The sequence below is a fragment of the Notamacropus eugenii genome, chromosome 5, assembly GCF_028372415.1.
Source record: "Notamacropus eugenii isolate mMacEug1 chromosome 5, mMacEug1.pri_v2, whole genome shotgun sequence".
Taxonomy (NCBI): domain Eukaryota; kingdom Metazoa; phylum Chordata; class Mammalia; order Diprotodontia; family Macropodidae; genus Notamacropus; species Notamacropus eugenii.
In genome coordinates, this window is record NC_092876.1 from 247312164 (window position 1) to 247435166 (window position 123003).

General features: G+C 37.5%; 1 protein-coding gene and 1 long non-coding RNA gene across 2 annotated transcripts; both read right to left on the reverse strand.

Moving 5' to 3' along the window:
- Positions 1-2286: 2286 nt before the first annotated feature.
- Positions 2287-66801, reverse strand: LOC140505958 (uncharacterized). The gene is made up of 4 exons (XR_011967718.1): positions 66631-66801; positions 56225-56316; positions 4431-4995; positions 2287-3834 (listed from the first exon to the last, which is right to left on the reverse strand). It is a non-coding gene; the product is annotated as an uncharacterized lncRNA (long non-coding RNA).
- A 4380-nt stretch (positions 66802-71181) lies between these two features.
- On the reverse strand, positions 71182-120274 carry FRZB (frizzled related protein). The gene is made up of 6 exons (XM_072612579.1): positions 118912-120274; positions 108634-108681; positions 83333-83398; positions 76535-76739; positions 76131-76194; positions 71182-72828 (listed from the first exon to the last, which is right to left on the reverse strand). The coding sequence occupies exons 1-6, from the start codon at positions 119381-119383 to the stop codon at positions 72718-72720; spliced, it is 966 nt and encodes a 321-aa protein (XP_072468680.1). The 5' UTR covers positions 119384-120274; the 3' UTR covers positions 71182-72717.
- Positions 120275-123003: the final 2729 nt, after the last annotated feature.

Genomic DNA, 123003 nt, shown 5'->3' on the forward strand with positions numbered 1-123003 from the left:
AGACCCAAGAACTCTGATCAATGTAATAACCTCTCCTGGCAGAAAGGTGATAGGCCAGAAGTACAATATGAGACATACATTTTCAGACACAGAAAACATATTGATTTGTTTAACTTAACTACACTTTTTTTATAAGGAAAGGTTCCTGTGGGAGGAGTTTGGAAGGAGGGCTGGTAGATCATAAGAGTGATTCAAAGAAAGTAGAAAAGAATATACATAGACATAGATGAGAACAGAGGGGAGTTCAGAAGGGGACATTAAAAAGGACAGTAATTTTATTATTAGGTTAAATTTAATATAGCTTTTTTTTAACTATACAACTGATATTCACACTTTCATAGAATTCTTTTTTCTGTTCTCTGTTGAAATGTTCGTGTTGATTGATTTTTATGTTCATAATAACAAAATTTAATAAAAGAAGTATATCTAAGTTTCCAAATTGATACAATGCCTCTGAAAATGGGTTTGGCCAAACCCTTAGATACCTTGAGAATACTTCATTTTTGACATTTAAAGTTATTTAATCAGGGCAGAGTCAAGATGATGGAGTAAAAACACAGATTTGCTAGAGCTCTCTCCCCAAACCCAGTTAAATACCTGTAAAAAATTACTCTGGACAAATTCTGGTGCTACAGAACCCACAGAATGATGGAATGAAGCAAATCTCTAGCCCCAGACAACCTGGCAATCTGACAGCAAGTGTCTATCATGCTGGGGTGGGAGCAGAGTGTAACCCAATGTGGGCCACACTGGGCACAGATGGGACCAGAGCAAACCTTGGGGGAACTGAATCTCTGGCACCTGGAGTGGTTTCCAGACTTCACAATCCCAAAATGTTGAGAACAAATTGGAAATTCAGTGGAAAAAACTTGTGGGATATGTGTGAGAGACTAGGATGGGCCAGTCCCAGCCACAGGGCTGGTAGAGGAGGCAAAGGAGCCTGCAACAGCAGGGCAGCAGCAGCAGCAGCTGCTATTTCTGGAGCTCTAGGCCCACAGACTGTGGGGGGATTGAGCAGTTGACAGCACACACCCCCAATCCCACTGGGAGCAGAAAACTACCAAAGAGCTCAAAAGTCAAGTAAATGACTGGGGAAATGAACAAAAACCAGAAAAAAAAAATCAGACAATAGAATCTTACTCTGGTGACAAGGAAGTTCAAAATATACAAACAGAAGACCACAACAATGACAATAAAATCAAAGCTCCTGCATCCAAAGCCTCCAAGAAAAATATGAATCAGTCTAAGGCCATAGAAAAGCTCAAAAAGGATTTTGGAAATCAAATAAGAGAAGTAGAGGAAAAATTGGGAAAAGAAATGAGACTGATGCAAGAAAATCATGAAAAAACAAGTCAACTGTTTGGTAAAGGGGACCCAAAAATGCTGCAGAAAATAACATTAAAAAAATAGACTAACCCAAATGGCAAAAGTGATCCAAAAAGCCAATGAGGAGAAGAATGCCCTAAAAAGCAGAACTGGCCAGATGGAAAAGAAGGTCCAAAAGCTCACTGAAGATAATAATTCCTTAAAGATTAGAATGGAGCAGATGGAAGTCAATGACTATATGAAAAACCAAAAAATTATAAAACAAGGCCAAGGGAATGAAAAAATAGCAGACAATGTGAAATATCTCAATGCAAAACAACTGACCTGGAAAATAGATCCAGGAGAGACAATTTAAAAATTATTGAACTATCTGAAAGCCATGATCAAAAAAAGAGCCTAGACATCATCTTTCATGAAATTATCGAGGAAATCTGCCCTGAACTAAAACCAGAGGGCAAAAGAGATATTGAAAGAATCCACCAATTGCCTCCTGAAAGAGATCCCACAAGGAAAACTCCTAGGAATATTGTAGCCAAATTCCAGAGTTCTGAGATCAAGGAGAAAATATTGCAAGCAGCCAGAAAGAAATAATTCAAGTATTGTGGAAACAAAATCAGGATAACATAAGATCTTGCAGTTTTTACATTAAGGAATTGCAAGGTTTGGAATATGATACTACAGATGCCAAAGAAGTTAGAATTAAAACCAAGAATCACCTACCCAACAAAACTGAGTATAATACTTCAGGGGAAAAATGGTCATTCAATGAAATAGAGGATTTTCAAGTATTCTTGATGAAAAGACCAAAGCTAAATAGAAAATTTCACTTTCAAATTCAAGAATCAAAATAAGTATGAAAAAGTAAACAAGAAAGAGAAATCACAAGGGACTTACTAAAGTCAAACTGTTTACATTCCAAATGGAAATATAATATTTGTAACTCTTGAAACTTTTCTCAGTATTAGGGTAGTCAGAGGGATTATATTTATAGACAGCGGGCACAGGGTGAGACGAATATGAAGGGATGATGTCTAAAAAAATTAATTAATGGATTAGAAAGGAATGTATTGGGAGAAGAAGAAATAGAATGGGGTAAATTATCTCTCACATAAAAGAGGCAAGAAAAAGCTTTTTCAGTGGAGGGGAAGAGGGGGGAGGTGAAAGAAAAAGAGTGAACCTTACTCTCATTGGATTTGGCTTAAAGAGGAAATAACATGCACACTCAATTTGGTATGAAAATCTATCTTACACTACAATAAAGTACAGAGGAAAGGGTTAAGCAGGGAGTTGGGGAGTGATAGAAGGGAAGGCAAATAGGAGGAGAGGATAATTAGAAGCAAATACTTTTGAGAAGGGACAGGTCAAAAGAGAATAGAATAAATGGAGAGCAGGATAGGATTGAGGGAAATATAGTTAGTCTTTCACAATATGACTGTTATGGAAGTGTTGTGCATGACTACACATTTGTAACCTATATTGAATTATTTGCCTTCTTGGGGGGTGGGTGAGGAGGGAGGAAGAGACAGAAGTTTGAACTCAAAGTCTGAAAAATGAATGCTGAAAATTGTTTTCACATGCAGTGTGAAATAAGACACACAGGCAATGGGATATAGAGATCTATCTTGCCCTATAGGAAAATACAGAGAAGAGGATAAGAGAAGGAAGAGGTATGATAGAAGGGAGGGAAGATTAGGGGAAGGGATAATCAGTATGCACACCATCTTGGGGTGGGCACAAAGGAGAGATGGGGAGAAAATTTGAAACTCTTGAAAATTTGAAAGTCTTGTGGAAGTGAATGTTGAAAACTAAAAATAAATAAATTAACTAATTTTTGAAAAATAAAATCATTTAATCCAACCTTCTCATTTTATAGATGAGCCAACTGAGACCCAGGAAGTTTAGTGGCTTACACAAGGCCACATAGCTTGCTAATGGCACAACCAGCCCTAGAAACCCATATTTCCTTACTCTACTATGACATCCTGCCTCCCTTAAAAAAATGTTAACTAATTTGCTGAGTAAATAAGAAATGGCAAATTCAATCCAACACTATCACAAGAAACATAAGGTTCCATTTATAAGTAAGTGTCTCAGGCAGCAACTCTTACTTGTTAAGACCTGATTATTCCATTTTTTTCTGATTATTCAGATGTCTTCCTTTCCACCCTCACTGGATTTCTTCAGTGAGATTATTTTTGTCACTCACTAAGAGGTCTCCAAAAAGGAAGTGTGCCAGGGATAGAAGCTGAAATTCAAAATGGTTTGTATTGCTACTTATTAGCAGTGCCAGTGAAGTGTTTCTTGGAAAAATAAATTTTAAATGTTCATGTGATTTTTTTATTGTTTGTGGAATTCTATCATGACAGAGTTTTTATACATTTTACCATTCCTTACTGTAACCTGTAGTCCAGAACCCCAATCTCTTGGTTTACATACAGTGGACTGATTTTGAGAGTCAAACCAAATTTCATTCTCTCTTTGGCTCTTCTTGTCCCCATCCAAAATTACCTACAGATATAGATACACAGAAGAGTTATAATGTAGTTTGTGTATAGTTAACCTCAGAGGTAGGCAAATAAATCCCTAGATCTTATACAAAAACCCCAAAACTGCAGAAAACACATAAAGGATCCACAGTACTTCACAAAAACTTTGGTCCAATTTTAAGCCCTCTCTGCTAAGACTATACAACATGTGGCTTGGATTCCACTCCAAAGAGAAATAAATTTTGGGATTGCTACAGAGGAGAACCTATCCCATTTGACTAATAGCAGCAGAAGATAAAAGCCAGGCCTCTTGTTTTCCCACATTATGGCTTAAGTTCCCCTGCTGCTCATCCAATATTGGTGGCCACATGCATGATAAAGTTCTCATCTCCTAGATACTAGAAATGCCCAGGAAATAACTCTTTCTCTCTTTTCAATAAACCTTACTATCACTCTATAACTCTTAAGTCTCTCATAAAGTCATACATGTTATATATGTATCAAGAGGCATTTCCTGATAGAAATTTAGAACTTCAAATCATAAATGACCAAATGAAAATATTTTCTCAATCACTAAATAATGAGATAAATATAAATCACACAGCTCTAAGGTTTTACCTCGCACCGCGCAAATTAGCAAAGATGACAAAAGATGGGAACGATGTACTGTTGGTAGAGCTGTGAAGTGGTCCAATCGGTTTAGACTTCGATTAGGAGGCAGCTGGTAGCGCAAGTGAATACTGTGCACTAATCTGGACCCCAGAAGGTGTCAGTTCACACGTAGCTTCGGATACTTCCTTGCTTTGCGACCCTCGGTAAGTGACTTAATCTCTCAGCTTTCCTCAATCAACTCTGTACACTAAACCTGTAGGGACAGGCGATCTTTGACATATAACAGATGAGGCAAAATACAGTGTTCTCAATGTATTTTTTCAATCATTCTTCTTAGGGCATTCTGAGCATCCTGGGTCATGGTGTCTGCTTCATCCAAGATGATACATTTAAAACCTTTCACAGTTGTTATCTTCGTGCCAACAAAACTCAGGATTTGACTGTGTATAATATCTATTCCTCAGTCCTCTGAAGCATTCAGTTCCAGGACAGTAAGTTTAACTTTTTGTCTTTGTAGAATTATTTAGCACAAGGCAGGATGGTAGATGTCTTTCCTAGAGGATGTCTTGCCCTAGAATAACCAGAGAAAAGTACATGTGATAGTCAATCTTCCCTGAAAAACTTTTGAATCATGCTTAGAATATCCTAAATGAGAGATCAGATCATTTAGTATCTGTGGCTGATATTTCGCAATCCAGGACAGGTTCCTATCCTTGGTTGCCAATGTTGATGCCTACTGATGTTGCTGCCTGACAGCAAAAGCCTCCATGGCGGTGCTAAGAGATAGATGAATCTTAATGACTCTGGGGTTTTTGGAAGGGAACTAGAGGTCACTGACTCAATTCGTGATGTGGTGCTATGACTGTGATTCAAACTATTGTTTTCAAACCCTTGTTGACTCACAAGAGTGCAGCCATGGAAAAGTATAAAAACTGAAACTATGTATTTTCTAACATTCCTGAGCTATATCAATATCAATCTGGCCAGAGATTTTTAGGGACTAAGAACATCAGGTTTGCAGCCCTTTGGTGGATGTTATATAACTTTGCATTGTTTCCTTATTATCAAATACTAACTACTTATTTGCTGATTCTCTGTTAAGAGTAAAAGCAGCTGTTTGTAGCAACCAAGCATTTTTGTCTGCTTCCAACTCTGTCATGCCAAGATCACATGAGCAGGGCTTAATGATAGCTAGTCTAGATAAGAGGTGGGGTTCAATCCTGGATAAGGACTTAAGACTGGTACTTGATTAAGTAAATCCACAAATGCATTCACCCTTCCTTGCTGTTGACAATATATCAGTACAGTCCCGCACAGAAAGGTGGAACTGGGGCAAAGAAGGTTGCTAACTCTTTGAGAACCAGGAAGAGGTTAGCACTTTGTACTACTTTCCAGTTGGGAGTATTTGCAACCATTAGGATCAGCATGGCACTGCCCAGAAACCAAATACTCAAACTGAACAGGACTGGTTGAGCAAGTAGCTTTAAGCATCACTGCTGAGCGATTTAATTTACATGATCTAAGAAGGCTATGTCATTGAGAAAACAAAGACTAGGAATTTGACGACAATGTGAATTTGTTAACAATAGGATAAAATTTCCAAAGGGCATAGCTGAACGAGTGACCATTTAAGGAACTGGCAGAAAAGGACAGAGAGTGAGAATGATGAGGATTGAACAGGGATGAGAGTGTGGAGATAGATAACAGGGAAGTTTTTTTCTGGCAAATGGTGGATCTAAATGATAGGAATTAGAACAGGAAGAGGAAGCAGATAGCTCTCCTAGCCATGAAGGAGAGATAGTATCAAAAATGGGCATCTATAAATATAACCAGGGCCATGTTTCTAATTAGAATGATGGCATGATAATGATTCTGACAATGGTATCTCCCATGGGGAGATTACTTGGTTTATGGTTTGAGTAAGATGAGGTAGGTTGATAGGAGGGTCCAATGATGAAGAAAGCCTTGGCCAACGTTCTCTTCTTGGAAGAGCCCTCCAGTTAATATTAGGGTTGGACTTCAGAAAGCTTCATTGGTACTTTGAGCCCTGAGACCATACGTGACTTTGAGGCCATGGACTCTCCCGTGCAGCTCTCTGTATTTCAGAAGCAATGAGGAGAGAATACTGGAAAATTTAAATGTCTGGTTAGCACTTCTTCTGAGATGCTCAAAGATATACTCAGGAAAAAGTCAGCAGACCTGGAGTCTGGATGCTTCAGTTTATGGTGGAGAAGGCCAATATCACTTAGAGGGCTATTCTAATAATCTTGGTAGTAGGAGAGGATGGCCAGGGAACAATAGATTTCAGAATTTAAGGACTTGAAGTAACAGAACTGCCCATTAATAAGACCTCACCTTTTATATAGTACTTCAAGTTTCTTCACAACAATCCTGTCAGGTAGCCAGTGAAAGCCCCATCATTCCCATTTCACAGCTGAGGAACTGAAACTTAGAGAAGCTGCAATTTGCCCAGAGTCATGCATCTAATAATTTGGAACCATGACTTGAACCCAATTCTCATCTCCAAGTTCACTACATAACCAACCCATAGCCAAATCTTGTCATTTCTACCTTCAAAACAGCTCTCATGTACATTATGTTCTCTCTACTCATAGTTTACAGCCCTAGTTTAAGACCTCAACACATCTCACCTGGCTGCTATGATCACCTTATAAATGGTCTTCCTGCCTTAATTTTCTCCTCCAATCCATCTCAGCTGCCAAGATACTGTTTCTAAACTACAGATCTGACTGTATTGCTCTCCTGCTCGGTGAACTCCAGTGGCTCCCTGTTGCTTTCAGGTAAAACTCTTTTGCTTGGTATTTAAAGCTTTTCATAACCATGCCCCTTTCTACCTACCCACTTTTTTATATCTTACTTGTCTCCATAAACTAAGATCCAGCTACACTGACCTACTTCTGTTATTTTCCATACACAACTTCTCCCCATTCCATGCCTTTTCACTGTATGCCCCCCATTCCTGGCATGGTCTCCTACACCCCCATTTCTTAATATCTTTAGCTGTCTTCAAGAATCACCTCTAATCTCACATTTACAGAAGGGTTTTGCAGATTCCCCTTTCAAATTACCTTCATCTATTCTGTATACATCTTCTATGTACCTGGTTATTCACATCTTCCCCCTTCTTAGAATGTATACTCCTTGATGCAGGGAGAAGGTCTTTGCCTTTCTTTGTGACAGTTTAACAGCTAGAAATAAAATAATTCACTGTTTTTCCATTACTTCAAAGATATGACAAATGTTTTCCTCAAAATACTCTTAAGAAAAGAAATGCAATATGTATTAGGCATAGAATTTTCAGACTGTAAAGGAGTTCAGATTACCTATTCCAATTCCCTTACTTTATAGGAGAGGAAAAGCAGACCCAGAGAAGAAAAGTGACTTGGCCAAGTTCATGAAATCTGTTAAGTGGCAGACCAGGTCTCTTCAAATCTTGGTCAATGATCTGTCCACTATACCATATTACAGGTGGTACAGTGCATAGAGTACCAAGCCTGGAATCAGGAAGACCTGAGTTCAAATATGACCTCAGATACTTGCTAGCCGTGTGACCCTGGTCAAGGCTCTTAGCCACTATGTGCCTCAGTTTTCTCATTGTAAAATGGGAATAATAATAGCACCTACTTTCCAGGATTATTTTGAGGACCAAACAAGCTAATAATTATAATTATTAAGTGCTTAGCACAGTGCCTGGCACATTGTAAATGCACATATAAATGGCACATATAAATGTTAACTATCATCATCATCATCATCATCACCATCACCATCACCATCACCATCACCATCACCATCACCATCACCATCATCACCATCACCATCATCACCACCACCACCTTGATCCCAGCTGGTCAAAAAAATCTCTCAGATTTGGCACCAATGACTGTTTCTACTATATTATTCAAAGTCAACCCACTGAACACAAACTCAACAAAAATAATTTCTAAATGTGAAAACATGTTTGTTATGTAATACTTTAGATTTTTAGATATATTTACAGATTTAATCTGGAAATATTCTTCAGTTTTATTAGAAAGAAACATAACCCAGACAGTAGAAAGTCTTATTTCCCTTAGAAAGATAGATTGAAACCAGTTTTGCTGAAAGAGAAGCAAGAATAATGATATTTTTCCTAGATTAAGCAGAATCCCTGCAAGGGTTCTGAGACACTTGGAGTACAAATCTCTGCTTCCTGCTTATTGCTCTCCCTTCTGTCAAACAACAGACTTTAGGTAGTTACTCTGGGCTACTCTCTCTTACACCCACTTTCCACTCTCAGGTCTATTTAAAGTGTTAAAATGGTGGTGGAGCATGGGTGAGAAAAGCAATGGATTATGATATGTGGGTATTAGCCCCAGCTTTACCACTCTGTCTACAGACAAAGGCATCATTTTATTCAGTTTTTATTAATAGCAGCAAGTGTTAGATACTTTGTGGACTAGAGCAGGGAGGAAAGGCAGAGACAGGGTGTGGGTGTAAGTATTATGCCACCTCATTATGCCATTTTTTCCACTTTAATTTCAGAAACACCAAAATAGACAATGGAAAAAACACGTTTTCCAACTTTACAACTGGAAACAAGACATTGGTTTTTGTGGTTCATTAGAGAAGTGAGAAGCATTAGATAACATACCCAACTATAACACATAACCTTGGTTATGGTCAGTTGATTTCCCTTGATGGAGATTTCCTCAGGCTAACGCAATCTGTAATATGTGGTGCACCTACAGGAAGTGCCATCTTAGTGTTCTAAGGGAATTAGAGGTCAAAAATGTATTGACGTTTCAGTGTTTGAATCAGGGTCACAAAAAATACCTTAATGTGTGTCTGACAATTAAATTAGCCGAGTCCAACATGGCATCCAGTTGTTTGTTGCCAAATGACAATTCTGAGAACATAGCTAAATGGCATGCAGTATTTCTAGAGATGATGAGTGCCAATTTGTCTCTATGCCCAGCAATAGTAAAATATTTTTAATATCTATTATATGCTCACAGTAGGCTAAGTGAACTTAAAATAAAGACTCCATGCCTGCCCTTAAGGTGAAAACACATCTGTTTCCACACTTACAACATTAGGAACATAGAATGTCAGAACTGGAAAGGTCCACAGATTTAAGCTCAAGCCTTTCATTTTAAGTGGAGAAACTGAGGCACACAAAGGTGAAATGACATATCCAAGATTATATGGGCAGAGCTAGAACACAACACCAGGTTTTCCTAATTCCCAACCCACTGTTCTTTTTGCTAGACCATACTGACAAAATATTCATTCGTAAAAGTCACTCAGAATTTTTATGAAATCTATACTTTAAAATATTTGGGGGGATAGGGAAAAGTGATTGAAAATATTACTGAAGATGAATCAATATGAAATTCAAAGTTACTCTACATCTTAACCTTAAATTTCATTAAACTTAGTAACTGGTCAGAGAAATGGTTTGTTTTTTAAATGTGTACACTTCACCTTCATTTACTAGACATTTATTGAATATCCCCAAGGCCCAAATCACTGTGTTATATATTGCACCACAACTCAAATTCTTCTTTCCCTTTACCCTCCAAAAAGGAAGATTTCTCTGGGAATCAAAAATGTATTAAAGCCATATGTAATTGTAAGAAGTTATAAACTTTTTCCAGTGACAGTTTAAAAACAGAAAAGACTTCTAAATATGCCATTTTGGATTTACATGATGCCAATATACTTCAACTCATCATGATGATCTAGGTTTTTGCACTGTTTCCCATTTGGTTCAGTTTTCTGGATCCCACAGTCAATAGAGAGGAAAGGACCTTTTTTTTAATGGCAGAAAGGGGTAAAAAATACCTATCAATATCATTTTCTCAGAATTATGTCCATGATCTCACCACACTTTGTTGAATGTGAATATATATTCTTTATAAGGGAAGAACTAATGAAATCTGACGATTAAACATCTTTTCTAATGTCTTTGTTTTCCGTCTATCACTAGTGGTAGAGTAGAAAGAGTATTGCATCTGGAGTCAGAGGACCCCGGGTCAAATCCCTCTTTTCATGAATAATGTCTGGCAAGTAGGCTCTCCAGGCCTTAGTTTCCTCATCTGTCAAATGAGAGATGTTAGGTTCCTTCCAGCTCTGAGTCTATGACCCTCCTCAGGAAAACATTTTTGCAAGCTCAACAAAAGGCTTCCTAATTTTGTACAAGGCTTACTCAGATCTTCCTTTGCCCCAGATTTCAAGCAATAAAATGTGATCCAAATTTAATTTCAGCCTTATGCATATAGAAACTAGTCAGCAAGTAGTCCACATGTTCAGCCAGGCTGGGAGATCTCTAAAGAGCTATTGTAGTCAGTAAATTGTATTTCGTGTCATACTCAATCAGTTTCTACCAAATTAACAGTGATTACAAGTTTCTCAACTTACCACAGGGAGGGCAAATAATTGATGGCAGCTGGTAGTATTTAATATCACATAGACCTCAGCAGATGAAGGAATTCTAGCCTAACCTTGAACAAAATTTGAAAGGCCAAGAACATTTAGAGGCAATGTCTCCTGCTATCTGATTCTTTCCCCCTTGCTAACCTTCATTTGAGTGTCTGAATATTTTTTAAATTACTCACAGAAGTTCTATCCCCTCCTCAGGGACCAAGAGGAAACGCAAGGTACCCACCAACCTCTCTTCCAGGAATTGGAAACAGTTCCCTCAACAAGAAGGACTCTGCAGTCATTCTGCAGACTTTTAAAAACAACAGTCAATTTCCTCACATTTTGCAAATGTTTCAAAACTCTAAGCAAGAACAGTGATATTGTGAGAGATTGTAGGAAGGGCTGCAAGAGACCTTGAACATCACCTATTCTAGTTGTATAGGCAAGGAAAAAGAAGTGAAGGGATTGTTTTAAAAATATCTGCAATGTCTGCCTGTAGTTTGTTTTTCACAAAACTTAAAGGAGAAGCAAAAATGCCAAAGCACTTCTTATGCAACTTGGCTTTACAATAGTTCAATATGCTAAAATATCTGACTTACTTTGTTGAATTAAAATCCAAGACCATGTGTGTGTGTGTGTGTGTGTGTGTGTGTGCGCGCGCGCGCCCCTAAGTGCACAAGGGGGATGTGTATGTTCTTCAATATTATGCATGCATATTGGGGAAGAAGGAAATGTAAATATTTAATTACTGTAGCAATCATTTTGAAAGAGATACACAATTATTCCAACCCTAAGTAACCTCTGCAGTTTGAAGGAACCCTTTATGTGACTTTAGCCTGAAAGTTCTTGATGATCTATTTGCCTGGGTACTTTAAGAAAGGCAGAAACTGAAGTTAGAAGGCATTTCTGAGGATATATCTTTGACTTACTAAAAATAGAAGCACCAAAAAAAATAGCCTAACCTTGCTGTTTGTTTTTTGAATTGAACAAAGACTGCTGCTGGGTCAGTGCAGGCATTTAAGGTCCCCATTCAAAATAACAAAATAACTGTTTAAAAAGAAAAAGAAAAAAGGTAGGATATTAAGATTATGAGAGAAAAAAACTGATTCATTAAAGTAAAAATATTTTTCCTACAATAGTATCATATGAAAACCAATTGGCAAATTATTAATAACAGTAATAATAGCTGATACTTATAAATACTTTTAATTTTGCAAAGCACTTTGTATTCATGATCTTACCTAATGAATTTTGCATTACAGAGCTTGAAATATTTAAATCAATTTCATTCAAACCAAAATGGACTTGGAGTCCTTTACTATTAATTGGAGACCAACTTTCTGAAGTGTCTTTTTGTCTCGGGGCAATTTAACATGCTGAACTACTCCAGTGTTTAAGCAACCTTTGTGCATGCTTATTTCCATTACTCTAAGATTCTAACAATTTTACTCTTGAAAAAGTCATGGCAGGCTTCAAATATGCTTCCAATATTCTTGTTATTTCCTAGGTCATAACAGACTCTGTTCTAACACGCATATTAAAGGAGTGCATCACGTTTGTTTGAATGTGTATATATGTGGATGTGGGGACTATAATTTTATTTTTTTCTTGGGGTGCAGTACCTTGGAGTAATTTGGTTCTCTACTAGGATGAAACTAGCCCCACTTAATTGAAATAACCTCAATCACTTGGCCCCAGAAGAACTCCTGGGGTTCCAGGAAGTGAGTTCTTAAATCCCTTCCAACTCTCAGCCCTATAAGCCTACTCTGATGCCTCTTCCTGCTGTGGTGGTATGCCTTGTTTCTCTCTCTTTCTCTTTCTCTTTGTTTTTTCCCACTGCAGTGTCCAAGTTTATTTATCTCTTCACTGATACAATAATCTAACACCGGCCACCCTTATCAACCCTTTTCACTATATAGAAATCAATGTTCCCTTCAAGTAGTTATTTGGCCTCTGTCAGAATGTTTCTCTTTTTTTTAAATTTTATTGTCATTTTCAATTCCAAATTCTCTCTCACCTTCTACCCCATTCCCCCACTCACTGACAAAGCAAGAGATATGATATCCATTGTACATATGAAGTCACGCGAAACATATTTCTGCATTAGCCCTCTACTGGAAGAAAAATGCAAGAAAAATAAAGAAAAAAAAATGCTTCAATCTGTCCTCTGAGTTTATCAGTATGAGCCTTATTTCTCAAAGGCTGTGCCAGAGGAACACACCTCTGGAAATTTCACCAAAGCTTTTGTAGGTAAGTAAACTGAGGCCCAGGGCAATCAAAAGACTTGATTAAGGACACAGAGAGCCTAGACTTAGACTTAGATGTATTCATTCCAAAAACAGGGCTCCTTCTGCTACATTCTAGATCATTTCTGTTTTCAGCTAGGTGGCACAGTGGATAAACACGCAGGGCCTGGAGTCAGAAAGACATGATTTCAAATTCAGCCTCAGATACTTACTTGTTGTATGACGCTGTGAAAGTCATTTAACCTCAGTTAACTCAACTGTAAAATGGAGATCCTAAAAGCACCAATCTCCCAGGGTTGCTTCGAGGATCAAACTATATAATACTTATAAAGCTAATCAGTGCTTGGAGGAGGCACTTAATAAATACATGTTTCCTTCCCTTATTAAGAACCCACCCTTTACACATACACACTAATATATGAAGTTGCCTATGTACACTGCCTCACAGGAGTATTATGAGGATCAAATAACAATATATATGAGAAGTTGGCAAGACTATGGCCTATGGAACAAATCCAGACCACCATCTGTTTTTGTATGGCCTGAAAACTAAGAATGATCTTTATATTTTTAAATGCTTTTTAAAAAAGAATACATTTCATGATGTGTGAAAATTATATGAAATTCCAACTTCTCTGTCTATAAATGAGGTTTAATTGGAATAGACATGTTCATTCCTCTACATATTGTCTATGGATGCTTTCATAATATAATGGCAGAGTTGAGTAGTTGTGACAGACGATATGTGGCACTTATTACTTCATACACTGCTGGATATACTACAAATTTCCAGAAGATATATTTTTCAGAGCTCAGACTACAGTTCCAGCAGTACTTTTCTGATCCAAATGTAAGCAAAAAAATTTCGGTATTTTAAAATCCATTTAACTGTGCAATTGAGGAACTTCCCCCAGCCTTTGATTGGAGGTGATTATCTGCAATGTAATAACATGCTAAAAGGCAGTATTATCAAGAGAGGACTCTAACAAATTGTACAAATGTCTGGTATAAATAATTTTTAGATTACCTTGGGGTCCTTTTTATACCAAAGTCCTTTGGGTACAAATATATGGCAAATCAAAGACTCTAGGGCTTGCTGCTGAACATAGGTAGGTAGATGATAGATAAGTAGATGGATGGATGGTTGGGCAGATAGATAGATAGATAGATAGATAGATAGATAGATAGATAGATAGATAGATAGATAGATAGATATGCACAAGAATTTGGAACAAAGAAATAAATTGGTCAATAATATCTCAGAGAAGATCCACCTGTAGTTTTATTTTTGCTCTTCTCTGCTTTCACTTACAGAGATCAAAAGATGCTGAGAAATAAAAGGAAAAACTACAGGGTCTTATACACAGTTCTTGTGAAGTTTCTTTGGCAGAACAACTACCACCAAATGTATTTGACAAAATCCTATCTCTATAAGAAGATGTAGAGGAGCTAGAAGTAATCTCTAACCCTAAATCAGATAGTTGTCTGAGACAATGGACTTAAATTAAGGTCCGGTTTTTTTTTTAAAACAGTGGCAAAACTTAACTGTTTTGTGTTCTGTTCTTTTAAAAGGAAAAACCACCCAGAGCTAAGACCCTGAGAAGTCACAGTTCTTTCTTACAATAGAAAGACAACTGAGCATTTTTTCTTAGTCTGATAATGGATCCTACTATCACAAAAGAGCTGAAACTTCTACCGCTGGGCAATCAGCTAAAAGAAATATGGCTGAGCCCTCTCTTCCTTTTATAGGGAAACCTGATAACTTAGCTGAAGTTGGAAACAGTAACTCTCCATAACCATGTGTCCAACAGAGCAACAACTAGTGGTGACCACCAGAACAGTGGGGGCAATGTCTGGCAAAGGCTACATGAAATCAGAGGGGAGGAAGCCCATAGAAGCAATCCCAAGACATGATAAGAAGACACCAGTGACTCTACAGCATCAGACATATTAGAGTCTGACCACATATGATCTTTACATATGTGCCCTTACCCAAATCTTATCTAGAAATATTTCTGGTTCCCATTGATAGTGTTTCTGTTTATGGGACAATGTATCTCAGGGAGATGAGAAAGATTCATTATTGCTATTTTTATTGCTATTCAATTTCCCTTTACTTTGAACCAATTATGTACTCGGATTTTCATCATGAAATGTAACCATGACAATGGAGCCTTGGGGGGCTATGGTTATTATTGTTCGTCCTTTGTGGGGATTTTTTTTTTTAAAGAGGACCAATTACATCATGGGATGATGTCTTGATTTACATGTGAATTGGATTTAAGTGAGGCAGAATTGCATAAAGCCATCAGCCTCACTGTCTCTTCCAAAGTTATCGGAGTACAATTGAATGACAAAATCAAGACACCAGGCAATGGTCTGGGATAACCTTGGCATCTTTGATGTGTGACCAAGCTCTAAGCTCTCCACAGTGTCTGCTTCAGCCTCCTTTATGGCCGTTGGAACCAATTTTCTTATCTATGCATTTCACCTAAGGAAGTTTTCAAATGCTTAGGGTAGACATCTCCGTAACTCACTGATAGGTTTGAGATCAGTTGATTTCCCTCAACTTGATTTAGCCCATCTACTGAGACAGTTTAACCAGGCTGTGGCCACTAGCAGGCATACTACAGCTTCTTGGAGCAATAGATGAAATCTGAGTGATAAGTGGACACCAAAGCTGGATGAGAAACCCTGAAAAGGGCTGAGCTATGATTACTGAGTGGCTATATACCTAGAGGGCATCATGGACCTGTGTTTATTTTTATGGGAACCTGGAATAGGAGAAGCAAGTACCCCAGGGCTACATTAACCCTACCTGGCTGAGCTCCAAGAGGAACTGAACCTTCTTTTAGTGACTCTCACTACAGAGCAGTGAGAGACCAAAATATTTTGTTCACAGAGACATGTATTTGCTAGCAAGGATTATTATGATAGCATATAAAAACTGGGATATGTTTAGTAGCTTCATATTCAAGTGTGGAGGGGCAGCTAGGTGGTGCAGTGGATAGAGCACCAGTGCAGGAGTTAGGAGGACCTGAGTTCAAACCTTACCTCAGGCACTTGACACTCATTAGCTGTGTGACCTTGGGCAAGTCACTTAACCCCAACTGCCTCATCCTGGGTCATCACCAGTCATCCTGATGAATATCTGGTCACCGGATTCAGATGGCTCTGGAGGAGAACTGAGGTTGGTGACCTGCACAGCCCTCCCTCCCTCAAAACAAAATCAAGTGCAAGTCATGTCATTATTTCTGTGACGGCATGGTCTTCTTGGGCAATGAAGCACAAACACACACAATTCAAGAGTGTGGAGTCAATATTTTGTAACAAAAATTGTTAATTTATAACAAAAAGTAAAAATGGGTACCACATGCCCCAGAATTAAATTATCAACTAAGATAATTCAAAATGCTGCAAGAAAACACATGTGCAAAAATGATGGCCAATAATAAAAGGCAAATTGACTTTCTGTTTTAACTTTAGTCACTTGATGCAGTCTTGCCTGGTCTCTTATCATTCCAGCATCTTTATGAAGTCTAGATTTTTGTAATCTCCAAGTTTTACTGGTGTCCAATGGGGCTCTTGTTGTGTCTCTCAGGAATACATCCCCACAGGCTGTACTACAACCTCCTTTGTGCAGCCATGTGGGAATTCTCCAACCTTTTCACAATCACAGCTAAAGAGGCAACAAAGAGGTATGTATTCATTCAGTATACATTCTTAGCATTACTTCTTAGCCTGAGATTGGTAAAGTTATCAGGCTAGTTCATATCCAATGCATTGTGCTTCTGCCTTAGTAAAATAAGCATTCAGCCAGGGCTCTCATGCTTTAAGGCTAGACACCAGTTTATAGGGCAAAAGGCAACAGAACCATTTAACTTTGAGTTAAGTGCTTTCCCCTTAATTGGGCCACACATTGTTACAAGGACAATTGCAGCCAGTTTTGTCCTGAGAAGATTTGCAGGGTTTTTGTGTGTCTTTTGTCAGTTTCGACATACAGCTTAGCCTTGATTTAGTAGACGGCAGGGTTCGACAGGACTTTTCTTAATTGCTTTTCATGCATACTTGGGAGAAACAGCAGGCAGCCTTTTACAAAGTTTCTGTAGCCAGCATTGGTAGCTTAAAGTGCTTGCTTTTCTTTGTTTGTTGTTGACAATTCAATTAGCATGCAAAAGCAGCTGGAGAGATTTAGAAGGAAGGGTCAACCGGATTGCTGATAAAACTAGCTTTATTAACTGAGGAAAAGAAAGTGGAAAATTAACAAGGATGCATTTCTCTTCAGTGTTTATTCAACTGCATTACTGGAGGTTAAAAAAACATTTGCGATACTTTGTGTCGAATTGGCGTTAACATGGAAAGTTACAAACTCAAGTTATGTTTTCAACTAGTTGTTGGTATCTGTCCATTTTCTGTTCTTTTTTGAGTTTCATCTAAGGCCACACTTAGGGAGAAGGAAATTTTGGGACCTTTTTAAGATTTGAAACATAAAAAATGACTTCCATTTTATCAAAAGAATGGAATTTTTAAAAATAATTCATTAAACAGGACTTCTCCCAAATGAAAGATGTCTCTTTCTCACCTATCTTTTCACTCTTTAAGTCTTAACTTCTATCTTTTACTGTAGTTATTTGTTTACATATCCAAGTCCCTGCTCTTAGATTATAAACTCCCTGAGGGCAAAAATTCTCATTTATTTCTCCACAGGTCCTCCTCTCCCATCTAGTGCTGCAATTTTAAACATAAGTAGCTCTTAAGAAATGATTGATGAACTGAAAAATAAATTTTTATCATTTTTGAAGGGTTATAGAGTACTTTAGACACCCTCTGAATTTAAAAGAAAAGGAGAATATAGGTACTAATATTACATCACCCACTATAAATGTCAGTAATGGTGGATTAACTCCTACTCCCCCCACTATACTAATGGCAAAGAAACAAGTAAATAAGTTGATCCCTTTATTCCAAATTCCTTCATCAACTATTACAATACCATAATAATTGCAAAGCTTCATGTAAATAAAGTGATAGTAATTCAGTACAAACTTTTATACACAACTGCTGAAAGGATTTGGAGAAAAGGAGGGATCAAAGTTAGGTGAGATCAGAGAGGTTTTCTTAGGATATATTATAGCTCCAGGGTTTGACAAGAAGTTAATTGGGCTAGGATTTATTACTGAAGTATCCCAGGGAGCGCTTAGAATCTATTGAAAAGCAGTCTCTGGAGGCAGGGAGTTTAGAGACAAATCCTTGGTTCTAAACTTCAATCCAGGTGGCCTCAAATTTATCTCATGTAATTGGTACAATTTATCCTTGTTCTCCATTCACTGATTTCATAAAATAAACCTGATGGTCTTATTTTATTTTCATTTGTGGGGAAAAAAACCCAAAAAAAACAAAACAAACACATACTTAGATCTACCTATTTCTCTATTTAAACATCCTGTCTAAATTTAGTCACAGAATCAAAGAACCAAAAGGAACCTTAGATATTTAACCATTATTAATCATTGCTTTGTCTAGCCCTAGTTTTCCTTGCAAAAGTGAAGAAGAAAATCTATCTGGAAAATTTTTTTATATTCAGAAATTATGTCTCTACAGAATATTCCTGCTTCAGAGCAGCTTTGATGTCAAAAGCCCTTGCCAGAATTACTGCAGCTTCTAATGTGTTTCTAGCAGGACAGAGCTTTTGCTGCCAGCTAAGAATTTATCTGATAAAGGGCTTTTTTCAGTGTTTAGTGGCTTCACTTATTTTTTGAAGCAATCCTTCTGCAAAAGTAATCCCTTTCTATCCGTTTTCACAAAGTTGGAACTGGATTTAGGCACCACAGGCATCTTCAAGGTTGCAAAGAGGAGATTACAGTCATATCATGTTGCATATCCATTCATGTGACCATCCTTTTATAAATCAAGAAGCCTCCCTGTCAACCTTTCTTGCTAAGTCATACAATGAACTCTCTTATCTCTTTGCTGAATAATTGTTTTCTGCATTACTGTTATATGTACTCACTGACCTGGCACTTCTTTTGAAATCTGCAGGACTCTTATTTAATTTTTGAAGGAGCTAAACATTAAAAAAAATTAAGTAGAACATAACTAGGTTTTTAAACAGATATAGAGGACATTCCCTACATAGGCATTTGTGTCTATTGATACAACTAGGAAAAAAGGAGAAATAAATAGGTGCTTCTCTGTTTTAGTAATCTACCATCATTAGAAAAATATTTATCTCCAACCATGACCCCATCTGAACCACCTGGAAAAGTTCATAAATCCATATGGGCTTTTAAGCAAGTCACTTACTCTCTGTGGGTTTCACTTTCCTCATCTGTGAAATGAAGGGATTTGGTCTAGGAGATTTCTCAGATTTCTTGACCTCTCTTATTCTATGATTCAGTAAGAGAGATGACATCTTTGTACTCAACACTCTTTTGCAAGCTGAAAGAAGCTTAAAAAGAAAAGAAGACTGTAAAAATGAAATCCTGACAATACCGTCACAAAAGATCCTGATGGAAGAAAAAGGAAAGGATTTAAAGACACTGTTGTAGCTATAAAGAACTTTCTATTGTGCTTAGATTTATCAAGGACTTGCACAAAGATATTCTTTTGGTGATACTCTATGACTGTGACTCATGGAAAAACATGGTTCCAGAAAAATGGAAAAGTGAAGAGGATCCAAAGGGCAGTAGTACAGTGTAGCATGGTGTTTTAAGCAGGCCTCAACCCTATCACCAACAATGATTTGGAAGCAGGTATAAAAGACATCATGGATGAGAACATATATGACCTTAAAAGGAGGCAGAATGGACAATTCCATTCAAACTGCAGAAAGAATAATTTGTAAGAGATCAATAATGCCAGGACAGTAATGGTAGCCACAAAATATTAAAAGAATAGCAAAACATTTCCAGTATATAATCAAGAATCACAAAGGATGGGAAAGTATAGTGGTAATATAACCTGAAATAAAACACTGATGAGATCACAGATCTAAATATGTGCAAAAATAGATTGACATGACAAATGACAAGCCTCCAATCATTCTGAACAAAGTACAGTTTTTTAATGAAAGTATTTTAAGGAATGTTCAGAGAAAGAAGTTATGGAAAGAAGAGATAAGCCAACTACTTTTGATGGATGACATAAAGTTAACTAATAACAGAAGGAAAATAAAATTATTTAACTTCCATTTTGCTCCCATCTTCTCTGTCAAGGATAATGACTCAAACTATAAAGTATAGAGCTACACAAAAAGTGTAGTGTGGACTATTTTGAGATATAATAGGTACCTTCTCAATGGAAATCTCATGAAACCCATTCCATCTCTCATATCATATGATTTCATGAAAAAATATCATTGAGACAATTTAAAGTAAGATAGATAAGGAAATACAAAGACTGCATCTTCCTGCTTTAAATTAATTCAGGTGTCTGGAGACACAAATTATTTCTGACAGTACTGAAAGAACTTGAGCTATGATTTTGTAACTACTTTTGGTAGTTGGTAAGGCATCCTGGGCAAAAGAAGAGGTATATAGCTGTCTTAATGTCCCAAAACTGAAAATAAAAAGGTTGACTGCTAAAGTATATACTTGTGTGTATTAGCTGATCATTAATCTGATCACTAATAGCTGATTGAATTACCATACCTAAAAAACTCAGATTTGAATCAATGTCAAGCCGGAAGAAGATCTTTAGTGAACTGCAACTTATAATTAAGTACCATATCCTTTTCAAGAGATTTGTGATATAGCAGAATTCAAAATTACCTTGGTGGGCAAGACTCTTGGGTCCAAACTAAAAAAATAAATATAAAATAGTCTATGTGCTACTTAATTTTGACCAACTCCTTTTGCTCTTCTCTTAAAACTTAAAACAAGGTATATTTTTTTTGAAATTCGCAAAACAGAATAGAAAGGCCAAAAGAAATCCCAGACAAGCAGAACTTTAAAAGAAACACACTGAATATATTACATACTTTAAAAAGAAAAACAAGCTCTACGTAGTAGAGATTCACAGTTTCATGTACAAAACACTCTTTATGATCTACACTAAGTATTCTTTTTCATTGACGGTTGCTAAATTAAGAATTTTTTTTTAAAGAACTGGAAAAACCCCTTTGTAAAGATTGAGAGCTGTAACTGGGGCTAGAGTTGAAAGAAATGAATTGTACTTCAAAAATACATTTAACAGTCAATGTGATAAAAGTGTGATTTCATGATGAATTAAAGAATATATGTTAAAATCTTGTAAACTCAATGTCAAATGATGTAAAATGAGTGATTATAGCAAAAGACCATACTGAATATGAAAATTAATATGTAAATGATAAAAATCTGTCATAAGAGATTGCTTGTTGGATAAGCAAGAGAGAAAAGATATATTATAAAAATGAATATAACATGGAAACAAAAGACAAAAAAGAATATAAAATGTAAAAGACAATTGTATAATATTAATTTGCATTAAAAGAATTGCAACATCCAGAAAGAAGGAATAATCTCGTTGTATTTTGTACTGTCTATAAAAATGTTATATTCAATACTGAGTATCTATTTTAGAAAAGACATTGATAAACTGAAGCAGGTTCAGAGGAGTGAGATCAGTATGTGTTGGGGCAACCATATATTAAAAAAAAAAACAAAAAAAAAAACCCCTAGTCCATAAGGAATTAGGCATGTTCTACCTAAAATAAGAAAGAATATAAGAAGATTTGATGGAGTCTTTAAATACTTAAAGAAGAGTTGTATGGAATATGTAAAACTGGGGGCAGGGGATTAGACCAATGGAACCAAGTTACAAAGTGGCAGATTTTGATTCACAACATAAGGAAAAATTGTCTAAAAATGAAATGGGATCTATTCTGAAGTAATGAGCTTCCTATCATCGGAAGTGTTCAAGCAGAAGTGAGATGGTTACATTGACAGCAGGGGTCCCCGATTGATCCCTTAGAGATTACTAAACTATACAACCCCTCACAGCCTTACCAATTCTCAGCTAAGTATTTAACAAATGCCTAATATATGCCAAGTACTATGCTAGGTGCTAGAAATACAAAGACAGAAATATAACAGTTTCTGCCCAAGAACTTATGTTCTATCACGGGAAACATGTATATGTATATACAAGACAAATAAAAGCTATCTCAGTAAGGAAGCACTGGCTGCAGAAGAACTCAGGAAAGATCTCAGGTCATAGGTGGCACAGGGCAGAGCTTTGAAGGAAACTGAGGATTCTAAAAGATAAAAGGCAAAGACATAAACGTACATTCAAGGAAGAGGTAACAGCTCAGAAGTCATGGAGATGGAAGACACTGCTGTATAGGAGGAACAGCAGGCAGTTTGACTCGATCACAGCGTGAGTATATAAAGTAGTTTAATATATAATAAGTTTGGAAAGATATGTTGGAGCCAGTTGTAAAGTGTTTTAAATGGCAAAAATATTTATGTTTGATTCTATAAGTAACAAGAAATTACTAGAATTTATTAAGCAGGGGAGTGACATGATCTGTCCTTGGCTTTGATGATATCACTTGGCAGATATATGAAGGCCAGATGGGAGTGGAAAGAAACATCAGACAAAAAACTTAATTAGGAAAAATTGCATTAGTGCAGGTAAGATGTGATAAGACATTGAACTAGGGCTGTGGCCACGTAAATGAGGAGAAAGATGTAGATCCAAGAGTTTTGGACAAAGAACAGCAGCAAAATTTGGCAGCTGAGTAAATATGTGGGATGAGAGTGAGGAGCTGAGTATGAATCTCCAAGGTTAACCTGGGTGACTGGAAGAATGATGATGCCATTGATAGAAAAAAGGAAGTTAGGAAGAGTTGTGGGTTTGGGAGTGGGGGGAGGGAAATAATGACTCCCATTTTAGACACATATGCCTACGAGGCATCCAGTTCAAAATGTCTAACATGCATTTGATGATGCAAACCAGGAGTTCAGGAAAGAGGATATGCCTTGATATATACACCTAGCAGTTATCTGCATAAGATGATGATAATTAAATGTATGAGAACTGATGAGGTCACAGAGATAGTATTTCCGTGTGCTGTTGTGTATCCCTTGCTTTTGAAGAGGCCCAGTGACATCACAGGATGATGTCTTGACTCAGGCATAAACTAGATATGAGACAAAGTTATGCAAAGTAGTCAGCCTTTCTCTTGCAGAGTTATCGGACTCCAGCAGCAAGATAAAAGTCAAAAAGACAAAAGACTGATGATGGCATAGGATGCAATAGATAACCTTAGCATCTTCATTTCTAAATTCTAAGCTCTGGAATTATAGCAATCTATTGTTTGATAAACCCAAGGACCCCAGCTTTGGGATAAGAACTCACTGTTTGACAAAAACTGCTGGGAAAACTGGATAACAGTATGGTGGAAACTGGGCATAGACCAATGCCTGACACTGTACACAAGATTAAAATCCAAATGGGTACATGATCTAGGTATAAAGACTGATACTATAAACAAATTAGGGGAGCAAGAAATAGTGTATTTGTCAGATTTATGGAGAAGGTAGAAATTTATCACCAAACAAGAGACAGAGAACATTATGAAGTGCAAAACAGATTACATTTTGATTACATAATTGAACAGTTTTTGCACAACCAAACCCAGTGCAACCAAGATTGGGGGGAAGCAGAGAACTAAGAAAGAATTTTGCAACTAGTGTCTGCGATAAAGGCTTCATTTCTCAAATATATGGAGAACTGAGTCAAATACACAAGAATACAGGTCATTCCCCAGTTGATAAATGGTCAAAAGATATGAATAGACAGTTTTCAGGGGAAGAAAATAAAGCTATCTATAGTCATATGAAAAAATGCTCTAAATCACTATTGATTAGAGAGATGACAATCAAAACAACTCTGAGGTACCACATCACACTTATCAGATTGGCTAACATGACAAAACAGGAAGATGATAAATGTTGGAGAAGATGTGAAAGAGTTGGAACATTAACTCATTGTTGGTGGAGCTGTGAGCTGATCCAACCATTCTGGAGAGCAATTTGGAACTATGCCCAAAGGACTACAAAAATGTGCATACCCTTTGACCCAGAAATATTGCTTCTAAGACTATCCCAAAGAGATCACAAAAATGGGAAAGGGTCCCACATGTACAAAAATATTTATAGCATCTCTCTTTGTGGAGGTCAAGAACTGGAAATCGAAGGGATGCCCATCATTTGGGGAATGACTGAATAAATTATGGTCATATGAATGTAATGGAATACTATTGTGTGTAAGAAATGATGAAAAGGAAGACTTCAGAGAAGCCTGAAAGAACTTATATGAACTGATGCTGAGTGAAAGGAGCAGAACCAGGAGAACTTTGTACACATCAACAACCACAGTGTGCGAGGAATTTTTCTGGTAGACTTAGCCCTTCACAGCAATGCAAGGACCAAAAACATTCTCAAAGGATTCTTGGGGCAAAATGCCATCCACATCCAGAAAAAGAACTATGGAATTTGAATGCAGAATAAAGCAGAATATTTTCTCATGTTATATTTTCTTTCGTTTGAGTTTTTCTCATGGTTTCTCCCATGCATTTTAATTCTTCTATGCAACATGACTAATGTGAAAATGTGTTTAATAAGAATGTATCTGTACAATTCATATAAGATTATATCATCTCAGGGAGGGAGGGGGAGGGTAGGAGGTAGGAGGTAGGAAGTCTTAAGACTTGTTGAAGTGACTGTAGAAAACTGAAAACAAATAAATTAAAATATATATAAATTCTTATAAAAATAAATTATATATTATATATATATATTAAAAATTCTTATAAAAAATAAATAAATTCTAAGCTCTGAGTGTTCCATAGCACCTGTCTCAGCAGCCTTCATGGCTGTTGGAACACATTGTTCTAATCTGCTCATTTTCAGATGCTTTGGGTAAGCATCCCTTTAACTCACTGAGCAGTTTGACACCTATTGGTTACCCTCAACCTGGTTTAGTTTGTCTGCCAAGATGGTTTACTGGAGAGTAGCCACTACACATGCTATAGCTTCTTGGAGCCTCAGGTGAGAGTTGGTGAATCAGGTAGACACCAAGAGCAAATGAACAGCCCTGAAACGTGCTCAGTAAGCCCTCACACTAGAGGTACAAGTCCTCTATGAATACTCCATACACCACATTTGTGTGGAGAGAGAAAAGATAAGGCCCAAGATAGAAATCTAGTTACATTTATAGTTAGATTCTCTGATTTTATAATCATTGATAACAAAAATTCTATAAATTGGGGGGGGGATGGTGCAAGTGAAAGAAAGAGGATTGATTCTAGAGTCAGAAAAGCTATGTTGAATCTTGGCTCTGCCACTTAGTACCCACATGGCATTGGACAAATCACTTTACCTCTCTGGGTCTCAGATTTACCATATTTAAAAAGTACTGGATGATACACAGGACCCCTTTTGGCTCCAATTCTGTGATTGGCTAGATGGCTCAGTGGATAGAGTGTTAGTCCTGGAGTCAGGAAGACCTGAGTTCAAATTTAGTCTCAGATACTTCCAGCTGTGTGACTCTGGGCAAGTCACTGTTTGCCTTAATCCGCTGGAGAATGAAATGGTAAACCATTCCAGTATATTTGTCAAGAAAACCCCATGAATAGTACTAGTGTGCTATGGTCCACAGGGTCACCAACAGTCGGCCACAACTGAGCAACAACTGTGATAATACCCCAGATCATCTTAATCAGACCACTGACAATGAAGAACATGAGTCAGAAGAAAAAAAAAAACAACACATCCTTTCCTACTGACACACAAACCCTTCCTAGCCAGATGAGCAGGAGAGACATTATAGAAATCTACCATGGAGAAGCACAAAATTCTCAAGATTTTCTTTTCACAAACCTCCTTTAATCTCACGGACCCACTCTTTGCCATATTCTCTTATCATGGAAGATATCTGGCTAGACCAGCTAACAGGAAAATCGGGACCTTTACATCCCTCAGATTTCCAAAAACCTTGGTTATAATACCAAGAAAGTAGAAGTAGATTGGAAGCCAGGAAGGCTAAGACTCATCCCGATTAACTTCCCAGGTGATAACCCTTCTTGAAGACAACAGTTTTGCTTTTGACTTTGACAATTGGCTGATGGTTGCAGAAAGTATCTGTTGGAGACTGATCAAGCAATACAAAAATGAACACTGCAGGGAAACAGGGAAGGGGACAGGTTTGGCACATCACACTGAACAGAATACAAAAGACTTAATAGTTAATAGGCAGAATTCCCAAATTCAGTTGTTTCTACAGTGTTCTGAATGGTTCTGGCCTCCATTCTGATTGTTCCATGGGATTCCAGCCTTTGTCTTCCTTTCCACACCTCTCCACATTGCTGCTATCTCATCTTTTCCTTTGTGGTTTAACATGAAAATTCCAGGCTCAACCAAATGTGCTGGACTCACTTCTGAACAGCTTACCTGGTTTATATATTGTTGTTCTCTAAATCTAGCCTTAATAAATTTGTTCATTCAATATACATTTAGTTCCCTCCTTTTTACTTTTCCAGACCAAAACTTCTCAACATTGTCAGTGAAATTTAATTTTCAAGTAGTCTCTGTCTTTGGGGAAGCCTTACACATCAGGAACATAGGAGGCAGAAAAAGGGCAGTTAACATAAATCCTCTTGAACAAATGAAGCAATAAGTATCCAAATAGAAAGAGGTAAGTCAGAGAAAAGAGGAGGGAGGTAACAATAGCAGTAAGGAAACTAATTTGCACAAAATTCATCCCATGTGGATGCCATGTGGAATGTGGTTGAATCAGGGATGGGGAGCCTGTGGTCTCCAGGTCACATGTGGCCCTCTAGGTCCTCAAGTGCAGCCCTTTGACTGAATCCAAATCCAAACTGAATCCATATGCGTCCTCAGGGATGCAGATTTCCCATCCCTGGGTTGAATGAATGAGTTGAATTGGGCAATTTTCTTGCACAGCAATGTATGGAATGAATCTCTATTTGAAACTTCTTTTGCAGCCCGATTTTCTCCCATGAATGACTAAAATTATTTCAATACCTAAATATGTTATTAAGTGTCTAAAGCTTAAGCTTGCAAGTATCATGATCTTTCATCTATTTAACCAGATCAGTAATTTACAAATAACCCTGTTAGAAGCAACTGCTGGATCAGAAGATAGAGCACTAAAGCTGAGAATCAGAAAGAGCTGAGTTCATATCCACCCTCAGGTACTTATTAGCTAGAGGAGTCACTTAATCTTTGTTCACCCCATCTTCTGGGTGGGCATCATACCCCACCCAATGTAAATGTAAAATGGGAATAACTGTTTGTGCAAAATTTCCAAGGGTTGCTGAGAGGATCAAATAAAATAATATTTCCGTGCCTGGCATATAGTAGGCACCATATAAATGCTTATTCCTTTTCCCTTCTCTTCTTGGTAGGAAAAGCAAGATTATTCAAAGAAAAAGAAATAATGAATTCTTCTCTGTCACTGGCTTAACACGAAGTGTTCTAGAATGAACTGTTTATCTCAAAATAGCCTACTTGGTGTATAATTGACCCACATCTATAAAGCTCCAGGAATTCACCAGTGTTTAAGCATACCTTCCACTGATGGTATTATGGCTATTGTTCATCTTTCGTCTTTGAAAGGGACCAAGGACATTATGGGTGATGTCTTGACTAGTGTGATATTTGGATTTAAGTGAGGCAGAGTTGTGCACAGTCATCAGCCTTACTCTCTCTTCCAGAGTCATGATGCAGATCACAAACTTTCCACCCTTTTCTAAGTAGGCTTAATGAATTACTGTGACCTAAGAAAAGATTACTCAGTGACTAGCTTTTTAATAAGGAACCTTTCTACAATACAGGAATACTGGTAGATGGTTAACAACCAGCTCTCTCTAGCAGAAAAAATATACATGTGATACACTTTTAAGTTTAATCTTCATTATTGACATTTTCCTATTATTTTCTTAAGCATAGACAATCTACAAAACAAATCAAGCTCTGTTTTGTAGCATTTGCTAATTTTTCAAGGTGTGAACGTTCACATTGAAAATGTAACAATTCATTTTTGAGAATTGGTTGGAGCTAACTCAAGAACACTCCTGTCAAACGAGAACAAATTTCCATAACGACCATGTCCAAAAGCGTGTCTCATCTTTGCATATTAATCCATCACCTCTTTGAAAGGAGATGGGTAACATTCTTTTTTTTTTTTTATGTCTTTATTCAAGTCATTTATAAAAATGTTAAACAGTCTGGACTGAGCATAGTCCCCTTAGGTAAATACCATTGCCTTGCAGACACTGAACACAGACCCACTGATAGGTATTTTTTCAGTGCACCCATTCAATCAGTCCTGTTAACTGTTTTTATTGACTGCTTCACATTTGTTTAACTCTTCCACAGTAATGTTATTGGAAACTTTATGAAATGCTTTAATAAAATCTGTAACTGTATCTGCAACGTTTCCCTTATCTCGTAACCTTAGCAAAGAGGAAATGAAGTTAATCTGATATGATCTATTCTTGAAGCCACGCTTACATTTTGCAATCAGCATTTCCTTTTCTATATGTTCACCCACTATCCCTTTTATTATCCACTCTGGAATTTTCTCAAGAAATGAAAGTTGATCTTACTGGCCTATATTTTGCTAACTGTTCTCTAGCCCCTTTTTGAAAATTTGGAGAACTTTTTACCTTCTCTGGAAAGACTCCCTTTTTCTTTGATCTTTCAAATTTTCTTTTTTTTTAATTAAAAAAAATTTATTGCTAAATGATATTAACCATCATCTAAACCTTCAGTAAATGACAATTTTTGTGTTGGTGGAGGGTCTTGCCTCAATGTCAATGATCAGGGTAGTTGTCACTGAAGGTTGGAATGGCTGTGACAATTTTTTTTAATTTATTTATTTAACTTTTAACATTCATTTTCACAAAATTTTGGGTTCCAAATTTTCTCCCCATTTGTCCCCTCCCCCCACCCCAAAACACTGAGCATTCTAATTGCCCCTATCACCAATCTGCCCTCTCTTCTAACATCCCTCCCTTCCCTTGTCCCCATCTTCTCTTTTGTCCTGTAGGGCTAGATAACTTTCTATACCCCTTTACCTGTATTTCTTATTTCCTAGTAGCGAGAACAGTACTCAACAGTTGTTCCTAAAACGTTGAGTTCCAGCTTCCCTTCATCCCTCCCTCCCCACCCATTCCCTTTGGGATGGCAAGCAATTCAATATGGGCCATATCTGTGTAGTTTTGCAAATGACTTCCATAATAGTCATGCTGTGTAAGACTAACTATATTTCCCTCCATCCTATCCTGCCCCCCATTGCTTCTATTCTCTCTTTTGATCCTGTCCCTCCCCAAGAGTGTTGACTTCAAATTGCTCCCTCCTCCTATTGCCCTCCCTTCCATTATCCCCCCCAACCCTGTTTATCCCCTTCTCCCCCACTTTCCTGTATTGTAAAATAGGTTTTCATACCAAAATGAGTATGCATTTTATTCCTTCCTTTAGTGGAATGTGATGAGAGTAAACTTCACGTTTTTCTCTCACCTCCCCTCTTTTTCCCTCCACTAAAAAGTCTTCTGCTTGCCTCTTTTATGAGAGATAATTTGCCCCATTCCATTTCTCCCTTTCTCCTCCCAATATATTTCTCTCTCACCGCTTAATTTCATTTTTTTAAAGATATGATCCCATCCTATTCAATTCACTCTGTGCTCTCTGTCTGTGTGTGTGTGTGTGTGTGTGTGTGTGTGTGTATCTGTGGGTGTGTGGGTATAATCCCACCAACTACCCAGATACTGAAAAGTTTCAAGAGCTACAAATATTGTCTTTCCATGTAGAAATGTAAACAGTTCAACTTTAGTAAGTCCCTTATGACTTCTCTTTGCTGTTTACCTTTTCATGCTTCTCTTCATTCTTATGATTGAAAGTCAAATTTTCTTTTCAGCTCTGGTCTTTTCATCAAGAATGCTTGAAAGTCCTCTATTTCATTGAAAGATCAATTTTTCCCTTGAAGTATTATACTCAGTTTTGCTGGGTAGGTGATTCTTGGTTTTACTCCTAGTTCCTTTGACTTCTGGAATATCCTATTCCACGCCCTTCAGTCCCTTAATGTAGAAGCTGCTAGATCTTGTGTTATCCTGATTGTATTTCCACAATACTTGAATTTTTTCTTTCTAGCTGCTTGCAATATTTTCTCCTTGACCAGGGAACTCTGGAATTTGGCCACAATGTTCCTAGGAGTTTCTCTTTTTGGATCTCTTTCAGGAGGTGATCTGTGGATTCCTTGAATACTTATTTTGCCCTCTGGTTCTAGAATCTCAGAGCAGTTTTCCTTGATAATTTCATGAAAGATGATGTCTAGGCTCTTTTTTTGATCCTGGCTTTCAGGTAGGCCCATAATTTTTAAATTGTCTCTCCTGGATCTATTTTCCAGGTCAGTTGTTTTTCCAATGAGATATTTCACATTATCTTCCATTTTTTCATTCTTTTGGTTTTGTTTTGTGATTTCTTGGTTTATCATTAAGTCATTAGCCTCCATCTGTTCCATTCTAATTTTTAAAGAACTATTTTCTTCAGTGAGCTTGTGGACCTCCTTTTCCATTTGGCTAATTCTGCTTTTTAAAGCAATCTTCTCCTCATTGACTTTTTGAACCTCTTTTGCCAATTGAGTTAGCCTATTTTTCATGGTGTTATTTTCTTCAGCATTTTTTTGGGTCTCCTTTAGCAAGGTGTTGACCTGCTTTTCATGCTTTTCTTGCATCTCTTTCATTTCTCTTCCCAGTTTTTCCTCTACCTCTCTAACTTGATTTTCAAAATCCTTTTTGAGCTCTTCCATGGTCCAAGCCCATTGAATATTTATTTTGGATGTTTGGGATACAGAAGCCTTGAAGCTTATGTCTTTCCCTGATGGTAAGCATTGTTCTTCCTCCTCCGAAAAGATGGGAAGAGATATCTGTTCCCCAAAAAAGTAACCTTCTATGGTCTTATTTTTTCCCCCATTTCCTGGGCATTTTCCCAGCAGGTTACTTGACTTCTGAGTTTCCTCTCTTTACCCATCTGGCCTCCAGTTCTGCCCAGCCACTGCATGGGGTCTGAGATTCAAATGCTGCTTCCCAGCCTTAGGGCTTCAGTGGGGGCAGGGCTGCTATTCAGTGTGAGATTAAGTTCAAGTGCTCAGGTGGGGGCAGGGGCACCACAAGGGACTCAGTTCCCTCGGGGGGGTTATGTGGAGACCTTCAACAATGGATCTGAGGTCCTGCCTGCTTTGGGAGCCCTTGTCCACTGCTGCCTCCACTGCTGTCTCCCGAGGGGGCCTGGGTTATGGAGACACCCTGCTCCCCTCTCCAGGAGCTGAAAAGCCTCTCTCACTGACCTTTGGCACCTATGGGTGGAGGGACCTGCATGGAGATTCTGTCCCTGGAGCCTGCTTGGATCTGCTCCTCTCAGTGCCGTGAGGCCAAGGCAGGGGTGGGCTCTGCTCCAGGTCTGATGCACAACGGACCTTTCACATAGGTTTTTCAGGTCTCTCTGGAACAGAAATCTCCTCCACTCCGTTGTTCTGTGGCTTCTGCTGCTCCAGAATTTGTTGGGAGTTCTTCTTTATAGGTATTTTATGGGCTGTGGGTTTGGAGCTAGCACATGTGTATCTTCCTACTCCACCATCTTGGCTCCTCCCCTGATAGGTAACATTCTGTGTTATTAGTCCTCTGGGATCACACTATCATTGTGCTGTTCAGAGTTCTTAAGTCTTTCAGAAATGTTCATTTTTACAGTATGAATATCATGTTCTAAACTGCTTTCCTGGCTCTTCTGTTTTATCTCTACATCAGTTCACAAGAGTCTTCCCAGCTCACTAAAAGGAGCTGCTATAAATAATTTTGTAAATATGGGATCTTTCTTTGTTTTATCTCCTTAATGGATAAGCCTGGGAGTAGCATCACTAAGTCAAATTTTATGTTCAGTTTAATAACTTTTGGGACATAGGTTTACACTGATTTCCAGATTTCTGTATTATAGCTCCAGCAGCAGTTCATCAATGTTCCTATTTCCTCACAGTTCCTATGACATTTGTAACTTTGGTTTTTTGGTCAGTTTTGCCAAATTGATGGATGTGAGGTGGAGCCTCAAAGTTGCTATAACTTGCATTTTTCTATTAGTGATTTGGAGCATTTCTTCATATGACTCTAGATAGCTTGGATTTCTTCCCTTTAAGAACTGCCTGTTCATCTTCTGGAAACATTTATCAAGCAGAGAATGACTCTTGTTCTTACAAGTTTGAATCAGTTCCTTTTAGAGGCATACCTCATTTTACCACACTTTACTTTATTGTGCTTCACAGATACTGTATTTTTTTGCCCATTGAAAGTTTGTGGCAACTCTATGTTGAGCAAGTCTGTCTGGTGTATTTTTCCCACAGTATGTGTCTCTGTGTCACATTTTGGTAAGTTTCCCCATATTTTAGACTTTTTCATTATTATTGTTTCCATCATGGTGATCTGTGATCAGTAATCTTTAATGTTACTATTGTAATAGTTTTGGAGTGCCATGAACCATGCCCCTATAAGACATCAAACTTAATCGATTAATGTTGTATGTGTTGTGGGTGTTCTGACAGCTCCACCAACCCCTGTCTTCCTCCCTCTCCTCAGGGCTCCCTATTCCCTGAGATACAACACTACTGAAATTATTTCAATTAATAATCCTACAATAGCCTCTAAGTGAAAGCAAGAGTCTATCAATGAGGCAGATTTCATTCTTGTTTCATTTTAAGAAATTGTCACAGTTACCTTCAGCCTTCAGCAGCCACCTAATCAGTCAGCAGCCATCAACATCAAGGCATCACTCTTCACCAGCAAAAAAGATTATAACTCATTGAAGGCTCACATAAATGATTAGCATAGTTTAGCAATAAAGTATTTTTTTAATTAAGGTATGTACATATTTTAGACATAAATACCATTTTTAGGCATAATACTATTGCACACAATACACTACAGCATAGTATAAAAATAACTTTTATATGCATTGAAAAACTGAAAAATTTGTGACTCACTTAACTGAGAACTCTCAATGTCTCTGAGATATGCCTACACAGTGAGGTGCTGATTAGTATGACTAATGAATGCCATGAAGTAGATGCATATATTTGAACTCACCCTATTCAAAGTTATAATTATATAAAATGTGATCCCTGGTTCCAGTTCAATGGAAATATGTAGTGTGAATCCAAATAAGGCAACCACTTCACAGGATTCATTGTTCACATTAATTGGGACCTAAACAGATAGCTTAGAAATGAGACCTTTATCATAGAAACTTGTTGCAAAGATTCTTTCCACCCTCCCCTTGTTAATTACTAAATTAATCAGGGCAGCTAGGTGGTGCAGTGGATAGAGCACCAGTGCAGGAGTCAGGAGGACCTGAGTTCAAGTCTCATCTCAGACACTTGACACTCACTAACTGTGTGACCTTGGGCAAGTCATTTAGCCCCAATTGCCTCATCTTGGGTCATCTCCAGTCATCCTGATGAATATCTGGTCATTGGATTCAGATGACTCTGGAGGAGAAGTGAGGCTGGTGACCTGCACAGCCCTCCCTCACTGAAAACAAAGTCAAGTGCAAGTCATGTCATCGTTGCTCTGATGGCATAATCTTTGGCAAAGACGGACGAACACACTAAATTAATCATCTTGCTGCATTGGATTTGTTTGTGTAAAACCTTTTACATTTTATGTGATCAAAATTGTACATTTTACCTTCCAAGATCCTCTCTATCCTTTGTTTGGTCAAGAACTCTTCCCTTATATGTATATTGAAAAGTAATTTCTTGCTTGTTCCTATAAATTGTTTGTGATGTGCCTTTTATGTCTAGATATCGTATGTCCATTAGGAGTTTATCTCTGCATATAGTTGGTCTAAACCAAGTTTTTGCCAGACTGCTGTCCACTTTTCATAGCAGTTTTTGTCAAATAGTGAACCATCAAGCCAGCACCTAGCGTCTTTGAGTATATAAAACATTAAGTTACCAGTTTCATTTGCTTTTGTATGTTGTGAGCATAATATGTTTCATTAATGGATATCTCTCTTTTTAAATCACTGCCAATTTATTTTTGATGATCTCAATTTGGGGCATAGTTTGACATCCGGTATGGCTAGGCCCTCATTTGTCACACTTTTCATTATTTTCTTGAGATTGCTGACCTTTTGTTCCAGATGAATTTAATTATTTTTTTCTAATTTTTTCTAATTCTATGAACTGATCCTTGTAGTTTGTCAAGTATTATCCTAAATAATTAAGCTTATCTGGGTAATATCTTCATTTGTCTTTTATTGGCTTGGGCTACCTTTGAGAAATTAACATCTCTCTAATTATTTAAGTCTATATGTCCACAAACCATTGTTTTGTAGTTGTCTTCATATAGTTCCTATACGTATCTTCGTAAGTAGACTCAATTTTTTTTCATTCTGTCATTTTTTTTAATGGAATTTCTTTATTTCTTCCCACTGGATTTTATTGGTGATTTTAGTTGGTTGGTTGATCATTGCCCTTCATTTTGAAGAGGACTTAAATGGTATTACTATGTTGTGGTCAAGGTGCAGTGTGTCTGTTGGAAACACGCCACTCTCATGAAAATAAATCAAAGACAGAGTGGGCAGAGAAAGGCAGTTTAATCTACACATCTCAAGCTGTGAGTATTGTTCATAGACAACAGACACACAGACAGAAGCCAAACTGAGCCTTTTTATGGAGTTAGTACTTCCTGGTCCCTCCCTTTAGAAATGGGATTGGTCCCAGCTCTTCCAGGTTACAATCTTTCTAGCCCACCCACTACATGTCACTCCTTGATGTGTTCCCTCCTCCTGAGCATACTTCAACATAGATTCCATGATCAGAAAATGGAGGGATAATTTCATGTGGGGTGTGTCAGTTAATATGCATGAAGTTTATTAAGCAAGCATAGTTGACAGAACACTGTGATGTCTCCCACCTTAGTTTGGCACATCTCTTGCTGAAGCAGGACTTTGAGACTTTTTCTCAGTACTCCCTCCTAATCACATAGCTACTAGAGAGATGTTTCTTTCTGTGGGGGGCAAACTTCATCTCTTTCTAACATGTCTGACTGTGGCTGATCAGACCAATACTAGCTCAGAAGGCTCTACCACAGCTCAGGCACAAATAGTCTTTATGAACATTTGGAATGGAGATGCTCTGAATTTGTGCACCCCATATTTCTTTTGAATTACTGCAATTCTGCTTTGTTCATAGAGCACAGCACCTTTTTTGATACAGGCATGGCATGCTGGGTAGTGCTATATCAGTGTCTCCCATGTCTCACAATCAATTCCAAATTTCTTCAGGTAGGCTTTGAGAGTGTTCTTGAATCACTTCTTCTGACCTCCATGTGAGAGCCTGCTTTGTGTGGGTTCTGTGTGAAATAATTTTTTAGGCAAGTACATGTTTGGCATTAGAACAAAGTGGCCAGCCCATCAGAGTTGTGTTCTCTGCAGTAGTTTGAATGCTTGGCAGTTCAGCTTGAGAAAAGACTTCAGTGTCTGAGACTTTGTCTTGCCAGGTGATCTCCTAAGATAATTTATGGAAGGGATTCACTTTCCTGGCATGGCACTCATACACTATTCAAGTTTCAGAGGCATACAACAATGAGGTAAGAACAATGTCTCTGTAAACCTTCAGTTTGATAGACAGTCTACTACTTCTCTCCCACAGTTTTCTTTGGGGCCTCCAAAGGACTGAGCTAACTTGGGCAACGTGTACATCAACCTTATCATCTGTTTGTACATCTGTGGAAAGTATATTGCCAAGGTAAGTGAACTTATCCACAGTATTCAAAATTTCTCCATTTGGTTCTACAATCAATGGTTCTACATATGGATGGTGTGGTGCTGGCTCGTGAAGAACTATTTTCTTGCTGTTAATTGTTAAGCCAAAATTAACCAAAGTGATATAGAAGAAATCTGTCTCATCTCAGCCTCAGAGGCCATACTGAATGCACAATCATCTGTGAACAAAAAGTCACACACCAACTCCCCCTCCACTTTAGTCTTGGCTTATACTTTTCTGCTTAAACAACTTACCATCAGTGTGATAGCTGACCTTGATGCCATTTTCATCCTCATTAAAGGCATCTGACATTAAAGAAAATGTCATGCTAAAAAAAATAACATGGGAGCAAGCACACAGCTCCGCTTCACTCCATTGTTGACTGAGAAATCATGAGAACATTATCCTTGGCAAGAAAGCTGCTATGGAACTGGCATGCAATGCCAAAGAATTTCTCTGGACAACCAAATTCTGCCACAATTTTCCATAAGCCCTCACAACTGCCAAAGGCTTTCATTAGACTGATGACTGTTGTGCACAGACCTACATTCTACCATTTGCAGCAAACACCATCTCAACTATTCCTTGGCCATTTCTGAGGTTATCTTGGCTCTTGGGTAGATGACCATCTTCCAGGTGAAGGATCAGGAGAATTATGGCAAGACTCTTGCTGGTAATGACTAAGAGAGAGACCCCACATCCCCCTACACCCCCCCCCACCATTATTGCCCTAGAACAAACTATTTCCCTTTCTCTTTATAGAGAATCCTTAAGGGCATCGTTAAACTCTTGGGAGATAACCTCCTCTTGCTATGTTAACCTGGAAAATTTTGTAAGAATAGTGGACCCCTTGCCTTGTAAATCTTAGTTGGAATAGAATCAGCACCATGCACTTTATCACGCTAGAGGACCATATAGCATTCAAAACCTCTTCTTTATAAACGGCCATGGAATGAAAGACTACAAATCAACTGGAAACTAAACAGTCTAATCCTAAAAAACAGCAAATCACAGGAACAATGAATAAATTCATCCAAGAGAATGACAATAATGACATATCAAAATTTATGGGATTCAGCAAAAGCAGTTCTTAGGGGGAGTTTTATATCTCTAAAAGTTTACATGAATAAAATAGAGAAAGAGATCAATGCATGCAACTAAAAAAGCCAGAAAAATAACATGTTGAAAATCCCCAATTAAATACAAAATTAGAAATACTGAAAACCAAAAGAGGGATTAATAAAATTGAAATTAAGAAAACTATTGAACTACTAAATAAAACTAAGAGCTGGTTTTATGAAAAAAAACAATAAAAGAGATAAACCTTTGGTTAGTCTGTTTTTAAAAAAGAAAGAAGAAAACCAAATTACCAGTATCAAAAATGAAAAGGGTGAATTCACCACCAATAAAGAAAAAATTAAAACAATAATCAGGAACTACTTTGCCCAACTATATGCCCATGAATTTGACAATCTTAGTGAAATGAATGAATATTTACAAAAATATAAACTGCCCAGAGTAACAGAAGAGGAACTAAAAATTAGGCAAAGGAGTCCTACCAAATTCTTTTTTATGATACAAATATGGTACTGATACCTAAACTGGGAAGAATCAAAACAGAGAAAGACAATTATAGACAATTTCTCTAATGAATATAGATGCAAAATTTTTAAATAAAATATTAGCAAAAAGATTATAGCAACTTATCATGAAAATAATACACCTTGATCAGGTAGGATTTATACCACGAATGCAGGGCTGGTTCAATATTAGGCAAACTATCAGCATAATTGATTATATCAACAACAAAATTAACAGATAGATGGTATACTTAGAGAATCCTAGAGAATCAAGGAAAAAACTACTTGAAATAATAAATTACTTTAGCAAAGTTGCAGGATATAAAATAAACCCACATAAAATCTCTTCTTCAGTTAGAGAGGGACTGACTTCCACCTGAAGTTTATAATCAATGGCTTCAGCACTGACTGATGATGTTCTGTTGAGAACACTATGGAAGTGTTCAGCCCATCTCTTCAGGATCATGTCCTTATCACTAATCAATGGGGCTCCATCAGCACCAAGCACTTGAGCTGGATGATAGTTCTGAGGGCCACAAATGGCCTTCAAGGCATCATAAAAATGTTTTGAATTGTTCCTATCAGTGTAAAACTGAATACCATCTGCCTTTTTACTGAGCCAAGAATCCTGCATCTCTCTAAGCTTCATTTTACTTTACTTTTGATGGAGCTAAATGCTGCCTTCTTAGAGACTGGCAAAGGACTGGTAAACTGGTAAATTAGAATTGGTAAACCCTTTAGTGTTCTTGGTTTTTTTTATTTAGCAGCTTCTGAATTTCTCCATCATTTTTGTCAAACCAATCTTGATGTTTGCAAGTGTTCTGGGATGGGTAAATTCAGTGCTGTACACCAAATCTCTGAAAGCTGCTCACTCCTTGTCTGCTCCCCTGTTGTCAACTATGTGTTGGCTCAACTTTCCCTCCAAGTTAGCAACAAACTGTTCAGGTTTGAAGAAGTGTTCCAATCTGCTGATTTAAGTATTTTGACAGTTATCTTTCCTTGGAATCAATGCTTTTATTGAATGCGAATGTTTAGCATGGGGAAGACATCTATAATCAGTCCAGCACTTTGAGTCACGCATTGTCTTCATCAGCCTCATATCCGGTCTCTTTCTCACAATAATGGTCTATTACATGCCAACGTTTTCTGCAAGGTGCATTCACGAAATTTTATTTCATTTAGGTAAACAGAAGACAGTGTTGGTGATGAGGTCATGAGATGCACAAGTCTTCAGTGCTAAGTAGTACATAGTAAGTGCTGTTTCTGACTCAGTCCCTCCCAAGGACTCCCTGTCATGTCTGATAGTCTGTGCCTACTCTGGCTCTAAAATCATCCAGAATTATAAACTTGTCTTCTTTTAGCACAGTGATGAGGAGGATCTCTAGGTTTCCATAAAGCTTTTCTTTGACCTCATCAGGGTTTGTCATAGAAGGAGCATATGCACCAATGATGATGGCATGACACTTTCCTACAAGGGATGATCACATTGTCATTAGCCTGTCATTCACTCGTTTTGGGAGGCATACAAACTTGTTGACTAGATTAATTTTGATTTCAAAATCCATGCCAGCATCATGGTGCCCCCCATCACTGTGACCACTTCCAAAAAACATGTATCCAACTGCAGTAAGCTGGCCTTAATTTGCCAGTCTTGTTTCACTCAGGGCTAATATTTGGGTGTGATACCTGTTGAGTTCTCTTACAGCAAGAGCTATTAATCTTTCAGGTCTACTATATTTCATGCTGTCTATCAGTATGCACACATTCCATGTACCACTGGTAAGCAGAGCTTTTGCAAGAGTTTTTGTAAATTTTTTGTGTTTTGACTGTAGGGTAGGATCCCTGCCTACCAAGACAAGCAGGCCAGATTTAGGTGAAGAAGATAATTTTAGGGTGCCTTTTCTAGTCCCTTCCTCATACCAGAAGGAAAGAGGTAAGATTCTTTAAAAAGGTTACTCATATACTTAGAGGGCTACCAAATCCCACTGCTGCTTCAGTTCAGCGAGGAGATGACCCTATGGCCTCAGCCTCCTATGTGCAGAGTTGTGACTACAGCTCCTAGAGTATCTGCACCTGCTACTTGATCACTTGCCTGTCACCACAGGACTTTGAGGTAGGTAAAAATGGTAAAATGGTATGGGTGGTGTATTTTTACTTGCATGTAAATTATATTTAAGTGAGACAGAATTGCACCAAGTCCTTGCCTCATTCTCTCTTCCCAAGTTATCAAAGTCCAGTGACAACAAAAGTCAAGATGACTGGTGATGGACTAGGATTCAGTGGATGACCTTGGCATCTTCGATATCTAACCAAGCTCTAAGCACTCCACAGCATTGGCTTAAGCCATCTTCATGGCCACTTGAACAAATGTTCTCACCTGCCCATTTCAGGGGAAGTCTTCAGATGCTTGGAGTAGACACTACCTTCACTAACCAACAGGCTCCCATCAGTAACCCTCAACCTGATTTAACTCATCTGCAAATATGGTTTACCAGAGTATGGCCACTGTTCATGCTACTTACTGATTCTTGGAAACATAGATGAGAATTGGATGCATCAAGATGTTCATAAGTTCAAGCATGTTGTGATTTGGGATTTAGATTTTTTTGAAACCATACTAACCCATGAGCTTTTTTTTTCTATTTCAATCCTTTTTGTATAAGCTGACTATAAGAATCTCAGTTACCATAACCATGAGATTGTGTTAATCATCAAAGCAATAGTTTTCTTAGTTAATGGCTTAATCCGCCATAGCACCTGGACAAAGATACTTAATAATTTCAATAAATAAGTATTGATCACAATGTAAAAAGTTACACCATTTTTTTAAAAAAGCCTATTATCGGTAACATAAAATGGGTAACTAATGATTGGCAAATATCTAAGCAAACTGTAGTATAAGAATGTAATGAAATATGGTACCACAAGAAGTAGCAAACACAAGGAATTCAAATAAGCATGGAAAACTTGTGTGAACTTATACAGAGTAAGGCAGTTTGGTTGCTGTCTACTACTACTGGCCACAAGCTAAGAAATCTCCTACCACATAAGCAGGTATATAGCTTAACTCTGTACCTTATTTATTCAGGCTTTAATTATTCATGCAACTTCACTCCAACTTTGTTCATTTACCATCTATTTTACCCCTTACTACAAGCAGATCGCTCTTCCTTGAAAATACCACAAAGGGAGCTTTGATGAATTTTACTCTTGGAAGCTCATGACAATATTTGCTGCAACCCCCCACCCCAGGGACCCAAAAAACAAACTACCGCATAAACAAGAGTTCTTGACAACGATACAAGTTCTAAAGTTCTCAGGAGATCCTGACTTTTATTGTGATGATTTGGCAACTTGCCTCCTAGAGGGAGAAGGGGATCCTCAACAAAGGACCTCCTTATAGCCAAAGGACTAAAGGCTTGGGACTAAAGCAGGAGAGAAGACAGCTTGCCTCTTGCCAATACAGCTATGAAATGAGTTGCTTGGATTGTAACAGTGTCCAAGTAAGTTCAGAGTTCCTTGGTGGGGAGTGGCAGTAGGGAAGGTGACTGTGCCACAAGTAATGGGAGAACTATCTAGAACAAGAATGGCCTAGTGTATGATGGAAGATCATACTTCTTGCCTACGGGACTCTTTCAAGTATATGCAACTCAATTCAACAAATATTTAATACCTACTGTGCTAGGGTAGATACCCTCCTCTCCTCCTTCCTCTCCCTCTTCCCCTCCCCCTTCTCTCTCTCTCTCTCTCTCTCTCTCTCTCTCTCTCTCTCTCTCTCTCTCTCTCTCTCTCTCTCTCTCACACACACACACACACACACACACACATAAACTTTCAATCCATCCCACTCCACACAGCAGCTATTCCTCTAAGTTAAGACTTACAGATGTAGAATATCTAGAGAACAAAAGAATTTGTTCCCATTCTTTAGCCTGGCCTTTCTCCTGGTCCTGGCAATGCCACTTCACTTTCATCAAATATAAAGCCCAGTAGTCCCTTTCACATATGACAAGTTCTTAATAGTCCATACCGGTAGAAAATAGGATCATTTGGAAAATGAAAACATAGATCAGGCACTGGAGTTTGGCTTATGAAAGTTAACCAAATTGTAAATCAAACGAAAGCTATACTGTTATTCCATGGTCCCAAAACTCTTGTTTTGTTCTAGTACATGTAATGATATATAAGGACTTACTGGACTATATTCAGTGCACTTCAGATTGGACAGATCCTACAGAAAATCATTGAATTGTATCCAGAGTTAATGAGGAAAAGATCAAGTTGAAACACATTTGAAAAATGTGCAGTGTGCTCTATAATCTTAAGCTTCTTGCTATTTGAAAAGACCCTATCTTTAACGCCAACATTTTCTTCTGATACTATAATGAATAGGAATTAAGTATCATTCATGACTACAAAAGAATCAAAACTGCAAGTGACCCAAGGACAATGGGCAGATTTTTAGGCTGTAGCATACTGCTAAGGATAACTTTTAAATAAAATGCAACATTGAATATATCATCAGAGATGTGCTTTGACTATAATGGGAGGTGGGCCAGTCATATGAGAAGAATGAGAAATTACAGATGGACTGCCCATGTGCTATACTGGGGGAGATCAGAAGAACTAGATCTCCAGTGTGGGTAGATCCATTATAGAGAATGCACAGAAGGAGATAAATGAGAATTACATTGGGTAAAAATAAGATGTTGGAGGATTGCATTCCGCATTAGTAGATACAGTAACTACACTGATGAGATCACAGATATTCTAATTTATGTATTTAGAAATAACTGTCATTGGTAGGAGATGATTGATAGATAATGAGTGAAGCAATTTGTTACTATGTGAATAGCACTGCATTAAGTGCTAGGTATAAAAGCAAAAAGATAATCCATGCACTCAGGGAATATAATGCATAAAGGGGAGCCAGAAAGTGAGGGGAAGGGAATTTTTATGGAGGCTCTAAGTAAGTACTGGTTGACTCTACTTGTTAGCAAGGATGCGACATTGATTCATTTGGGCACAGCTTCCGTTTCTATGTTACCTCTACGTTACCTTGGAGGATCTGTGTGGTTGAACTAAGGAAGAAGCCAAATGACTCCTCTTGCACCAGGTCACCAGGAAGCTATATCAACAACCCTGTCTTTATTCTCAAGCCACTTTAGGACATCAGTGCCTTTCAATGAAGAAATAGCCTGGCCTTAGGATATTGCTCTCACTCAACTCATTCTCTGGACTTATTCCCTAGGTCCTTACCCCACTACCTTCCCACACGGGAGATTCCTCTGCCCTGAGACCCCACTTTCCTGATTGGGGATTCTCTCACAAGAACCACCATTTGCAGAGGGGTCTCAGCCATGTTCACTTTCCTGTTAGCTCAACTTACTTATGTCCATTGGTATCACACAGAAATGCTAATGATTTATATGTGTTTATTTTATGTCCTACAACTTGGTGTGCTAGTAAATGTTTTAACTGGTTATACAAAAAGCAGTATGCACCACATACATTCAAGTTTAATCTGTATTACTAATATTGTCTCCATCACTTTTTGAAGTCTAGACAACCAACAAAACAGCAAATCAAACCCTGCTGACCTCTGAGGTATAATTGATTACAATGAAATTTTAACAGTGGACTCTCCTGAGCTGACTCCAGTGCCTTCCTGCCTACAACTTTACTGGTTACTAATTGTTTCACTTAATTTTTAGTGGAATCTCTAGATTTCTCCAAGTATTCCATCATACATATCATCTGGAAGAAGCAATACTTTCATTTCTTCTTTGACTATACTTATTCATTTAATTTCTTTTTCTTGTTGCTATAACTAGCATCTCCACCACTCTATCAAATAGAAATGGTGACAACAGATATTTTTGCTTCATCCTGATCTTATTGGAAAGGATTCTGTTTTCTCCCATTACATTTAATGCTAGCCCACAGTTATGGATAAAAAGTATTCACCATGTTAAGAAAAAGTCCATTTTAGTCCTATGCTTTCTCATTTTTAAAATAGAAATAGATAAATTTTGTCAAAAGCTTTTTCTTCTTTTACTGACACATTTTTGTTGTTCTTTTTTACCGACAGGGTCAATAATGTTTATATTTTTCCTAATATTAAGTCAACATTGCATTCCTGGTATAAACCTAAGTTGATCATAGTGTATAACTTTATGATGTTATTCTGGCCTCCTTAATAATATTTTGTTTAAATTTTTGCATCAAGGTTCATTATGGATAATAATCTGTAGTTTTCTTTTTCTACTTTGTTCATCCTGGTTTAGGTACCAAGACTACATTTGCAATAGGAAGAATTTAATAGGATACCTTTTTCTTCTATTTTGGCAAATATTTGTATGATATTGGAATTGTTCTTACAAAGTTCAATAGGATTTACAGGAATCCATTTGATCCTGAGTGGTTTGGGGGGGGGGGGGCAGTCCATTTATGGCTTGCTCAATTCCTCTTTCTGAGATTGGGTTTAGATTCTCTATTTCTTGTTCTATTAATCTGAGTATTTTGTGTTTTGTAACTATCCACCTTTAATTTGTTTGTTCTACTGGAATATAGTTGGGTAAAACAGTTTGTAGTAATACCCTGTACTTCTTTGTTTGTTGTGAATGTTCATGTATGTTTCATACTGATAACTTGGTTTTCTTTTTCAGTCAAGTTAGCTAATTGTCTATTTTGTGTTTTTAAAAATGTTTTATTTATTAATTCAGTGGCTTCCTGGCTTTTAATTCTGTTCATCTCTTTTTCGATTTTTAGGATTTCTATTTTGGTGGGGGGTTTTTAATTTTTGGTTTTCTAATTTTCTTTCGGTTACACACCCAAATCATTGTTCTTTCTTTTGTTCATAAAAATATTTAGGGATATAAATTTCCCCTTAAGACTGCTTTGGTTACATTCAAAATAATAAATAATAGCTAACATTTATATAGTGCTATGTGCCACCTACTGTGCTAAGCACTTTACAATTCTTATCTCATTTGATCCTCATAACAACCCTGTTAAGTAAGAGTTATTATTTTCCCCACTTTATAGATGAGGAAACTGAACCAAAGAGGGGTTAAGTGACTTGCCTAGGGACATACAGCTAGAAGATGTCTGAGACCTGATTTGAACTCAGGTCTTTTTGGCTCCAGACCTGGCACTGTCCACTGTACCCCTAGCTGTCCCCCAAAATTCTGATCCGCTATCTCATTGCCATTATGTTTAATGAATTTTCTATTATTTCTATGACTTATGATTTGAATCACAGATTTTTAAGATCAAGTATTTAGTCTCTAGTTGATTTTTAATCATTTCCTCAGTGGTTATTTAATATAATTTTACTGAACTGTGGCTAACAAAGGATGAGTTTAATATTGCCCCTTTTCTGCATTTCTTTGTGAGGTTTTCAAGTTCTAAAATACGGTAAATTTTTGTAGAGCCACCATGTGCTGCTGATATATGCTATATACAGAGGTAATGTGTCATGTAACATACATGTGCATTATACATGTGTGTGTTATATGTTTGTATTATGCATATGCATACATATCTATATCTCATATATGTCATATGTATATCTCAATGGCACATGATTCTATGGGGAAAAAGTGTTTAACAATATAAGTGGTACTGAATTGAAGACATTCTTTCATGTTGATTTCAAACCGCTAATGGATTCACCTGTTCAAATCATTTCAAATTCCCTTTACTATTCTATCATCTAGCCCACATCTTTCCATTTCCCCCCATAAAATTAACATGAGGTACTTGTCACATACCTTGCTAAAATCTAGGTGAACTAGATTGGGACGTTTTCCTGCTCTTATCCCATAGAACTTCTATCAGTGACAGAGGCTTAGGAATCATATCGATGAGAACTTTCAACAGCATAGGAGGCATTCATCTGGGGTAGGTGTCTTGAACTCATCAATGACAGCTTTTCTGCCACTGATGATTCATTGCTTATCTTGGGTATCGTCAAGTCAATAAACATTTATTAAGTGCCTACTATCCACCAGGCATTGTGATAATCACTGGTTTTCCTCTTTCTTCTTTATAAGAGGCAAAGTAAGGCAACAGACAGTTCCTGTTCTCAAGAAGCATGCAAAATGGGGGGAGACAACATGCAAGCAACTATGTACAAACAAGACATAGAAAATACATGTAAGGTACATACAAGATAAATTGGAAATAATCTCAGAGAGAAGAAAGTAAAATTAATGAGGATCCAGAAAGGCTTCCTGTAGAAAGTATGACTTTAACGGAGACTTGAAAGAAACTAAGGAAGCCAGGATGCTCTCTGCTGGCCATTTATAGTCTTTCTTTTCCAGTCCAGAGATCATTTTTCCTTGGAAAATTAAATAGAAGCAAAATAAGATTTGAGCAGCTCTGCTTGGCATAGGGGCCAAACCATAAAGAATGGTAGAGGCCAGACTGTCAAGGGAAGAGAAGTAAATAATTCCTTAAATGAAATGATAAAATATTACCAATACACCAGCAGAAGGGAGGACCCAATCACTCCATAAAGAGAGCAGTCCTCTAATTCAAACTCCATTTTTTTTCTACCCTGGAAAATGAGCCCTGTTAAGTGAACTCAGCAGTGGAATTCTTTCCCAGTGGTTGCTGGCAGTGGGCTAACTACACTATAACAAGTGGGAGTACCACTTAGATAGAATATTAAATGTCATATATTGAATCTGCAAGGAGAGGTAAATCAGTGAAGAAGAGTTTCCTAAGTACCCACCATGCATCAGATACTGTGCTAGGTACTGGGCAAATCACACGTCTGTCTGAGTCAGACCTTTTGTGTACTCGCCAGGCCTGAGGCTGCCAGGCAGTTTAACTGTAGAGCTAAATGTGTGGTGGCTAGCCTAAGGCATGTGGCTAGGGAAGGAACATGGCCCCCAAAGCTTAAGAAGCCTTGAGGAGAGCCCCAAAGTGACAGAGAGTCATAGAAAGTTGCAGCAGAGGGTTGAACTTCAGCAGATAATAGCTCTAACAATGGAGTGTGCACAGCAGAGTTGTGAAACTTGCCAGTTTCAACACAAGCATCCATGGGGCAGATCTAAGAAGCAGCAGAGGGCTCCACCAATCAACTTCCAGAGGTACAGGAATACCACAGGACCATGTGCACTCAGGCAGGAGAAGTGTTTCAGCTTTAGTGAAAGGTAAACAGCCTCCCCAAAACTTTCACCTCAGAGCATAGGTTTTGTAGGATTTATTCCCTTTCCTTATACCTACAGGAACCTGTGGGAGACCGTACCTTTTATGTATGGGTGGGGACTGAGAATGATTCTGTTACTTGACTTTTCATTAGTAATTTTTAAATTCTGTCTTTATGGCTTTATGGTTCCTGCCAAGTCTGTTGGGAAAGGTAGCTTTGAATAGGGTCTTAAACTGAGTATTAATTCTACCCAAAAAGTGTAATGACTCCAGAGTCCAATGAGATATTCATTATGCCACTACTGAAAAACAAAAGTTTAGCACTGTTTAAAATCTCCACATGATCACTTGTAAACTATTCAAAATTTAGGAAAATAAGGTCTCTACTGGAAAGTATATGGTATAGTAGAAGAGGAGGAGGTAGTCACTAGAATTAGGATGATTTGACTTAACTTCTAGTTTCAAAATGACCACCTTGGCCTCAGTTTCCTCATTTGTAAAATAAGAAAGTTTGACAGATATGATTTCTATAGTTCTTTTCAGTTTTAAAATCAGATGTTCTATATCTCAAGTCTTTAGTATTCATGCTACCAGACTTCATTTCCTTCTTTGAATAGATTAGAATCCATGCCTCTAATTTATTGCAGTAGATGAGCTCTGCCTGTCTTGACATAAAAGTTACCTGTGAAATGTTAACTAGTTATCTAAAGTGTGTATTTTATAGTCACACTGTCACAGGCTAAGTTATTTACCACATTAAGAAGTTGCATCTTGGTATCTCTAGGTGGGAGTTCAATATAATCGTAAACAGCAGTCAATATAATTTATCAAAGATTGAAACTCTTTCTTGATGTGGTCTAATTTGAAGATCAATCTGCATTCAAAAATTTTAAAAGCCCTCTACAGTTAGGCAGCTTAAGTTGTTTAAACTAAGGAACATGTGGGATTCATCAAGCTCTGATGTCCAATATAAATCAAGTCTTTACTGAAGGGGTTAAACATGGACTATGTTACTGGGCTTCAGCAGCAGCTGGCTAAGCCCCATTTTCCTGTTTTCAAGGACTTTGGAAGTTTTAAGGAAGTAGCATATGTTAAATGGCATTGTTAATGACAGTCACTAGCCACATTGATCATAACTGGCAGTGTGCCAGCTTTAATATTTAGACTATGATAAAGAAATAGGGATATATTCTAAGACTTTATGTTTAACTTTAGAGACAGGTGTGTGAGTGAATTAGGAAAGGAGGACAAAGAGTTCACCTGTCTGAGAACAAGTTTCTGAACATGGGTAGCTTTCCTTTCTAGAAAGCTCACCTATCCTTAATAATAGAAAATGAGTGAGAGCAAATATAATTCAAAAAAGGAAATTCAAGGATTAAAGGCTTAGGACACTGGAATTTGAATTTTCCACAAAGCTATTCAAAATGCAAATATTAATATGTTTTTACAGGTCCTCTTTGAGTTTGAAAAGGATGGGAAGGCCAGTATTCCAAACGATCCAGACAGTTAGGTCGCACAGTGGATAGAGGGCCCGGAGTCAGGAAGACCTGAATTCAAGCCTAGCCTCTGACACTGACTACACGAAACCCTGGCCAAGTCACTTAATCTCTGCTGCACTCACTTTCATCAAATGTAAAACAGGAACAATAGTAGTAACATTCCTCTCAGGACTGTAGTCATTAAATAAAATGATATTTACAAAGCAGTACCATTTGCATAATCTCAGCAGACCCATTATTGTTAGCTAACAGCTATTTCTCAAAGGATGGATATACCGAAAAATGAGTACTTTTGTTTGGGTGCTGGTTCACTGAAAGTAAGCAATCAATCGAGAAATATTTATTGATATGGCTTATAATCCTTGTGGCTAAGATCAAGTAAAGAAATATTTACTGCATATCTGCTACATGCACAGTAGGACACCAAGCTCTGTGAGCAGATGTGTATAAGACATAGTCCCTACCCACAAATAACTCAAAGCCCTTTCAGGGAAAGGATCATGGGGCAGAAAGATATTGGATTACTCTTCTCTGACTCCAAATTTCATTTTAGGTCTCCAGATTGTCCCCTCTCCAATCCATCCTTCACATAATCACATTTTTTTTTTAAATCCTAATTCTCAGGTTTTATCGTGTTATTTTCTTGCTGACAAAACTTCAGTGACTTCCCACAGTATACAAATTTTAGCTTTCTCAGACCTTGAATGTTATCTCATAGGTAACTGATTAATTTACCTTTGCATAAAACCAGCTCTTTCTGATTCATTTAATATGTGAAAAACAACTAATTACTTCCAGTCCAATAACTAAGGAAATTCTTGGAATTCTAGGCTTTCACACCTTTAATTTACCTGCTTGCATGTTTCCCACATGTCTCCCTGTTGAAATTCTTCCACTGAGATTCCTTCCAACTCTAAATGTCTGTGTTTTTCTTCCTTCAAGGTTAAGCTTAAATTTAACTTCTTCCATGAACACTTCTCTGACCTGTACCCCACTCACATCTGTTCCTACTTATCTTTTCCTCTTGTAGCACTCTGACTAGATCTACCCTCTGCTGTACTCTTATCAAACCTCCTTTGTATTTTTATGCATGTCCTCCACTACCTGTATTTATTAGATTATGAGCTCTTTGGAAATTGTATTGGTTTTTAATCTTTGTATGCCCTAGAGTTCCACAGAAGACCTACTCCAATGCAGCATTATGACCTGCAGATTCAAGGACTAGGCCAACATAGTGTTAGTTCTAGTTATTTCTGCCAAACTGGAAAATTGGAAAAACAGTTCAGGCATTAGACTTTGCCTTCTTCCCAAGGGTCAGCCTAGCCACAGATGGAGAGACGTTGGCCCTACATGATGAACTGGTGGCTGTGGCCACTAATGAAGCAGATGAATACAAGATGTCCCTCAGCAATTACAGTGACAGTACAGGGGGCGGAGGGTATTAAAAATTATAATTTTGGGACCATTCGCAAACATTAATGTAATTACTCATCCTCCAAGTGTGATCTCTTTGCCCAACAGCCAAATTAGTATATTGTAAGAGGAACTGAATTACATATGAAGAATGTCATAGCAACTTAAACCAGAAGAAAACTGTAATTAAATGGAAGGAAAACACATAAGTTCCTCTTGGAAAAGCAAATAAAGGAAGTGTAGGCGGTAACTTATTATAAACTCAAAGGCAACAATAAATATAATTTCATGAAACATTTGGTCATCTGCTTTATATTGTTTACATTAAATATAATTTTTAAATTACCATGAATATAGTTGTAATTTCTATGCCAAGAATCTGTTTCAGAGAAGGAAGAAAAATTCTATTGTAATAACTAATACCTATTTACTCTACAACTTTCCTTCCCTGCTGCTAGGAGAAACAATAGAAACTTTAGGTGGAAGAAGGAAAGGAGAAAGGGAGGAAGAGAGGAAGATGAGGGAGGGAGAAAGAGAGAGAAAGAAGAGAGAGAGAGGAAGAGAGAGAGAGAGAGAGAAAATGATGTGATACAGCAGCAACGGAGAGAAGTAGTCAAGGTCATAGAAAAAGGGATACAGGAAATGCAGGTGAACATAGAGTACTATATAGAAACATATAGTGCTAGGACTTCTTGCTATAACAAACCACCCCTTCTACTCACTGTGCTATGTAATGGGTTGTGACCAGATAAGGTCAGATGTCCCTGCTAATGAGCAGACAGCTGAGATGGGTAAGCAACAATCCTCTTAAGTTCCTGGTTACACTGGACCCCATGTTTCATATTCATGGGCCATGAATGAGCTGAGTCTGCAGAATTTCTGTATCTTCCAGTCACAAAGGAAATATGAGCTGAATATTCTATGGGAACTGTATTGTTCTCACTCCTTTGCCTGATGTAGATAGGACCAAACTGTATGTGTCCTAGAACTTCTAAGTCCAGATAAATCAGATGTTTGGGGTCTAGGAGAGTATTATTATGCATGGTATCTGTCGTTAAGTTCTGTTTATGTATTGGTTTTATGCTGAGTAAAAATATTACATGCAGCATTTCAGTGTGCGCATCTTCTTCTCTGAGGAACCAACTCCATTATGTTAAGGACATGTGAATGGAACTCTTAGAAATACAGCATGTACAGAAGGAGGCAAGAGAGGACTTGGATCTAAATCCCAGTTAGGTAGATCAAAAAATCCACATAACCCTAGAGAATGAGTGTCAACACTCCATAGCACAAAGCAGATCTGAAAGGCCACTGACTCTCTGGTAGCCATGGAGAACAAAGGATTTGCTGTTTCCACCCAGTGAGGCATGGGAATTCACAGGACTCCAGGGAGTGAGCATTAGTAACATCTATTTGGTAAACTATAAAGAATTTGGCAAGATCTTGAAAACAAAGTAAACAAAACCTTGATATTTGGTGACTTCCATGAGAGGGTGTATACAAGGAAGGACAATGAAAATGTTAGAAAATATGACAGGATTATGAAATGAAAGATGGCAAATTCTGGTAGATTACTTGAAACTTCATTACTGCTTATCATGGATGTTCTCTTTAGAAGTCAAGTTCATCTGAAAAGCATTATAGAGAATGATGGCTAGAAGATTTTGAGCAGTATTATTGCACAAAACAGTGAAAAGAACTGGATTGGTCAGTGTGCCCATGGAAAACTTGGCTTCAGTATTAGCTAACCAAGATCATACCAATAGGATTTATAGATGTAGCAGAAAGATTACATATACATGTGAAATAGGAAAGATCTAACAGCATTTCTATAGAAGTGTATTCATGCACACACACACACACACACACACACACACACACACATCTCAGCATTGAAAGGATCAAAGGGTCATTTATTCCAAGGTATAAGTAATCAAGAAATTCCTCTACAAGATTCCCAACACAGGATTGCCCACTGTCTACTTGAAGACCTCCAATGAGGAGGAACATATTGCCATGAGTCAGGTCTTTCCATTCTTTAACAATTCAAATAACTAGGAAGTTTTTCCCCCTCATGTTGAACCTAAATCTGCCTCTCAACATCTTCCCCCCCTTTCCTCCTAGTTTTGCCCTCTCTGGGGACAAGAAGAATAGGCTGAATCCTTCATCTCTTCAAAATGTCTTCAAATTCTTGAAAATAGTTATCTTGTCTCATCCAAGCCTTCTTTTCTCTAAACTATACACCTTTTAGACTTTAAAATGGCTACAGGGCCTTTCAAATTAGGAGTCTTAGTACATCTAAGCCATAGTTGTATTCAGCTCCCTGTGATTTTTTTGAGCCAGTTTAAGGTAATTAGGAAGTAGCCTCAGGGATGGTGTTTGTTCTTTGGAGATTGAGAGCCTAGTTTTGAGATATTAAAGGAAGGTGAGGAAAGAGAGGTAGCATTTGGGCTGAAAGCATTTGTTTGAGAAAAGTTTGAGTATGAAAGCTTGGAAAGAATGAGAAAGAAATTTCAGAGTAAGAGGTTTCAAACCTAGTTGCACAAGCTTTGAACTGAGAAGTTAAGATCATGATGTGGTTTGATTAATTAATTAATTGATTAATTGCATATATGTATACACACATATATATGTATATATGTTAGTTATACCTACACAGAGAGAATAATGATAAGAAGATAACCATTAGACTTTCTGCTACATACTTTCTATGAACCAAGTAGCACATTCTAGTTTCTTTGGAAAAAGAATGGAGGGAAGAAATTGGATCGGAGTGACCCAAAGTCTGGGGCATTCATGACTGAGTTATAATAATGAGATGATGACATGTCTTCCTTTCTTCTGGATAAACAGTTTAACCTAGAGAAGATAAGACTTGGGGGAACATGATAGTTCCTTCAAGCATTTGAAAACCTATTCCATAAGAGAGGGATTAGATTTGCTCAGTTTAGTCCCAGAGGGTGGCAATGAACAGGGCAAACTCAGATTATTGCCCCCAATTTCTTTCTTACCATGAGATATATGGGCTGTGCCTCAACCTTAGGGTAGTGTGAAAGACTAGATATGTCCCTGGAAGGAGGAGGTGGGACTCACTGAAGGAAAGGGATTGTTTGATCCTCTAATAATCCTCAATAATTTTCCATTTGAGAGTTATGGGAGCTTCAATCCCAGAGTATTAATAATAACTTACATCTATATAGAGATTTCAGGTTTATAACTATATGTAACATCTCATTTGTTCTATATCCTATAGTTCTAAATCCTGATCTATATCTTGTCCCTAAAGCCAGATGGCTCTGGAAGACAAAGTAAGGCTAGTGTCTTTGCACAGCCCTCCCTCACTTAAATTCAATTTTCTTGCGTGTCATGGCATCACCTCCATCATGTCACAGTCCTCTTCAAGAACGCAGGGCAAACAAAAGATTGTTGTACTACCAGTACCATTTCTTCATTTTACAGATTAGGAAAGTGAAACATTAGACAACTTGGCCAAGGTCACAGTAAATCAGAGGCAGGATTTGAATCCAGGACTGCTTGACTCTTAAGTCTAGCAGTCTATCCATCACACTTCACTGCCTCCCTGAATCTGTTGCTATGTGTTTAAGGGATCATGTAAGTCCCTTGGAAGATCATGTATCAGAGTCAGAAATTATCAGTTAGATCCCTAAGGACTTAGTTGAACTCATGGCCTGTACCAGCTGCTTTATCTCATCCCAAGATAAGGTGATGATGCTTACTCAGAAGATAGCCTAAATGTATGGCTTCTGATCAGGTGTACTGTCTACGTTTCGGGTCCTGGAGGCAAATGACCTGATGCTTGGGTCCTTAGTTGTTTTGGAGGACTGAGGTATTGGTTTTCTCAGATAAGGCTCTCTTGCCTTTCTGGTTGGGAGATGTCAATGCTCACGTTTAGCACAGAAGAGAAGGGGAAAAAAAGCACTGCAGGAAACAAAGAAAAAGATGGAGAACTAAGAGAGAACAAAAGCCAAGTGCAAAGAAGTTATAAAGGAGGGGGGTGGATAGTAAAGGAAAATAACTTTGAAAAAACTCTGATCCATGAAATGACCAATCGTGGCTCCAGAAGAATGATGACGAATCATGCTTCCCACTCTTGGCAGAGAAATGATGGATTAGATGTGGAAAATGAGACACATTTCTGGACATAACTAATATGTACATTTATTTTACTTCACTTATTTGTTACAAGGGAGAAGGTTTTTTAGGAGGGAGGGAGACATTAAGGGAGCCAGAAGACAGTGATAGTGATGTCTCTCCCCCTAAAAAATGAAAAGCACCAATGACATATTTTAAAAATTCACAGAAGACAGAAGGAAATTCAAAGAGGCCATAGACAAGTAGAGCGGTGTTAAATTTATTATGTACTTTAAAAAAACCCTCAAGCTGTATGTAGTTGAGATTCATGATTTCATATACAAACCATTTTTCTGTTCTGTGCTTATAGGAATAATCATGTTAATGCTTTTAAGTTAACAATAATTAAAAAAAGAACATTTTTAAATGGAGGGGTCTGGTCCACTCTACACAAGGACTTAAAAGACAGTAATTGTGAGGTCACTGGTGGTGTTAGAAAAAGCACTTCTTTTATAAAGGGGTCGAAAGCCACAATAGGGGTGAGGCAGGGTTAAGTAATGAGTAGATAGTGAGGAAGTGTAGACAGAGAGTATAAAATATTAGAATTTTGACAGGGAGAGAAGTAGGAAGCTGGTGCAAAGGGATTACTGAGCCAAGGGAGTCTGTTATTTTTTCCTTTTAAGATAAGGGAGGCTTTAGCATGTTTGTAGACAGAGAAGAATAACTGAAGACCAGACAGGTTGAGATAGAGCAGAGAGGGGAACGGAATCAGTGGAGTCAATGGAGTCAGGTTCATGCAGAGAATAGAGAAAGAAATCAAGCGCACAACTGGAACAGCTGGCCAGGAAGAAAGCTTCTACATCTTCCATGATTGGAGGGAATAAAAAGCAGATAGGCAAAGATACGGACAGGTTTGAGAAATGGAGAAGGGGCAACAAATGTGGTTATGTTGGATGACGTCAGTCTTTTCAGTCAAGTAAGAAGCAAGATCAGTTAATAAACAAGTCAAGTTAACATGCATTTATCAGTCAATTACCATGTGCCAGGGGCTATCTGAGCACTAGACAAAGAAAAACAAAAGTGAACCAGTCCCTGATCTCAAGGAGCTTACATTCGAATAATGGAATAAGCATCTACTGGGTGAAAAGCAGCTGGGAGTGGGCTGGCACTGGGTTCAAGCATATCTTGCCCCTAAGGATCCTGGGGGTGGGGGAACAATATTCAAATCAAGCTACAGCTTGAACTGAAGTTTAAAAATACACAATGAATCCAAGGAGCCATGGCTTTGCCAGTTGAGCTGAGTTGTGAAGGTGGACCTCATTATCCATTGCTCAGGGTGAAAGAGCCAGTAAAAATATTCCCTTGTACCTAAGCAGCTCCCAGACAACTTTTATAACCTCCTCAGAGAGGCCTTACACCTGCACCCCATCTAATTCAGATGGGGCAGCAGGCTACTCCACCGAAATGAATAATTATGCTGTGTGGAATTGTGTTTTCCACCCTGTTTGTAGCCCACTTGCTCTCCTGCCCTACCACAGGTAGGCCTGCAGTCTGATGAAGGAAGAAAGAGTTTGGAATAACCTCTGTGGAAAATAACTGTTCCGTTTCTCAAGTAATGAAATCTGATAGCCATTCAACAAGCACTGATCTGAGTACTTGAGATATCAAAAAAGGCTAACATAGTCCTTGCTTTCAAGAAGTTAGAATCTAATGTGAGAGAGAATATGCAAACAATTCATTGTCTGTCTGTCTGTGTCTCCCCATATATATGTGTATATATATGTGCATTATATACATAAAATATATAAGAACATGCAAATAACTGTCTATCTCTCAACTACATCTATATCCTCAGAATAGTTCTTTGCATGTTCTTACATAGTTTTGCATGTATACACATGTTTTGTGTGTATGTATGTGTATATACACTGAAAATAATTTTTAGTACTTCAATAAGATAGTAGGAATGTTTATCAATTAACTATAACTGATAATGTATTGAGAATAAGTTCTATTACCTTAATAAGTTAATTTGTCAGCTTAGCATAACTGATTCCATTTTGTCCTTCCTTTTGTGACTGAGTTGTTTTGAGTCAGTTTTTCCATTAGTTATTTTTCAATAATAAGATAAGCACTTGTGTGGTATTATGTAGTAGTGTGTGTGTGTGTGTGTGTTCTTGTGTTCTTAAACAACTGATAAACATATATGGATCCTCCAAAAAGACAGACCAGTAATGAAAAGTATTAGAAACAACTTTATCAGTAAATATGAAACAAACTATCAATCAAACAGCTAGGTGGTGCATGGATAGAGTGCTGGGCTGAGTTCAAAAGTGACCCAGATACTTAGTAACTGTGTGACCTTGGGCCAGTAACTTAACCTCTGTCTGCCTCAGTTTCCTCTCTCCTAAAATGGGCCTAATAACAGCTCCTAACCTGTTGCCAGGATAAAACGTGGAAATATCTGACATAGTAGGTGCTATAGAAATGCTTATTCCCACTCCCCTGGGTTTCCTCTGACCTGGCAAACAACTCAGAAGGACTAAAAGTATAAAAACACCTACCTGAGAACCCTGCCATCAGGTGGATGCTCTGAAGTCCTGTCTAGGACCAGCTGGCTCTTGCATTCCAAGCCCTTGAGATGCCTACAAGGGTTCTTTTTTTTTTTTTTAAGCAAAAGAAATATGTTTATTGCTTTGGCCCAATTCTTAATAATTTTTCTAGGATTTTTACTTTGATTTATTTTTCTTTTTTTAATTATTTTTTAATGTTTAACAATCACTGCCATACAATTGAGATTTTATCCCCCCCACACTTACCCCCCACTACCCCCCTCCCTCCCCACGACTGCATACAATTCTGTATAGGTTCTACATATACTTTCCTATTGAGTACATTTTCACTATAGTCATGCTATGTAGTCGGACTAAAATAAATGGAAGAAATCATATAACAAATCAAAACATGATACACAAAAACATACACATACACAAACATAATCTGCTACATTCTGCGAATGACTTCCATATTTGTTTCTCTGAGTGTGGAAGGCATTTTGCCTTAGAGAACCACCATTGGGATTTTTTTTTTTTTAAGAAGTTCTTGCGTTATTACGAAATTCCAAGTCTACCAGAAAAAACTCTCGCACACTGTGGTCGTTGCTGTGCACAAAGTTCTCCTGGTTCTGCTCCTTTCACTCAGCATCAGTTCATATAAGTCCTTCCAGGCCTCTCTGAAGTCTTCTTGTTCATCATTTCTTATGGCACAATAGTACTCCATTACATTCATATACCATAATTTATTCAGCCATTCCCCAATTGATGGACATCCCCTTGACTTCCAGTTTTTGGCAACTATAAAGAGTGTTGCTATAAATATTTTTGTACATGTGGGACCCTTTCCCATTTTTATGATCTCTTGGGGATACAGTCCTAGTAGCGCTATTGCTGGGTCAAAGGGTATGCACATTTTTGTAGCCCTTTGGGCATAGTTCCAAATTGCTCTCCAGAATGGTTGGATGTGCTCGCAGCTCCACCAACAATGAATTAGTGTTCCAACTCTCCCACATCCTCTCCAGCATTTATCATTTTCTTGTTCTGTCATGTTTGCCAATCTTATAGGTGTGATGTGGTACCTCAGAGTTGTTTTGATTTGCATCTCTCTAATCAATAGTGATTTAGAGCATTTTTTCATATGACTATAGATATCTTTAATTTCTTCTTCCGAAAATTGTCTGTTCATATCCTTTGACCATTTATCAATTGGGGCCTACAAGGGTTCTTTAGTCTGGGTGGGTGCTGATTGCTTGGTGAGATTTTGGAGCTGACTAATCATGGAGGGAGAAGCCTGGCCTCTGATTGGACAGAGAGGAAACCTGGTCGAGTCCGGCAAGAAAGGTGCCAATGGGAACCTCTAGAACTGCTAGTAAAGTAGGTTTATTCTGCTCCTAGAGGGCGCTGTTTGTACATTGAGATCGATAAAGTTTGCATGCATTGAGAAATGTAAGTCTGGTTAGTATTTGTGCACGCACTAGGCGGCATATATAATAGCAGTTGGCAAGACTAGTACATCTTACTTACAACATGTGTATGATATATACGGAATCAAGGGTCCGGCAGCTGGAGGAGACAAGAAAGGCCTGCTGAAGAAAGTGGTATTTGCAGAAAGTCAGCGAAACTGGGAAATGGGGGTGAGGAGGGAGACCGTCATAGACATAGGGGATGAGGCACCGGTGCTGCTGGATCAAAGAGTATGGAGGGGGAGAAAAAGTCAGACTAGAGGAGTAGGAAGGCTCCAAGTTGTGAAGGATTTAAAAGCCAGAAGGTTCTGTATATTTCATTCTGGAAGTAATAGGGAGGCACTGGGATTTGTTGTATAACAGGGTAGGGGGTTAACGTGGTCAGATCTGCACTTTGGAGCAACTGGCCCTGGCAGCTCAGGGGAGGGTGCATTGTGGTGGAGAGGCCGGATGCTGGGAGATCACTTACAATGGCAGTGGTCCTGGTGAGAGAGGATGGGTGCCTGCAATGAGGTAGGGGCAGTGGGAGTGGAAAGATGTTGCAAAGGAAGCAAAAGCAAGATCTGACAAAAGATTAAATATGTGGAGGGGGTATAAGTGAGGAACAGGTAACACCAAAGTTGTGACCCTGCAAGGTGAGAAGAGGGTGGTTCCCATGAGAGTAATAAGAAAACTGGGAAAGGGGGAAGGGAAAGACAAAAGAGATGATCATTGAACCCTGTGAATTTGTGTGGTTAGATTTTCATTTTTATTCACTTAACTTGCAAACCAGTCAGTCAGGAAACCTTTCTCAAGTGCCTGTCTTGGACCAAGCACTGTGTTAAGTATGGGGGACACAAAGAAAGGCAGAAAACAGTCTGTGCCCTCAAGGAGCTCACAACTAACGTGGGAGACAATATGCAAACAACTGTGTACAAACAATATAGACAGATGGATGGATGGATGGATGGATGGACGGACAGACAGATATAATTATATCTGTAGATATAATTATATGTGATGAATATCATGTATATATGATAAATAGGACCTAGAAGTAAGGGGGATGGGAAAAGGCTTCCCATAGAAGGTGGCATTTTAATTGGCACTTGAAAGAAGCCAAGCAAGCCAGAAGGTGGCGATGAGGGATGTGTTGTTGTTCAGTTGTGTCCAACTCCTCCTGATACCATTTGGGATTTTCTTGCAAAGACACTAGAATGGTTTGGTATTTCCTTCTCCAGTTCAGCTGGGCTGGAGGGTAGGGCAACTGAGGCAAAACTGAATTAAATGACTTGCCCAGGTTCATACAGCTAGTTAAATGTCTGAGGCTGGATTTGAACTCAGGAAGATGAGTCTTCCTTACTCTAGGCCTGACACTCTGTGACAGCACACCAGCTGCCCTTTACCAGCTTACTTACCAGTTGCCTGGCAAATAATAACACTAGCAGACATTGATTTTCATTGTGCTTAATACATAATCATTTCATTGGGTCCTCACAATAACCCTGTGAAGTAAGTACTATTATTCTCACCATTTTGAAAATAAGGAACTAAGTCTCAAAGAGCTTAAATGGCTTACCTAGAGTTACACAGTTAATCATTATTGTCGGTGCATTTTCAAATACCTGCATTCAATTTTAAAAGATTATTATACAATAATTCCTAGATGTGACCTTAATATTAAAAATCATACTACAAAAAAATTAGAAGAGAAACAGAGCATATAACCCTCATAGCTATAGGTAAGACATGTATTTTTAACCAAACAAGAGGTAAAAGCAATTATAAAAGATAAAATAAAATTAAAAGTTTGATTACATGAAATTCAAGAACTTCTGCACAAACAAAATTAATGCACAAAGTTAAGAAAGGAAGCAGTTAAGTAGGAAATAATCTTAGTATCAAATTTTTCTGATAAGGGCTTATCATCCAAGATATATAAATGATTAATAGATATATGACTAAAAGTCCTTCCCCAAGAAAGAAATGACAAAAAGATATGAACAAACAATTCTAAAATGACTTGCAAACTATTGAGTGTGTGAAAGAATGCTCAAAGTGACTAATAGTAAGAAATAGATAAATCAAAACAATCCTAAGGTTTAGCCTCATAACCTGAAAAATAGCAAAAATGATAAACATTGGAATAGTTTATGTTGGAGGAGTAGGAATATAGGCTCAGCAGGGCATCGTTGGTAGAGCTGTGAATTCATATAACCATTTTAGAAAGTAATTTGGAATCATGCTGATAAAGTGACTGAAAAGGCCCCTTTACTGGGAGATTCCACTACCAGACTTAGACCCCCAAAAAACCATTGAGAAGAAGAAAGTCCCCATGTGCGTCAAAATATTGATAGCAGCATTTTTGTGATAGTAAAAGTTGGAAACAAAGTAGATTATCAATTGGGAAATGACTAAATAAGCTGTGGTACATGAATGTATCGGAATATTATTGTGTTGTAAGAAATGATGACTGTGATGAATACAAAGAAAAATGAAAAGATCTACATGACTTGATGTAGAATAAGTAAGAAACCTCAAGATAACAATAAATACAGTAACTACAACAATGTAAATGGAAAGAAAAAAAGACCAGAACATAAAACTGTAAAATGTTAAAGCACACATGGTCAAAAGAAGATATTCCTGCATCTTTGTAGGAGTGGGACATCCATAAGTGTGCATCCAAAGTACACCTGTTTTTCAGATTTGTTTGATATAGTGATCAGTTTTTTCCTGATTTTTTCCTTTACTTTTTTTTTTTTATCTTTAAAAATGTTATTTGTTTTTTGGAAGGGGAAGAAAAAGGAATTCTGGGGGAAACTATAATAATATAAAAAGAAGCATGATACAAAGTTAATTTTTTTCCATTTAAAGAATATTTGGAATGCATCTCTTCCCCCCTTCCTTCCATCTCTCATAGTTATTTTCACCCACCCCAACTTCTACTCCTCAGTTGTGCAGTATCATATTTGTCTAGCAGTTATAAGCTCCATTCTCTGTCTCTCCACTAAGGGGCCCTTTTGTTCTGTACCCAGGCATATGATGACAGGGTTTTGTCTTGAGAAGAGCTTGGCCTCTAATAAGAGGGGCAGGCTCCTGTTCTCACACTCTTTGATTCTTTTTAACCCTACCCTGGAGCCCTGAGGAAGATTACTTAAAGTTTAGTTTTCACTCATCTAAGGTCTCTCAGAAAGAGAGAGCAGAAAGGTTTTCATTGTACAATAGGGATCAGAGGAGTTTACTATTTATTTTCTCCACACGAAAGAAATCCTAAACACTAAGATTCACAAATACACATTGACAGAGATTTAAAACTGGATGCAGTAACTTATAAGTGCATTATAATCTCTCCATAGGCTGAAACTTAGAACCATCATAAAGAACAGTTTATAGGATTGCTAAATTCAGCATCTCACATTTCCCCTCTACTGCACTATCCAAACTACTTCCTCCAGGTCCATATATCTCCTAGTAAGCCAGGCCAGAGGCAGAGCTGCTCCTCCTCCATTTTTGGTCATTCCCTCTGATAGAGACTCCCTTGCAACCCATCAGTTCATACCACAGAACTGTGGATCTCAAGATCCCTCTAACTCATAAGGCTGGAAATATGTATCTCAAGATCATGGTTCAGTCACCTGTACTCAAGAAAGAAATTAAATAGAAGTGACAACCAGGGGCCAAAGACTTGGACTATGGCTCTTCTAAATCCATGTACGTGCTTAGAGTTCACCATTTCTACTGCAAGGGGAAAGGGGAGAACCTATGAATCAATTATCAGCAACTCATATGAAAGCCACTGAGAGATGAATTGAGTTTCCATTGATCAAAGTCAGTATATGTCAAAGGCAAGACTTAATCCTAGTCCTTTGATTCCAATTATGTCACACTGCCTAATTTTCCTACATAATTTGTGTTGTTTTTTTGAAACAAATTTTTGTCTTCTGTTTCTTTACATCATCATAGTTATCCCTAGTATCCCCTCCCCTTCTGAAAGCCATCTTATATAGCAAATATTATTTTTAAATGAAAAAATAAAAAGAAATAAAAATCACAGCTAATCAATGCATTGCAAAGTTCAAAAATGTGTAATAAGTGTGGACATCCCACCTCCACTTAGAGATGGGCTGGGGACGTACTCTCATATCTCTTCATTCGAGTTCAGCTTGATCTTTCATATTTTGTTACACTGATTTTTGAATTTTTAGTGTATGGTTGTTCTTTCCTTTTATCCTGCAGTTGTTATGATGAATATTGTTTTCTTGGCTCTGCTCATTTCACTCTGCATTAATTCATGTAGATCTTTCTATGTTTCTCTGTGTTCATCACACACATTATTTCTTACAGCACAGTAATATTCCATTACTATCACATACTCATTTAGCCATCCCCAGATCAATGGATATTTACTTTGTTTCTAATTCTTTGGCAGCACAAAAAGTGCTGCTACAAATATTTTTATGTATATGGCAATTTTCTTCTCATTTCTGGCTTCCTCGAAGTATACACCCAGTAATGGAGTTTCTGTTTCAAAAGGTATGGACATTTTAGTCATTTTGTTTGCATAATTCCCAATTCTTTTCCAAAATGGTTATAACATTTTATAACAGCTCCACCAACAGTGTACTGGGGTACCTCTCATTTCACAACCCTTCTAACATTGACATTTGCTATTTTTTATCATCTTTGATAATTTGTAGGTTATGAGATGAAGCCTCAGATTTGTTTTGATTTGCATTTCTCTTACCATTAATGGTTTAGAGAATTCTTTCATTTGGTTGTAAATACTTTGCAATTTACTTTAGAGAAATGCTTTTTCATATCTTTTGACTACTTAACTATTAAAGAATGGCTGTTAGTTTTGTGTATACTTATTACTTATTTATATATCTTGGATACTAAACTATTATTGAAAAATGTGATATAGAAGTCTTATCTCATTTGATCACTTTCCTTCTTATCCTAGGCACATTAATTCATCTGTAAAGAAGCTTATTAGATTCATGTCATCAGAGTCAAGTATTTTATTTTCTACAATTTCCTGAACTTATTTGCTTAACAATATCTCTCACCCATAATTGTGAGAGGCATATAATCTGCTTCTCTTCTGTTTTTTGTAGTATGATCTTTAATATTAAGGTTGCATATCCATTTAGGATATATTATTGAATATGGTATAAGTTGTTAGTAAGTCTAAATGCAGCCAGACTGCTTTCCAGTTTTCCCAAAATGTTTTTAATCAAATAAGGGGTTTTCTTCCCCTGGGTAATTTGTTTTTTACTTTATGAAACACTGGGTTATTGAGTTTCATTGTCTCTGATTTTCCCTTGCCTAATCTCTTCCATTGAACTGTCTCTTTGTTTTTTAACCAATACCAGATGGTTTTGATGATTGCTGCTTGATAATATAGTTTGATTCCCCCTTCATCCCTACTCATTTTCCTCATTTCCCTTGATATTCTAAATCTTTTGTTTTTCATAATGAATTTTGACATTATTTTGCTAATTCATATAAAACATCCCCTTAGTAATTTGATTGACATAGCATTAAAAGTGTAAATTAACGTTAGTAGTATTGTTATTTTTTATATGAGCAAAGCCTAGCCCTGTGCATATTCCTCCAGCTGTTTAGATAGTTCTTAATATCTTTAAAGAGCAATTTGTATTGAATATTATATATATATTAAGTATGCATAAAGGTATGCATATATGTCTTTTATGTGCTATGGTAGGTTGATCACCAGATATCTTACACATTTCATAGTTATTTGGAATGACCTTTCCCTTTCTGTTATTGCTTCTTGGGTTTTTTTATTACTATATAAAAATGCTATTGATTTTTGAGGATTTATTTTGTAGCCTTCACATTTGCTGAAGCTATTGTCTTGATTAGTATCTTTGTTGATTCCCTAGGATTTTCCAGGTATACTATCATATCATCAGCAAATAGGGGCAATTTTATCTTCTTTTTGTCTATCTTTACTCCTCTCATTTCTTTTTCCTGTCATTACTTTTGCTGGCATTTCCAGAATTGTATCAACTGATAGTAGAAAGAATGGACATTTTTGCTTCACTTGTGAAAATTCACTCTTTGGGAAAATTCTAGCTATTCCCATTGCATACAATCCTTGATTTTCTTTTTAGATTGGTGTTTTTTAGATTTAAAAAAAAATTACACTATGTCTATACACTGTAGGGTTTGGGTTTTTTGTTTTGTTTTTTTTTTTAGCAAAATTAGGGTCTACATACTTTGTCAGATTTTTCCTGCAACTATTGAGTTAATTGCGTGGTTTAGGATGTTTTGGTTTTTAATATGATTAATTATGTTTACTGTTTTCCTAATGTTGAACCATCCTTGCATCCGTATTTTTAATCCCACTTGATCATAATGAATGATTTCTTAGAAAAATCATGTAGTCTTTGGCAGGATTTTGTTAAAATGTTTGAGTTAATATTCACTAATGATATTGAACTACAGTTTTTCTTTTATGACTTCTCTTTGCCTGATTTAGATATTAAGACTTTATTTGTTTTGAAAAAAAATTCTGGTTGATTGCTTTCTTCCACAGTTTTTGAAAATAATTTGTGAAGTATTGACACTAATTGTTCTTGAAAGTTGTATGGTCTATCAGGACCAGAAGTTCTTTCCTGTGTTAGTTCCTTTATAGATAGCTCTATTTCCTTTCATGTGATTGAGTTATTTAAGATTTCTATCTAGTCTTGGGTGTTTTGTGTTTTCAAAAGTATTTATTTCTTTTGTCTTCTCAATTTTGTTAGCATATAACTGTTCATGATATGTTCTCATTAATCTTTATATTTCATCTGCTTTTTTATGTGATTTCACCTGTTCATTTGCTATTTTATTTGATTTTCTGTTCTTTTCTTTTTAATCAGATCATCTAAATATTCATCAATTTTATGTCTTTTCAGAGAATGAGCTTTTAGTTTCATTTATCATTTCTATGTGTTTTGTTCACAACTTATTTCTTTTCTGATTTTTAATATCTTTTTGTGCTTAGATTTTAAGTTTATTTATTGCCTTTCTACTTTTAAAAAATTTAGATGTATATTGTTTATTACTTCTTTCTTTTTCTATTTTTTTAATATATGTTTGTAGGAATATGATTTCTCCCTGCTTTAGTTGGATCCTATTTATTTTGGTACATTATTTCATCATTATCATTTAATTTTACATTATTTTATGATTTTTCACCACCTCATTATTTAATATTTCATCATTATCCTCATTTGGTTCTGTGTCTTTTGTTTGTGGTCCTGGAACCAATGATTACTTTTATTGCTTTATGGATGTATTTACTATTTCTGCCTTCTTACATTTGTTTATGATATCTTTATACCCTAGCACACAGTCAGTATTTGTAAAAGTTGTATGTGGTGCTAAGAAATATGTATATTCTTTTGCACTCCAAATTAGAAGATGCTATAAATCTTTTAGCTCTTATTTCTCAAGAAATTTGTTTAGTTCCATATCTTCCCTTTTGTTTGTCTTCCTGTCGTTGTTGTGTTGTTATTTCAGTCATGTCCAATTCTTTGTGATTCCATTTGGAGTTTTCTTGGCAAAAATAATGGAGTAGTTTGCCATTTCCTTCTCCAGTTCATTGTATAGATGAGGAAACTAAGGGAAACAGGGGTAAGTGATTTGTCTAGGATCACACAGCTGATGTCTGAGGCCAGATTTGAACTCATGAGGATGAGTCTTCCTGACTTCAGGTCTTCCATTCTATCCACTGCACCATCTAGCTACCCTATTTTCCTGTTAGAGCTATCCAAAACTGAGAGATATTGAAGTCTCCCCTCCTATTTTTTTCTTATCTACTTTGTTACTCTTTTTCATTTTATTAGATTGTTTAGTCCATTCACATTTAATGTTATAAGAGTTAGATTTATATTTTCTTCCCTTTGCCTCTAATGTTGGAGTTTTTTCAAGATATGATTTTTTCCCTCTTCTGCTATAAATTCAGTATATGTCTCTTCACATGTTAACTTAATTTTTTGAGGTAATCTTATTCTCACTGGATCCCTTCCCTTCACGTTGTTTCCTCCTTTCATTTGTTACTTCTTCCCCTTTGAAGTTTTGCTTATGAATTTTTTTCCTTCCTGCTTTTATCTGATTAATTTCTTCCCTCTTTTTTTACTCCTAGTTAATCAAGTAGATTTCCCTTCCTTGCCTCCCCTACTCATTAAGTTGGGTTTTTTTATATTTCATTTTTTGTGACCCTATCAAGAGTGAATTTCTCTCACTTCATTATACATCATCTCTTTCTCTTGCTCATGACCCCTATAATTATTTAATCCCTCTCTATTCCCTATGTTCCTTATGTAATAAAAAATTCTGATGTATCCATTCTGGGTTCTTCCCTCCAGGAAGTTTCTGAGACTATCTTCCAGAGCTTGCCTCCTGGGGTCCCCTTTTCCTTTGTCCCTCACTCCCTGAACAATGTCAATTCTGGCAGGTGACCAAGAGGACCCTCTGTCACCATGCCCTTGGTTATGTAACCCACTACTGATGAATACTCTCCTCCTGGTAACTTTCTTTGCCCATTTGCCTTAAAATCTCCTCCCTGGGTTCATTCCTTCTCACTCCCCCAGATAGCAGTTGCCCCCAAGAGTTATAACTGTTCCCCTTCTGAGGGAGAATAAATTACGTTTATAAGCACTAAATCCTTCAGATAATACCCAGTGCAAGGCATCTTTCTTCACTTCTAGAAACATTCATCAGTGGAATTTCCTCTCTCCACCCCTCACTCCCCCCAAATTCTTCCTCCCTCCTCCTCACCCACTTCTCTGCAGCTCTTCTAATTCAGAGAAACCACAGGGGTCACTTTCCCCTAGTTGCTAGACCTTAATTTGACCCAGGCACATCACACAATCTGCTATGCCCCCTTTATCCCCTCCCTCCATTTCATTCACCTTCTAGTTTTATAATGTAGTCCCACAAAAAAGATTGATTCACCTGTAGGCAGGATGTCAGAAGGCTCTGTCCATAATGCTCCAGGTCTGCCTTTCCACTGTTACCTCCACCTGACTTCTGCTTTCACCTCTGTCTGTGTTTACATTTTAAAAGTATTCTCTTACTGGTCTCTTTAATTCCACTCCGTTGCTGTTGCTGTCCTTGGCTGCTACATTCATTTACCCCTACTAAGAATGTTTGTAATACTCTTTTATCATTGAATACACATCTTTTTTCACTTATGGTTAAGCTCAGATTTGCAAGATAGGTCACCCTCGGTTTGGAACACATTATTCCATTCCCTCCTGTGTTTCCTGCTGGGTACAGAATATTGTATTATTCAAATTTCCTTCCCTTGTATATGAAAGTCTTTCTCCTGGTCACTCACAGAACCTGCTTTTGAATTGAATTGCTAAATTAATCACTATGTGTCTTGGAAATTGTTGCCTTGGATTTTTTTCTGAAGGTTACATATAAATTCTTTCCATTGGCATTGAATTTTCTGTCTTCAGAAGGTCTGGACAGTTTTTTGTATTTTTTGTTTTGCATTTTGGTTTTCAAGGTTTTTTTTACTTATCATGTTGTTGTAGGAGTTCTGTGATCCTTAGGTTCTTTGTATACATCCTGTCTTCAAGATCAGTATGCTTTGTTTGGCTAGGGAGCATATTTTCTTTTAATGTTACTGGTTAGGTTTTTTCTTCTTCTTTTCGATTGTCTTTCATTTCTACTTGCATTCCTATTTGCATTGTTGTCTTTTTTGTTTCTTTGATGAGATATGCCATTGCAAATTCCAGTTCTTCTATTTTGCTTATTATTTTTGCTGTGTAGCCCACAAAATCTGCTCTAATATTTCTCATTTCTCTTTTAAACCACTCAAATTCCACAAGGTCCTCTGTCGTATCAAATTTTGGATTAGTTTCCCTGTTTTTTGTAGTATTTATTCATAGATGCCTGAACCTGTTTTCTAGATCTGGAGGTCATATTTCCTTCTGCTGTTAACGGTTTCCCTGTTGATGTATCTGTTTATGACTGATGTTTTTGAGGCTTCTTCTTTTCTGAAATCTTTGGTAGTTTCAGTCTTACCTCTCTTTTTTCCCTTATTGCTCATTTTCTGATTCTCTCCCTTCCCTCCCTATCCACCCCCCTACCTCAAGACATACACATGGTATCCTGTCACATTCCTTCTATACTTTAGTTCTCTGGCCCAGCAGTTCAGAACACTGCCACAGTGGTGCGAGTGCAGCCAGGTCTGATTTCTGTTGTTTGCAGTTTGAGTCTCTCAAGCTCATATTTGTGTTCTGCCTTTTTCTCTTTGTTCCTCTGCTCTCCTCAAGATATTTTCTATAGCATAGAATTCTGCTATAGTACTAGTGACCAAGGCCCCTACAAATTTCTGCAACCTGGAGCTAGATCTCCACTAAACTGGAAAGAGAAAGGAGACAATGGTGTGGAGTTGGATTTATTGCAAGCCCATGGGTACAGTCCTAGGGTCAGCTATATAGTCTTGATGCTGGTAGCATAATGGGTCATGGTTAAAAGGGTGCTGCATGAGCTCAGGATAGGCATCGTTATATGTTGTTCTTTTAAACCTTCTGGGTATCCTAGACCATGGAGACAACTTAAGTATCTTTGGGGCATAATTTCTGTTTTGGAGAACTTTGAAAGGTCATAAGGATTAGAGAAAAGAGCTAATTCTCTATCTTGTTGGTCACATGACTTAGAAATGATTTCCTATTATCAATAGGAAAGTTACCTAGGCAAAATTATATTTGCTGATTTTTTAAAATGTTTATAAAGTTAGGGGCCATATTTAACTAAAATATTAAATATAGCAGACTCTCTGAAACTTCTATCCTGCCTTTATTGTTTTTACCCCTTTGCTATCATGTTTCTGAATATCTAGGTACATTTTTCAAACATATAAAATAAATACTAAAACTAACCATAAAAATGAACACCAACTCTAGACTTAGTCATTTTGCATATTAAAATATAACAAAAGATATTCTCTTGTGGGTAACGATAAACTGTTATTTACTCACAGAAATCATGATTCTGTATCTATCCAATTAAATAATATATAGCAGATGTGAAAAAAGTATGTTTTCTTTTTTAAAAAAAATCTATACAGTGCATGGCACTGAATCAAATGACAGTGTGTGTGCTATAGTATGATACTGACAGCATCCATGAATAGGGCTTAGTCCAAGTTAGTCATTACCTTAATTTTTACCAGATTCTTCAGCATGTTATTTACCATTGATTTTGTTAGTGTTTTAGCATAAGCATCCAGGAATTTTAAAATACTAAGGGTGAATGGAAATGCTTCTATAAAGATAGTTTAACTTCGTAAGTTCCCAAATCATCAATATATAAACACAAAAGCAAATTCATTCCAATTAATGATTGGTAGAAATTAAAGGGTAAAAAAAGTAGTACCAAATCAGAGAATCTAAGAATTGAATGTGGCCTTAGGATATCATCCTGAGGAGATCTTTTCCATGTTGGGATAGCTCTACCTGATAGAAGGCTTTTTCTTATATTAAGCTTAAACCTCTGTTTGTAACTTAGCTCTTCCCACTTCAGCCAAACAAAGTCTAATTCCTTTTCCATAGATAGCTCTTCAAATACATGATGACAGCTATCCTGTCTCCTTCAAGTCTTCTCTTCTGGAAGCTAGATACTCCCATTTTCGATCTTCCATCCACCTTTATATAACATGAACTTGAGGATCTTTCACCATCCTACTTGTACTCTTTGGATGCTTTCCAGTTTATCAGTGTTTTCCCTAAGACTTAGTTCCTAAGACATGGTGCCCAGAATTGACCATCACACTCTGAATGTTATCTAACAAATACAGCATGAAACAGTATTATGCTACACAGTCAGAAGTGGGGTTAGAGTTAGGAAGACAAATGACAACCAACATATGGCATAGAAAATTTCTTAGGATTTATCAACTTGATTTGCAAAGGTAGATGGAGTTTGCCCATGGGGATGCTATCACCATGCATCAGTTATTAAATGTAAACAGGAATTATTTTTTATTCTGGTGGTTGGAAGTGCATCATCAAGGAATAATATCTAATAAGAAGTGCAATGTAAATGACTTAAAAGTCAAAATGACTGAAACTATGCAAATTGAATTCAACATTCAGTATCTTTTACTTTACTTTATTCCTGATGCTATTTTCCATTTATGAGTTCATTTACACTTTCAGTAACCTGAAAGTTGAATCCTAAGGAGATGGAGCAGAAAACTGCTTCTCCTGGCAATCCACCAAAGCTTAATCTTTTCTTATGTTGCTGGATTCTACTTCAGAAATATACTTCTCACTTTAAATGTATTACTATTTCTTATTTATTGGGCATAAATTATGTTAAGCCCCTTACTTAGAAATTTGGAATAAATATAATCTTTGCTTCAGGAATTTAATAGTGAAAGAATTGTCTGAAACTTTGCATGTGACCAGAATATCCACCATAATATGTCAATAATATTTCATGATGTAACGTGGCTCTTCATCTTCTCTAGGAAAATAGGACTAAATTACATTGAGATACTAGTTCCTTAGCTCTAACACAACCTACTTTTCCCTCTCATCCCTATGAATCAGATGAAAGGAAGAGAATTAGTTGGAAAATCAATATTATGCAAAACCACCATGATGGCATATTCTCCAGACTCTGAAGTTCCACATAAGGATATAGACCAGGAGAGGTTAGAATCTTGTGGTTATATTTAGTCTTCTGGATGTAGTGTTCCCTAATTCTCCTATGACAAACTAAAATGATGTTCCTCTTCCCCCAAATCAGGATGTAGGAAGTAATGCTTTTGCTTTATCCAGTTGAGAGCAAAGATTCCATTGGTAACCAAAAAATAAAAACATGTTCCAGTAGTGACAGCCACCAGCTATTAATCTGACAGAGTTGGAGACCAGAGCTATAACTAGAATAGGATGACAGGTGCTTAGCCCTGAGGCATTGAAGTTTAGATGGTATATGTCATGCTGCTAACCTTTATGTGTTGTTTGTCTCAAGCACCAAAATTGCTATATTTCTGTTCATGATTCCTCAATAAAAGGAGAAAAGTTGCAGAATTTTAGATTTGAAAGGACTGTCAGTGGCCCTTTAGATCACCTCAAACTCCAAAATGAATCCCTACTACAAACCGACAAATGGTCACCCAGCTTGAAGTCTTCCAATCGGGAAGGGGGGGGGGGGGTACAATACACTCCCTCCTGCCACTATTAGACAGCTCTGATTGTAGTATCCATGGTTCCTGGTTCTTCCCTGTAGTGCTCGACAAAATCAGTTTCATTCCTTTCTCACAAGACAGCCCTTCAAATGCTTGAAGACAGATGTCATGAAGTTCCATTCTATTTCTTAGATGGTTTTCTAGAATCATGAGAGGGAACTGAGCTAAGGAAAACTATTTATTGTTTTTATTTATTTATTTATCCTTTATTGTTCATGCTTTATTTTTGATGTGAGAAATCTGTTACATAATGATTCCTTTTCTATAGTATTGAGCTTATAAAAGGAAACACAATGTCAGTTTGCATCATAAGTGTTTTATTTTCCATATATCATAGCTCAAAAGTTGGGTTTTCTACTAATATGATATGTCAATACAGGAAAATCAATAGACTTCCAAATGACTGACATAGGCTCTAAAACATCCTATTTGAAGAAGGAAGTGAAGGCATCACTTTTCAAAGTATACCTTAGAGATCAAAATGCACCGCAGGTAATGCAATATGTATTAAGTTCAAAACTCAGAATATCATCTCTCTAGATAGCTATAATCACTTTTATTAGACATTTACTGAACATTAAGCATGGCTATTTATGTAGGAATAGACATAAGAACACCCCCCATGAAATCCAAATGATAAAGTGCAGACCGGCACCAAGAGCCAAGTCTGGTAATTCAGTCATCTGCAACACCTCACATGCTACGCATACACACACACACACACACACGAAACCGCAAAAATCAGCACATAGGAAGTGGTGTTCCTGCCCAGACTGAAGTAAAGCTGCAATGGTAGCCAAGAAATTCTTGAGTAGATGCAGCCAGCTGTTCGCCTGACAGACTCAGAGACCAAAGACATAATTTGGGCCAAGTGATTGGGGCTATCAGAAAACTAATAATACTCTAAATTATCTTAGCAATTTGGGGAACTACCTAACATTTCTCAGAAAGGTTAAGCCATTTAAAAACAACACATGGATGCATATACATCCATACTTCTTCCCATTTTTGTTCTGGTTGATACAGTAAATCAGACATATTTCAGAAGGGAAAAAAGACTTACACCAGTGGTTTATTCAAAAGGAAACAAATTAAACAGAGCTACATTGATAACAACAGATGTCTGGTTATAATTCACTCCCTAACGTTGATTAGTCAACTCTCTTGCCAAAGGGAAAATGCTACTGTTAACGCCAACCGCTACCAGTTAAAATTGTGCTTTTCAAAACATCAGAACAAATGGTTTTTCCTCAGATTCTAAAGTTATTTTGCTTCTCCCTAATCTTGAGAATAATTCTTCCTTCATATTCAAAGTTTTCTTCTGCGCTTGACTACCCTGTCTACACAATCATTTGCTATTCAACTGCCATTTTATGTATGTATTTTTAAAACTCTAAATTTTTCCTGCATATGAGGAGGGATTAAAACTCCATCAGTCTGTCACAGTCTACTTTACATCAGATCCCATTCCTCTCTATGTGGCAAACATCTGTAATGTCCTCAAAATACCATTGGCAAATACAGATGCCCCAATCTGGTTGCTATGAACTGCAGCAAATATCCTAGGATTCGTTTTTTCAGCTCATTGGGGAAGTTTTCTCCATGATTAGTGAAATAGGATATATATATTTATATATTTTTTTTAACATTTTTGTACCCAGACAAAAAAAAAAGCAGAAAATAGAAGGGAAAATAAGACTAATATCAGTTACAATTTGATTTTGTAGTAAACAATCGAGTATAACGTGCAATAGTGCAATTTTTCCTTTGCTGCTCCAACAATGCAAGTCTTACAAGGGAGTCCATTGGTTTTCACGTTTCTCATTTCACATTCAATTGCGTGCCTGTCGCTGGTTATTGTTCCTGCCAGATTTCTGTGTGGAATCACTTTGACCAGATTCAGTTTTGCTTAAACCAATGTGACGGAGCTTCAGATCCCATCGCTGTGGAATTTAAAGCAGAAAATATTCATACTTCCATGGGAAATAATTTTTTTTAAAGTCATGATTTCTCAGTTGTCCTAAAAACTGAGTGATTCTGCAAAAAAGGAAGTGTCAACCCATAGAAACAATTTAATTCAGTAAGCATTTCTTAAGTGCAAGATGCTATTTTAGGAACTGGGAATACAACAGACCAAACCAAAAATAGTCCCTTTCCTCAAGAAGACAACATTCTACTCTCAGAGAAGATACAACATAAGCTGCTTGAGGGCAGGAAATATTTCCTTATTTAAAAAAATTGTCTTTGTGCCCCCAGGATCTAACACAGTGCCTTGCATATGGTAGGCATTTATGAATGCTTGAATAGGATTAAATTTTTAAACATTCAATCAGCAAGTCAGTGAAAAAGCATTTATGAAGTACCTACTTATGTGGACACTCAGAATACAGTGAAAAGCAAAAGCCAATCCTTATTTTAGTTTAATGGGGAGATAACATGAAAACTGTGTAAACAAGATATATGCCAGATAAATTGGGGATAATCAACAGAAGAGAGATCAGGAGAAGCTTTTTTGAGAAGGCAAAAGTTTAGCTGGATTTGAAGGAAGCCAGGAGGTGAGATGAGGAGGTATAGTTTCAGATATAAAGGATAGCTAGTGAAAAAGGTCCAGGAAGGAGAGAGCACCAGTGGTTAGGAGGATCCAAAAAGATTTTCCATAGGACAGAGCACCCAAGTTGACTTAAAAGATCTGTCAAGAATCTCCTTTCTTCAGTTTCTTAAAACATTCTATTTGTACTTCTTTGCACTATACGTCTATATGTGTGTAAATATACACATACAAATATGCATACATACACACATATACATATATACACGTGTGTGTATGTGTAGTATTATAGACATTTAGGGTCATGTCTCATATCCCCTAGACTTTAGGATCCTTGGGCACAGAAACCATGTCTTTTTACCTTTGCATCCCCAGCTGTAGTCATTTCATAGATGTTTTTTGAAATGATTCCTTTAAAAATTTATTAAGTAGCTATTATGTTCAAGACTATGTACTACAAGCTGGACATTCATCAAAGGGAATTTCCTAAGCCTCTGAAGTAGGGGAGGATATGGAAAGACATCTCACAGTAACAGGAACATGAGTTAAGCATTGAAGGAAACTAGGAATTCTTAGAGGTAGAGGGGAAGAGGGAGTTCCTTACAAACAGCTAATCCAAAGGCAGGAAGGTAGGAGATGGAATAAAGAATTTAGGGAAAAGCAAAATGATCAGTTTAACTGGAACCCAGGAAAATTAATGTGCCATAAACCTGAAACAGAATCCTGGCATCAGGCTACTACTCAGGTTAATGCCAAATTGAATAGTTTTTAGAGACAAGAGGCAATCACTGAAGGTTCTTATATAACATGGTAAGATTTGTGCTTTAAAACCATTATTTTAGTAACTATTAAGATTGATTGGAGAAGAGAAAGATAGACTTCTAAGAGATGTAAATAAATCATCCTTCTAGTTAATTCTTGAGTTTCCTCTCAAAAGATTCAGGATTCTTTCTTGTAAGATACCCAGGATAGGAATTTATGCTCCCTTTAAATCTATTTTAGAGGGCACACTTGAAAATAAAGAATGCATATATCTATCATGCAAATGCTAATATTTTACCAAGCAGAGGACTGACTTGAAGCATCCTAGAATATGCACCAAGTATCCTAGTATATGTTACTACAATATAAATGAGTTTATGACAGATAGCAGAAGAAATTAAAAAGTCTATTTCCATTGTCAAATTACCCTATTTTAAAATAGTCCTTTCATCATCCATTTATAGACATCTTCCATTCAATCTTATTAAAGAAAAAAGGATAGGAACCTTTAATTTTCTTGGTGCATTTTTATATTTTAAAAAATATACTATATCTTCCAATTCATTTTTATTTCAACAACCTGTGATGATATAGGCCTAACAATTCTAAGTTGAGTAACTGTAAAAAAATGTCTTATTTAACTCTTGGGCTAACAGCTGAGATGGAAAATTACCATACTGAAAATGATGACTTTTCTGTCTAATGAAACCTTACATAAAGCTTTGTCTAAACATACACAAATTGAACTGAAAATAGAGGCAAGGATCTCAATCACTCAAGTCCCCCCACCTCTATCCCCACTGCCCCCAAAACACAGGCCTGAATTGCCCAAGTGATTCATGAGATTCTTCTTTGTTTTGTCTTGCATAGACCCATTTGTAGATAATGGACCATCTCACTGTAAAACTTCTGCAAATTTCTTATGAATTATGATGGGAAATGACATTATGTTCCCTACTAGGAAACAGAAGCAGAGGGTGGTATGTCCTAGATTTTCAAATGATAATTTATGACTGTTATTTTGGCATGAGGAGCAGCAAACACTTTAGATGACCTAAGTCAGGGGAGTAATGAAAGTTCTTCAAATGAGCCTAGGAATTTAGGACAAATTCCTGTTCTGCATCAGCAAGCAGAAAACAGCGACAATAAGAAATCCCAACATGGTTGAAGAAGAGTGTTTTTCCTTTCACGAATGCCAAATCAGTGAAGAGAGTTGGTTATAGGGAGCCCTACCTGCCTGAACTTGAAGTCAACCTTGCTTTTGACAAATGCACTGGGAAGCAGTAAAGAACAAGATGAGGGTGGGGGATGGAGATGGGGACTCATGCAAAATAATGGCCTTTGCATTTTTTTAGGGTCACTTAAACACAGACTTGTCTGCTGTGTCAAGTGCCAGATGTACAAGATAAACTGCCCAAGGGCTGTTTAATTTAAACACTAAATGTTTCCCAAGCCTTCAAGCTTGTGGAAAGGAGAGGATATATTGTACTTGGTCTAGTTTCCATCCCCTTTTTTAGATTCTTTGCCCCCTTATGAACATGCCTTCCTCCCCCACATTCTTCTCCTTTAAACAGACCTGATAAGTTTAACTATGTTAGTGCAACAGGAAGAAAAATGAAATCTTTCACTGGAAAAGAGCGTTCTGTCCTGCTTTTAAAATTTATCAGCCCCTGGAATTTGAGGGTCATGAGTTTTAAAGGCTAGATTAAAGTTCTGAGGGACTCGTTCAGCTCTCAGATATGTAAATGAATCGGGCAATTTGCTGAACTGATGAACAGAAATGTCAAAAGATAGACTCATTTTCTTAGCACATGTACTTCGGATTTTAATACTTCCTACACTTAAGCACGGCAAAAGGGCACCATGGCAAAATGGCACAGGTCTAGTTTGCTTTATTTTCTATTATGGCTTTCAGGATGTAAAATATAGGCTTACCTTAACTTTTTTACCGAGACGATCCTTCCATTTCTCAGCTATCGAACCTTCCACCAAGAGCAACCTGCATTTTGCAAAGAAGCAAATATAACAATATACATGTATATATAGATAGATTTACATCTGTCTTTATGTATATATTCATAAGTATAAATGTATTTCTATCTGTATATGTATGTATTTTTATATTCTGCATTAATATATAAGCATACTGTAATCAATAAAAATTATCATGGACTAATGGTAAAGAAAGCCTCAATTCCATGTTCCATGATTCTCCTGGAACATTATAGAGGGAAATGTAATATTGAGTTCTTCAAGCAAATCTAGAATGGCTGCAACTGGGCGGGGGAGGGTGGGACAGAAAGCAAACTGTCGTATTTTAGGTAGCAGGCAACAAATACCTAGAGCGTTCTTCGTCTTCATAGCCCATGATGAGATATTCCTCATTAACATTGAGTGGAGGGCATAAGCAACCCGAATTTGTGTAAAGATTAATTGTATCCCTTGGGATGTTCACCAAAGAAGATTTCAGAATCTCCTTTACTTCCACAACTGCAGTGACATCATGGCACTTGGTCTTTACTTCCTTCACTTTTGCCCGAATAACTGAGGAGAAAAAAAAAGGAATAAAGTTGAAATAATAATATAATACACATTCAAATCAGGGTCCCTTGTTTGCTGATTTCTGGGATTTGAATTCTCTTCCAGCCAGGGGCCAGTGAGCCATACTAAGGTCAATGAGAAGTGATACAGACTGATAAATTAGAAAACACTTGGACTAAACTTGAAAGTCATTTAAAAAAAAACAAAAAACATGACACATGGGTAGTGGTGCATTCCTGGAATCCTTGCTGCTGGTGGGGCTGAGGCTCGAGGATCTCTTGAGCTTGAGAGTTTGAATTACAGTGGGCTAAGCAATTAAATGTCCACACTTGGCTTGGCATTAATATGATCTTCCCCTCCCCTTCCCCACCACGGCAGCAAACCCACCTGGGCTGGCTTCTCAGGCCAACCAGAGTGGGAAAAGCTCATTAGTAATCTTTGTACTTCCACAATGGGCAAAATAGGGAGATCTGGTCTTAAAACAAAACAAAACAGGGTACCTGGTTGTTGCCAATCTTTTGGTACTCACAGAATTTAAGAATTGGAAATCCATCTAGTCCAACTCTTATATAAAAGGAATCTCATCTCATCATATGCTGTGTTTTCCTGTGGTTAATTTTGTACTTTCATAGGAACCAATTGTACAAAAAGTCCAGCTACATTAACATTCTTACTCCCTTATTGATGTTATAGGAATATATATATTATGGAATGCCCTTATTCCCAAAGAATCAGAACTGTTGGTGACTCAAAGGGAAAGCTATATGAAGGGTATAATTAGGCTGCAGCCTATGACACCAAGGATGATTTACATATAAGAAGTAGCATGAAAGAAATCACCAGTGGCATATATGATGTAGGGAAGAAGCGGGAAAGTCATGGGAGAGGCAGCAAGGTACCACGGAAAGTGCACTGTTTTAGAGTCAGTGGTCCTGGCTTCTCTTTACTTCCTAAGCAGTTTCCTCATGTATAAAATAAAGATCATTGGACTAAATGATCTCTAAGGTCTCTTCTTGCTCTAAATCTATGATCCTGTGTGAAAGAGTGAGAACCAACCCTATAGAAAATCCCTGTTCTCAACTGGTATCTACACAATATTAAGAGAAGCAGAAGCTCCCCACTTCCCCTGCCACACATACAAACACATGCACTTGGCAGATTGTGTAGACCTCCTGTGAATTAACACTGGGAGGACATGGCCAACAATCACAAAAGATGAGAAGGCATGATGGGTAATAATCTATACTACCAGGGGGAGTACATGCATTCATGATACCATAAATGCATATAAAAATAATAACAAATATTTGTATAGAGCTTTAAAGTTTGCAATGTTTGCAAAATCCCTTATCTCATTTGATCTTTGTAATAATCCAGTAAAATAGGAACTACAAGAATGATTATCTCCATTTTCTTTTGTCTGTACACACTTTCAAACTATTGTTCACCATTTCCTAAATTCATCCCATTCCCTCCTACCTCTGGCTTTTTTTTCTATCAGAATATGTACAAAGCGTATACAATAGGTGCAGCACAAATGATCATGTACTTTTTTCTCTCTCCTATAAGAGCAGGTGCACTATCTTCTTTATAGTCGCCAAAGCTCTTAGCATAGTCACTTAACATGCCCTTAAGTCACTTAACATGTCCTTTAAAATGCATTTTTATTGAACTGAATTAAATGAACACACTGATCCCTCATTGTTCCCAACCTAATCTACTTCCAGTTTTCATGTGCTATAAACTTCCAGACTAATCCAGTCCCAGATAAAATACCATGACATAATTTTCTCCAAATGTTTACTAAAAAACATGTATATAGGCTCCATTGTTTCCTATAAGGATTTACCATATATAGTCAGCATTAAATTCATTGTATGTAAAGACAGAGAATCAAGATGGTATAACGGATGGGGTGAGGGATTAGAGTCAGGAAAAACTGGGATCAAAGCCTGCTTTTGACACATGCTAGCACATGACCATGGACAAGACTCTTAGCCTCTTACGCAGTCTTCTAAGACATCTACCAAAATATAGATACATTCCATCAGACAAAATCACAGACTTTCAATAACGATAATAATGATGATATTTACAGCACATCTTAACGTCTGGAAAGTGCTTAACAAATATTAACTTTAGTTGATCTTGACAACAACCCTTGGAAGTGGTGCTATTATTATCCCCATTTTACATGTGAAGAAACTGAGATAGAGACAGAGTTGTGACTTGTATGTCATATTGAATTGGAACTCTATCTACTCTGCCACCTAGCTCCCTTCGTGTATATAAAGATGTGCTATTGAAATTCACAGCATTTGTCTTGATTTCCCTCTTATTTATCAAAATACTTTCCTAATGAAAGTAGGGTAGTTTGCTTAGCATCAGGAAAGGGGCTTGAATGATATTTGTGTAACTATCATCATCCATTTTCCTTGCCCTATTTGTATGACATTTCACATTCTGACCCACCAGTTCTAAGCATTCTGATCTCCACATAAATGTGACTTCACTGCCCACCTATTTCTTCCTTTACTACTTCGTTTTACTACAGATTGTTTGATATTCTCTATTCCCAGACATAGCAACACTTGTGAAAGGGGAAAAGAACCCTGGAAGCTGAGTATTCATTAAGTAGGGAATGACTGAACACGTAATGGTATGTTAATGTTGTGGAATACTGCTGTACTTTAAGAAATGAAAAATACAAAAAATGTCTATGTAACTTGGGAAGACATCAAAATGTTTACTGAGCAAAATAGGCAGAACCACGAGAACTATATATACATGCATATGTGGGTACATGTAATATATTCATAAATGTGCCTATACATGTATACACATAAATTATATATGTAATTATATACAATTATATAGAAATAATTTTATCTATATAATAATTTTATCTATCTATATATAAATATACATATTTATATATAATATAATATTTATATATTTATAAATAAAATATAATAACGTATAATATAAAATAAAACAACACAAACCCATCAGAACTTGTCTCCAGAGAAATATATATACATCTTTTTGGTAGATAAGTGGTAACGTATGGCCGATGTGAAATGGAATGCTATGTCAGACATGGCCAATGTGTTACATTGTTTTTTCTTAACTGTCACTCCTTTGTTATAAGGCAGAATTCTATGGGCAATGGGGGTTTGGGGAGAAATAGCAATGATGTAAACAAAGGAACAACAAAATATTTTTAACATATAATAAAACAAACTATAAACTACTCTACTGCCCTTACTGTCCAATTGGGAATTTGAGGAAGGGAGGAGATGAAAGAAAGAGAATTTGGACCTGAAAATAAAATAAAATTTAAAAAATAAATATATTAGAGTCTGCATGATATAATGAAGAAAACTCTCATCTTGAACTGAGAACTATCCATGAGGACTAGCTCTGACACTTACTAGCTATGTGGTCTTCGCCCATTCATTAATTCTCCTTGGGCTTCAGTTTTTTCATCTGTAAAATGGGAATGATACACTACCTACTCCAAAGGTGTTTTTGTTTTTGCTAAGAAAAGTTAATGGATAATCTTACAGCAATATAAAAGTGCAAATGATTATTATTTCCTTGAGTGAAATCCAGTGTTTTTTTAAAGCTCTGATTTTTGTTCATTCTGTGTTCCTATATAATAACACAGTGATGAGTTTAAACAGCCAAAGTTCTTGTGGGATTTTTAGTGTTGTCAAAAGTCAAACTACTCAAATCCTCTGAGAGGCCCTTTTTTCTGAAACTGCTACTCAATTTTTAGATAAAAGGGGCTTCAAATAAACATTTAGATGTTTAGATGCTTGGATAAACTGTTCCTTTCAACCTTTCAAAGTTCATTCATTACTGAGAAAGACAAGGACTCAAACAACATATTCATGATGGAAGGATTGAGTTACCCTGCTGAAGCAACAATTCAAAAGAAATGTAATTTCTTCAATCTGGATCCACCTTCTAAAGCAAATCACAACTTCTCTAATGCTCAGTGGTTAGTCTACATGAGGAGAGCTATTGTGGTTAGAGAAGAATGCTGGTAAAAAGTGACCTTGACATGGGATCAGGAGATCTGGGTTTATATCCCAGCTCTACCATTTATGAGCTATATGACACCCTAAGCATAACAAACTCTCTCAATCTTATTTTCCTTATTTGTAAATTAGGAAGGATAATTCTTGCACTAAATGCCTCCTAACATCTGCAGAAAATTTGTAGACCTTAAAGCACTTTAGAAATAGATTGTTATCATTCTTTTGATTATTTTGTGGCCAAAATAAATAATCATCTAGTGGCCAGACCTCTGGTGATATGTCTCCAGAGATAGGATGCTCTAGCTAAGGTTAATTTAACTGTAAAATGTTGGGTGATTGAGGTTGGATTCTAAAATTTTCAACAGGCCAGATACTGGGTTGAATCAAATAAGATGAAACTGAATAGTTATCAGTGGAAAAAGGAGACCACATGGCATTATGGACGGAGAGCTGGTACCTGGGTTCAAACCACGTCTGACTTTGTGAGCCTGAACAAGTCATTCAACCTCTCAGTTCTGTTGTTGTTATAGTTGTAGCTGAGCTATGTCAGTTGTGTCTGACTTTTTGTGACCCCCATTTGGGGTTTTCTTGACCAAGATACTGGGAAGGTTTGTCATTTCCTTCTCCAGCTTATTTTACAGATGAGGAAACTGAGGCAAACTGGGTTAAGTGACTTGCCCAGGGACACATAGCTAGTAAATGTCTGAGACTGGATTTGAACTCAGGAAGATGAGTTTTCCTGACTCCAGGCCCTGCACTATCCACTGGACCACCTAGCTGCCCTCTCAGTCCTCAGTTGCTCTAGGCAACTTTTAAGGTACAAGTTGTAAAGACCTACATTGGTAAAGGGAGCTTCTTCACCAGAGAGTTTCCTATACTAATGAAACTACAATTCCAGACCTTATCTCAATCAATGTAATCCTATACTCGGATTCAAAAATCCTGTTACAAAAAGTACAGGATAGGGAGATGCACGGTTAGATAGTAGTAGTCTGAAAAAGACCTGAGGGTTTTAGTGGACTGCAAGCTTACTGTATTGGTGTGAGATAACAACCAAAAAGATAGTGAAGTCTAATACACTGAGAAGCACAGGGTCCTGAAAGGAGCTCATAGTCCTACTATACTGTGTCATTGTGAGACCATATAAAGTACTGTGGTCAGTTCCCAGCATTTTATTTTAGAAAAGACATTGATAAACTGAAGACTATCCCAAGAATAGTCAGCATGGTGAAGGGTAACTAGATCTTGAAATGTCAGGATCTGCTAAAGGAATTAGGGAAGTTTAAGGTATACAAGAGATAATAGTAAACATGAAAACTGTCCTCAATTAACTGAAACAAAGCCACATTCAAGAGGGATCCAATTTGTGCACTATGACCCCAGCAAGCACAACTAGGAATAATGGATGGAAGGTATAGCAATGAAAATTTCTATTCAACATAAGGAAAAACTACTTAACATGTCACTAATAGGGCTTCTAATATTTATAGTCCTAGTCTATTTCTCTCTCTAATAAAATTTTTAGGAAGTACAAACAAAATCAGTGTATCAATTTATTTATATCCTGTCTTACCTAAAACCGGGCACTAAAGTTTCACAGTGAAACATTTTTAGTACAGAATAAATTTGATTCAATTAACTAATTAATAATGTGTAATTGTCTAATTTGCTGCCTTTTAACATTAATAGTCCCCTGGGGAGACATCACCTAGTACTTCATGATCCTCATCTGTGCTAAAAAGAAAAGAAAATGCTTACAGGATTAAGCCCTGACATGGATAACTGACATTCTGTAAGATTCTAAATCACTTTTTCAAATAAATATTCTTTTATGTTCAGCATACTTTTCATGTTGGATATATTTTTGCATATCATAAATTAATTCATTCAACAAACATTTATTTAGGATCTACCCAAGGTGAAAAGCAGTGCAATATAGCTGTAAGGAGACTAGTCTTAGAATCAAGAGGGCCTGAGTTCAAGTCAGGCCATAGATTAATTGGCATATACATAATGTGTGTGTGTGTGTGTACACAAGCAATTGTGTCGGTCATTGGGATTATAAAAATGAAAAAAGACTCTACATCCTCATTTCACATATATTATATGAAGTAATGAATACTCATAAATTTTGTTTCTTGCCTGTACTGAACAATTTTAAAATGTACAATAACCAAATAATAACAAGGTCCCAGGAATATTAAAACTTTAGAAAGACAGACCTTCTTTCCAACTCTCCATGTTATTTACAAAACATGCCAGTATTTCCTGTGTGATACAACCTGAATGAAGTTAACAAATCTGATTTTTCCTTATTTTGAAATCTGGGGCTGTTCATCTTTGTGCAAACAGGAACAAGATGTCAGGAGCATCCACAATTCAGAATTGCATTCTCGCTTCTGACTCCATGTTAATCATACATCCTTCACAATGGAAATTATATGAAAAGTTCTACCTGTATAAATTTAAAGCCAGTATTCAAAATAACAACCAATTCTTTGATTTCCTAAACCCCAGGAGTACTAAATTGCACTTCATAGTTACTCTTACCATAGTTATAATTGTTCCGGAAATAGGTCTTCTGTGTGGCTCTTACAGGCTTACATTTGCAGCGTTCTGAAAGAAAGATAACAAGTTAGCTGTAAATGAAGAAACATAGATTTGTCATCTCAAAATCAACTTTGCCTTTTATTGATTGGCTTACTTCTTTTTAGGGCATGAAACAAATTTGTCAGTCTGTTGCTTCTTAGATGAGTGAGTCGCCATTGGGAAATTACTAACTTCTTTTTATGACTGTAAGCTTCTCTAAAATACAGGGCCATCTTTTTAACACCTATATCCTTATGGTGATGACATGACTGAAAGTCACGTCAGCAGTTTGCAACACATTAGAACTAGGATTATGCAGAAGTGATATGAGAATTGACACCAAACAAATATATGAGCAAAAAAGATGGGCCAGCCAATGAATGCCTTTCTGTTCCAGTATCTTAAGAACATAAAGAAGGCCCCCAGTTGGTTGGGCTAGCCTCTTAGGTTGAACTTATGGAAGGACATGCAGAAGAGTAACACAGGATGAATAGGCACAGATAGGTAAAGAGCCACAGTGGGCAGCTAAGTGGTGTAGTGGACTTGGAATCAGAAAGACAGACTCATCTTCATGAGTTCAAATCTGGTTTCAGATACTTACTAGCTGTGTGACACTGGGCAAGTCACTTAACCCTATTTGCCTCAATTCCTTATCTGTAAAAGGGGCTGGTGAAGGAAATGGCAAACCACTCTATTATCTTTGCCAAAAAAAACCCAAAATGGGGTAACAAAAAGTTAGATATGACTGAAATAACATATCATTGGAAAGAGTATCCACATTGATGAGATTATGAATCCTCCTGGAATGCTGGAATGGGAACTGATTCTTAGATTCATCATGTTTGAATTATGTTTTGGTCTCTTTCTCTAGGAAAAATAGCAAAAGAGGATGATGGGAAGGGATATACACAGTCATTCATTCCTACAGTTCCATTAGTGTAGTGTTATCCTTTCAGGTAGATTATGGATTTCAAACCAAGCAAGGAATCTGATGTAGAGGAAAAGTGAAAGTCAAGAGACAGAATCACAGAATTTCAGAGTTGAAAGTGATGTCAATAGCCATCTACTCCAACCCATTCCTAAAAAAATAAAAAGGATTCCTACACCATTCTAAACAAATATCATTCAGCCTCTACCCAAAGACCCCTAATTAGGAGGCAACCAACTACCTCCAGAGGCAGCCTATTTCATGTACATATCTCTATTATGGTGCTTTCCCTTATATCAAATCTAAATGTGCCTCCCTTTAACTGCCAGCAGTTGTTCCTTTTTCTTCCTTTTAGGGTCTATTTCATAAACAGTCCTGAACTTGGAGGGAGAAGATCTGGGTTTGAGTTCTAGCTCTAACTTACCTATTCATTTTGGGACTGTGGGCAAGCTATTTCATCTCCCTGAGTCTGTTTCCTCATCTGCTAGATGGAGATGATTTATTTACACTACCTGTTTCATAGAGTTTTATAAAGATACATAATAACAGAAGTATGATTTAATAATGTTTTTAAAAATTTGAAATATTTTTATAGAGGAGTTCATCTCTATAGAAGATAGTACTAGAGGGAGTATACCAGCTGGCAGCAAGAAAGATTTAATTTAGATATCTGGAAGAAGTGTTCAAGCGCAAAAGGGAAGACTAAATGTAGGGAGAACCTTTGTCATTGGAAATCTATGAATAGAGTTGACTGATTTAATTATATGCCCTTTCTAAGAAAGATGGGGTTGGTCTGAGTTACCTTTTCAGATACTGCTGACCTCTGTAATTGAGTGCTTCTACTGATAAATCAACAGAATAATTCAGGACTGAGTCATCTACTTTACTTGCAAGACATTTTTCTCTTTTCTATGTTAAGTAGGCATGAGTAATATACTGCCATTCACAAAAGACCTGATTCAAATCTTCTTGCTAGAGGGGTGGAGCAGGTAGATGATACAGTAGATAAAGCCAGGTCTGGAATCAGGAAGATCTGAGTTCAAATCCAGCCTCAATTGATTACCAACTATGTGACCCTGGGCAAGTCACTGGACTTTTGCCTCAGTTTCTTCATCTATAGATAATAATAGTGCCTACCTCCTAGAGTTGTTATGAGGATAAAATGAGATGATATTTTGTGCCTGGCACAAAATAAATGTTAGCTATTGTCATGTTTATTATGCTCACAGATCAGTCCTTTAACCTCTGTGCCTCACTTTCCTCATCTATAAAATAGTAATACTAATACCTATACCTGCCTCACAGGATTGTTGTGGTCACCTAGTCCAATCTACTTATTTTACAGATTAAAGAAATGGAGTCCCTGAGAGAAGTGAAATGATTTGTGGTGAACAGCTTCTAAATTCTTTTGGTTATTCCTTTTAGAGTTATTCTAACTGGTTTCATTTGTGAACTGATAAACTATTCACCAAGGTCCATGAGAGCTATTCTCCTAGCACAATATCTCATTCTAGTACGTACTAAGACCATGAGGTTCTTTCCCTTCCTTTGGATGGTTGAGAAGTAGCAATTCATATTAACATGTGAATGTCACTCCTACCATTCCTCCCCTTTTTTTGGCCCTACCCAGGTGTTTGCTTATTTGACTAAGTTTCTGAGCTGGATATATTTTTAGTCTTTTCTAAAATCATAAAGCTCAGTTTGTATATGTAATTCTGTTCTGAGGGATGGGAGAGCACCATTTCTAGTCCCCACCCTGTTCCTAAAGCTCTGGGGACAAAAAGAAAATTGGACAGAGTAACAAACTCCTCTGAGACTTCCTTGAGGCATCCTGGATGATCTCAATGGCCAGGTCTCCCCACTTTTGCAGCAGGAGGTTCTCAAGTCCCAGATATTCCAGGAACCCCTACATAAGTATCAGATGCTAATAATCCAAGGTATGAGAAGCTAGGGCAAGATAGAGAAGAGGGGTCCTGGGACTATTTTGACTTAAAGTGACTCAAAGGCTATTTTAGGATAATAACAGGGCAGTGTAGGCCCCTAACCTTAAAATAACAGAAGAAATGAAAACCAAGAAGTGGTTCTTTCCAACCTTTACTTCTAGCAAGGGCATAGATTTGGGCCCATGGATTCTTCTTTTCCTCCCTCGTTAGAGCATCCCCATTCCACCAGGCTAACCCCAGAAACACTGGGCATGGCTGAAGAAACAACAATAATGGAGGCATTTACAAGACTTTATATCTAATAGCTATGAAGCATAATAACCATTAGCCTAATAATAACAGACATTTTAATAGGGATCTAGAATCAGGAGACCTAAATTCAAATCTGACCTCAGACACTCAACAGCTGTGTGACCCTGGGCAAGTCACTTAATATATTTGCTTCAGTTTTCTCATTTCTAAAACAGAGATACTAATAGCACCCACCTCAGAACTGTTGTGAGGATGAATGAGATTTTTTTTAAGTGCTTAGCACACAGTGCCTGGCACATAATAAGCACTATAGAAATGTTAGCTATAATTATTATTTAATACATCATTTTATTATTATTTAAATAATAATTTTTATTATTATTAATAGTTTTATAGTGTGCTTTCTGACCAGCAGAGAAGTTGAGAGTATGTTGTCTTTATTCAGAGGAAACTAAAAAGATAATATAAATAATCTGCTGAATTTTGACATTATATCAAAATTGAGATTCAAGCCCAGGATTCTTACCTCTAAATCCAAGGTTCTTTCCATTATTCCATAACAAATTTCATAATTCATGCCATTCCACATAGGTCACATTAATGTTGTTATAAGTTTTATTTAGTTTCAACTCAAGACTGTTTATAACGTTAGTTTTTTTCAATCATCTAAGATGTTCATCCACACAGAACTGAAGAATATTAAAGAGAACGGTATTGACCGCCATGTGAGTGAGCTCATCTACTGTCCTGAACAAAGAGCCCCTAAAGAAAACACTGCTGTGATATTATGGGATCAGGCTCAATGGACACATGTGAGCACCAGTTTTCTTGCCTGTGCTAAAGATGCAGGTACACTCCGGGGGAAATATTTTTTATGAGTGCCTTCTGAAGTAGGACTTGGAATACTTTTCACAAGTTCATATACAGGTTCTGTTTAGGCCTAATGATTTTTTTTACAATTCCCATAGACATTTGCCCCTATTTAATGCTGCTAAGACTATTTGTTATTTTTTTTTCTTTAAAACATCTCTATAACAGCTGGCATTTATATAGCGCTTTAACGTTTACAAAGCCCTTTATATATGTTACCTTCTTGGAGCCTTCTAATAACCTTCATGAGAAGTGCTGCTTTATTGTTCCTATTTTACAGATGAGGAATCTAATGTTGAAAGAAGTTAAATGACATGCTTAAGGTCACACAGTTAGTAAAGGTCTGAAGCAGGACTCAACCTCAGGTATTCCCGACTCCAGGTCCAGTGCTCTGACCATTATACTACATAGTTTTTTCTTTTTGGTATTATACTGAAAAAAAAAAAACAAGGCAGCTTTGAATTTTGAAGAATTATTTATCTTAAATCACCTTAGGAACCAAAAAAGATGTATTGTATTCCAGTTGAAGATAGTTAATTATCCAATGCTGGATAAAGTTCAAAATTTAACTAAACCTCAGATATGCAGTGAACACCACATGGCATCACTGAATTCAAAGTGACTATTTGCATCTACTTTCTGCTGAAAAGAATTGGTAGACTCTACTAGCTCCCTATTGCACTGAGGGTCAAATATAAAGCTCCCCTATTAGGCACTTAAATTCCATAGCTGACCCCAGTAGACCTCTGCAGCCTTTCATACGGGGTGGTCTCCCCAAACTGAGCTTCCTGTTGCTCCTCACACACAACATTCCATCTCCTATTTTTATGTCTTTGCACAAGCTGACCTTTATGCCTAGGGTGCACTTCCTCCTCACCTTGGCCTCTTAGAATTCCAAGTTTCCTTCAGATGTCAGCTCAGGCACCATCTTCTACATGAAATCTTCCCTGACCCTCCCCTCCCCAAGCAGGAAGTGCCTTTGCCCCATAAGGAAAATGGTCTTGTATTTATTTTTGTACATGCTGGACAGCGAATGTTTAATTTCTGTTTCTCTATCTCCAATGCAATAGTGCAATGCTTAGCATATGGCAGGTCTACGTAAATGCTTCTTGACATCTTTGGGGGTGGGAGGGCAGAGAATGGGAGATATTTTGCAACAAGGTCCAGAGAAAGCACTAGTAATAAAAGGAGATGTAATAATAGCTAGCATTTGTGTGTGTGTGTGTGTGTGTGTGTGTGTGTGTGTAGCTTTAAGGTTTGCAAAGTGCTTTACAATTCTATTGCTTCATTTTGTACAATAATCATGAGAGATAGGTGCTATTATTATTTCCATTTTATAGATGAGGAATCTGGGTCAGACAGAGGTTAAGTACACAGTTAGTAAGTGTCTAAGACTGGATTTGAACTTGGGTCTTCCTGACTCCAAGTCTAGCATCCTACTCACTGCCCCATCTAGCTGAATCTGTTGTGATGAATACCATCTTCACTTCACTGATTTAGCCCTAGTGTTGGAACAAACAATGGATGGACAGATATGAGGTTCCTGATAAGTTTGCCAGTACATGTCAACAGTTGTCAGCATGTATAGGTTCTGGGGGTAAAGTTCTGGCAGCAACCATTCCCATTCCTATTCCCTACAGATGTTTAAACATAAAACATTCCTAAATCCAACAAGTATTTAGTGAGTAATGGTTGAAAAAACCTTTCCAAATGCAAAAACAAAGTTTCAATGCCGCAATAAGCCCCAACATGTTTTACAGACAATGTTTCAAACATTATTTAATACATTTGAGACTAGGCTATTGTATCTTTTATAGAAGAACCTCCTCGCCCAGATCTCATAGCTAAGAAGTGGGCAGATGTTCAATTGTTAGCAATCACAGATATTATTAAAATAGAAAACAAAGCACAATCACCCTATAAAGCATCTCACTGCACCTCAAGGCTTCAGAGAAAAGGACCCTTGAGAAAGTTCCATTCTAATAAAACTGTGAAGACGTGTTTTTCTACTTCAATACAGAAAAAGGGAAAGGAAGTACAGCAGGGAGAAGGCAGAGAGGAAGGAAGCCAGGGCAGCCAAAAAAAAAAAAAGTGTTTTATGTTCCTTTGGAGGCAAATAAAATGCACAAGCTTTTGTTAACCGGTAGATATTATTTTTTCTAACCACCATAAATTCAATTTCTATTCATACATTTGCAAGAAACATGTTAAAACGTGAAAATCCCACGGGGGAAAACACTCTTACTAAAAATTCCAAGTTCTAGAAAGAGGCATCTGTTAGTGACAGACAGCTGTTCCAAATAAAGCAAAAGCAGCTTCATTGTCTCAACAGTATTTGCTCATGATTGATGCTGAGTGCTATTTTCTCAAAAAGGACACTCAGTACTGATATCCTCTACATACTTTAAAAATATATCTAATTGATTTAATGGATGAAGGATCTCAAAGACCACAATTAACTGTGTGTAACATCTAAGCTAACTGTATTCTGCAGAAGATATTCCGTCATAGTGCTCTTTTCTGCATTCCCTTTGGGAAAAAATGCAAGGTTGTCTTCTACTGAGTGTCTTCTTTCACAGATGATTTATTTTAGCTTAAAGACATTGTAAATTTTAAAAGAAAAAATTATTTTAGCTGTGAATGAAGACAATGTTCCTAAAGAAATGATAAAGGGTTTCTTTGGATTACAAAAACATCCTCCAGCACATATATATGGATACAGACTTGTGGGGTTTTTTTCTCTATTTAAAAATAATGTTGGAAAGGAAGTACCTGGGGGTTTGCAGTTCTTTAGGAATTTGTGAATGTTTGGAGTATAAAAAGTTTGGTGAACAAATACTCTGGCTTTCCCCAAGGAGCTCTGAGACCCATGCAAGTAACTTTATGATCTTCATGGGTTTTTTAATTACTTTTAAAAATTCGGTTTTGTTTTATTTTCAATTTCAGATTCTTTCCCTTCCCTAATCACTGAGAAGGCAAGGAAAAGAAAGTCTATTGCAAATATGTAATGCAAAACAAATTTCCTGAATTGGCCATGTCAAAAAGAAAAACAGAAAGGAAATAAACAGAGAGAGACAGAGAAAGACAGAGAGAGAGAGAGAGAGAGAGAGAGAGAGAGAGAGAGAGAGAGAGAGAGAGAGAGAGAGAGAGAGAGAGAGAGAGAAAGAGAGAGAGAGAGAAGATCCTTCAATTTGCAGTCAGTGCCTCATGCATGTTATATCATGAGTTCTTTGGATTTGAGGTTGGTCATTGTGTTGATCTGAGTTACTAAGTCTCTCAAACTTAATTATTGTATTGCTGTTATTTTATAAATTGTTCTCCTTATTTAGCTTTAGATGAGTTCATACAAGGTCTTCCCAGGTTTTTCTGAAACCATCGCTTCATCATTTATTTACAGTGCAATAGCATTCCATCATGTTCATATGCCATAACTTGTTCAGCCATTCCCCAATTAATGGGGAACCAGTTTCCAATTCTTTACCACCACAAAAAGTACTGGTATAAATATTTTTGTATATTTGGGTCCTTTTCCTCTTTCTCTGATCTCATTGGGGTATAGATTTAATAGCAGTATTTCATAGTCAAAGAGTATGCACGGTTTAATAATTTTGGGGGCATAAAATCCAAATTCCTCTCCAGAATGGTTGGATTAGTTCACAGCTCCACCAAGAATGAATTAGTATGCCTGTTTTCCCACAGCTCCTCCAGCATTTGTCATTTACCTTTTTTGTCATCTTAACCAATCTGATGGGGTGAGATGAAACCTTAGAATTGTTTGAATTTATATTTCTCTAATTATTAGTCATTTAGAGAATTTTTCAAGCAGCTAAGTGGCATAGTGGAAAAAGTCTGGGGCCTGAAGTCAGGAAGACATGAGTTCAAATCTAGCCTCAGATACTTACTAGTTGTGTGACCCTGGACAAGTCACTTAACCCTGTTCGCCTCTGTTTTCTCATCTGTAAAATGATCTGGTTTGTTGGTTATTGTCCTTCATTCTTAAAGAGGACCAAAATGACATCATTATGTTAGAGTCAAGGTACAGTATGTCTGATTGTGGCTGATTAAGAACAATAAGAGCTCCGAAGGCCTTACCATAGGTTGGGTACAAATAGTCTTTATGAACATTTGGAATGGAAATGTCTAAATTTGACCATCTTGTGTTTCTTTTGAGCTCCTGCAGTTTTGTTTTGCTCATAGAGCGTAGCACCTTCTCTTGTAAGGGCTGGTCATCCTATGCCAGTGTCTCTCATGTCACTCAATCAATTCCAAAGTTCTTAAGAGAGACCTTGAGAGTGTCATTGCATGGCTTTTTCTGACCACTAGATCAGCACTTGCCCTGTGTGAGTTCTCCATAAAACAGTATTTTTAGCAAGCATATGTTTAGCATTCAAACAACATGGTCAGTCCATCAGAGTTTCACTTTCTGCAGTAGAGTTTGAATGCTTGGCCAGTTAGTTTGAGAAAGGACCTCAGTGTCTGGTATCTTTTCCTACTGGGTGATCTTCAGAATCTTCCTAAGACAATTCAAATGGAAGCAATTCAATTTCCCGATATGGCACTGGCATACTGTCCAGGTTTCACAGGCATACACCATCATGCCAACTTCCAAAGGTGAGTTTTGGTTTCTCTCTGCCCATGCTTATTTCTTCAATTTATTTTTGTCTTATTGCTATTGCTAGCATTTCTAGTACAATACTAAATGATAATAGAGATAATAGATATTCTTGCTTCCCTCTTGACTGTATTGGAAAAGTTTCTAGCTCATCCCCTTACAGACAATGCTTGCTTTGGTTTTAGATAGGCACTACTTTTCATTTTAAGGAAAGTTCCATTTATTCCTGTTTTCTAGTATTTTTAAACATGAATGGATGTTGTATTTTGTCAAACGTCTTTTCTATATCTATTGAAATAATATGATTTTGCTGTTTTATTATTAATATGGTCAATATGCCTATAATTTTCCTAATATTTAACCAACCTTACATTCCTGATACAAATCCAGCCTTGTCATAGTGTTTGATCTTTGTGATCTTTGTGTTGCTGTAATCTCCTTACTAATATTTTATTTAAAATTTTTGCATCAATATTCATTAGAGAAATTGGTTTGTAGTCTTCTTTTTCTGTTTTCACTCTGTGGTTTAGGTATCAAGACAAATTTGTGTCATAGAAGGAATCTGATAGGATCTCTTCTTTACCTATTTTTTCAAATAGTTTATATAATATCGAAACTTTTCTTTAAATTTTGGTAGAATTCACTTGCAAATTCATCTGGTCCTGGGTTTTTTTCTTTGGGAGTTCATTTATGGCTTGTTCAATTTCTTTTTCTAAGAAAGGGTTATTTAAGTGTTCTTTTTCCTATTCTAATAATTGGGGCAATTTATATTTTTATAAATATCAATTTCATTTAGATTGTCTATTTTATAAGCAAATAAGTGGATTAAATAGCTCTTAATTGTTGCCTTTATTTCTTTATTGGTTGTGAATTCAGCTCCTTTAACACTAGTAATTTGGTTTTTTGTCTTCCCTAGTCAAATTACCTAATGGCTTACGTGTTTTGCTGTCTTTTTTTAACTCCCAGTTTTATTTATAAATTCAATGACTTTATTACTTTCACTTTTATTAATCTCCTTTGATTTTTATTTTTGTGTTTAATTGGGGGGTTTTAATTTCCAGGGTTTTTTTTTTTTTTAGTTGCAGGCCCAATTTGTTGAACACGTAAGTAACTTGCATAGGATAGGTTAGACATGTGGATTCAGCAATATTTTCTGGATAAAACTTTTTTTTAGGAATTAAGACAGGATAAAAACACTTAGACAACAGAAAAATACTGTTGCAATGTTTTTACATATATTTTATAAGTTATTTACATAAATAAGGAGCAACATGAAGAATAGACAGAGGGACAGCCTTGGAATCAGGGTGACCTAAGTTCAGATCCTGCTTCTGACATGTGCTAGCTTTGTGACCATGGGAAAGTCACATAAGCCTTTTATAAACTGTTTACTGATCAGAATGGAGTTGTATGGCAGCATCACACAGTCATGTAAATTTGCTGTGAATAACCCACAAGTATGAACAAACCCTGGGTCTGTATTCAAGAAAAGTGCAGGAAGAAAATTTATAATTCATAAAATACTCTTACAATCTTTCTTTTTTATTGTAGCTTTTAAACTGTCTTAGCAAGAGAATTTTATCTGTAGTGCTTTCAATTTTTTCATATATTAGGGATTATTATTATTTTATGCTAATAGTAAGAGGTTTTGAGTTTGCAAATTTATAAATATTTTCTTATTTGATCCTCATAACAACCTGTAGGGTTAGGTTTTATTATTATCTTCACTTTACAAATGAGAAAACTGAGGCAGATGGAGGTTAAGTGTCTTGCCCAGGGTCACACAGATTACAAAATCTCAAAATTCAAAGGAACTTCAGATGCCATCTAGGGCAACCTTTAGTTGAATAAAAATACCTTGTAAAGCATAGTATATAAATGGTTATCCAGTTTTTGCTTGAAGATAGTGAGGAGGAACCCAGTACTTTCCAAAGCAATCCATTCAACTTTTTGATAAACAATTGTTAGAAAATGTTTTCTTACACTGGGCTAAAATCTGCTTTCTCTGCAGCTTCTACCATTACTCAAAATTCTTACTTCAGTTTAAGTCCTGTTCTATCATGGCATTTCAGACATTAAAAATAGCTATTATATTTATCCTAGGTCTCCTCTTTTCTAGGCTACCATCTTCCAGTACCTTCAGCCAGTCCTCATATTAAATAATCTAGAACCCCTTTACCATCTTAAATGTTCTCTTCTTGACTCTCCACAATCTATCAACATCCTTCTCAAAATGTGGCATCAAACTGAACACAGAATATGATCCGAGTAGAGTACAAGTGAGTGAAACTAAGTGAAACTACTAGACCTCCTCCTTTCTGTACACTATTCCAGAAAGCATTTGTCTTTCTGGCTGCTACATGGCACTACTGATTCATAGGAAGCTTGCATTCCATTAAAACCCCAGATTTTTTTTTCAGATGAACTGGTAAATGATCAGGCCAACTCCATCTTTTACTTGTGGAATTGTTTGTTTAATTCAAGCATAAGACTATTTTTATCCCTATTAAATTCCATCTCTTTAAATCTGGTCCCATATTCTAATCTGTTGAGCTTTTTTTGGACCATTTATACAACATGCTGGCTATCCCTCTCAGTATTGTATCATCTGTAAATTTGATAAGCATGACATATATGCCTTTACCAAGTCATTAATAAAAAACTGTTAAACATCATGGTGAACAGAAGACATAACTTTCCACAGAAAACTCTTTTGAGTTTATCCCAATCTTTCCTTAGATTATTCAAGGTCCCTGAACATTTTCCATTTCATGTACAGACAGAAGAGGGAAAAAGACTACAGTCATTTATATGCTGACTAAAATTACAAAATACTAGAGACCTAAAAGGGTGTTTCTTGTACCTAAACAGGAATTCTCTCAGCACCATACCTAAGCTTGAACCTCTCCAGTAATTGGGAGGCCACTATCTCTCAAGGCAGAAACAATATTCTAACCTTCCTTCCCCCCACCTATACAAGTTAGGCTACTTTTTCTTTTAAAAAGTATCAAGATATTCTTCAAACATTGGTTGGCTCAGGGAAGCAGGGGCTGAGAATAGATAAGATCACTTTCTCATCCCTTGGGTATAAAGCAGTCATGAGAAGTTAGAGGGGCTCTCAGATGCTTGGCTGGTGGATCGATCCAAGCATTTGGCTTTCATTTAGCCAAATAAGTTCAAAGGATTCTGAACGTCTGTCTTTGTTGAATATCCTTCTCCTGCTAAGTAAATCTCTTTTGGCTAACAGTTGAATGACCTACAAGTATCTCCTTTTGTTCCAATTTCTAGCCTGAAACACCATGGGGACAGTTTTGAGTCTGGCTCAGCCCAGAAGGGAAGCACATTCTACTTTGGAGCAGTTCTAACTCTTAGGAAATTTTGCCTTATGTTTTGCTAAAATCAATCTTCTTCAAATTCCATGCATTGTACCTGGAGCAGAGCACATTAAGTCTAATCTCTTCTCTACACAACAATCCTCCAAATTCTTGAAAAAGCCATTACCCCTTAAGTCTTCTTTTTTTCTATCTCCATTTATTTCAACTAATACTAACAGAACTTGGTCACCAACCCCACCTTCCCAATTTGATCATTATATTTGGTTTTTCTTAATCTTATCAATATTCTTCTGAAATGTTTTGCCCAGGACTGAACACAATACTACAGAATAAGGCTGAGGAAGGAAGAGATCAGTGGGACTCAGTTCCCTCATTCTGAATACTATGCCTTGTTTAGTGAAAGAATAGATTCTTTCATTGCTGTAGTAGCTGAATCCAATGGAGTCTGCAAGACACTGAAACTCCCCCTCATTTCCACACAAACTGTTGTCTAGTCATACTTCTAATCTATATTTGTACAGCTGATTTTTGAACCCTATTAAATTTCTTCTAGTTTGATTAAGTTCATTGTTCTAAGCCAGGGGTGAAGAACCAGAGACCTCGAGATCCTTAAGTGCGGCTAAGTGCGGCCTTTTGCCTGAATCCAAATTTTACTTGGATTTACAAAATGTACTTGGATTCAGGCAAAAAAGTTTGCACTTAAGGATCTAGAAGGCCACATGTGGCCTCAAGGCTACAGATTCCCCACCCCTGTTCTAACCTGTCAAAATCTTTTTGGATACTGACTGTCGTATAGTATGGTAGCACCCTCTATAAACTTCAGTTTTATATCGTCTGCAAATTTGACAAGCATGGCATCTTTGCCTTTATCCAAGTCATTGATAGAACTTTTAAGTGGTCCATGGCTCCAATTATTTTTTCAGGCCTGAAAAGGCTCTTTCTACAAGTCTAAGCAATTCTGCCTTTGGAAGCTAAAGCTTGTATTATTTTAATTTGTATCAAATTCTTATATCTGTTTTTTAAAAGTACTTTTTCTAATGACACTGCAGGTTTTTTCAACTTGGTTTTTTACTGAGGCAGCCAGTTGTCTAATGAAACTATACCACCTTTCAAGAACAGAATACTTTTAAACTTATTTCAACAGGAAAAAAAATGTGTCTAAATGAAAAAAAGTGATTCCTACAACACCTTTCATTGGACCTGTGATTTCATGTTTCCAATCATCCATGACACATTTTTGCTTTTATATTTTGCATTCACCTCAAAAATACCTGGATCCAAACAAAACTTATCTTCTCCAGAAACAAAAAGTAATTTCCCTCTTTCTGTCAATTTTTCTGTCAATCCATTTTCCTGTTTTCCTGGATTTATATTCTTTGGGTTATCTTTTAATCCCTTCCTCTCCTATCCAATCAGTTATCAAGTCCTGATGAGTCATCTGTTTGGTATATTTCCAACTGCTCCTTTGTTTTCTCCTGTTACCACTTAGGAGTCCTGTATTTAATTACAGTCTTCCCTCTAGTTAGTCTACCTACCTCCAGAATCTTCTTCCACCCAATCCATCCAGCAGAACACTAGCATATTAATTAATTTAAACAAATTAAGTGCTTGCTATCTATAAGACACTAGGCTAAATTTAGGGGAGAGGGGGGAAATGACACTGTTCCTGTCCTAAAGGAGGGTAGGATATGTACTAAAATATTATTTGCCTCATGCTATATCTCCTGCTCAAAAATCTACAATGGTTCTATATTTCCTGTTGGAGTAAGTTCAAATTCTTCCTTCTGACATTTGAGGAGCCTGTCTTTAATTTTACCACCTTCTTACTTCTTTTTCAACCAGAATGGTCTAACCACTATTACCATACAAACGTGTCTTCATGTCTGTGCCCATGCTATTAACTTACCTGGAAATACTTTCCCTTTTATTCATTTCCCCAAATCTTATCCTTCCCCTATAGCCCAGCTCATTCCATCTCCTCCAAGCCCTTTCCTACCATTACAATCCAAAAAGTTCTCTCCTTTCCCTAACCTTCCATAGTACCTATTATCCATACCCTCACTGCTTGACATTTAATTACTACACATCTAGCCCTCTTTTTTCTAGTCCAAGTGTGATTTCATAAGTACAGGGAGCTCCAAGTTTCAAAATTCACCCACTGATTAATCAATGTAAATCAGTTCTTCTGAAACTTATAGTCATAAGCAGTTCCATGCGGGCACTGAGAGGTAAGGGGGACTTGTCCATGTTCACATAGCCAGCATTTACAGGAAAGAGGACTTGAAACCAAGTATTCTAGAATTTATGATATTCTCAGAAGAAAACTTGTGAGTGCTCCAGGAACCAGATTAAAATGTAATTAAGAAATACTTAACAAAATAAATAAAAATACAATACATCATAGATAATGTTAACTTGCCATATCTATTTGAGTTTGATACCACTGCTCTACAGTATTCTGTGGGTGACTTGGAATAAATGGTTTTGACATGGTTTCATTTTATGACAGCAATGGTCATGTACGCACACAACTTTACTGTTATTAAAGAGTCAAACATGAGACTTTGTCTAGGAAAACGGGATTGAGCTGAATTCCCACCTTTAATTAATTCTCTGCCATTTGAATTCTGGATTTCTGGTCATACACGTTTCTTTTGTTGTGTTTTTAATTCCACGGTAGTAAAAATGGATTCTATTCAAAGGAATGTGCAAAGGTTGTAGCTCTTCGTTGTTCAAAGGGAATACTTCATTATCAGAGATACTGTAATGGCTGGCTATTGGTGTGAGTAAGTCAAGCATTTTAAGGATCATTCAAGCCTACAACGTAGGAAAGTGCAGTTGAAAATAAAACAAAAAAAAACCCTAAGATGCCAAGAATTGGCAAAGTTTTGCTGAAAAACAGCCTTATTAGTTCCTAGAAAACAAGCAAGACCTTCAAAGGGACTTAGCGACTAGAGGAGTTATTATTTGCTCTACATGTAGCATAGGTGTCTTGAATTTGGAAGAACAGGATGTCTAGTTTTAAAAAAAAAAGCCAACAGGTGTTAACTATTGCTATGAAGAAACAAAGTTTGTCATAGGCAAGACAACGAAGAGTAGAATACAGTGGATTGGGAAAAAGTAATGTTTATTGATGAAATAGCTGGAGACAAGTCAATATTTATTTAGTTTTCAAAGAAATTTGTGAATTTGGCTCTGAATTTATAAAATTTGTACCTGGAAAAGGTTTCTTAAACTTAAAATAAATTGTGTTTTTGTTTGTTCCTCTAACTTTTCCTAATGATCAACTGAAAAAGGTAACACCCTCTTCTTTTCGCTGGTAGTTCTTCCAATGATAAGTACTTTTTACAGAACTGTATTATAAGTTTCAATGTACAACTTTTTAAGTGTACAATAAAATGATATATTTTTCAAAGTTTAAAAATAAGCAATAGATCATAGCAGACATATATTTATCAGGAAGATTGGGGACCGTATTGTATAGGGGGAAAATCATAGACAAAACTTAATCAAAGTTAGAAAAATGAGTTTTTCATAAAAGGTAAACTTAATATCCATCATGATAAAGTAGTCTCATGATGAAGAATATGTCCAAATTTGTGAATTCAATTGCAAATCATGAAAATAAAAGAATCGGGGGGGGAGGAGAGAAGATATATTGCATATTAGAAGTTTTTAGTATATATGAACTTGTAAGGTTTATTGTACAAATCCATAAAGTTATTCATTTTATCTATCCCACTTAATTCTTACCCCATCATAATTATTTCATATGTATATGTCTAAATTAAAATGCACTATATCCAAATCTTAATATTCAAGCTCTTGTTACACAATTTTCCCCTATTCTCAATGGTTTTACTTTATTCCCACCCTCTAAGGCCCAGAGATGTCTCTTTGTCTCTGAAATGGCTAGAAAGGTCTCTTAGTCTGGAATTTCCATAGCTACAGAGCTCCCTCAGGATCCTATGGGTATACCTATGCTGTGGAAAATGACAGTATTCTCCTGACTGCAAAATGATGTTAATACCTGTCTGAATCTTCAGAGCAAAGAGAGATAGAGCTATCCAAAATCAGTAAGGGAAACATTCTTCTGCACCCCAATCCCAAAAGCTATTTCTCTTTCCTTTACTTTTCAAAGACAGCAAAATCTCCTGTGCCCTTAGAGTCAAAGATCTAGGCTTAGGTTTCCAAAGTAAGGGCTGTGGCTGACTTCACAGTGTGTGTGATCAGCCAATCAGAGGATAGGAAGATGAATTGCAAACCATGTCCCTGGGATGACCAGTTATGGAATGTGTCTCTAACAATGACACAACCTTATCCTTTATTACTACTCCCAAACCTTCACAGTGAAAACTCCCAATCTCTCTGCTACTCAAGCAGGGGTTGGATCCCTCACAACAGTTATAACCTAACTACTGATGAGCAGTCACAGTAGCACCTACACAAGTGCCATTGGGAAAACTTCTTTCCTGCCATCCTCCAATCTATCTCAGCCCCAACACCCACCCCTAGTCATTACTTTGTGATTACAGGGTTCACTCTGTGCTCCTAGACTAGATGAGTAAGACCCTGCCCTTTCCTCAAAAAGGGTGAGATGCCCATGGTAACTAAGTATGGTCAGATCGCAAATTTGCATCTCAGACCTTATTATATTCTCTCCCCTTTCCCTCTTATGAGCTTCCTCGTCACTGCTGGAAGGACTGCCATCTTTCCAGTCATCCGGATTCACAATCTGGATGTGTCATCTTTATGTCATCTTTGACTCTTCGTTAAATGATTTGCCAAATCTTTTCATTTCTACCACCACAATCTTTCTCCAATCCACCTACTTGCTATTCACACAGCAACCATTGTAGTTCAGGGCCTCATCACCTCTTGCTCAGATTATTGCAACAGCTTCCTAATTAGTCTCCCTGCCTCATGTCTCCCCTCACCAATCCAATCACCACATAACTATCACAGTGATTTTCTTAAAACAGGAGTCTGATCTTTATACTCTCCTACTCAATAAACTCCAATGGCTCCCTGTTGACTCTAGAATAAAATTATTTCATTTAATTTTTATTTCATTCTTTTTTATTTCTAATTTTTGTATATTTCATAGCATACATAATTATCAGTACTTAATTTTTTAATTAAGCAATTAAATTTAATTAAGCAATTAAATCACTATTTAATTTTTAAAGAAGTAAATCTTCATAAAATTGAAGAGGATGCTCAAAAATAGTTTTCTGATAGGGGTACAGAATCAAAAAAGATTAAAAATCACTGGCCTTGTAGTACAGTCAGAGGATATGAGTTAAAATCTTGGCTTGAGGTTGGTTGAGGAAAATTGATGTTGTACTGTATTAGTTATTGTGACCCACCCTCTTTCTCATTTTGACTACCTCAAGAATGTGAAGACTTCCCCTGGCATAATGGGCAGATGAGAATAATTTCTTCCAATGGCCATAAATGTGGCTGAAGCAGGCTACTGTGGACTTCAATGACCCAGGAAGAGAGAGTCAGGTTGATGACTTTATGCAACTCTACCTCACTTAAATCCAACTCACGTGCAAGTGAAGACATCAGCCAGATGCCCCGGGTCCTCTTTGAAACTGAAGGACAAACAAGTTCTGCACCCCCCTTCCAACACAATGAAGTAATGGGGAGGAACATGATAGACTCACCAGCTGGAAGAATTTAAATATTTCATGGAAGTCTCATCCCCTTAATTGTGAGTCAAGAATGTAGAAAGCCTTACTAAATAGATCAGATACTAGGTGGAAATAAGTGGATATGGATCTATAAATAAGATTCAGTGGAGCTTGATCTACTGTGGCATCTTATGACAATTTTCTAAGTACCAGATCTCAATATTTCCATGGTTCCTTGTGACCAACAGAAGTATGTTGACTGCACAATCATACCAATCAATTTTTTGGTCATATCCAATTCTGCTGGACTCATCTAGATTTAGCCATAGCCCACCGCAACAGAGAGCCCTTAAGGCCTACCCCATGCCCATCTAGATTTTGATACAGCAAGGCTGCAAATGGTCCAGTGACCAGAGCAACAGCTATTCAAACCAGAATTCCCTTCCTGCATAAAACTTTTTTTAACCTGGAGAAATCTCAAGAAAAACTTATGAAGAACAAAAAGCAGAATTACTTCTCCAGCAAAGGTGAGCCACTGTGATTCAATTAAACAAGAACTTATCAAACATCTACTTTGTGTAAGGCACTGTTCTGGGTGCTAGGATTATAAAAAGAAAAGGAAAATAAATCGGTTCCTGTCCTCAAGGAGTTTACATTTTACTGGGAGCAAATAACAAGTAAACAGATAAGTATAAAGGTGATTATTGGAGACAAGAATAGCAGCAATAAAAATCTACACACAAGCTTGAAGATTGATCTTTCACCAGTTTTCCCTCCATAAGGATATGGGCTGCTTATTCAAGCTAGAAAAAGGAAAGGGACATAATTTAGAAGTAATATAAGCTATATAACTCATTTTCCCAGCATTTAATTCAAGAATTAATTAAATATTAATTTTTAAAAATTTCCTGAAATTATAAACTGGGGAAAAGTTTAAAATGAAATTTGTTTCATATTCATCGACATATGGAAAAAGGAACAGACCTGACAGGAAAGTCTAAAGTATTATACTAAGACTTAAAAATGCAAGGATAATATTTGCTCAATTTAGTTATAAAAGCAAACCTCCAACGATTTGATTCAGAGTAATTTGTAACTTTCAACAAGGAATTCTTATATTGAGAGGACTAATATTACATTAATAAGAAAAGGAAATTCAGTATTTTCCATTGGGATTTATGTTTTTGGCAAAGTAACAGCAAGCCTTTCAAAAGTATTCTGGTCATTTAGAATGTACACTATCCTAAGACAGGCTGTATAAGTTTGATAGCTTTCTTTCATGACTAAATGTTTCAGTCACCTTCCAAAAGTGTTGCTTAACAAAAAGGTAGAACGAACTCTAGAAAGTCAGTATGCCTTCTACCCAATGCCAAACATCCAAATGAAAACTGAAAAAGGTGCATTCCAACATCTAGAAATTTTGTCTATATCATACAACACAAAATACCAATGAATGTAATCTGGTTACATTTCTTATTTGTCATCCCAATGTTTGACATCATGGAGATCCAGTTACATCTTGTACTCAGGTTCTCAGAACTATATCACATAGGTGTATTTGGTTTTTTAAAATTTTAATGTAGTATATGATTTTTGTCTGAAGTGACAGGATGTCTATATAGGGGTCTTATCACTATCCTGCTCAGGAACCTTTAATCATTTCCTTTTTCCCATAAAGACAACTTCTTAACCTAGCATTCGGTCTTCCACAATCTAGATGCACCCTGCCTTTCTAGCCATATATGCCAGTACTCCCTTTCACAAATCCTTTATTTCAGCCAAAATTATGCATGTGCCATCATATGAATGTTATCTGTGCTATGCCTTCCTAACTCTATATTTCTGCCCAAGAAGCTCACAAGTTAAAGGTTTAATGATATGGCACACAAGTAAAAAGGCAAAATAAAAGGCATTTTAAAGATTATATTCATAGGACTATATGAATTTCAAGAAGGAAGTAATCATTTATTGCTCAAGGTGGGGAAAATCAGTGAAACCATCATGGAAGGGTAAGGGAAAGAAATAAACATTTGATAAGGCCCCTATTATTTTTACAAATATTTGATCCTCACAGCAATTCTGGAAGGTAGGTGCTACTATTATCCTCATTTTCAACTGAGAAAACTGAGGCATACAGAGGAGAAATGACTTGCCCAGGATCACAAAACTAGCAAGTGTCCAAGACTGAATTTCAACTTGGATCTAGAATAAGTGGCATTTGAGTTTAGCATTGAAGTTTAATGTAGATATGTAGACATGAAGAAGGTCACATGGGCAAAAATACATACAGAGTCAGGAAGGCACAGTACAAATAATTCATGCAATGGCACATGCATCATTTTGGCTGAAATATAGGATTTGCAGAAGGAAGTGCTAGGGTACGTGGCAAGAAAGGCGGGCTGCATCTAGGTCATGGAAGACCGAATGCCAAGCTAAGAAGCTATCCTTATCAGAAGGAGGAAGTGTGATAAGATCACAGCGTTCCTTCAGGAATATTAATCTGGCAATTAATAATGGGGTAGCATAGGGAGAGATTAGAGTATAGGAAACCAGGTAAGAAGCTACCACCATAGTCCGGGCAGTAGGTGATAAGAGAAGAATGAAAGCGTAGAACTTAAGCAATGTTCACATTTAGTGAAAGGAATAAGGTTAAGAGGATTCAGCAAAGAAAGCAGGCTTGGTTGAAGAGGTAGGAGGAGAACCAGGACAAGACAGTGTCACAAAGCCAGAGCTAAGAGTGAGTAGAGGACAAGTCTAGGATGTCATCTGCCACAGAGATTAGACAGAAGATGAGCACTGAGAAAATACTTGATCCTTGGATCACAACCATCTTGTTTAGTCATGGCTGACTCTTTGTGACACAGTTTGGGGTTTTCTTGGCAGAGATACTGGAGTAGTTTGCCATTTCCTTCTCCAGCTCATTTTACAGATGAGGAAACTGAGGCAAACAGGGTTAAGTGACTTGCCCAGGGTCACACACCTGTTAAGTGTCTGAGGTCAGATTTGAACTTAGGGTCTCCTGGCTCCAAGGTAGGCTCTCTATCCACCATGCCACCTAGCTGCCCATTCACAACCATAATCTTGATGTTAACTGTATTTGTTAATTATCATGAAATTGGTTCTTCTTTCAAAGGAGGAAAAATTTGCCTAAGTTACTTGGAGGAGATGGTCACCAAGTACTTGCACCAAAGAGAGAGAGAGAGAGATAATGAATACCTTCCCTATAAAGGAATAGTCTTGTCAGTCAGCTATCATTAATAAATCACCTACTATGGGTCAGGCATTATGCTAATTGCTGGGAATAAGAAGAAATGCAAAAGACAATCCCTCCTCTCAAGGAGCTCATCGTTTAAGGGACTGTGTGGGAGCTGCTACGCCCACCAAAGTCAGCAGCATGTATTACAAAAGAGGTAGTAACCATGTAGAGCTATACAACAGGAAGGTAACTAGAGATAACTAGACCTGCAGCAAATTCAGTTGCTCTCAGAGGTCACAGAGGTGGTACAGGGGGCAATCCTGTCATTAGCGCAATTGATCTAGGAGAATGAATCACCTATGCCACTGTAGGGGTGAGCAGGGAGTGGAAGAGATAGAGATGGGTCTCAGGAGGGATTGTATGAGTGAGAGAGAGAGAGAGAGGGAGGGGAGGGGAAAGGAGGGAAGGAAAGGGAAGGGGAGGGAAGGGAAGAGGAAGGGAGGGAAGGAAAGGGGAGGGGAGGGAAGGGAAGAGGAAGGGAGGGAAGGAAAGGGGAGGGGAGGGAAGGGAAGAGGAAAGGAGGGAAGGAAAGGGGAGGGGAGGGAAGGGAAGAGGAAGGGAGGGAAGGAAAGGGGAGGGAAGGGGAGACAGCAATAGATTTGAAGTCACAATTGCTGAGTTATGTGGCCTCAAGAAAATCACTTCACTTTTATGAACCTCAGTTTACTCATCTGTAAAATGAAGGGGTTCAGTTAGCTCAGGGGTTCTTAACTGTTTTATGTCATGGGCTCTTTGGCAGCTTGAAGCCTTTGGACCCTTTCTGAGGCAGCTAGGTGGCACAGTGCATAGAGTGCTGGGCCTGAAGTTTTAGGAAGTCCTGAGTTCAAATCTCATGGAAACAAAAAACATGAACTTGGACAGACTTCAAGAGACAGAAGATAGAAGGGCTTGGTGTGCTATAGTCCATAGAGTCACAAAGAATCATATGTGAACGAGTGTCTGAACAACCACAAAAACGAATTCCAATCTTGTTTCAGACACTTACTGGTCAAGTGACCTGAAGCAAGTAATTTAGCATTTCTCAGCCTCACTTTAGCGAGGATACATAAACAAAATCTGCCTCCCAGGGTGGTTGTGAGGACCAAATGAAGGAATATTTATAAAGCACTTAGCCTAGTACCTGGCACACAGTAAGCATTAACTAAATGCCTGTTCCCCTTCCCTTTCTCAGAATATACTTGGTTACGTCTTCATAGCTGAAGGAAATGTGAACTTTTCAGCCAAGAGGTTAGTGGAAATAAAGAATTTTTTTTTCCATTTAAGTTCACAGACTCTATGAAATCAACCCCAAATGGGTTCCAGGTTAAAAACCTTTGAATGAGTTGTTCTCCAAGGCCCTTGTCTGTATATCCAGTGAGTACTGCATCTATGGCATAAAACAAAGATTCTCATTGCTTTATCACCTAGAGAGTACCTATTCCTTATTGTGACGGTGATATAGAACACTTCTTAAATTTTGTTTTAACTCACAAATACAAAACAGTACAGGCCCATTACTCAAAAACACAGGTATTCATTAAATTTAGGGTCAACTGAAAAGTGAGCCCCCTTTTCTCTTTTAATTCTCCCTAAAGACATTACTGCATTTTTTGTCAGGCATCTGAATGTGGATAAAATATAACTTAACCAAGAGTGCGAAGGAAGGTCTAATTCTAGAACTCTCTATGAAGACAATTGAACTCTTTAGAATTAAATGAAAAAAGAAAGGGCTCGTATGGATTCCACTATTTTTACAGCTTCGATATTTCCTGTTTCATCACAACCATGTTGGCCTGTTTCCTTACTCCCCAGAGCTTAATCTGAATGAAGTTCAGATTTTCTTTGAATGCAGTTCAGTTTCAAATATTCTTGTTAAGAACATGTGAACGTGTCCCCATGAAATTTCATGACCAAGATGGAGAGAAGTTTGTTTGTCTTTAATCACTTGCATTTCATCAGGGACCAAGGATAACGTTATAAATCCAGAACAGTAAACACAGAGAGACGCAGTCTGCATTTGGGCTTGTTTCAGCCACTGTGCAGCCTTTACAGGTTGACATAGTATGGTGCCAGTGATTCAGATCCTTTAAAAAAAATGTTGGACTGTTACAGGAGATATATATGTTGGACTGCTGCTTTGTCACCGTGGTTATGCCTATGTGCTTGGCTGCAGGATCACTCTGAGACCCATTCCAACCATAACTTCAGGTCAAACAGATTGGTGCAGTCCACAGGAGAGGTATTATGGCCAGTGACAGGAGCAGTGCCTTTGGAGCCTTTTTCCTCAACTGAATTCAATTAAAGGAACATTTATTAAAGCATCATATTAGCTCCTGCTCCCCCTTACCTCTTGGCTAGAGGCTGGTAGGGTGCCCTTCATGCCTGCTTTCCTTTCACCCACCCCTCCCCTGACTCTTGAGCTATCCAGACCCCATAGGTAACCCAGGAGGCAAGAGCTGACCCTAAGCAACTTGGACCCCAAGCTCTGAAGGAGGCAAGTGGGAGGAGAGTCACAGCTGCTCACCCCTTTTCACACTGAGTAGAGAGTTATTAGCTAAAGCTTTCAAGAAAGGAAGGCCCACCAGCCCTTACCATTTGCTTGCCAGTTTGTCCTAAGGTGCACCAACTCTTACCATCTGCCCTGCTGCTACTTCCCACCCCAGAACCTCTCCCTTCATTACCATTTCATCTGCTGATGCATCTTGAGGACCCCAAAACCTTGCCATCTGCAATGTCAGTGAAAGACCTTAGGACTTCCAGGCCTTTCTGACCACTCTGCAGCTAAACTCTCTTATGTATTGTCTCCTCCAATCAGAGTATAAGCTCCTTGAGAATAGGAATTGTTTCCTTTTTCCTTCTGTAACTCCAGCATTTTAAGTCTTTTCTCATTCATTCATTTATTCACTCACCTGCTAGGTGCTAAGCATACAAAGAATAAAAAATGAAACCATCTTTATCCTCCAGGATATTACATTTCACTGGAGGAAAACAACATGAACACAGATAAATAAATACAAAGTTATTTTTTATCAGATGAGGGGAGTCCTTTATGTTAACATATAAAGAGATGGCTTATCTGGTCTTAGGCGTTTTCACCAAATCTTTGGGCCTTTTTTTCCCCAGAGTTCTACTTCTCTCCCCACACCCTCCACCCCCACTCCAGAACAAAAGTGTACAGGAAAAAACAAAATAGTTTTTTTTAAAAAAGCTGAGAATACTCTTTGTTCTTTTATATGCCAAAACTCAGCATTAGCTCTTTCAACAAGAATCTGTCCTCAATAAATTCCAAGACCATCTTGGAGGCAATTCCAATCACTGGAAACCAATCAAGAGTTTTGCCACTTTTTAGCAATGTGAATGCACATATGCATACACTTTAGGGGAAAAAAGTTATACTAATTAATTGGTGGGGGAGAACTCCCCTGAAAACACCCCTACCTCATAGTGTCATTTTGAAGAAACTTATGATAGCTTATATATATTAAACATTTTATATATGTTATCCTCACAATGATCCTATGGTAGACAGCAATGAAAGTATTATTAAATCTATTTTGCAGGTGTCTAAACCGTGGCTAAGTGAGGTTACATACTGTTGTGGTAGAGCCAGGACTTGATCTCAGGGCTGCTGACTCCATTTGTTCTGCTTATGCAATTATATGACACTATCTCTTTATTCTCTATCTAGAACTATTAAGTTGAGGATAGGCATACAGGCAAGTGAAGAAACTTCCAGTCTTGGAGTCTAAAAGACTCCAGTTCTGCTTCTGACACACACTAGTCACAAATAAATTCATTAATCTTTAGGTGCCCCTAGTCAATTCTCTGAGAAAGATGATGACCTGCATCAGTGAAAGAAATTTCCACACCAGGTGTTCCATACCCTGATGAAATGACAAGTCTGAATTCCTCCCCACCCCACAACATGCAACCTACAGAGTCCTGTCAGTATTGGCCACTCCAATAATATTACCATGTAGTCAAAAGATATTAATTGCTTTGTTAAAAAAAAAATTCATTGATGTCCTACTTCCAGGCATGTCCTAATGCTGACCATGATGATCTTTGTCTTCCAACCAGGTTAGGGCTTTAAAAAAAAGAGCCCATGGAAATCCAAATATATTCTCAAGACAAAATAATGTTAAATGGTTTATCATTTAAAATGCAATTGTGCCATACAGCTCTTTAAGGAGAGGATGAAACATGCCATTAAAACAAGGACATTTGATGTAAACCCTCCCACCCCAACCTTCCATAGACTTGGCCTCAGACTACTCAAGCCCAGAGTTGCAAGGTTAGCAAACTCTTGGCCATTTCACACAGTATATTTTTGGCTTCAATAAAAATGACTCTTTGAAAAAAAAGAGAATTCACTTATTTTTGATGTTGTTAGTCAAAAGAAAAATTAATAGATCAGAATGCAAGTGTTCAATAGATAAGTTACTCACCACTGCTGGCACCTCTACAGTTTCCGTTGCTAGAATCCATAGGAAAATCTGAAATTGATTCACAAAACATGTAAAGAATTATTAGCATATTTGTTTTTAGAATGTTGATACAAACCTACAAATATTGATTAATGTGAAAGATAGGGCCAAAGTTGAATGTTTAAGTGATGAGATTCTCAACAGAATTCTCAACAGAAATTAAGAAATTCAGAAGAGGGGAAGAGAATGAGTTCTCTTGTAGACATAATGCGTTTGAAACATCTATAAGAATTACTTTTAAATAGGCACTTCATATTGTGGGTCTGGAACTCAAGAGAAAGATTAGATAGATGGATGGATAGATAGATCTGGGCCCATAAATCATTAGAAACAAGAGAATGTGCAAAGAGAAGGCCTAGGGATATACCCACAGGTATGGTGATCCAGGAAAGGAGATTTGGAAGGAGTAGTCCAGTAGGTAGGAGATGAGCCAAATGAGAGCAGAAAGGAGAGAGTAAGTGTCAGGAAAGGATGATCAGTAGTGTTCAGTGTGTAGAAAGATCAGGAATGATGGAGACTGGTGAAAGACCATAAAATTTGGCAATTAAGAGATCACTGGAATAAAGTTTCAACTAAAAAAGGAGTCAAGGATGGGGAAGTTGGGAACCTGGAAGCTAAGAATGATGGTGGTGCTTTATAGGAAAATGGGGATATTCAGAAGAGGGTGGGTTTTGTTTTTTGGTGGTTTTGACTGGAGCGGGGGTGTGGGGTGAGGTGGGGGAAGAGATAATGTAATTACAATCCATTCACTCCTGCTTATCTTGTGTATTCTCATAAAAAAAAAAATTGCAAGCGAGAGAGGGGAGATGCTTCTTCCAACATCAGAAATGCTTATATTCAAATGTAAATAGCCAAAAAATATTTATCAAGCACTACAGGCTAGGAACTGTGCTAAGTCCTGAGGAAGGGAGCAAAGGGAAAGAAAGGAAAAAGGGAAAAAAAAACAGAACAAAATCACAAAACTTTCTTTCAAACCCCAAAATAGATGAGTTTAGGACTAACCTTTTATCAAGGATAAAAAAGGATATCCTCATATCAAGACTGTTTCTTTGTTCCCTTGGCACAAATAAATGAAAACTGACTTTCCTCTATGAATGAAAAGGAACAATTAATATAGTAAACATTTATAAATGTCTCCTATGTTATGAAGCATACTGTCCAAGAATCTGGGAGTACAAAGACAAAAGTAAAAATCCCTTTCCCTTACACCCTAGGGGGGAGGAAAGGATTCAGTATGTACAAGGCAAAGTACATAAAAGTAAGTTGGTGACAGAGAAATACATCAACAAATAGGAGGAAAAGGAGAAGCTTTCAGAGGTACATTGGCCCTTGAATGAAGATTCTGAAAGACTAGATTCAACAAACGTGTTACCATGTGCTAGGCATGGAAGAGACAAAGACAAAACAAAATTCAATTCCTGTTTATCGGAACTTACCACCTTCTGCTGGGGGCTGCAACACACAGAGATGAGTAAACATAAGTTATAATTTTGGGAAATCAGGGGGTGCAGTGGATAGAGTGCCAGGCCTGGAGTCAGGAAGAATTATATTCCTGAGTTCAAATCTCAGACACTTGCTAGCTGTATGACCCTGGGCAAGTCACTTAACTCCTATTTGCCTCAGTTTCCTCAACTGTAAAATGAGCTGGAAAAGGAAATGGCAAAGTACTCCAATGTCTTTGCTAAGAAAACCCCAAATGAGATCACAAAGAGTCAGACACAACTGAAAAAGATAATAATTATTGTTCTAATTCATTATTAGAATGTAGTTGATATCTTCATGAATGAAATTTCATTTTTTACCAGGCTCCACTGTTCCTCACTGCTTCTCAGTCCCAGATTAAAATAGTTTTAGGGTACAACTATGTGGTATACAAGAGTCAAAGGTCCTGAATTCAAATCCCAGTTTTACTTAGTACTTCCAGAAACCTGAGCAAGTTCCTTTACTTTTATAGACCTTGGTTTCCTCATCTCTCAAAAGAGGGTTTTAGATCTCGAAGTTCTCCCCATTTCTTAACTTAGCAGCCTATGCAAAGAATTATCTATAAATAAAACTGAACATATCATATTGATATAGAATATTAACAACTATTTTCCTTTTATATCATCCAAAGTAATTTATAATTTCTCAAAAGGTGAAGTAATAAAGTCAATTTTTCTCGAGTCTTAAATTTTCCATTTCTTTAGATCATCCCATTCCCCCTTTACAACCCTGTGTATCACACTAAGTAATTCTTCCTTCTTGGTATTTATTCCCTCAAATATTTGTAAACTAGAGCTAAAGAAAAGGCTCTCTGTTCTTCCTAAAGGAGAGAAATGATTCCACAGAAGCTCATACATGTGAAAGTTGGCTTCCCTTAGGTTCTGCCAAGATTGGGAAGACCCTGAGTAATCACTTGAGCAAGAGATTTAGTAACATAAGTTAGGGTGGTCAAGGAAGTCCAACACAATGGACAAATGAGTAAAGAACCTCTGGCAAACCCAGTGGCATACTATGTAAATCTCTATTAAATATCAGCATAACATAGTATATATACTTTGTTTCAATGTTTCTGAGATAAAGCAAACTGCCTTTAAGAGATTGTCTTGAGTCTGAGATTCATACTACCTTTAAAAGTAATATTCAGATTGTTAGTTCTAAAACAAAAATAAGGTCTGCCTTTCCACTTAACATTTCATTTGTGAGGCATGTTTCTGAACAGTTTCAGATTATATCTACATAATACCAACACAACCGATTGAAAAAGAAAGATTCAGATCTAACTTGTAGTCTTATCTACATGACAACAAACATTTGGTTCGGGTGAATTTTTCACTGACTCTATACACTGAGTGGGAAGAATAAATCACTTACACTGTCAATAATGCACAAAGATAGTCTTAGAATAAGTGCTTGACTGGAAGAAATTTAATATCAATCCTACCATCACGAACTAATTTTTTAATTAGTGATAAGATTTAAAGATTCTCTGTACTAAAGTGATCAGTTTTGTCCATTTTGAGGTAGTCCTGATTTTTTTTCTAACCTGTAAAGTTTAGATTCTAAGAAAGGTAATTTTCCAAAATGGGTAATACCAAATGATCCTTGGCATAAGAGGCAACTAGGTGGTTCAGTGGGTAGGGCACCAGGCTTAGAGTCAGAAAGACCTAAATTTTAATGTAGCCTCAGACGTTTACTAGCTGTGTGACCCTAGGCAAGTCACTTAACCTCTCCTGCCTCAATTTCCTCAACTTTAAAATGGGGATATGTAATGTTAATGAAAGTTAAAGATCTTCCCCCCATTAATAGGCCTCAGGTGGAGCCCATTAAGGGTAGCTTAATTAGGGGAGGCTTGTTTTATAGGAAGTCCCACACCTTTTGTTAATTGATAATGAGGCACTGGGTCACTGAGGGTCATGCCCTCCAGCTCTGAAAAGTGTATATTATATATACTCTCAGGTAAGGTTTTGCTTTGGGGCTTACTCTTTGGAATAAGGTTCGTGTGCCAGATGAGACTCTAGATAACCATTAAGAAGCCCCCCAGCTTTGACAACCCAGAAGTTGGTGCTTCTGTCTCTGGTAACTGTGTATGTATGTAATGGTCAGACAGCTGGATCTGTCTGTTGATTTGTGACGTCAGTATTGCTTATGGTCAGATAGTTACAAGCCCTGTCTGTTGGTCTTTATTTCTCCATTTGTATTTCCTCTGTGGGTATATATGATTAAAGAAGATTGTCGACTCTTCAAAAGTTGCTTTCCTTTTAGAAAAGCAGATCTAAGAACCTGTGCCAGCAAACCATCCTGGATGTGTCAGGGTCCTTCCTGCTACAGGATAACAGAATCTACTTCCCAGGGCTGTTATGAGAATCAGATGAGATCATATTTGCAAAGCACTTTGCAACCTTAAAATGCTATATAAATGCCAGCTATAAGGAAATGTCTAGTATTAAGACAAAGACTAGACAAATCAAGACACAGGGCAAAGACATTTCTTACAACTGCAAGCCCAAAAGTATAGAAATTATTTCATGGACTGCCATAAGCAAACCAATCTGGGAAAGGGAAAAAGCATTTATGCAGTGCCTATTATTTGCCATGCATTATGCCAAACACTTTCCCCTAAGGTCATTTGATGTTATTATGTCATTTGATCCTTACAACAATTCTAGAAGGGAGATTCTATTATTAGCTCCATTTTACGACTGAGGAACCTTAGACAAACAGAAGTTAAGTGACTTGCCCAGGGTCACACAGTAAGTATCTGAGACAGGATTTGAACTCAAGTCTTCCTGCCTCTAGGCCCAGCATTTTATCCATATGCCACCAGCTATCCTGAATCTGATTTGTGTGCTTTTAAAATTACAATTTCTAAGTTTAATCAAAAGGCACTGAGATTTAACTAATGGTGAAGTGGCCTTGAATGAGAAAGACTCAGGCTCAAATCCTACTTATAAGACATACCAGTTCTGTGACCCTTGCAAGTTGCTCAGACTCTCTGTGTCCTAGACAACTCTCCAAAACTATACACTACAGAGTATGAGCCCATGTGAATTAGTTTGAGTTTCCTTCGTGGACATTCCTATACCAGTGAAATCATAGTTCCCCTAAAAAGGGGAGGCAGGGGACAAACTTTTAGGGAAGGGAATGAACATTTTTTAAGTGCTTCATGTGTACTAAGATCTATGCAAGCACTTTTATAAATATTATTTTATTTGATTCTCACAACAATCCCAAGAGGTAGTTACTATTATTATCTTAATTTTATAAGAAATGAGGCAGAGGTTAAGTGACTTGCCCAAGATCACACAGCTAGTAAGAATCTGAGGCCACATATGAACTCAAGTCTTCCTGGCTCCAGGCCCAGTTTTCTATCCACTGTACCATCTAGTTATTTAAAAAAAAAAAAAAGATTTAATAGAGGTGAAAGCACAGAAATTATTGTTCTTTGTGGAACAAATCAGGACCAGGTCTCCTCAGGGTGGCACTGGACCCCAAATACAGGGGGAGGCAGATTTTTAGGCATTAAAAAAAGCAATTAGCAGTGTATAAACCAGGATACAAGATGATATAATTTGATTTCTAACTAAAGGAAAAATTAGGGATTTTCCAAGTTGGGAGGGGAAGACCGAACAAGTGATATTCCCTGAAATCAGAAAAAGAGGTGTCCCACTCCCCACCAAATGTCTGTTTTCAATCCAAGGCACAAGGAAATAATAACTGATAAGCATGGGATCAGTTTTCAGATAAGACATATGAGTTGCTTGAGATGAGTAAATGTGAGAAAACTCCTTCTGTCAGTCTTTGGATCTGACTGGGTTTCTGGTCAGCTTTATCTAGGTCCTTAGGTAAGGGTCTCTAAGCAACAAGTAGAGGCGGTCCAGCTTCCGAGACATGCAGGGCTAGGTTCAAGGTTCAAACAGTGAAATAAAATTTTCTCACAATTCCCATAATTGAATAAAGTTTTCTCACAAGATAGAAATTGGACTAGATCCATAATTGAATAGAAAGGAAACTGCTCTAGATCCAGAACTGAATCACAAGATGGAGTCAGTGTAATTCACTCAATTCCCATAATTCCATCTGTAGCTTGACTGTTGTTCCCAAGTTTTTTCAGTCATGTCCAATTTTCTGTGACCCCATTTAAAGTTTTTTTGGCAAAGATACCAGAGTGGTTTGCCATGTCCTTCTCCAGTTCATTTTATAGATGAGGTACTAAGGCAAATAGGGTTGAGTGACTTGCCCAGGGTCAAACAGCTACTACGGTTCTGAGGCTACATTTGAACTCAGGTCCTCTTTACTCCAATGCTTGCACTCTATCCACTTCAACACCTTGCAGCAGTTTAAGTACAGCTTTGTAAAGCAGAGCCCTGGTCCTAGCATGGGACCTTCTATTTAAAAGTACCTACTAATTCAGCTAATTTGAAGATAGAGGACATTTAATGACAAGGGAACTTCCTGGACTAGAATTTCTCTGTGTCCCTCATCTGACTACAGTATAAGGTTCAGGCTTGGGCCCATGATGTAAAGACTATCTTCCTAAAACGATAATTCTAACAATAGCAGGTCACCTCTCCCTTTCCCCTTTGTTCTGGGGACAATGGAGAAAATGAGATGAGCTAAATCCACCTGACCCTTGATCCCTCCCACTAGGGCAGACCCAGTCTAGCACACTACCATCCTATCCCAAGCTAGCTAGTTGGAAAGGCAACCAATTTATACCGAATACCATGACTCAGTCCTGGTATTTTGGAGAGCCAGGCTGTATCATTTTATTATCTAAAAAATGATCTCTTCTGGCACGTTACATAGTAACTTAAAAGTATGACTAGAGTCATAGCTCACAAAAGTCCTCAGAGTAGTTTATCCACTTTGGCTGTTAAAGAATTCAGCTGAATTATCATCATAATTTGGAGATGCTGTCCTGATAAAATAAAGGATCAGTCTTAGAGTCACAAAGACCTGGATTCAAGTCTCTGTTCTGACACACACTGGCAATGTGACTATAGGAAAGTCATTGTAATTTCTGTAATTCATGTGGTTCTCTAAAACTAAACCTTAAAGAAGAGTTCTTAATATGTGACAAGTGGAAGGAGTTTCCATGCCTTGAGTTCTCCTACTGATGAAATCCCACGTTTCCACCCTACTTCCTTCCTGGCTGCCCCCAAATCATAGGGATTTCTGAACAAATGTAGAATGGCAGTCAGTGTTAACAATGAGCCACAGCAAATAAGAATGTTCCCTCTTAAGAAATCACAATCCAATATACACCCAAAACATACCTGAGTTGTCTACTGACATGAACCTTTTTTCATTCCAATGGCAGGAATGGTCTTTTGTGGTTGTTGTTGAAGGAATTTTTTTTTCAGTTGAGTAGCTAACTCAAAATACATATTAAATGAAAGCCTAAACCAAAACAAACAAACCCTACTCCAGATTTAACTGGTAAAGTTCCCCTCAGAAAAATAAAAAAGTGAAATAGGAAGAGATAAGAGATATTTATATGCCTTTTACAATTAATGTGAATAGTGTCAGGGACTCCAAATGTATTCAAGATTCAATAAAACAAGTATTTCATCAATGGAGGGAGCTGAATTTTCAATGCCAAATCACTAGATGGGATCTTCCTAAGAATCTGTGGTGCTCTGGTATTATATTACCTTAAAGGAAAAAACAAAGGGATTTTTAAAAGAATTAAAGTTCAGTCACTTGATTCTGGCCTCACTTGTTAAGTGCAATGAGATCCTCAAATAAAGACTTTGTTGTTGCAATGCATGAATGTGTGCTTGCACACACAAGTACATGCACTCAAGCACCTGCCTTTCTGTTTTTCTTACTCTCCTTCCAGACTTTTCTTTTTTTCTATTAAGGAGGGGGTGATAAGAATCATGAGTATTATAGCATTTGGCGGGGGGGAAGCTTGGAAATCAGGTTCCCACTGACAGAAAGAATATTTTCATGCATCTCACCCTGGAATCATTCAATGAGGTTATTGTGCTACATTTGGTTTGGTCTTCAGCAATAGGTAACTTGGGGGCAGTTTTACTGAAACTGCCTCTCTTCAAAGGGATTGCTTTGAGAAGCTCTTGATCTGGCCAAGCCACCTTCAGGTCAGATCTCTCTATAAGGTCATTTTTAAAGCCCCACAGCTCCTGTGAGGGAAGAGCTTACAAACACACTGCAATGGGAGCCATTGCCACCACCCTGTCCTCAAACACTGTCTTTAAAGGGTTCTAAATGATTGATAGGCCAAGACAAATTCTGCTGTAGACTTCTCTACAGACTGTCTCTATGATGAATACACAAGACTACTATTTGAGCAGAGAGCAAGTTAGGTCGAAAAAAGCCTTGTTGTGTTATATAGTTGCTCTTGGTTCCATATCAGAACAACTTACATTTCTGTAGCACTTCAAACTTACAAAACTTTGCCCACAATCACAATGTACAGTAGATAGTACAAGTATTATTATGGTCTCATTCTATGAAAGACATGGAAATCTATTTCAATGACAGGATTTGAACCCCAGTCTCCTCAGCTTAAGCTTAGTGCCCATTCCCCTACACCACACTGCTATGCCAAAGGGAGAAAAAAAATTTCAGAAAACATGTTAATGATGGACGGATAGAGACTGAACCTGGGATTTCATTGGTATAGGGAACTTGAAAGTAAGGCCTCCTGTTACTAGCGAAGGCCAGAGAGAACCTCCTGAAGCACTTCCTAGTGACAAAGCAACTTTGCCAAGGGTCATATGACCAGTATGTCAGAGGCATGACTTGACTATGCCAAGTTACCTCTCAAAGATAATAAAAGATGGTGAAGCATGGTGGAGAAGGGGGGATAGAGGGCAGGAATCACAGAAATTTTTATTGAGTGCTTCAGTAGCTAAAGCTTTATAAGTACTACCACCAAAAAGCAATTTTATGATTTCCCTCTTTCTGATTACCTGAGGCTGGGTGAGCCAATATGCATAGAAATTAGGAAAAGAAAACAAAATGAGAGTAAAAGATGGTCCGTAAGTTTTCTAAAGACAATGTCCTGATCATCACTAGTTATCTGTAGCTAGTTACATATTGAAGGCAAGAGTAGAAGAGGAAAAATAGCATTTTTTAAAGTGAAAAGTAACAGAGAAGGCAACAAATAGGAGCATTTAGAAATGAAAAGAGTTCATCTGAAACGTGAGGGCAAAGTTTTTTGGGTTTGTTTTTTTAAATGGCTCTAAAGTACTGAGTTAACTTTTAAAATTGACGAAGGATAAAATGAGAAGTCTGAGTTAGATGGTAGGAAGGAGTTTTAGTTAGATTAAACAGACCAGAGCGAATTTGTTTCATTAGGATATTAGACCTTATGGAGAGCATAATTGGAAGGAAATGTAAAGGGCAAACAATGATTGGCTCCATTCTGTATAGAGCCACAACAAAGTTTTATGGGCAAGTGTGGGCAAGGCAAGATAGAAGCAAATGGGGAGTTAAAGGGATTAGGTTGCCTGGAGGGAAAGGATAAAATGAAAGTATAAAAAGGTCAGGCTGCTTGGACAGTGGAGGTAAATGTTGAATGATGAAGGAAAGGTAAGAATACCAGATGAAGAATGAGATTAAGAATAAAATTATTCTTAGTGAGGGCATAATCATCAAAGACTTTATAAAGTTCTTTGCAAATTTTTAAGTTTAATTTAATTATTTAATTTAATTTAATATTTAATTTAAATATAAACATCAGCTATTATTATTATTATTATCCAAAAACTTTTCCAGTTGACTTTAAAGTAGGCATTAAAAAAAAAAAGATTAAGTAATGAGACAGAAGAAAAGTAGAAATTCACCAACAGTGCACAGCAGTTTTTTTATAACAGTTTCCAGCATGGACTGAAGAACTATTTATCTCAGAGAAGCTAGAGAGGGAATTTAAGGTAAAGACAGTTGCCCAGATTAGAATTTGGCCAGTACACTGCAGTTACAATCTATGCATTGTAGCAAGGTTACATAAAAAGTGGCTGCAGGAGGAAAAGAGCCCAGTTCTGTTTTACCCAAACGTCACAACAGAAAGTTTAAAAGAAGGTGCTTTCTCTCCAACAAGATACTTGAGAGTCTGTATTTTAGCCTGTGTAGGGAACTTTCTGGAGCAACCCAGATCACAACTCATTTCTTACTTAATACCTGGGTCCTAGGGAATTGCTTGAGGAACATAGAGATGTACCAACACTACACAGCCAGTAAATATGAGAGGTAGATTGGAACCTGGGACCTCGTAATTCCAAACCATAATGCTATCTAGAACTCGATGCTGCCTAAAGAGACACAAAGTGAATAAATGAAGTTATCCAGAAACCTGGGAAGGCGGCTTTGTTGTGGAAGATGAGGAATGACTCAAAGAAATGTTCAGAGAAATACAGCCTAGTCAAAGGAGAAGCTTGCTGGTATAGGTAAAGTGTCCTTCCTTTGAGTTCATGAGAGGTAGAAAGTGAGGGGTTACTTAAGTGTCCATTAGATATTTAATATGAAAGGAATGGATGGAGTATTAAGGGAATGAGGGATCATATATCGGAGTAAGGAGCATCAGTGTGAAAGGGTAGTGAATCAAGAAGGATTCTTGCTGGGTGCAGAAATGATTAAGGGTATGAATATCATTCTGAAATAGGAGATTAGATCAAAAGGGGCACGGTAAAGTGAGATGGGGTGAAGGCAAGGAACCAGGACTACAAGTGGAATAGGATCCAAGAGGGGAAAGGGTTATTTAGCAGGGGTAGGGAAAGATCCAACACTCACCAGCTCCATCAGCAGTGACTATGGCCTCAGGAGAGATGCAGACACCCCTATCATAGACGGGTAGTTCTTCACAGGCCAAGCTCTCTGGCCACGAGTGGCGGTATTTGATGAGGACGGGCTCGCACCCCTGCCGAGCTCTCTCACACACAGACTTGCAAGGCTTGATGGGCTCGTGCTGGAAGTCAATAGTACAGATGGGCGCATACATGGCACAGAGGAAGAACAGTAGGTCTGGGCTGCATCGGGTTCCCAGCAGGCCTTCAAATTGTTCGATGGCCAAGATGGCATTCGCCTGGGTGCTGTGGTGCAGGTGGTTGGGCATCTTAGTCATGTTCCAGGGTAGGGACTTGCACAGGGGGATACGCACAGGTTCACAGGCTGCGCTCTGGGCTCCGGGCACCTGGCTAAGGAAGATGCCTGCCATGGCAAACAGAAGCAGCAGCAGCATCTCTCCGGAGCTGCAGTCAACCATAATCCCGGTAGAATGGGACAGAGAGACTAGAAAGCTAAAGGAGGCGGAGAAACCCTTTCTTTCCTCCTTTCTCAATGACCAGGGAGTTTCTTCCCTCGGAGCAGTCTTCCAGCCTTTCTTGGATCAGATTCCCCTACTAGTGTCCTACAGGCTTCTCACAGAAGTCCCTGCTGGGGCGGCTGCTGCTGCTCTCAGTTCTCACCAGCATCTATTCATTCCCCTTCTCTCAGGCAGATAAATCAGAAGAGAGGAAAACAAGAAAAAAATAAACCAGCACAAAAGTGGAATTCAGCTGTTTGTGGTGGGAGGTGCAGGTCCACTGTATCCCAGAAAGCAGCTAAAAGAAGCATGAAATTCTCCAAAGAAAGAAAAGAGGAGGAAAGGGGAGAAAGCAAGAAGGTGGGGGAGGGGAAAAGTGGGGGAGGGGGGAAAGGGAGAAAAGAAAAGTGGGGAGAAAATGCCTTATTGCCAAAGATGCTAGTAAGAGTCTGTAAATCTTGAAGTTTAGTGGTGGAGGGAGAGGGTGCGCAGGCACTGAATTTCTGAGGAGTGCTGTGGCTGCTAGGAGGTACAGGACCAGCTTTGAAATGAGGTCTGTGCTTCCAACCCAGCTCCTTTTCACGTTCGCACCTCATGGCCAAAGAGGGAGCTCCTCCTCCTGCCGGAGTCCCAGCCCTCCCCAGCCTTCTCCTCTTCTCAGAAAAGAGGGGGAGGGAAGAGAAGGTGATGGGGGCCGTTAGGGAGAGGGGGATGCAGATGGGTATGGGGGAGGGGAAACTGCAGAGCTGAGCAGAGGAGATGACCTGAGGCAGCGTTGACTTAGTTCCTATATGAGACTCCCTCAACCCCTTCCTCCTGCTTAGTCCTGTGGAAAGCTGCAGCCCCACACTCTCTCACTTTAATCACTGTTTCTGTAGAGTGTTAAAACTTGTGGCAAAAAAAAGTAGAAAGCTACTGGAGAGTCATCTTAAAAGTCGAAGGTAGCAGACAACTTTAAAACAGCGATGGTGCGACTGGGTGGCTGTTTGAACGTAAACCTAGCAGTCCAGAGCATCATTTTAAAATGAGCACTTGGGATGGGAAGCGGTTATTCTGCAAGATGCAGCAGCAAGAAAATCTTACCCATAAAGATATTACCCAGGACACAAGGAGCAGCTTTCCTACTGATTTCAATCTGCAATATGTAATTATAACTTCTCTTTGCCTTCCGAGCACCGGTGAAAGAAACCAGACAGTTCCACCAAACCACTTGGGAATTTTGCTTAATTGTTTCTGATTTTACTCTTTCAAATAAAATGGCTGTTATTATCAAATGTTTCTGCCTACCTCCTTCCCCTAGCCCTTTAAAGAAATCTATGGGAAAATTGCACCATGCTGGAAAAAAAAAAGCCCTTCCCTCCACTAACCTCCACCCCCCCTCCACCCACATGAATTCAATCTAGAGGAGAAAATAGAAAGCAGATCTCCTCACAGTCTGCTTCTTCCCACTAATGTAACCTCCCTCTCCTCCACCCCCTCTCCCCTTCCCTTTTCAAGGCATATTGTAATGAAGTGACCTGCGGAGGCACCCGCACCATCCTCTTTCAATGGGAAATCAGTGAGCGAGAGAAGTTTAAAATCATCCGAAAAACACAGACCTCATTGAGAAGGGAACAAAACAAAGCCCAAAACAAAACAGGAAGTCACCTTTGCTCTCCATCATTGAAATATTTCTTTGTTTTCCTCCAGCTATTTCTCACAGTTGACGCTGTCCAGGGAAAATATGCCCCTCTTTTGATTAAACAGTGGGATATCTGTTTCAGCACCCCTGGTTTGACTTGGAGACAGTAGTTGCAAAAATGCAAGCGATAAATACGGTTTGTGGAATTTGATTTCCGAAATGACCTTTGAAAAACTTTACAACCAGTATGATTTGACCAAGGAAAGTTGGTTCATTTTAGAACAAAGAACTCTAGATGGTACATAGGAATACATGTAGCGAGTATACTTAGTTTTGTATCTGTACAATTATTCATTTGTCTTTTAAGGACAAAACTCATCCTGAATTAGAAGAGAGGAAGTCATTTGTGGTGGACGGAAAAGGGATTATGCTTTACATCTTTGTGACTGGGACTTTCAGCAGTCCGGATTTAAGTAAGAAGCATATTGTATAGTAGAATATTTAATGTTTCCTGCAAATGTTAATCTTTCAATCATTATAAGAAAAGACAACCTTTTTTATAGTTCTACTACTGTTTATAATAAAGATCACCGTTCTGTTTGCTTTCCCAGAGCACCATTTACTTCTTTCATCTCTGTGTTTACATATGCTCTCCCCTTTGTCTGACAGAGCCCTCTGTGTATCGCCTCTCCCTCAATCCATATTCTTTTTCTCCTTCAAAATCCATATCAAAATTTACCTCTTCCAGGGAGTCTTCCAAGATGACCCCATATGACACTAGGTACTGTTCTAGTCAACAAAGCATCCCTTCACCCAGTTGGTAATTCACTTATTTGCTCTTTGTTACATATTTCTCCAGTGCTCTTCAGTCATTTCTTCCATTTAAATCTGTCTTTCCAACCATATTTTAAAGCAACATATTTTGGGGATAGTGGATAAAGTCTTGGGCCTAAAGACTGGATACATCTGAGTTCCAATTTGACTCCTGCTAAGAACTAGCTGTGTGAGCCTGAGTAAGTCATCTTACTTCTCTCAGTCTAGTTTCCTCATCTGTAAGATGCAGTTACATCTTTAGTACTTACTTGATCAATGCTGTTGTAAGTTAGCAAGGGAGATAATATATGGAAAATGTTTTGTAAGCCATAAATGCTACATATTAAATGTCAGTTATTCTTATTGTATGTATCTTGAAAGAGGAAGCTCTATAGTATATTTTTTTAACCTCTTCCCTCCTGCCTACCTCACACAGCAGGACTCAATAAAAGTCTATGTTGAATAGGTGATTTTTTTTAAGTTTGAAAGAGAAGTATCTGCACAGATAATAGAAACAAACTCCATGAAGAAAAATGGTTCAGGGTTGAAAATATACTAGGCCATCAATAACACAAATGACACAGTATAGACTTTAATGGAAGAGATGGAGACAATACTTGCATTTAAGCAGAAAATAAATAGTTAAACTAACCACACTTTTGGAAAGGTAAGGGAGCAGAGACTGAGAAACCAGTACCCGGTTGAGGAAATTGGTTGTGAGTAGTTTGTTTCTTTTGAAACTGAATTCAACCTACAGAACACTGATCTTTGTGTTACTGGAGGCACCTGTGCTCAGAGGCCAGCTAGCTGGCTGCTGCATGCATTTCTCCACCTCTGTTGAACAAGTTAAAGAGAGCACAGCTTGCCAGCTATGCACACCAGGTGCTAAAGAGTTGATTTTTCAGTGGCTATATCTGATGAGAAAGGAAATAGCTTGTCTTTTAAACCTCACTCTTGTAAGATGTGTAGCAATTTCTAAGGTATTTTTTTTTCCTTCAATGGATTTGGTATATTTCAGAAAGCTATCAAATTGATAGACTAACATTTTTTCAGCATGTGTGTGTGTATATGTCTTCCCCATGGGAAAGACTCATACAGATAAATTTCCCAGCATAATCTCACTAGCATTGTTCAAATCTGTTTTCAG

Bases quoted from the DNA above. Each gene is read 5' to 3' on its own strand.
- FRZB (XM_072612579.1), bottom strand. From the start codon at position 119,383: ATGGTTGACTGCAGCTCCGGAGAGATGCTGCTGCTGCTTCTGTTTGCC. The intron at 108,682-118,911 runs GTGAGTGTTGGA...AATCAATTTCAG, and splicing joins AGTCACTGCTGATGGAGCTG to ATTTTCCTATGGATTCTAGC. The intron at 83,399-108,633 runs GTGAGTAACTTA...TCTTTCTTTCAG, and splicing joins CTGTAGAGGTGCCAGCAGTG to AACGCTGCAAATGTAAGCCT.